The 144179-nt window shown below is 27.3% G+C and overlaps 16 protein-coding genes across 29 annotated transcripts in view; 7 read left to right on the top strand and 9 right to left on the bottom strand.

The window, feature by feature from the left end:
• Positions 1-3786: 3786 nt before the first annotated feature.
• Positions 3787-14346, bottom strand: LOC112686080 (gamma-tubulin complex component 6-like). Of its 5 annotated transcripts, XM_025558215.1 has the most exons (18): positions 13993-14346; positions 13115-13182; positions 12813-12961; positions 12424-12494; positions 12151-12231; positions 12017-12091; positions 11834-11914; positions 11521-11595; positions 11393-11462; positions 10995-11252; positions 9850-10014; positions 9477-9778; positions 9194-9419; positions 8926-9109; positions 5368-5924; positions 5111-5302; positions 4727-4899; positions 3787-4204 (listed from the first exon to the last, which is right to left on the bottom strand). In XM_025558215.1, exons 4-18 carry the CDS (start codon positions 12471-12473, stop codon positions 3910-3912), a joined length of 2784 nt encoding a protein of 927 aa, XP_025414000.1. In that variant the 5' UTR covers positions 12474-12494; positions 12813-12961; positions 13115-13182; positions 13993-14346; the 3' UTR covers positions 3787-3909. The 5 variants fall into 5 exon arrangements, with proteins under 5 accessions (XP_025414000.1, XP_025413992.1, XP_025414008.1 ...); XM_025558207.1 differs by lacking the exon at positions 13115-13182; XM_025558223.1 differs by lacking the exons at positions 13115-13182; positions 13993-14346 and adding an exon at positions 13768-13784.
• A 168-nt stretch (positions 14347-14514) lies between these two features.
• LOC112686061 (protein PFC0760c-like) lies at positions 14515-19300 on the top strand. 4 transcript variants are annotated; one of them, XM_025558197.1, is made up of 3 exons: positions 14515-14856; positions 15969-16065; positions 16137-19300. In XM_025558197.1, the coding sequence occupies exons 1-3, from the start codon at positions 14815-14817 to the stop codon at positions 19223-19225; spliced, it is 3228 nt and encodes a 1075-aa protein (XP_025413982.1). In that variant the 5' UTR covers positions 14515-14814; the 3' UTR covers positions 19226-19300. The 4 variants fall into 4 exon arrangements, with proteins under 4 accessions (XP_025413982.1, XP_025413969.1, XP_025413961.1 ...); XM_025558184.1 differs by having other exon boundaries at positions 14515-14845; positions 15969-19300; XM_025558176.1 differs by having other exon boundaries at positions 15969-19300.
• Positions 19301-19439: 139 nt separating this feature from the next.
• Positions 19440-20774, top strand: LOC112685825 (sperm flagellar protein 1-like). Its single transcript, XM_025557849.1, has 5 exons — positions 19440-19625; positions 19691-19806; positions 19872-20073; positions 20164-20255; positions 20574-20774. Exons 1-5 carry the CDS (start codon positions 19454-19456, stop codon positions 20667-20669), a joined length of 678 nt encoding a protein of 225 aa, XP_025413634.1. The 5' UTR covers positions 19440-19453; the 3' UTR covers positions 20670-20774.
• Positions 20775-23767: 2993 nt separating this feature from the next.
• LOC112685729 (VIP36-like protein) lies at positions 23768-25397 on the bottom strand. The gene is made up of 7 exons (XM_025557697.1): positions 25082-25397; positions 24900-25015; positions 24634-24834; positions 24403-24565; positions 24150-24316; positions 24015-24078; positions 23768-23949 (listed from the first exon to the last, which is right to left on the bottom strand). Exons 1-7 carry the CDS (start codon positions 25233-25235, stop codon positions 23798-23800), a joined length of 1017 nt encoding a protein of 338 aa, XP_025413482.1. The 5' UTR covers positions 25236-25397; the 3' UTR covers positions 23768-23797.
• Positions 25398-33073: 7676 nt separating this feature from the next.
• On the bottom strand, positions 33074-33710 carry LOC112686187 (trimethylguanosine synthase-like). Its single transcript, XM_025558394.1, has 2 exons — positions 33619-33710; positions 33074-33535 (listed from the first exon to the last, which is right to left on the bottom strand). The coding sequence occupies exons 1-2, from the start codon at positions 33683-33685 to the stop codon at positions 33261-33263; spliced, it is 342 nt and encodes a 113-aa protein (XP_025414179.1). The 5' UTR covers positions 33686-33710; the 3' UTR covers positions 33074-33260.
• A 6537-nt stretch (positions 33711-40247) lies between these two features.
• Positions 40248-47391, top strand: LOC112685908 (xylosyltransferase oxt). 2 transcript variants are annotated; one of them, XM_025557960.1, is made up of 16 exons: positions 40248-40552; positions 40634-41006; positions 41089-41245; positions 41362-41504; positions 41562-41731; positions 41807-42006; positions 42124-42418; positions 42480-42656; positions 43144-43249; positions 43417-43622; positions 43686-43811; positions 43884-44084; positions 44157-44311; positions 44369-44524; positions 44656-44820; positions 47361-47391. In XM_025557960.1, the coding sequence occupies exons 1-16, from the start codon at positions 40418-40420 to the stop codon at positions 47374-47376; spliced, it is 2781 nt and encodes a 926-aa protein (XP_025413745.1). In that variant the 5' UTR covers positions 40248-40417; the 3' UTR covers positions 47377-47391. The 2 variants fall into 2 exon arrangements, with proteins under 2 accessions (XP_025413745.1, XP_025413751.1); XM_025557966.1 differs by lacking the exon at positions 47361-47391 and adding an exon at positions 45367-45665 and having other exon boundaries at positions 40418-40552.
• A 1404-nt stretch (positions 47392-48795) lies between these two features.
• LOC112685584 (protein virilizer homolog) lies at positions 48796-53901 on the bottom strand. The gene is made up of 8 exons (XM_025557519.1): positions 53434-53901; positions 53201-53343; positions 53057-53146; positions 52768-52975; positions 49552-52710; positions 49252-49448; positions 49106-49187; positions 48796-49039 (listed from the first exon to the last, which is right to left on the bottom strand). The coding sequence occupies exons 1-8, from the start codon at positions 53675-53677 to the stop codon at positions 48867-48869; spliced, it is 4296 nt and encodes a 1431-aa protein (XP_025413304.1). The 5' UTR covers positions 53678-53901; the 3' UTR covers positions 48796-48866.
• Positions 53902-64318: 10417 nt separating this feature from the next.
• LOC112685772 (glycosylphosphatidylinositol anchor biosynthesis protein 11) lies at positions 64319-65480 on the top strand. The gene has a single exon (XM_025557758.1). It carries the CDS (start codon positions 64595-64597, stop codon positions 65372-65374), a length of 780 nt encoding a protein of 259 aa, XP_025413543.1. The 5' UTR covers positions 64319-64594; the 3' UTR covers positions 65375-65480.
• A 538-nt stretch (positions 65481-66018) lies between these two features.
• Positions 66019-69135, bottom strand: LOC112685977 (alcohol dehydrogenase class-3). Its single transcript, XM_025558056.1, has 8 exons — positions 68979-69135; positions 68670-68913; positions 68385-68605; positions 66814-67030; positions 66608-66738; positions 66411-66546; positions 66211-66349; positions 66019-66143 (listed from the first exon to the last, which is right to left on the bottom strand). The coding sequence occupies exons 1-8, from the start codon at positions 68997-68999 to the stop codon at positions 66119-66121; spliced, it is 1134 nt and encodes a 377-aa protein (XP_025413841.1). The 5' UTR covers positions 69000-69135; the 3' UTR covers positions 66019-66118.
• A 354-nt stretch (positions 69136-69489) lies between these two features.
• Positions 69490-70415, bottom strand: LOC112685984 (bolA-like protein 1). 2 transcript variants are annotated; one of them, XM_025558073.1, is made up of 3 exons: positions 70326-70415; positions 69935-70251; positions 69490-69842 (listed from the first exon to the last, which is right to left on the bottom strand). In XM_025558073.1, the coding sequence occupies exons 2-3, from the start codon at positions 70115-70117 to the stop codon at positions 69699-69701; spliced, it is 327 nt and encodes a 108-aa protein (XP_025413858.1). In that variant the 5' UTR covers positions 70118-70251; positions 70326-70415; the 3' UTR covers positions 69490-69698. The 2 variants fall into 2 exon arrangements, with proteins under 2 accessions (XP_025413858.1, XP_025413849.1); XM_025558064.1 differs by having other exon boundaries at positions 69935-70372.
• Positions 70416-80595: 10180 nt separating this feature from the next.
• LOC112685537 (zinc finger CCHC domain-containing protein 7-like) lies at positions 80596-82652 on the top strand. 2 transcript variants are annotated; one of them, XM_025557465.1, is made up of 5 exons: positions 80596-81324; positions 81385-81579; positions 81651-81862; positions 82047-82184; positions 82276-82652. In XM_025557465.1, exons 1-5 carry the CDS (start codon positions 80868-80870, stop codon positions 82639-82641), a joined length of 1368 nt encoding a protein of 455 aa, XP_025413250.1. In that variant the 5' UTR covers positions 80596-80867; the 3' UTR covers positions 82642-82652. The 2 variants fall into 2 exon arrangements, with proteins under 2 accessions (XP_025413250.1, XP_025413241.1); XM_025557456.1 differs by having other exon boundaries at positions 80597-81579.
• Positions 82653-83357: 705 nt separating this feature from the next.
• LOC112686158 lies at positions 83358-96054 on the bottom strand. The gene is made up of 6 exons (XM_025558347.1): positions 95536-96054; positions 94908-94968; positions 90236-90307; positions 84015-84151; positions 83807-83924; positions 83358-83689 (listed from the first exon to the last, which is right to left on the bottom strand). The coding sequence occupies exons 1-6, from the start codon at positions 95648-95650 to the stop codon at positions 83590-83592; spliced, it is 603 nt and encodes a 200-aa protein (XP_025414132.1). The 5' UTR covers positions 95651-96054; the 3' UTR covers positions 83358-83589.
• Positions 84664-87920, top strand: LOC112686165 (tigger transposable element-derived protein 3-like). Its single transcript, XM_025558359.1, has 2 exons — positions 84664-86301; positions 86366-87920. Exon 2 carries the CDS (start codon positions 87028-87030, stop codon positions 87625-87627), a length of 600 nt encoding a protein of 199 aa, XP_025414144.1. The 5' UTR covers positions 84664-86301; positions 86366-87027; the 3' UTR covers positions 87628-87920.
• A 142-nt stretch (positions 96055-96196) lies between the features above and the next one.
• Positions 96197-108958, bottom strand: LOC112686151. Its single transcript, XM_025558334.1, has 7 exons — positions 108720-108958; positions 108230-108305; positions 107992-108128; positions 100506-100862; positions 99823-99898; positions 97474-97584; positions 96197-96788 (listed from the first exon to the last, which is right to left on the bottom strand). Exons 1-7 carry the CDS (start codon positions 108842-108844, stop codon positions 96708-96710), a joined length of 963 nt encoding a protein of 320 aa, XP_025414119.1. The 5' UTR covers positions 108845-108958; the 3' UTR covers positions 96197-96707.
• A 22733-nt stretch (positions 108959-131691) lies between these two features.
• The window catches only part of LOC112685611, a 15844-nt gene continuing 3356 nt past the window's right edge, over positions 131692-144179 (bottom strand). The window contains exons 4-5 of the mRNA XM_025557550.1: positions 131832-132027; positions 131692-131757 (exon numbers count right to left, since the gene is read on the bottom strand). Coding sequence (XP_025413335.1) covers positions 131692-131757; positions 131832-132027 — 262 coding nt within the window. The remainder of the gene's footprint in view (positions 131758-131831; positions 132028-144179) is intronic.
• The window catches only part of LOC112686134, a 114308-nt gene continuing 113318 nt past the window's right edge, over positions 143190-144179 (top strand). For 3 of the 4 annotated variants that reach the window (XM_025558322.1, XM_025558294.1, XM_025558313.1), the window contains exon 1: positions 143190-143647. The gene's annotated coding sequence lies outside the window, so the exon portion shown is untranslated. Of the gene's footprint in view, positions 143683-144179 lie in introns of all 4 variants that reach the window. The other variant, XM_025558304.1, reaches the window with a different exon arrangement.

Genomic DNA, 144179 nt, shown 5'->3' with positions numbered 1-144179 from the left:
TATTCTATATTATCAGTAAACTGTATATTATAATAACCTTTTTATTTATCTTATTTTATTCTTCTAAAGGTTAAGGTGGGCAGTTTAAAAGTGCCAATCAGAGTTGGGCGTTATTCGAATAAAATTTTATTTAGATGATTATTTAGATAACATTTTATTCGAATAAATTATTATTCAAATGATTTTTTCACTATTATTCGACTAATTTACAAATACAAAAAGTAAGTCGATGGGCCTATGTATAAATGAAAATAAAACCAAGTATATGTTGATGTCAAGAAATAATCAGAATACAAACGATCTTTTAATTAGTAGCATGAAATTCGAAGCTGTAGATAATTTTAAATACCTTGGAGTAAATGTCAATAATAAGAATAATATGCATCAGGAAGTGAATGAAAGAATTATGAGTGGAAACAGGTGTTATTACAGCATAGTCAAAATACTAAAATCAAAATTACTTTCAAGGACATCAAAAATTCTTCTATATCATAGCTACTTGCGCCCAATTGTAACCTATGCTTGTGAGACCTGGTCCATAACAAAAGGCGATGAAAGGAAACTAATAATATTTGAGAGAAAAGTACTCCGTAATATCTATGGACCACGTTTCAACCAAGAGACCAATACCTACGAAAGAAGAACAAACGATGAATTACAGAAATTGTACAAAAGACCAAATATCCTAGCATTTATTAGAAACAAACGACTAGAGTGGTTTGGACACACTTGGAGAGCAGATGATCTATTAATAAAAAAAGTACTTGTTGAAAAAATTAACAAAACAAGGCCCCTAGGAAGACCAAGAACCCGGTGGATAGATGTGATAACCAGAGACTTGAAAGAGATAGGCCAAAATGTAACTTTTGAGCTGACGTACAACAGAGAGAGATGGCGAGACCTCTTGAAGGCAGCAATGGTTCTTAACGGACTGGTAAGCTGAGAAGAAGAAGAAGAATTTACAAATACAATTATTCGAATAAATTATTATTCGACTAATTTTCAAACTCAATTATTCGAATAAATTATTATTCAAATAAAAAATTATTTGAATAATTTTTGGAAAAATTTAAAAATATTGTATAATAAAAAACAAATATTGATTTATATAAGAAAGTAAAGAAATATATATATATATATATATATATAATAATATTTGAATGTGTAGAGCTCTATATATTTGAACTTATAAATATGAAATACAACATTGAACATACATAGTTAGTACATAGTACGAAAATATCTGAGACTATATAATATAGTACAGAAACTGGACTAAACTAGATTTAATAATAACATCTTCAATATTGATAATTAATTACTATAAAGGTAAATACTAAATACATGAACAAACTAGAAGAATTATAATCATTATTTCATAATACATATTTAGTAATTAGTACTAACTACTACTATAAATACTAAGATAGGATAACTATGTTTAAAAATTATTCAAATAATATTATGATCACAAATTATTCCAATAATATTGTTTCTAAATTAGTCGAATAATTGTATTTGAAAATCAGTCGAATACATTTTTATTCGAATAATTGTATTTGAAAATTAGTCGAATAAATTTTTATTCGAAGAATTGTAAAAAAATCAATCGAATAATTTTTTATTCGAATACATATTTATTCGAATAATTATCTAGATAAAATTTTGCCCAACTCTGGTGCCAATATGTTTTTGAACAAGGTACTACAATAAGTATTACATATTTTTTTTATTTTATTTGTTTTCTTTAATCACATAATTTGATTACTTAACCGTTTATAATTCTTAGTGGTTAACTTATAAGTTATCTAAAGACATATTTGAGAGATTTATATGTTTGACTTGAAAAATGCAGGTCATTATCAAAAGGAAATCAAGCTTTCTATAGTAATGTGTTAAAAAATATGGGCTATTATTTAATTAAATGATCGAAAAAAAAAATGAAGTATAGTGAATTTGGTTTGAAAAATCTTATATTAAGTTATAATTGTGTAGTAACTAAATATTTTTAACGGTTTTTTTTGTGTGAAATGAAACTTAATTGAATCGGTCATTTCGAAAAGTCCATATTTCCATGAAATAAAAATTGTCAGGAAACGTGAAAAACGATGATTTTGGAGATCAAAATTAAATTTAGACAAAAATTGAAAAATTGTTAAATTATTTAATTCCCTTATATAAAACCAACTATGATGATATGGCGGTATCGCAGGAAATATGCATTATTATTGGTTAAAACAACTGTCATATAAAACTAGTTTTGAAAATGTGTGGAGAAATGACCGATTCAATTTTGATATAAACCTAAAAACAATGGAAGTGTATTATTATTATTATTATTATTATTATTATTATGTATTATTATCAATAAATATATTTTGTTGACACAATGTGATAAATAACAAAAAAAAGTAAATAAAATTAGTTCCTACTCCCATTTTCATCTATAGAGAAGATGTATAAAATAAGATATTAACTTAAAATACGAGTACAACATTTAAATGTACCTACCATAGATAGACATAATAACTAAAGTTAGATATTATATCTATGGTATACATTCATTGATAAATAAAATCAAAATAATCGCCTCGTGAATATAGTAGTTTCGCGACATATTTATTAAATGTTTCTTGTAAGTCTGATCGAAACTACTTAGGAATTAAGATGAATACACACTTAAGTAATTTATACTTTAATGTTCGATCTAATATTATGAAACTCGTATTAATCTATTTAAATAATTTACTATACACTTCGAAGACTTAGAGATTTAGCTCCCATAGCAAATTGCTTCAGGTACCTATGTCCATACCCGTCTCCAATTTCAAGTTAACCCAATAACATAGGCGGACATCGAGGGGAGCTTTGGAGGCTTAGCCCCCCCAAAATCGAAACTTTGTTAGAAATGTTATTCGTTGTTTTTATAATTGACTGTTTGTTTTTTTTGAAAATCGTAAAATAAGAAACAATAAAAAATTATTTATAATAGCATTAACAATACCAATTAGTTCGGCTACTTGTGAAAGTTTCAGTTAAATGATAAAAATAAAAACTTGGCTAAGGATATCGTTAGTTCAAGATAGGTTCAGCAATCTTTCAATACTATATATTGAAAAATATAAAAAGTGATGATATTTTGAATGTCTTTGCTGATACAAATAGATATTTGTCATTAAAATAAAATATTAATTATTTTTTAATATACGTTATTTATTGTTTTTTTTAATACAATTTAAACATATCTATATTTTTAATAGTAATAAGTTAACTTGTGCACTTAAAGGGGGTGTGGGGGCAAAGCCCCTGCGGGTTATTTTACATTGATTTATTTTAGCCCCCCCCCCAAAAAAAAAAATTCAACCAAATGTTCGCCTAAGCTCAATAATAAACATTATAAAAACATGATTGATGATATCTTAATTTATGCTGTTCTATATGAAATTACTTGTCCTATCAGACAGAGGTCAGCTGGGTCGCTGTAGATGAGTATGACAAGAAATGTCTTTTAATAAAATTAATTTCGATACTAATATACATTATTTATACAATTGAACAATCATCAATTACTATAAAAATGGTAAAAAATATGGTAATAAATAATTTTAATAATGAACAATGTTGTTTTTTATTATTTATTTAATACATAATAATTTTAAAAAAATGTAAGAAATATTAATATGATTTAGTAAAATGCAATGATTAAATTAGTTTAATATAAGGACTAAAAAATAGAAGTTAATTACTGTTATAGGTTTTAGATAAAGCTGTAGGTAGAACAGAAAATAATAAAATAGATCTTTTTTTTATTTTATTAATCATTAAAAAAAAAGGACATAAATGTACCATAAATCAATAAAAGTTTAAGATTGAATCATAATTTATAATACTGCTAAAAAATAATAAACTTCAACTTATACTATTTAGTGGTCCAAGTATTGTAATTAAGCTTTCCAATTGTACTACCGAATGTTTTTCTTGAGTTTGTTGATGCACAGTTTTCAATATATTATTGTAAAACGTCTCTCTTAGTTTTACAAACCGAAAAAAAGACTGTTCCATATTGAAGAACTCGGAGTGTAACCGTTCTGAATTTTCAATGTAAAATTGACCACTTGCTAAGGCTTGGTAATAGACTAATATTTCTATGTATATCTTATTCAGCAAAATAAGTTTATCTTTACAACCAACAACCATTAAACACCTATAAAAAAATAAACATTATTAAAGAAATAAAAAAAATATTATTGGTAATATAAAAAGGGTGAAACTCCTAGGTCTGGCAAGATTATGGTTGTGAGGTATAGAAACCGGCAAATAATAAAACTGTATTGATTTTTGGATTTGAAAATAATGTACCTTTGCTCTTAAAAAAAACGATTCTGAGTAACTGGTAAATTTTGACTATTTTTTACTTTTCATCAGATTTTTGCAATTATAAAGAACATTTTTTAGGGAATTTCTTAAAATTAAACCCTTAGATTTAGATACGTCAACATTTTTTTTTATCAGAAATTTTCTTTAATCATGAAGATCCTAATAACAATCTTTCTAGTAGAAATTGTGTATATAAAAAAAAAACATAAAAAATCATACCATAATAAAAACAATACATATTCCTAGTTACACTGAGAATCCATAATGTTAGATTAATCATAAAAAATATTATACATTTTATATTTAAAAAAAAATATATATAAAAGATAAGTTTTAAAATCATACTAACCGCTTTAACATAAGATGCATGTACTGTTTATGACTCGAATATAAATCATCATAATTTTGGGCTTTTTCAAAGCTCTCATTTAATTCAGTCCAACATGTGCTAATTACTATTTGTTTGTAGTACTGTTGAATTGATGATACAAATTGATTCATCCAATGTTTGAAAAGATTAATCTAAGAACAAAGTTTACAAAATAAAATAAAAATACATATACTACAAATTCAAATCAAAGTTACAAACAAAATTACTTTTTTTTCTTCTAATGGCATCCATTATAACCATAGAAAAAATTGATAGATTATAAATAAACTTATTAATTTTAACTTTATTTATAATATAAGTATTGTGAAGTAAACTATTTTATATTTATATTTAAATATTTACTTTACGAAATTGTAAACCTGTATCATTTTTAAATACATTCAATAATTCTCTGGCTTTAAATAAACTCCATGAAACATATTCTAATTTATTAGCAAACAAAAATATCCGTTTGTACTTCAATAATACTTTGTTAGGTAGAATCATATTCATTGGCCATTCTGGTGAATATTTTAAATCCAGACATTCTATGTCCTAAAAAAATATTATTTTTATATTTACCAACAAAAATAATAAAGTAAATTATTCAATTATTTTACTGAAATTTCAATAACTCCATTCAACCGAGGAATAAATGTATTTTCCAATGTTAAACCATGTTGCCAATTTTCTGAAAAACTATCTTGAATAGCTTCATCCACAATAGACTTTAATTTAATTGAATTGAAAATGTTTACAGGGTTCTGTCTATTAGTAGCTATATCATTAAACAATGTCTCTCTCAGTTTAGAAGTAAATTGGCAATTCATTAAAAAAAAGCACTGAGATAAAAAATATAAATGTCCCATTAGATTTTCTTGTACAAAATACATGTCTAATATTTGTTTATCACAGACACTTTTCTGAATGCGAGCTGGTATCAGAATTGAATGTGGTACATAGTCTATCATGTTAATAACATCAAAAGGTTTGTCATTATAAGTTAATGAATCATTCAAATCTAAAAAAAATCCGTATGGCTTATCAAATTCATATGAATTATTAATTGAAGTCCAATCAGGTATTTGAAACAATTCATAGTTTTCATTATCAGAGTACATTAGTTTCATAGTTTCTTTAACATTAGTTATATTATCATTTTGAATATCATCAATATCTGTAAATATAAAATATTATATTAATAAGTATCAAATATAAATGAAAAAATTTAAACAATAATAATTTAGCTGATAAAGTTGTTAATTTTTATTTTAAATCAGATTACAATTTTAGAACTAAAACTTCAGTCAGCAAAACACCAAAATGTATACAAGAAAAAATTTGAAATTAAAATTGTAATACAATTTGACCCAAGTACTAAGTCCAAAGTTTATGAACATATTGAATTACTTTAATCCGATAACGGTTGTATCGCAGTGTTTAAATGCACCTTTGGTAATTTTTTATTTCAAGTTATCAATAATATTAGGATAACTACTATTTCTATATCATATACTTATAAACATACTGCAATAGTTATACATTTTATTTATACATGTAAATTCACCAGTAATTAATCATTCAATATAAGTTGAGTGCACATTATTGGATGTTAGTGTGGAGTTAACACTGCAGCACATCTAAAATTATTTTACATTTTATTGTAAATAAACTGGAGACATTATAATTTAAGTAACATGTTCTACAGAAAATTGATTTATATTCCATGTTGAACTATATCTATATAAAATAACAAAACTGGTGTAATATGCAATAACTGCATAATCCAAGTCTATAAGCATTACATTAGTGTACAACAAGTAAAATGCAATGAAAGACTACATCAAAATAAAAGACGAAGAAGTATAGTATAGTTCCTTGATTTAAAAATAAATTTTCATTCAGTTCTTTTATTAAAAAAATAAATAAACAATTATAAAAGTATTTTACTTAATAATACAGTAATAATGTTTAACAATACATTTTTTAAGTCAAATTTTAATTTTTTTAATACATATGACATTAGATTTAAATAAAGTTATTTAGTTAATTTAAGTGTTTGATAATATCTTTATAAATTATTCCTAACATATTTTATGCAAAATAAAATATAACATTACACTAAAAATAAAAATAAAATAGTGAGGTAAACACTGCAGCATTATAGCTAATGAGATAAATAATAAATAATAAATAATAATTATAATAATAATAATAATTATTAATTATAATTAATTAATAAATAATAATTATTATTAATTACATAGTAAATAAAAATACATGATAAAACCATGAAACCTGCATAATTAAAGATGCCAACGGTTGCTTGATTACAGAGGAATCAAATATAGTTGAACAAATCCGGAGCCATTTTGAAGAATTACTAAGCAGCACTAACGAAAATGGTAACCGAGAGGAAGATCAAGAACTTCCCATTTACTACTCTGTGCAGCCAGAATCACCAGAACCGGATTATGAAGAAATAACATGGATAATTAAATCGCTAAAAAACAATAAGGCTTCGGAGCCCGGGGATGGACAATATCAATGTTGAATTAATTAAAACAGCTACCTCAAAATTGATATTAAAGATATGACTTTTGATCAAAGAAATATGGAAAAGTCCCTAACGATTGGAAAATAGCAATCATTTACCCAATTTATAAAAATGGTGACCCGATGGAAGCAGCTAACTATAGAGGAATTTCATTTTTAGATACCTGTTATAAAGTTTTGTCTATGGCAATCCTGCAAAGGCTGGAAGTATATGCTAACTGCATAGTTGGAGACTATCAAAGCGGCTTTATGAAAGGGAAATCTACCACATACCCTAGATTTATTATTAGGCAATTGTTGGAAAAGTACTATAAATATAGTAGAGAAGTCCATCTTTGCTTTGTAGACATCAAACAGGCATACAGCAGTATTATAAAGCAAAAATTATGGGTAACACTGAAAGAATTTGGTATACCAACCAAATTAATCTAGCTGATGAGTGCAATACCAAAACATACTGTGAAGTAAAAGTAGCAAATATAAACTGAAAGTTTTGAAGTCAGAGCTGGCCTAAGACAAGGAGATATGCTTTCCCTTGTACTTTTCAATCTGGTGTTAGAAAATGTAATTTGATCCCTACCCATTAGACAAAGTATGGTAATTCTGGGATAGTATACTATCTTTGCATATGCAGATGATATTGTTATAATTGGTAGATCCCAGAATGAAGTAGAAAAGCAGACTTAATAAATGCAGTAGAACCGATTGGATTAAAATTTAATCAAGAAAAGACTAAATATCTAGTACATAGTATAAAAAAAGGCGAGAGTTCAGGATGACTTGCAAGTGAATAGATATGTCTTCCAACAAGTAACAGATTTTAGTTACTTAGGAACTAACATAAACTGTTAAAAAAATATGCACAATGAAATTAAATTGAGAATTACATTAAGGAATTTTGAAAATAAGGGATATTATGCACTTGCAAAGTTGTTTAAATCAAAGCTACTGTCTAGAAGGTCAAAAGAATACCTATACGTCAGCTTTCTATGGCCAGTTTTGACGTATGGATGTGAAACCTGGGCAGTGACTAAGGGAGATGAGGAGAAAATTAACATCTTTGAAAGAAAAATACTACGTCTATTTTATGGCCCTATAATGGAGAATAGAGAATATAGAAGGAGGACTAACCAAGAAATGAACTAAATTTTAAACAAATGTTTAATAAACCCATTACTATTTCGTATCTAAAAAGCAAAAGGTTAGAATGGGTGGGTCATGTTTGGAGGTTGGAAGGTATGACAACAAACATGTTTACCGGAAGACTGAACGGAAAAAGGCCCAAGAGGTAACCAAGACAAAGATGGGCAGACAGGGTAAAGACAGATCTCACAGAAATCTCAAATAAAGCAAGAATTGAAGACATTAATGAAAGAGATAGGCGAAGAGGAGTGGTTGAGGTAGAGAAGGTCCTAAATGGACTTTAAAGCTAGAAAAAAGAAGAATTAATTACATAGTGGGAGCCACTTGCATTATTATTGCATTATTCAAAACTGAGATGTCTAAACAATACTTATTGAAAAATAAACTATTAGATAGTCAATTAATTTTAAATTACATTTTTAATATTTTGTATACTACCAATAAATGTATAATATTATCTATTAACTATTTTGAATTACCAGAATTTCTTTTCGGATTAACAAGTTTATCAGCAGTTTCAAAAAGGTAACTATTGGACATTCTTTTAACAGAGCTAGATGTTTGGAAATCAGAGTCATATTTAAAAAACATAGAAAATTGTTCGTAGATGTTTTGTGTATCAATAGCATCAAAACAACAAGTTAAATCAGGTAAAAATACATTCTGAAAAAAAAACAAGATAACTAAGATTTAAAAAGGTAAAATACTAAATGTATTTCACAAATTGTAATTAATATAAATACTTACCACATCATTGAATTTATTAAAGAAATTTATGGTTTTACCACATTGTAAAATATTTTTTTTGTATTTGTCTAAAAACATTGGAACTTCAATACTTTCATCTATAATAAAACGATCCCAATTTTGCCGACAGTTATTATCTTCATCTACAATATCTGGTTTTAATTTTATGAATATGCAAGATTCATCATTATTTAAAACACCTTTTAATGCCCAATTCGATAAAATTCTAAAATATTTTTAAAAAAATAATTTACATATAATATAACTCATAATAACAACAAACCTTAAATAAGCAAAACAGCACGATTGAAAAATATATAATAACATCCTTAGGAATAGATCACAGGAAAATCGATATTCAAACAAATAATTATGAATTTTGTTTAACAAATGTACACCAGAAGGTTCATGATCTTGGATGTAAATACAATTAGGGTTATTCATGCCACAAATATTTGCTAACAACTGTAATCGAGGAATTATATTAGACACTCGACCCACAAGTGACAACATTGACTCATTTGAAACAGCATATATTGTTTGTTCATAATCATTCATTATATTAGACATAGCAAATATAAAGGCCTAAAAATAAAAAATGTATAAAAAAAAAAAGATATGGTATTATTATTAAACACAGTAAACATGAAATATACTTTAACTATACTATCATCACTTTTTTCTTTCCATTTCGTTACAGTATTGCATATTATTTTATATAAATTAGAACACTCTAAAATAGGATCTGTGGCAGATTCAAACATTTCAGGTGTTAGTCCATTAATACTGATATTCCCATTTCGCTTATACATATGTGTTTCCTAAAAATAAATATCAAAGATACAGTTAGTTAATTCCTTTTTTTTTTTTTTTGTACTCCAAAATTACACTAAAAAGTAAATACATTTAAACAAAACTCTTCTAAAATCAATTTCTTCTAATAAGATTCAATTAGGAGAGCTTCGAAGAAATTGATTAAGTATAATATACAATCTTCTCCATCTATTTCATTATGAGTCATTACCAAAACACCCTACTACATCCAAACCATACCATATATACAGATTTGAACATTCTAACAGTCACCAAAGTAGCCATTTCATCTTCAAAAATATTTTTTGCATACGCATTGCAAACCATCCAAATCCTCTAATACTTGACCTTAATTCTTACATTATCTTAGGTAATCCACCAAGAAAGTTAAAGACAAACTAGTGTTGAGATTTAGCTTAAAGTAAAAAAAAAATAATAATAATTAGCCAAGAGTGCTACGACTGGGTAATTTCTTTTAATCAAATCACTCATGTCATCAATACAAAAAATATCAAACTAGCTTATTGTAAAAAAAAACTTACACATTGTATGCATTTTAATAAATAAATAAAAAAAAATATACTATAGATACAGCAACTATACTAATTACGACTTTTGGTATAATTAAAAAAATATGCCCCTCATCCATATCTGGACACTACATAGAAACTGTACTTTAATAAATTGAAATCAAACTATTTTTAATTTCGGTTATACAGGCTGCAAAAGAAATGTTTATGTACAATAATGTGTACAAAGCAAAATCAATTATTGTTCAATCTCTGTTAATAATTATTATAACAAATTGGTTTTCTTTTCTTCCTTTTTTAAATTACTTAATTTTTATCATTGGGCCTTATTACATGGGCTCGTGTATTTGACACAAAAAACTCACCCAGTTATCGCAGCACTGAATATGTATCACAATAAATCTTATTGAATAAGGTACAAAAAAATTATAAAATATTGATTACTTTTTAGAACTTACTTCATCCACAAAAAAATAAGTTGTACCCATATTAATCAGCATTAGTTTAATATCTTTCATAATACATCCACTGTTTATTTCTCTTTGGGGAAAATATGTTTTAATGTTATGATCACGTACATTTGTCGCTGTGACAATACACCAAAAACAATAAGCTGAACTTATATTTTCTTCAGTGTTTTCTTTTGAAATAGAAGATTTTTCAGATGTATTTGATTTATTTACTTCTGTATTATCAATTCTAATACAATTTTCCTTCTAAAAATATTAACTAATATTAGGTATTTACAAAATATTCAACAAAAAATTCTTTTTATTTTTATGAATCTATAAATATTTTAACTAAAATTAATGGAGAAATATTAATACACTTTAAATATAAACTTTTTATAAATTACCTCTGACGATAATTCCTGTAACAATTTATCATTTGAAATTGAATTATTTTTTTCTTGTTTCACATTGTCACTAAAACATAAAACTTCAATAAGAAAACAATTAATAAAAATTACAATAAAAATATTACCTATTATTAATCTCTAAATTCTGTATACAATCAATATGTTGTATATCTGATAGGCTAAATACACTTGTGTAATTGCTATAAAACAAAATCATAAAAAAAAAGAAAATAACATAAAACAAATAATAAATAAGACAAAATAACTATTAAATAATATGTATATAAAAATATTGTACTACTATATGAATAATTTTTTAATATCAAAGAAAAATAAAATAAAACGTTTAAAACATGCAGTTAAATGAAAAAAATAATTTTAAAAATAAACTTTCTAGAATATTTGTATACTTTTTTCAAAAAATAAAGACTTAATTACCTATATTTTTCCCACAAATCATTTTTAAGAATATATTGTTTTGAATATGATTTGTTCAATGTAAATAAATCTGGATATTCACTGTAAACAAAAAAATAATTACTCATATAAATAATTTAATTTAAGTGTTTGTTTGAAATTATATAATATGAAAGTTATTTAAAATAAATGAATAACACAAACTTGTCTGTATAAATGCATGAATGTGTAGAAACTTTATCATCAAACCTTTGAAAATTGAAAACATTGGGAATGTTTCTATAAAATAATTAAAAAGTTTAAATTTTGAGCTTAAATGCTTAAATGAAAGGTAATACTTTTCTCTTTCTAATATATTTAATGGATACAAAACACCATCCTGTTGATTAAATTGAGATGTAAATATGTTTGGAATATTTCTAAAACAAAAATTTATAATTAAGTAACTATCCAAACAGAATATATTTCACATATACTTTATTTTTTATTATCAACATCTGATCTACTATAAGCAAAATTCAAATTATCTGCATTATTTAATAAACAAACAGTTCCCATAAATTAAAAGTGTATTCATTATTTATGTAAAAAATAAAATAAATTTGTATTACCTGTCTTTATTTAAAATATTAAGATTTCTTGAACTCATTAGAGTAGACATAATTGTGACTGGATACTTATTCTTGGATAAAAATAATAAAATATAATCATTAATTTTTAAAAATTAAAATAACTATTCTTTGATTAATATTCTTTGGCTACAATAGCTACATTAAAGTATGATAATGTAATAAGAAATGAATAAATAATCAAATAAAAGGTACGGTAAAGAATAATTGAAACAAGGAAAAAGAAAATCTGTAGTAAAAATAACTTATCATAATAACAATAAGCAAGGAATAAACTTTTTAAATTTAAGTTTCATCCCCAAATTTTATATTTAATACAAGCACATAATAACAAAAAAAAAAAAAAAAACTATACATTTATTGCTGTTTACTTTTTATTATTGATTTTTAGTTATTCTTAAACAATTCCCATCCAAGCCATGCCCAAAGTTGAAAAAAATAATATACCGGAATAATTAAAATACACAAAATAATGTAATATTCAGTAGTAGAGAATTCCATGTGACATTTTTCTTAAAATCTATAAAAAAATAAATAAATACATTTAATCATCAATATATTGTACAGTAAAAAATAAACTAATAAATTAGTTTTGACTTGATAATATGATATAATAGATGTGTTCTACTATTAAGAAGCTTTCTTTTAGTTTTTATATAAGGACTAAATATACCTAAATATATGTTTTGAGTTTTTGAGATTTGGTTGTCTTGAAAGTAGATTGCAGGTGGAATGTCTTTTCTTAAAGTAAAAAGGATATAATAGGACTTATTAGAATTTATTTTAATTCTCTACTTGAAAAACAATTTAGACATATTATTAAAAATGTATTTGGAGGTTTAGGTATGCTGTTTTAAAGGCAAAATGTAATGAAAGAATTGCCATGTCATCAATGTAAGTAGCTATCATGTATTTTTGGATTTGGAAACATCAGCTGTATACATTTTGTAAACATCTGGTGATACCAAGTACCCCTAAATGGATTTGGAATTTAAATTGGGAGTCTCCTGGACGAACAAAGAAGCGGCTATTTTATTGACAATACGGTGGATTGGTGGATTGTCGAGTGGTTTACTCCGAAACCAAATTGTGTATTTGGTATTATTTGTTAGGACTTATGAATAGGTCTAATTCATTTTAGCATCTCTTTTTTAAATAATTGCCTTAACACTATTACTAGACTAATTGGTCTGTAATGAAGAAGTTAAATCCAAGTATTAAGATACAATATCTCTCAAAATTAAAATTTATTTTGTCAATCATAATTTGAAATTATACATGTTAAATTCAAAACAAATAATTATTAATAATATACTATATGTTTACCTTGTTAAAATAATACAGTTGTTCTTAATGCGCATTTTATTTTTACATTTATAATGATGGAAATTGATAAATATTAATCAAATTAAATATTTTTCTTACAGCAAAAAAGTACATTGTAATCTTAATGTCTATGTTTAGATCTACAACTTTAGTTGTTTAATAATTACAGGTTTATAAACTTTAGATAAGAAATATAAGAAATATTAAAGAACCAGTGAAACTTACATTTCAAAAACTAAGTGAAACGGCAACGGCCATCAAGACGTTGAACTATCAATATTTCAACTTATCACCATTCATTAACCACCGATATTATCTAAAGCCGTTACCAGCTATTATGTATAATTATGTAGTATTGGCTATTCATTATCCAAAATGAAACATATGGTTGATAAGAACTCATTGAATTAGGAGTTAACTCCCTTAATTAAATCATTGGATTAAACCATACAATAGATTTTCTAACCGAGTTAAGTGAATTGAAATCATTAAGCCGAGTTGAAATGACCACCTCTAATTACAGGCGGTAAGGTGACGTTGACCCATAGAGTAATACTCTAATATGTTAATCTATGCGTTGACCGTTACTGAAGAAGGAATCCTCAATGTTCCGCAGTTGTGATCACGATAGACATAGATATATATGACGATAGATAACATAATATTATTATCTACGGTGATCACGGTCTAAGATCTCGTAAGACCGCGGTTATAATACGCTCACGCACAATGTGCTCGCACGGCTGCGCTCTGCTCCAGCGCCGCCCCCAGAAAACGGTCGCACGCACGCACGCACGCACGATGGACCTCCTCTTTGCACATGACGAACAGCAGCTGCTACCCGTCGACTGCTGAAAACGGAAAACATGGACATGCCATTATGCCGATTTATTATATAATACCATGTCTGCGCTGTGCAAATTTGTCAAAAACGCAATTTTCGAATAACCAAATGAAATACGTGCTATTAAGTTTTCTTGCGTTGGCGTACTTTGTTTCTCTACTGTACACACGATTTCGTATTTATTTTTTAATGTAGAGAAGCCGATGACACTGCACTTGTCGCAACAAGAAAAATGTGCGTATATTGTGAGTATCTATAACGTTCCGTAATGTAGGGAATCACACTGAGAGGTCGAGATGTCCGTCGTAAGCTGTACACACTACACGGCACCGTTATCGTGTGCCCAGTGCTACGCCGGATAATTCTCGACAAATTATGATTTATTTTTTTTGTATTTCATAATTTATTTTAAAAGTTGTTACGTACTCAATGGGCGTGTCGATAAAATTATTACATGTAAACATATTTATGTACGTTTTACGTGTGTACAATATATACATATTTTATACCTACCTAATCACAAACAACTATAGATTACGGGAAAATTATTTCTTGTCTAGAAACATTTTTATGCTTTTTCATTTAAATCTTCACGTATGCGACTTGTGTATTGTTTCAATATCCGTATTTTACTATTTTTCACAATAGATTTGAAGTATTTATTAAAGTATATCTATAGTGTATCTAAATGGTATCTATACATTTGACCTCAATGACACAATGTTAATTTATTTATAATTAAAAGTATGTTATTTAATGATATAATAGGTTTTCATTTTTGTAAGAAAGATGAATTAATTGCGCATTTTTATTACTTAAATTAATAATAAAAATATAATTAAACCTTTATTAAAATAAATAATATAAATTAACTATTTCATTTGAATATGATTAGAATGTTTTAACTTAAATGGTCATCATATTTATAAAATTTGCAAAATCTTATGTGTTCTGTTCAACATTTAAATTATCTCTAGTATTATTATTAACCTGTTCATTATTTTTAACATTTAGGGTTCATATAAATGTAATATACTATTATAATTTTATCAACAAAACTATTTTTTCTTTTCAAACCATATTGACTAATTAATTTAAAAACAAATAATGTTTTAGGTGCATGATATTATTGATAAAATATTATGACTGAAAATATTTCTTTCCTGTCTATATAAAATAAATAATAATCTTAATATTGAATGATATATCAATTACTAATCGAATGGTCACTGCTTTTATTTGAATAAAATAATATTTGTTTTGATTTAAAATATGCAATTTTATCTATTTTCATTATTAAAATAATTATAATTTGGTTTACTTAAATGTTAATAATGAATTTGGATATTTTTTTCAGCTAGACCAAGTGTCTAGAATACAATGTTTTCTCGTCGCACTCAACCCATTATGGAAGACATGGTTTCTGTTTTTGAGTCAACTCAAAATCAGCCCTGGTCTGTATTCAGTGGTAAATTAAATGATATTTCTATTGAAACATGTAAAAATAAAAATATTTTTAAATCAGAAAATCCTATTCAGTTATCACTGAAGAACGACTTTCGAGTGTTTGGTTTAATTCCTCGACTTGAAGAATTTAAGTTGCTATCATGTAAAAAATGTAAAATGATAGTAAAAGAAGATTGTTTATTGCATCATTATAATCGTCGCCATAAATCCGGAAATGATACTTTTTCGCTTAAAGATTTTCTTATGCCTACTATTAATTCCAATAAACATAAAAGGCAAAAGCTTAATAATGTTAGAAAACTAAATAAAGCTAAACTTATCAATGGAAAGATTATCGATCCTGTTGTACAACAAATAAAAACTGAATTTGATGAACTTGAGTTTCAAAGAATTTCAAAAATAAAACTAGAAAAATTACAAAACAATAATAAAAATAAACATAATGATGGTGATGATTTAAATTTTGTGATTGAAACTTGCCATCCTGTTTCAAGTAACCTTGAATTTGATTGGAATATTAAATCATGTACTCAAAGTTTAGATTCCTATACTGATAATAAAATAGAAGAATGTGATATTGAATCAAATAAATTATTAGCAGATTTACCCGATAATAAAGAAGAATTGCATTTTCATAAATATGGAAATGTTAATAAATTTGACAATAGTATTAATTATAAGATCAGTTCATATGATTCATTAACAAAACCATTAATCTTGGATGATGAAATTAAAATGAATATGCTCTTAAATCTGGCATCTGAAAAGAAATGTAAGAATAAATCTAATAATTCATATTGTATATTAGGTGGTTTATTAAACAATGAAAATATTAAATTTAGAAGAGATTACTATTCAGATGTTATTAGTGATAATAAACTTTTAAATAATATTATTACTCATAATCAAAACACAATTGATGAAAGAATTGATGATCCTCTAGTTATAAATAATCAATTAAATATTAACACTGAAAAAATTTCTTATGATTCTATTACTAATTTACATTCATTAAATAACGGATATAATACTCAGAATTCAGAAGTTACAAGTAATGACAGTGAAAACAATGAAATTGTTGATGATTCTCAAAATCAATGTTTTCCATTATTAAATAATATAAAAGAAATCAAGAAAAGTAAAAATTACATTTCAAGTGATTTATGTTCTTATGTAACAAGTGATGACAATTCTTTGAATGAAGTTACCGGTTTTCATCAACCATTTACAGAATTGTCAACATTTAGAAATGAAAATACAATTATATGTAAAAAAGAATTTGATGTAGCTGATAAAATTAAAATTGAGCCTTGCCAATTATCTATTGAATATCCTAATATTAAATCACTTACTGAATTTTCATTGGAAGGTATAAGTAACAAATTTATTAACAGTAATAAGTATTCATCAATCTTACCTTATAGTGCTAGAGAAATATCCAAACTTACATTAAATACTGAAAATAATATTGTTATGTTAAATGAATGTTCTGATAATGTTATTAAAAATTATAGTCAGTCATTAGTTTCACCATTAATAGACATTATTAAAAGTTCAAAACCTTCAATACTTACAGATTGTGAAGGGTATAAAGTCGATAACTATTTCTATCGTGAATATTATCATTCATGTAAATCTGGTAAATCTGTTTATGATGAAAAAGAAAACTGTGAAATAAATGACCAGTTTTTTAATAGTTATACATTACCATCTGAATTACAAAATTATAAAGATAAAACACAAATTTCACAAATTAATGATGAGTCTTCAATTGTTAAGTGTAATGCAAATTTAAATGATATTTTTTCTAATTTTGATGAATCGACTACTGAATTTTTAGATAACATAGAAGAATCAAAACCTAATTCAAGATTTGATTATTCAATGAATATTATCAAAGAAGATGATGATGATGATGATGATGATGATGATGACGATGATGACAATTATGATGATGATGATGATGATGTTAATAGTTATACTCAGAGTGACGCTTATGATAAAAATGAATATTACAATTTATCTGATTGCATTAATAGTGATGTATCTTCTTCAGTAATACTAAGTAACTTTGATTATTCAGATATAAATAATGAAGATTTTGATGATTCTGTAACAAGTTGTGATCAATCATCAATAGAATCATTAGATATCGATGATGAAACACATAATTTATTATCAAATGCAACGAGTGATGAAAGTTTTGGGTCTGATACAAGTCAATCAATTTCTGAAACACTAAATGTATCAAAAGAAACAAAATCTATACAAAATGATTTATATTTAGAACCTAAGAATCATGAACCATCTATTGATTTCATGTGTAAGGTTGGTGGATCATTAATACAATTATTAAATGATTTTGATAATAATACTAATTGTACACCAAGTGACACATTTGTTAATAACAGAGATGACAGCAAAATGTGTCGTATTCCAGTTAATTCAAATAGAAATGTTGAAATTGTGGAGGATCTTATTAACTGTTATACTGCTAACAGTTCTAATGATCAAATTGCTAAAGATATTTCTATTTCTGTTAAATCTAGTGCTCTAGCTTCTGAACTTTCTGTTAATGGATTTACCTCTGTTTGTTCTAGTGCTAAAATTATAAACAATACTATCATTCCTATTTCTACTGAAAAGTGTAAAGAAAAGTATGAATTAATAGATAATGATGCTTCCTGTGATTATTCTACTTCAAATAGTTCTCATAATACCTTATATTCCCAACAAATTCCTTTTAATACAGATAACCAAAATGATCATTTAACTAATTGTATAACACATAGTCCAATAATTGACAATAATGACAAAGCACACAATTCAAAACCTTGCACAAACAAACAAAATGATCATTTTATTCATCATGATACAAATGGATCACCATATCATCCAATATTTAAAGACTGTTTTAAAAAGGCCGCTGATAAAACAAATGTTGTTTATGATAAAAATTATAAGATAGATAATATTGTATCTAAGATTAAAAAGAATTTAAAAAGACCTTATGCTGTTGCTGATGGTAAAAAAAATCATAAACTATGGAAGTATGGAACTTTTAAAAAACGTCGTAGATTAGAATTTATAGTGAGAAAGGTCATGTGGTCTGATGAATCTGACTGTAACGATAATGTCAGTGAATGATCACATTAATTTTTAATTAATTTACTAAGACTTCCTTTAGGTCTCATTATGTATTTATTTGTTCCTTATTTTAAAAATCATTTTTATTCTTCCATTAAAATAAAAAAACTATATGTTGTTTAGTAACTAGTTATATTTTTGTCAACAATTATTTTGTAAATATAATTTTTTTTACATTCTTTTTTATAAATTCTTGTTATTTATTTATTTTATGTACATAAAAAAAAAATGACAAGTAGAAGTAATAATTCAAATTGTGAAAATCAATCTTGTAATATTCCTTTATCAAAATATATTTTTTTAAATGACAATCAAACTAACAGCGGTCTAATTCAGTGGATTAATTCTTTTGAATTCATTCGATTAAAGAAAAATATAGCCAGAGATTTTTCTGATGCAAGTAAAATATATGTATATTATGTCTTAATGATATTAAACTAATGATTTAAATTTCAATAAATTTAGCTATGATTGCTGAAATAATGAAATTTTATTGGCCAAAATTAATTGAGCTTCATAATTATGTTCCATCTAGTTCATTATCTAATAAAATTTCTAATTGGGAAACATTAAATAGAAAAGTGAATTTACAATAATTACAGATATTTAATTGGATATATTATAAAATATGTTATGTTGGAATAAGGTATTGAAGAAAGTCAAGTTACCACTTTCTAGAGCAACTATAGAAAAATTATCAACTGCCGACCCAAGAAATATTTTTCAGTTTTTATCATCTTTAAAATTTGTAATTGAAGAACTGGAACGTGAAAAAAAAATTGAATTTGAAAAAACCCAAATTTCCCCACTATATATAATTGCTAATGATGATATGATTCAAGTTTCAGGTAATACTTGTATATTTCATATGACTATTTACCTGTCAATAATTTACTATCATGGAACCTATTATTTTAATTGGATTAATTTTGTATCAGAAACTGATTTTTGTACTAAAGAATATCTTAATGAAGAAGTTGTACAATTAATATGTAAACTTAAGCATAAAGTCAAAGATATGGAGCAGAAGGTATACTAGTATGATTTGGCTTAACATTTTCTTAAGCAAAACTAAGTAGTAGTTATAGGTCATAGTAAGAAAAAGTTAATAATATTTATACAGAAATAATAATTATTTTGAATTTATTATTTACTTTTGTTGAAAATACATTTGATAAGATTTTAAAAAAAAAAAATCAATATTACCTTTATAATCTAAAATATATTTTATTACAAAAACTACAACGTATAAATACATTTTATTCTGTCAATTATTTATTTTTTCAATATTTTCCAACAATTACTTTAATGACTAAGCATCTATAATATAAGAATATTATTGATTTAGATTGATAATATGAGTTCATTGATATGTGCAAAAGATATGAAGATAAACGATTTACAATTACAATTGAACCAGAAGAAAAAGGATAATACTATTTGAAGGTGTCTCAACAAATGTATTGTTTTCAAATATTTATTTGAATCTTTTTTGCAATCATAATCACTAATATACATTAAAAACGTAAACACATTGGATAAAATAAAATAAATTTACTGCTTATAATATTATTATTCCATTCATATTCTAATAGGTACTTTTGTTGTTTTTTATATTTTTATCATATGATCTACGAACAAAGTATATAAAAGTAATTGATACTTATTGATGGTACTCCGACTAACAATCTTAATATGTATTTAAAAGCCATAATTTTACTATTATTATAAACTTTAAAGTTTTATGTAAATTAATTTTCATGCTTCAAAATTATATTAATAACAATTCTCGATTAATTTAGAAAGTATATTTACATTATAATTAGAGTCCAGATTTTTAAACAAATGCATAATCTTCCACAATTCATCTAAAATTATTTTGATTACAAATATCAACATCTCGCACGGTTCTTTGACTTTTCTCCTGTTAATGTTGCTGCAAGGACTTATTGTCATCACTGTGGCTTGATAATATAGAAACAGATTACAACAAATTGGGCGACGACTACTTTTATACTAGAGTTAGTGACAGTGGTGTTATACTGTTAATATTTTATTCGCAATTTTTCTGTTCCATATCAAATATTTTGTCTATTTGAAAAAAGGAGGAATAGGCATAGAGTTTGTTAAACTTGTCATAAGTATAAGTATTGTCCAAAAATTCCTGGGTATTCTCAAGTTAAAACTTTTTATGGAGTATTAAGCAGAGAAATAAGTGATGAAAATGAGGGTATTGTAGAGTTATCTGAAGACATCTTGTTTTAAATATACGATAATAGTGTCTTATGATGTTACAGGAAGTTTTTCTAAGTATAAATCTATGATACATAACAGTTTTAAAAATCTGAAATTGTATTTTATGATGGTATTTGTTCCAAATTAATATTTTTTGTTGTTGATTCTGAATTTAAATAATTGATTAATAATTTCTTATTTTGTAATTTTTAAATAATAGTAAATTTTAATAGTTTATACGATATAATATATCTGTAATGATATTTTTTAATTTTCTTGTATTTAAATATGTGTATATTTAACAATATTTTTTGCATTAAAATCTGGACCTTAATTATAACAAATACATATACTCTAAGATGTTTATAACTTTAGGATCAATAATTATTGATTTTTTCTATTAATGTTTATTTCTTGGGTAAAAATATAAGCAACTTGATCACACACACTTCGTTTTATAAAATGTATTAAATAATGACTGAAAATTTACATGTAGTTTGATGGACTATTTATCTTTGGCGTGCACACAGGTGCAGGAGAAGGTTCATGTGCTTCATCTGCCACATTTTTTAGGCCAAACAATTGACATATGGGTTGTGGCAAAGTAAGTTATAACCACTTAGTTACAGCACAGAATCAATAATCTATTTTTTGGTAATTTATGGTAAATGACCGACTGGGTCAATTCATTATATCATAGAAGTAGGTAGGTAGATTAAATTTATCTGAAATAATATTTTTATTAAATAATTTATACAAATTTATTTAGTAACAAGATTAACAACCTAGTCAAAATTACGAAGCTTGATGAAGATTAATCTTGAATTTATATAGAACAAACAAAAAATTGTGTCAATACTACATACATAGATAGTAAAACTAAAAATCCCGCTAAAAAATTATGTAGTATAAATTATAAATAATTATTTTTATTTCAATTATTATCATTATTTTTATAACAGAGACTTAATTGGTGTCTTCAAAATCAATGAATAAATGTAAGGGGGTAAATTGTACATTTATATTTGTTAATTGTAAATAAATAATAATATTATTTAGCCACTGTAGCAACAACTACACACTTTTATAAAATACAATCAATAACTTTGGAGGTTCAACTATTATATGGTTGATTGTTAAAAAATGAACTGCTTTATTTTGTATGCTACTAGATCTGCGATTAAAGTCTGTGTACACCTATGCTATTGATGATATCAAGATAATATGTGTAAATATAATTTTGACATAATGTAAACTTTTTTCTCAATCTTAAATACGAGCTAATTATATTATATTATAAAATATAATAAATAATATATATTATATTAAATTATATTACGTTTATATTTCAAATATACATTGATTTATACCCTAGATTTTTAAATGGATAAAAATAAACAATTATCAATCTATAAATCATCTATGAATTCAAAGTATTTTTACTATCATGTATTAAATATGAATTATATTAAGACAGTAGCAATAGTTACACAAAGCACTTATATAATGTAAATTAAACCATAGGTAAAAAACAATGGTAATATCCAGTGTTTAGATCGTTTACTTTAAAATGGAACTCGTTCAAGTTTTATGAAAAATTAATGCATTCAATTGTCCATTTATTTAAAAAAAATTTATTTTATATTTACAAATCACCAACCAGCATTTTGTATAAATGGGACCTTTTTAAAATGGTAAATAAATTTTAATCTCCCAAAAATTGTTTAAATTCATTAAAAATATGAACTGTGTTTACATTTACATTCTATTTGAAAAAAAAAAAACTCGCGTATCATTCACAAAATGTGTATGTGTGAACATACGTTCTTGAATTACATTTTTCCCAAACACCGGTCATATTATACTAATATGTTACCTATTGCCTGAAGTATATTTAGTTTAATTGTATATACAATCACATGTTATAGATTACAACATTAATTAATAAAAGTATTATTTAATACATAATAGAAACATAAATTATCATTATGTACATTGTTGTATTAATATCTATTGTACAACAGTCTAAAATCTAATGACTAAATATAATGAATGGAATTGAAATGGAACACAAATACCGTATAAATTGTACAACAAAAATTTCATTTCATAAACACACAAGTCTTTAAATAACTATCGGTGTTAACTGAAATACAAATGAGATACCCAAAAGCAACAAATGTATTATTTTTGTTTTCTTAATTTTATAATAAAAATAAAATAAATAATAATCAAAATCATAATTTTCTTTTAGTGATGGCAATGGAGAAATATAGTTTTTAATTTAATTTTCATAAACATTTAATATTAATTTTATAAACACTTTATGAATTTTATTCAGTAAAATGTTTTATGTGACTGAGTTTGTTGGTATTCCCAATACCATACACCACCAACAATTAAAGCAGCAATTAATATAATAACAAACAATACAATGAAAAATATTTTTAAGCCACTCCAACTTTGACTTTTAGTATCTTCAATATGTTCTATAAAGTAAAAAAAGATATTAAAATTAATAAAAAAAAAAAAAAATCAACAAATACCCAAATACCTCTTGGTGGACTGAATTTTGTAGCAGATGGAATTATATTTGAGCGGTCTTTAAGAGCTTCCTTCTAAAAAAATAATTGATAACATAAAGTAAAAATAATAACATTGAAGTAATTATAAAAATAAAAATAGTTACAGGATCATCAGAATCCACTTCATAAAGTCGAACAGCTATAATTTCATGATTATCCGATAAGTCTCCAGTTGCTGCTGAAAATCCAAAATAATAACCAGTTGGCAGTTCAACTCCATCAACATTAAAACAAGGCTTCCACACTGCTTTATCATCTAGATCTGTCATAACTAAAACGTTAAATTATATAAATAAATAATTTTATAGTATTATTTTTTATATTATAATAAATATAAAAAATATGAGTTAAATATACCAGTAAGAGTATTGCCAGTATATCTTATTAATAAATGAGCTTCAGTTTGTAAATTTCTAACTTTAACTTCACATCCAGCTAATTCTGTGTGAGTACCATCACGATCATGATCGTAATGCAAAGAACCATTATTAATCATTGATGAAATATAAGGATGTTGATGCTACATAAAAATTAAATAGAAATATAAATTTAAAAAATTAATTGAAAACTAATTATTAAATTATATACATTATGTTCTCCGTTATGATTACTATAAGTATCAATAATTACAGCAAGGCCTTCAAATAAATCTTTACTACCAAAGACCGGCCCTTGTTTCATTCTTTCTCGAGTATACCAAATTGCCATGCCATCACCATGAAGACTTTCTTTTCCCTTACCATGTACTTTAAATTGTACTTGTAATTCCCAATTATTAACATAACAGGGCTGTAGAAAAATAATAATTGAAGATCATTAAATTATTATATTACTTGTGTAATACAAATACATACAATAGAGTTCCATATTGAACCTGACTTGCTTTGCAAATCTGGAGTTAATCTTATATATTTATCCGTTACTATAGTAGATCCCATGAAATCCCAATTAGGTACTGTGATACCAGAACCTAATAACAAACATGTATACTCGATGATAATTGATAATCAACTATATAAGTTTCCATTAATTTTACCTTGGTAAGGTTTCAATAGCGAATGTTCACGTTTCATATAATCTCTAGTGTTCCATTTAGAGAAAACTTCTCTGTTAAGAAATGAAAATAAAATTATAAAAACGTTGAATTTCGTATTGAGATTATTTGAACAAATTTTGAATAAATGCGACATTTTATAGTTAATATAGAGAGTACAAAAATTAATGTAAAATGTTATGGAATGGCAACAAGTAGCACGGAGTAAATAATTTGTTATTAAAATAAAAATCAACGCGTATTTAGTTAATTCGAGATAGAGTAAAAGTTTAAATAAAATCTAAAAACAATAAATAAGACTTTAAGTTTGAAAAATTAACACTGAAAGAGAAGTTACTTTATTCTTAAAAAATGAAACTTCAAAATGCTAATCGTGTGATAACCATAGACCTATTATATATTAAGTCTATGGTGATAACCATAGATTAGTTTTATGACTTCTTTGACAATAGTTATTGATAACCGATAAAATTATTATTATCTTAATTTACGTTTAGATAATATCATAAATGAAGAGTTCACACGATCCCGAATCGGCGGTTTTACCGTATCGTTGATTTTGTTGTACAAGCCAGTGTCAATGTAATTTAAATGCATATACTTAGACGACACGGCATTGTACTGTATTCGGTAAAATTACCGATTAAGTCGATTTTGTCATTCGGTTTTATCTCTGCAAATCGTTTTCGGTCGTACGGTAAAACGATTTGGCTTATCGTGGCAATGTATTTATAGACACTGCGTTCAGACGATTCGATATTTTGATCGATAGTGCGTCATTTTTTGTCTGTGCTACTGTCGAATAATTAGGTATCGACGTACGAAAATAATTAAAAAAATTTGTTTCGTCCTGTCGTAATTGACACATTAGCGTATTAAAAGAGCCCAAAATATTTCTTTGTCTCGCATTAGAATGTACCCAGAATCTTCGATTTGAAATCCGTTGCGGTTGACGATACTTACGATACCAGTATATTAATATAAATGTATTCAAATTCATCTTCACACGTCTTAATGCAAATACGATATAAATGCATCTGAAACTCGAGTATGGTGTACGGTTAAATTACGGTACCGTCTGAACACTAACCAAAAGACACCGAATCGAGAAAATAGCCGATACGGTAAAATTATCGAATCGTGTGAACGGACTCTAAGTTACTATATGGATCACATACAATTTTCTAAACATCTATTCTCAAGAGCAAACGCCAAACTCAACATACTAAATCTTTGAATAGCTTGATCCTCACAGAAACTATTAAAAAAACCGTACGTTTTGCTTCAACAACAATAAAAATTACTTAAGAATGATGTAAATATGTTATAAAAATAACAAAAAATGTCTTTAAAAAATGACCTAAAAAAATTACAAATATTTGTTTTAAATTAATAAAAATATATTTTTTTAAATATTTTACTTTATTTTACTGTAACATTCTATATACATTTATCAAAACTTACAAATTACTTAAAAGTTAAAATCATTGCATTGTACAATTAAAGCACAATTTGATTTTGTACAGTTTGATGTTATCAAAAGTAAATGAACGACGATTATATGTTTATAAACATTTTTATTTGGAAAAACTTCTCTCCACGTCCATTGAAGTGATTGAGAGGTTCAGATGAGCACTAACCGACGTTTTAATTTTCGTTATTCCGAAAATATGATGAAAAAAATTATAAATTGTTAATATAATAGGTTTTATTGACTATAATATGACTACGAAGCGACAACTGTAATCGATGTGATAAAATCGGATACTAATCGAATATTAGGAAAAAATAATAAAATGTAGGTATAATAATATTCACTACAACACGACAATGGCGAATTTAATCGACGAGATAAAATCAGACAAGTCTTATGTTTTTGGCATAATGGTCAACAAGAAGCAATAAAAAGTAAACTAGTGTGAAATCAGTAAAAATTACTAAAAATGTCAAAAAATGACTTAAAAAGTAATGAACACCAAAAAATGCAAAATAAAAATTAGTTATTCGGATTCACATGCTAATGAAACACAATTGTGGTTAAGAGAGCAATGTCTAAAAACTTAAAAAAAAAAAAATGCAAAATGCATTAACTTCCAAGCTCTAATGATTAGGCATAGTGTTTAAAGAAAGAAAATCTCTTTACAACAAATTAATTTTTCGTCGTTTGATTTTATTTTAACAAATTCGTTTTAGATCTATAGCGTAGCTTTTATAGGACAGTGCCCCAGAACCCTAGAGCCAGCCCGATGGATTTTAGAGTCTGATGCAAAATTTTGTGGGACCTCACATACATTTATTTGATTTAGTGTTAGAAAAAATATTATTTCTAAAAGTGAGTACAAAAATTAAAATTTTATGCGGTTTTGATATTTAATCTAAGTGCATTTTTCTAAGTGAATTTGATCAATTAATCCTAAATTTAATTGTAAATGCAACACTTTTACGAACTGTGCCATAGCAACCAAACATTGCACCCGGGGCGAAACTTCGAAATGCGCATTTATGTATTTTTAATTTAAAAATATTATGCTTATTAGATATTATTTTTAATTATTGCTTTAATTAATACGAAGAATATTTAAGGTTTTGCTAACAAAATATACGACATTGACTGTTGTAATTTTTAACATTAAATGCAAGATATTTATTTTTGCGCTCTCCCGGGATTGCGCCCGGAACGTAGGTACCTTTCGCCACCTCCTTGCTACGGCCCTTTTCACGACCAACCCTAATGTGAAGATCATGGGCGTAACTTGGAAATATATTAGGGGGAGGGGGAAATATATAATTACATATCTAACAAAAAGTGTGTCCGAGGCATGAGCATAACATGGGCAATTCTTATAAGGGCAAACTTTTTTTTATGTCGATATACCGTGTACTTAAAGATACTTAGAGACTACATATACTTAATCAGTGGAAACTGGAAAGCAAGAGATAATAATATTATCTAAGCTAAATCTTTATTGTAGCATGTACAATACAATTAAATGGCATGATGGAAAAAGCTTGATAAGATGGTTTATTCAATAGAAGAATTCTGCATTTCTATACTTTAACATATTACTTTATTTTTACATAAAATGGAATTTTATATATATTATATAATATACTTAATGTTATAATTTGTAGTTATTATATACATCATAGTATATGCTATACTAGAAAATTAATTATGTTTATGTAATTATTATACTAATAATATTATTAAAACTGAACTCTAATATTATATTCGTAACCTTACAAGATGTCTATGATAATTTAAGTCTTCTACCTCTTTCTGTTGAATCTGCATCAAACTGATCAATAATAGTATTAAAATTAATTTTAAAAGTTTTTTTCAATATGTAAAATAGCCATGTTATTAAGTCTTTCTTGGCCAATGGTGTTTTTTTGTAAATGTTTTGAGGTGACGAAGTGATGAAAACGAAGTTCACTCGATGCAGAACTTATTGGAATAGAAAGAAACATTTTATAAATAAAATAAATATTGTCAAATGAGCCTATCAAGTCTTTTTCCAAATACAAATTTAAATGGGCTCCAAAATGTTCATCAATATTATTTGATGAACACATTTTCCCGAAGAGCATTAATTTTACCTTTAAGGCATCGAAGTTAATATTGTAGGTCTTACAATCTTCTAAAATATCTTCATCCCTGTTTTTTCTAGTGCTTAAATAATTTTGAAGAGCGTTAAGTATTTTTAAATTGTTTTCTGCAAATTTTGTTTTTATATTATTTATAATTATATCTAATAGGAAAATAAATATTAATTTTGAAATACGATGCAACGTTCCTTAAAATTGAAGATTCATCACCGCCTAATCTTGAAGGTATTGTTTTTATTCTTGGAATTATGGGTAGTGAAATACATTCTTTGGAAGCTAGCTGTTCTGTTTCCGTCCAAATTTGATCGAAACTATCATCACTGCGAAGAGATTGTAGTTCCTCGAGATTAGCTGCTGTTAATAATGAAATAGTAGAGAAGTTAACATTTATTTTTTTTTTTTTGAAAATGTAGTGACAAGGAGTTAGTTAATTCAAACACTAATTTCATTAACTTTAAACAAAATATAAATTCAAAGTTTTGAATATTATTTAATATTGAATTTGCATCAGGGCCATGAATAGAGTCTGTTTCATTTATTTTTTCTAACGTTAAAACAATAAAATTAAAATTATTTATAACAGAACGAATAGCTTCTATTCGGCAACTCCATCTAGTCTCACTAAGTGATTTTAGCGTGATTTTTGTCATATAATATAATATATTATTCTATGGTTTTTACTCGATAATTATGATAATAGATTCTGTTATGATGTATTGCTATAGCATATCGCATTTGGTAAAGGACAATAAATAAATACATTTTGAGTAATCAATTAAATTTTTTTCTTTAGTTCATCTTCTTAAAATACTAAATTTTTCACTTTTCTTGAAAATAATTCTTACCATACTACAATACCTTTTTGATAATAGTTTTCAAATACATATTTTTATAAAATATTAAGGGGGCATTGCCCTGTTAAATTGTTTGAGGGGGGCAGTTGCCCCCTCTCCCCTCAGTTTATGCCTATGGTGAAGATTAAATGCAACATTTGATCATTTTATATGTAATTTAATTAAAGATATGTTTAGTGTTAAATATCTTACAACTACAGCTAATTGTTGGAGCATTTTTAAAAGATATAGGTATACATTTTTTATTATTAAAATTACTAAATTCTAAAATGTTCTTTTCTAGTAAGTATTATAAATTATAATATTATTTTATATAGATCATATATTGGTATTACATGTCACTGGATTGATGAAGAAAACTTAAGTAGGAAATCTGTACTTACGATAGCTAAAAGATTGGACGGTCTACAATGTAGACTCTACATACATTTTATGTGATAGTAGATGCAATGGAATCGGTTTATTTAAAACTAGAGATTCTAAACAAAATATATTTTACAAAAACTGACAATGGGTTTAATTTTGTTAAAAGTTTCAAGTAATTTTATTGGTATCGACGGTACCTTTAAAATTAAGTTTTAATATATTGTTTAATCTATTTTCATATAAATTTTAGAATGTATGAATGTACACCTATCGAAGTTGAAAATTATGTATAAGATCCAGGCCTTAAAGAATTTGAGTATGATATTGATAGTGAAGAAAATAAGGATGATGAAGATAACATTGATGAGATTTGTAGCTCAATAATTCCAATCACTGAAATTATTAAAAATAATGTTGATGACTTCAATTATAATTTACCGGTCCATCACCGTTGTGCTGCGTATACTTTGAACTTAGTTGAGACAAGAGTAATCATTTTTTTTTTTTTTAATTTATATGCTTTTTATTATAAATAATTACAAGTAATCATTGCATTTTTATAATTAATAAATTAAAATTCTAAACTAAATATTTAATATTTTAGGATATTGAAAATGCACTAAAATAACCTGGTATTCATGGAGAACGTCTATTATACAAAAAGCAAAGCTGTCTAACTATTGTAAACTCCCGTTAATTGGAAGGTGATTACGTCGTAGGTCTATGCAGTCGGGTAGTTTAGTGGTTGAACAAATGCCCGGCAAGCGAGGGCCCAAATTCGATTCTCGGTCCGGCAGCTTGATTTTTGACGTTATTTCGCCCACGAGAAATTAACACTATAGCTAAAATGTATGGCTGTATGGAAAAAAAGAGTCGTTCCACATGTATAGCTGACTTAATTCACAAATGTTTAGATGTATACTTGAAATGTCCAAATGATACAAGATGGAACTCAATGATTGATTCTATAAATTTCATGTTACTTCAAATAAAAAGAAGACCGAGCAAGTTTCTAAGAATGTCTGATGAATTAAATGTTATGTGACTAACTAAAAGTGAAATTGAATAATAGGAGGAGTATGTAGTTGTGATGAAACCTTAGCTGTGTGTTTAAATATTTAGCAAGGAGAAAAAAAGTTCATGTATTTTGGTTATTTAATCCCGTCCATTTCTCAACTTATTTCACAGTATGAGAGTATGAAAATAAATAAAAATTTCAAGTTTTGTAGACCATTAGTTGATATAATTTGTTTTAATGTTGAAAAAAGACTTAAGACTCAACTACCTGACTCATTTCTTATAATTGCTGCCATATCTCACCCTTTTTTTAAAACCGATTGGATAAAAAATGATAAAAGAGCAATAGCTATTAATCAGTTTAAAAAATCAGTTAATGCATTTTCCAAGTCTTCTTTCAATGTGGAAGATGATTCTAGACCAGAAAAAAAATTTGAATAAAATCAATCTGATGATGTATAAAATAATTTTTTTTCTAATTGGTCTAACAAAACAAATATCAATAATTCTGCAGAAAATGATATAATGAATTATTTTTCTGAGAGCCCAACAAAGAATTTAACTTCATTGGATGATACTTCTATTAAAAAAAAAAGTTTTTTTAAAATACAATACGCCTTAACCAAGTAGTGCTCCAATAGGACGTATATTTAGTGTGGGGAGGGTAGTTCTGACCAAGAAATGAGGAAAAACGACTGATTTTGAAAAAGTATCGATAGTTAAATGTAACAAAATGTAAATGTTTTTCTTGTTACTTTATTAGTGTATAATTATTATGTAAAATATAATAAAAAAAAAGTAATAGATAATGAATTTGTCTACTGTCTATGACTTAAAAAAGTAAAAAAAAGTGTATTAAAAAAATTGTATTTTGAGCAAAAAAAAAAATAATAAGTATTAATAAATAGTATTTTCAAAGTATTTGAGTAATTTTTTGAGTATTCCAGAATGTATTCTAAATAAATTTTTTGAAAATTATTTGAACACTTATTCTGAACACCTTTTTAACAGTTTATTCGAATACAAAATAAAAATATTCTTTACAAGACTGCTGGCGACTACCACTTCCAACCATTGGAGTTGCCATTTCCGCCACAATAACTATGTCGTAGGTCAATTTTTCTATCGTAGTTTCAATGTTGGATATTGTTTTTAGTCGGGTGAAAAGAGTTATTGTTTTTTTGAGAGTACTTCTGAATAGATCCCAATTTGATCTTTTATTTGTTGTGGAAGTTTCTTTTTGTTTGTTTTACTATTACATTAATGCTTAATGAAAGAAGCACAGGAATATGATCTGACGTTTCTTCTATTAAAACTTCTACTTCTGTATAACTGGATAAAACTCCTTTCATTATATTGAAGTCAATTAGATCAGGTAATTTTTTTCGGTCAGTAGACCAGTAAGTAGGTTTTCTAGTTGAGATAAATTGTGCTTTAATTTTGTAAACTTCATTTACTTTATATGGTGGTAGACAATATACAGCAGATATAAGATCATTATTGCTGTCATTGATACAGACACTTTTTGCTTGTAAATGTTCTTGAGGACATTTATCAAGTTTGTGGTGCTTAACCCTTTATTATTATGTATATATTATTTTGATTATAATGTACATACAATTATTTATGATTACATGTTGTACAATTACATAATCATTGGTTACATAATAAAATATTCAAAAATTAATTTTTTTTTCTATTAAATTTTTATTACATTTTTTTTCTGTAATTTATATTTTAATACATTAGTACATATACTTTTGCATGTTAGAGATATTTTAGCGCATATTTGGTCGGTTATTAATGCATATAAATCCTATAGTGATGAGGGTTGATATTTTAAGTTTTTTAAAGTTTTTCTTTGTTTTACTCGCAAAATGCATACACCGTTAAATGATCTGAGATACAGCAGTATAATAAATGGAAATTACAAATACAAACACATTAGTTTATCAAAAATAGTTTATTACTTAGAAAAAAAAAATAAAAAAATAAACACTTCCGTATTGTATTCGACTAAACCCTCTTCCATTGTCATCTGCAGACACTGCGATGGAAGAAAGTGAAACAAAAATAAAATATATTATAAAATTAAATTTATTTATTTATATATTTTTATGTAGGTCAACAGGTTTCTATAATATCACTTATCATTTGCAGTAGTTATTTGAAAATCCCGTATAAATAGTATCTATTTTTAACCAAAATATGACATTTTCACTGTCTCGAGGTTAGAAGTAATATTAAGTATTGTACACGTCACACGTTGTTATATTATTATTATGTTACGAAATCGCATAACGCATACTTGGACTTTATCTATATTTTTCGGTGCGTGCTGAACCACCCTGGGCGCAACTGCACGTGCCATCAGTTTCACGCCTACAAAGGTCTCTGGCGTCAAAATTTACTCGCCTTTCGTACCCGGGATCGCCCCACGACGGTGAGGTGACAACGGCGTCCATCCTGAGGTTAGCGGCCACCAAGAAAGGATTTCCAACCCTAAAATCTATCCAATAGGCCACTCCGTAAATCTCTGCATTTTTCTTGGCCAAAGCTATTTTCTTTAGATCCAAGTCGATGGCGATAACTAAAAAAAAAAAAAAAACACTAGAGTATCGTATTATTGCGTTGAATTATAATACTGTTCGATCGAAATTTAAATAAGCTTACTGTGGTCACAAGTGAATGCCAGCTGTATAACATTCCTCCCGGCACCACGAAACAGGTCCAAGACCATGCCGAATTAATATACACCTCTTGGCAATATTTTGTGCTAGTACCTCTGAGCAAACGGAGTTCATACTTACTGCGTAATCGCGTGGAGAAAGATTCAAATTAGAAAATATATTCCCGTATGTTATATTATAATTTACCTTCATCTAGCATAATTCCTTCGTCAAACTTTGAAAATAGTGAGAACTGCAATTTCCAATATTTATGGGTTTGATTTAACGTCGACTCCTGAGGGAATAACAATTCAATCGGTTTAATATCTATAGACGTGAGTGAACGATCGTGCATATGCTTTCGATCGGTTTTTTACACGTGCGTTGGTAGTACGATTTTAAATGTTTTTACATTTTTTTTTTTTTAATGTTCGCTACTTTGCATTATATTTCAACAAGTATTCTAATAAATTCTCATTAAGGTTAGGTTAGGTTTTTTCATTAGTTCGTTTGGTAATAATTTAGTTGCGATATATATGTCTGGTAACTTTTAAAGCCAATTGCATAATCAATATTGTTAATGGTCAATGTGGTAAAAAAAAACACAACTTGAAGTAAAATGTATAAAATAAATAAAAACTAAAAAAAATGTAACTCTTTGAACAGGCGGTATCTGAACGACTTTATTTAGCTGTTCCTCAATATGTTTTATCTCTTTTAGACGCCCAAACAGGGCCGTATTTAGGAGGGAGCTACAAGGTGCTGTTGTGAATATAATATGTAATTTTAGTATCGAAAAATAACGACGGCAATAGTATGTTAAATTATCCTTTGGTTTATTCGATCATGATTTTATGTTCTTACATTTATTTTATAATTTCTCAAATTGCTACATTCGACTCTAGTCGTATCATTTATCATTTATCACTACTATAAACCATAGAAATAAGCGAAGAGTTGTCATCATTGGTTTGAAAATGGATCCGTAAACTGTTCAGTATATGTAGTGATCGCAACAGTAGAAGCATTGTGAAAAAACTCTTCTAGAGTTATGATGGCTGCTTCGGTGTTAATATATTTTACTATGGGTTATAAATTGCAAAATCAATAATCCTTAAATACCAGTGGCTAGATGAATTTAAAATTACAGAGGCAATTGACATTTTACAAACAAGTGATAACCACCCATTCAAATACTCATCAAAAATCTCGCCGTGTCTGTGATTTTTTGAAGAATTTTATAGTACAAAATAGACGATAATAATTATGGTCTGTTTTCATGTAATGTGGTACAGTAAATTATTTACTATACCACATTGCATTATAAATTTTTTTTTTTTTTTTACAAAGATTGGTTTTATGTATTGGTTATATTTATTTATTAATGGACGGAGCCCTATACAACAGTTTCACAGTATACAATTTACAATTTAAATAATTAATACAAATAACACATTGGTTTAAACAACATAGTAATACAATAATTATTTAAGTATAATGGTAAGTATTTAGTAGTACACCTAATTTTACTAGTCTTGATAAATGACGCTCTCATTGACCAACTTCATCAAGCGGTGTAAAGGATTATTTCTTCCATAATTTGTAGTTGTACAGGAACTACAAAAGGAACATGGTGTCTAGTAATGTGATAAGGAACTTTGAAATTAACCGACGATAGGAGTGACGGAGCGATACGACCGTCTATCAGTTTATTCATAAACTCTATGTTAGCATTAACTCTCCTGTCTGCAAGTGAGATAAGACAGAGTTCCCGCATTACTAATGAATAGTCATAGGTAGGATGCTTTATTTTTAATATAGTTAACATAGGCATGCGCAGACTTTTGGTTCCAGGGGTGCACACTAAAAATTAGAGCCCACAATAATTTTGAAAGCCATTATAGGTATATTTATATAAGATGCGCAAAAAATAATTTTTTTGTATAGATATTATTTTAATAAATATTGTCATAACAAAACAAATATATTCTACGCTTATATATAAAATTATACTAAAAAAATTAATCAAATTAAATATCTGATATAATTTAAATCAAACTCTTCACATATTCCTAAACATGTATAAATGTACTGAAATCTAGCAATAATAAAGCATTTGCGGGTCACCTAGTTCTAATATAAGATCAAATAATTAAGTATATATTAATAAATAAATGAATCAAGATAAATATTTTGTTTATACTTTAGGTAATATTAAATTTACATTTTATATCTTATTTACCCATGTTATTATACATAGGTAATCCAGCGCGACGGTAGAGGCGCGAAGCTAAGTAAAAAAAAAAAAAGCGAAGCGGTCACTACCGTAGTATATTACACGAGCCAGAGTTTGCCCATTGAATGTGTGTAAATTTGCCCGTTTTCTTTAGCCAGGGCTACAGACCTAATGAATGAACGGATTGGTCTGTTTGTGGTATCAATAGATCGGGTATGATTTGTAGATTATACCTTTGTTATTTTCGAAAATATTAGTTGAATAATAACGAATATATTAGCAAAAAAGTCAAGTATTTTTGAAGCAAAAAGATATTGTGATCGACCGTTTTTAGTTATTACGTTTCACGCAGCAGCGCACAAGACCGTATTACCCCCTCTATTCCGTATACGTTTTCGTCGCGGTCGTACACTGGGCAGCGGTTGCGACTTGCGGTTCCCGCCGTTGTTGGCATCTTCGCTTATCGTATTTGTTATTTCTGTTATCGACATTCATGTTTCTGGTGACGTTTGGTGTAGATGTTTTTATTCGTCACCGCCAGTGGCGTATTTGAGGGGAGCGATGGGGGCAATCGCCTTCCCCGAGAATTTTTAGACCAAGACAAATTTAATATAAGTAATGGGTATTTTACTAAGAAACAAAAATTATGATTTATTTTATAGTAATACTACATTTGAAAACTTTTCAAATTTTACACCAATTTAAATAACGCAAAACGTTAAATTTTTCATAACGTTTTAATTGTCAATAATGGTAAACGGAAAATTTTTTAAACGTTTAAATTTTTATAACGTTTAAACGCTTAAATTGAATAACGTTTAAATTATTTATAGCGTTAAACGCTCAATTGCTTATAACGTTTATATGTCCCATAACGATAAATAATATACCTAAATTATTTTGATTGAAGACCCAGTCCATACTTAGTGAAAAATTAGATAAAACACAAGCGAAACTTTCAAAACACGGAGAGGTGTTAAAAAAGAATTACAAAAAAGACCATTCAAAGTGGATCTGGCATTAGATAAAAAAAAAAAAAAAACCACAAATATTAAGGATTTACCTGGTATAAATATTACCAAAAATTTTACTTGTAAATTTTGAGCCTGAATTAAAGGAAAAATTTGAGTTGCCCCCCTCTAAAAGTAAGTCTAAATACGCCCCTGGCCGCCGCGCCAGTATATAATAGAAAAACTACGTTGTATTTGTTGTAATTGTAGTAGGCCGTACTATTTATAACATAATTATAATTATATTATAATTTGTTATTTGCTATTTCTAAAACATATAAACAGAAATTAAGTAAAAGAAAAAATAATTTAGAAAAAAACCACTAATACAATGTGTATGCTGAATTTATTAGTGCTCTTATAAACATTTAAGATCCACTAAAAAATGCGTTATCTCATAAATTACAGATAGAATTAGTTTGTTCTGCGTGCCATAATAAGAGAATACAAATAACTCAAAACTATATTATTCAGCTTAACGTACCTAATGAAAATGAAACGGTAACTTTTAATACAACGTTAGATTATTTATTCAGAGAAGTGTTAATAGAAGGCGTTAATTGCAGTGCCTGTAATACTATTACAGATTATACGCAGATAACAAATATAGTAAATCCTAATGAATATTTGTACATTCAAATACAACTTTGGAATAATTTCAGTACCAAAATATCAAACCTAACCATTAATGCATTACCCATTATAATAATTAAAGTTGATGGTAAATCGTATGGTTTAAAATCTGTCATCTGTCATCATAATCTATCTATGAATGAAGCCCATTATACAAGCATAAGTTCACATCAAAATAAATGGCTACGATGTAATGACAATGCAATACATTTTGAACGATGGCCTCGAGGAGGTAAAAATGTATATATTATAATAATGAAAAAAAAAATTGAATATGATTTTTAAAAAAAACATATATAGTATATATAAAATATATATTAAATAAACAAACATTATAATAAGATAAATTAATAAAAACATAAAAAATTTCATATTACATGTCAGTACATAAAAATATGTTATAAAAAACTACTGATATCCCAACAAAAACACTTCGTCGAACTCCGTATAAAAAATTGCTAAGTAAAAAAAACTAGTCATCTATAAGACTTCAGTATTATAAAGTTGTGATATCATGAATAAATGCTAAGTAAATTAAATTTTCAATAAATTTATTCTATCTCAATCATTTATTTACTTGGCGAGAATTTATTTATTTCGACAAATAAACATGTCTGTTTATAACTGGACTATTTAACAAATTTCCATGACAAATGTTACTAAATTTGTTTTATAAAAAGTCTTAATTATTAATTTATAAAGAAAATAAATTCTCGCAAAGTAAATAAATGATTGAGATAGAATAAATTTATTGAAAATTTAATTTACTTAGCATTTATTCATGATATCACATCTTTATAATGCTGAAGTCTTATAGATGACTAGTTTTTTTTACTTAGCAATTTTTTACACGGAGTTCGACGAAGTGTTTTTGTTAGGATTTAATTACCAGCAAATAGGTAAAAATAATTTTTTTTCAATTTTCTTGTAATCAAGTAGAAAACAAAGTGTAATGAAAACATGTTTTCCAGCACAAATATGTACCTATTTTGCCTATATGTGATGCCGTGTTTCAGTTTCATTTGACAAACGTCATATTACTTTTTATATATTATAAATTTTTATCCATTGAGGTACTTGAAAATAGAAATTTTTTTATGTTCCCTTATATTGATGTATAAATTAAGATTTTTGATAAAAATAAAGTAATTTTAAGAATTCGTAAGCACACCACTTATAAGTACTCACTGCATATTCTCATAAGAATTTAACAAATTATAACGCTTCCGGATATTTTGTTCTGGACTTAGTTAGAAAAAAACCAAATATTTGTTTATTACAAAAACATTATTTTAGAATGAAAATTAATCATAAAAATCTGTCTGATTGATAAAAATTACCTATTATGGCAAGCACGTAATTCAGAGGAGGTAGGAGTGATTGCATCCTCCCCCAAGTCTCACAGTGATAACCACGAATTAAAATATAAGTTATATACCAATTTACTGTACATTATTTAAGCTCTACCTATAGGTGGGTATAATAATCCATCACGATAGATTAGGGATCTCATACGTCCCGTATTTTACGGGATTGTCCCGTGTTTGAATAAAGTGTTCCGGTGTCCCGACACAAGTATAAAAATAATAATTTTGTCCTGTATTTTGTATTAAGCTTTTTAAATTTTGGATTATTGATAAACTATAATATCTAAATCAAATGATAATTAATAATATTTGATTATAAAAAAAAAAAAAATCTAAAAAAATTGGTAAGTCACCTTATTATTTGCTTTTAATTTTAATTATAATCTATATTTGTTTGAAGTATCAAATATTTTGTTTAACTTTATTTTATAGTATATTTAGTAATTATGAGGAAAATTTTTATAGATAATTATAAAGAATTTTTATAACAAACATGATTTAAAATGTCCCGTATTTTTAAAACATAAATGTGGGATCTCTAAAATAGGTATAAATACATAACCATAAAATCTACATATTAAAGAGTGCAATTTATTAATAATTCGTAATTATTAATTATAGCTTAGGGAGGGCAAGGGTGGAGTGGTCCCCGGAGTCGGTCCAAAATCGGTTTTTTTTGGTTGGGTTTCAGTACTTGTTTTCATGTTTATTTTTTACGCCGTCCATGGCATTCCAAGCATTCATCTATCGTTATAAAAAATAATATATTAAAGTGACTTCACTTGATTATGAAGTTTTCCTTATTTGTTATTATACCCATATAAATAGATTCAATTTTTTTTTTATTATTTTTTTTTGAAGCAACTAGTATTCTAATAATCAAGATTTTACAAATGTTTAATAGATAGGTATATACAATATTAAAGTATAGAATAACATGTTGCATAGGTATCTATAATTTAATATAATAGCTCAATTGTATACCACAGGATAGACAAAATTAAATGTAAATTTTAAATAAAAATTTAATCTATTTTATACCATAGCATATTGCTGTATGAATATATTACTTTGTACACATTTTGAATTGATGGTAAATAGCTTACTGAAGTTATATTGGTATATTGATATATAAAATTAATGTATACTTGAATAATTGTTTACTGCAGGATATAGTAAACATTTAATTCCGGTTTAATAATAATTACTTATATTTTTTTAATAAACGAGAAACGTTAAATTATTATACTTATTGCACGAGAAGTAGCGAAACGTAACTGAAGCGCACCCTGTGATCGTTTAATCGCGTTTGTCTGTTTGATTTTGATAAAGGAATGGAATATTCCTCCATATTCTAATCTTGTTGGCTATAGAGGTTTCTTATCGGTTAACACATATCAATGTTAGAATATGTTATTATGGTGGTACATTTCTTTGGTCAGCTAACTTTTTAACTCGTACTATAAATTATCTATTTAAAAATAATTAGGAACATTATGTTTATTAATTTAACCGGTTATAATGAAGTCTTGACGTTAAAAACCAATAATTGCAATCATGGATATTAAATGGCTAAAACGATACCGTTTGTTCTGCATCGGAGGCTTTATCATTCTATGTGTTCAGATTGTGTTAGCATTTGTATTCTTTTCCATTCAAGAGTATTCAGTCGTAGAGGAATTTTCACCTAACGTAAGTGAACTACATTATTTCAATGTCATATATAATATGTTTTTTAGATAATTTTACTAATAGTAATTATTTAAATTCTAGTCGTTAAAAAGATTGAAGAATGTAGCTGATTATGGTACTGGGGATGACGACGAGTCTAGCTATAACAATGTTCCTAGTGGTAGCAATCATCGTAACAAACTACCACCAGATAAAGATAATAGTGCATCATCAAATGAATATTATAATAAAGCGCTTCAACAACGCCACAACTATAAGACTGATAACTTTAGAGTACTAAGATTAGATGAATTAGGATTCATACCGCCATGTGATATAAGTGGGCGTGAGTCTGTATCAGCATTACATCGTGCAAAATCTCAATTTTGTAAACAAATCATAGCAAACATATCGTGTCTAATGAAGACAAATCCACCATATCCTAAACGACTGCCTCATCAGTGCCCAACTAATGGTATTATGATTCCCTATATACTATGTACAATAAATATTTATATAATTTTATAGTTTGACTAAGCATTTTTATTTTTTGTTAGATATAAAAAATAATAAAACACTAGGATGTTTTCGAGATGGTAAGGAATTTAAATTATTGCCTGGGTATAAGACTACACTTATACATACTAATTCACAAGATTATTGTTCGGATTTATGTCTTCAATCTGGTTTTGTTTATGCTGGAGTTGAATATGGGTATTGATAAATAAATATATTATTTTAATTTTTTATTTAATTTTAATATTATAAATAAAATAGATTATTTGTTACAAGTTGTTACAAGTTATAAATACTTAAATTATTTATTTAAGGACTGAATGCTTTTGTGGTAATGAAACCCCAGAATGGGATTTAAAACTTTCAGATACATTTTGTGATATGCAATGTCCAGGCAACCAAAGTCAAATGTGTGGTGGACATTATACTATTAATGTTATCAAAACTGGTGTTTCTAGTATGTATTTGTATCTTATTAGTTTTTAAATTTTATTTAATTTTTTCTTTCTTTTAGAATTTGTTGCCAGAGTAGCTTCTGAACCTTTACCAAATTTACAATATGATAAATCTCCTGTGCGAATAGTATTTCTTTTAACACTGAATGGAAGAGCTGTTAGACAAGTTTATCGATTGATTAAAGCACTTTTTCATCGTGATCATTATTTTTTTATACACGTAGATGCAGTAAGTAAATACTTGTTGATTTTCGATATTTTTTTTTTTTTTTTTTGTAAATGTATTATTCTATTTGAATTTTAGAGACACGATTACATGTTTAGAGAATTATTAAAAGTTGAACTAGCATTGAGTAATATTCGATTGTCACGACGAAGACATTCAACTATCTGGGGAGGCGCTTCTTTATTATCTACTTTAATGGATGCTATGTCAGATCTGGTTCAGTCTTCTTGGGATTGGGATTTTGTTATCAATCTTAGCGAGTCTGATTTTCCTATTAAGTTAGTATTTATAATTGTTTAGTAATTAATTTGAGTTTTGATTTTAAGAGAGCTGTTTAAAATTATACCCTTAAATCTATATCTTTACTTTTGTTTGATGGATGAAAATATCACTAGGTCAAATGATAAATTAGTAAAGTTTTTAACTATGAATCGTGAACATAACTTTGTCAAATCTCATGGTCGTGAAGTTCAACAATTCATTCAAAAACAAGGACTAGATAAAACATTTGTTGAGTGTGAAGCAAGAATGTGGCGTGTTGGAGAGAAAGAATTACCAAAAGGCATTATTTGGGATGGTGGGAGTGACTGGCTAGCATTATCAAGATCTTTTGTCGATTATCTAGTTACTGGTGATCCTCTTATTTCTGGCTTGTTACAATTTTTCAAGTATACTCTATTACCAGCTGAAGTATGTAAAAGAATTGTAAATTAATATATATTTTTAATGATTGATTTTTTTTTTTTTTTAGTCATTTTTTCATACTGTCTTAAGAAATTCACCTTTTTGTGAAACTTATATTGATAATAATTTACATGTTACTAACTGGAAGAGATGGCTTGGCTGTAAATGTCAATATCGCCATGTTGTCGATTGGTGTGGTTGTAGCCCAAATGTTTTTCGATATGAAGACTGGAACCGTATTAAGGTAAAATAATATTTAGATTAATAAAAATTAGCAGATATTTATTTGAAGTGTATCCTATACTTCTTAGTTTTTAGATATACCATTCATTACTATGTATTAAAATAATGGTTATTTAAATTTATTAAATTACCATAGTTTACAAAAAATTCATTAACAACTAAAAAAATATTTGTGATTATTGTTATACTGTATATAAAAATAGAGTTTGTATTATAATAAGTTATACTATTAAATTTATAATTTAGCATTATTAATAAAAATAGTGCAATTTAAAAATTAGTTTAAGTGTAAAAAATTGGTTTTATCAAAGCAAAAATATAAATATTTAAATTTAATAAATATTACGAATAATGATAACTATGTTAATATTTTAAGGACTGAAAATTAGTGTACATGGTTTTTATTAGTTGAATAGAATCTTGTAACCCAAAAATCGTTATATAAATAAGTATTTATTATATTTTGATTTGCAATGTTATTTTTTTAGAATACTGAAAAAAAGCAAGTTTACTTTGCTCGTAAATTTGAACCAATTATCAATTTATCTATATTAGATACACTTGAAGTTTGGTTATATGGAGAATATCCCACAGGTAACATGATCACCTCTTCAAATATATATATACGTGCATACACATACATATATAATAGACTGTTATTAACTGTGCAAATATAAATTATTTTTTAAAATAAAACAATTAAAATTATAATTTTATAATTTTTATTCAATTTTAATATTATTTATAATTGTGTATTTTAGATCTTAAAAACCGAATGAGTTATTGGCAAAATGTATACCATTATGAAGATATACATCCAGCACCTGATGAATCATTGCTTAAAATTGGAACTAGTCTTGCAAGAATTGCAACAAAACTTCTAACTACTTCACAAACAACTTGCCAAATCCGTAGTCTTGATAAGTTACTACAGGTTTTCACTTACCATCATAAAGATCAATTTAGAGTAATTTTATGATTTTATCTAACAATTTAAAATAAATACTCTCATAAAATATTGTTTAATTAGGGATTTTTGATTCAATATGAAGTCATTGTTTCAAATAGTTCTACTAAACTTCTTCTAGAAAGTTGGTGTTGGCCAAAACTCCAAGGAATTATTATACATAATAGAGATCCCATTAATAGATTATTGGTAATTTAAAATATTTAGTTGTAGAACAAAAATGTGTAATTTTATTAAAGTTTATGTATTATGTTTCTGCAGAATTTTATTGTCAGTTCAGATTTTGATCAAAAAGAACAAATGTCAAGAGATTTTATACGTATTATAAGCCCTCACACAGACCCTGTATTAATACACCAATGGGGACTTGGTGACCAAAGTTTTATAGTTACATTTTTGTGGTTAAATCCTTATGGCGAATTGGCTAATGTTACATCTGTAAAAATTGATGGATCAGCTTTAGTTAGTAGTTTTTATTAATTTGAAATCAAATAATTTTACAAGCATTATATATTTTAAACTTTAATAATTTAGATAAAATTTGTGAAACCAACTTTATTAACACCTTTGTCACAAGGAATATGGACAGTATTATTAGTTTATGAAAATGTGACTATGGCATATACTCAATTTCTAGTTACTCCATCACAAACCAATAGAGAAACATCCATATCTGCTAGTCAAATAAGGTAAGGCATTAACACATTTTTTTGGTTATAATTTATTAAAAAAAATTTTGATTATAGCTTTATAAGTAAAAGTCACAATTATGAACAGTCCCTTTACGAGTGGGAAAATGTGATAAAAGTTTTTAAAAATACAATAAAATTTGAAATGAAAAATAACATTAATGATCATTTGAAAACTAAAATGACCAGTTGGATTGATAGTCTTATTTTAAGGTAAAGGTATATTTATTGGTATTAATTAAACTTCTGTTACTTATTCACAGGGCATTTTGAAATGTTTACCTTCATTTAAATAAATTATATAATATTATATTTTGATTATAAACCGGGTCTTGAATTTTTAGTGCTTACAGCATTTTAGAGACCTGTATTGTGATTCCATGTAAATCTATTGGTGATTGTGGTCTTAAAAACTTGGTTACATGTGCTGAAACATCATGGAGTTCTTATTCACCTGATCCAAAATCAGAAATAATATCAATTAATAAAGAATTTGGAACTCTAAACCGGTAAATTTATTTTATTTAAATTAGTATTGTCAAATATAGTCAGAATTGAAAGAAAGTTTATAAAGGAATAGCTTTTGGCTGTATATTTTAATTTTAGCATCATATAAAATTTAACTTTGATAATATTTATTATTTACTAATTATTTTACTTTCTGGTAACTAAGAAAATCAAGAAACTTATTGGTTTTCAATAGTGATTTTTATTTGATGTTTAATATTAAAAATATTCCATTTTATTTGATTGTAGCTTGTTAACCAGTATTTTTATTTAAATATCAATCTTAAAACTATGATATTCTAAGTTAAAGTTTCTGTTAAAAAAAAATAAGAGAATCATGAAAGCCTAATTTCTAATCAAAAAATGTCTGTATATAACTTGTTGCTGATTTATTTTCTGATAAGTAATATCAAAGGAAAATCAAGAAATACACTGTAAAACAAATATATTTCTTGATTTTGCTGTAAATAGCTTTTGTAGTATAGGTATATGTTATAATTTTAATGAATATCATTAATTATAACCAATTTTTGTCATATTATTTTCAGATATTATTAGACTGACATAGTGCCATATCATTACAAGTTATACCATTTCTATCTTAACCTTATTTTTATTTGCTTAATTTTATTTTATTTAATAAATTACTTTAGATATTTTTTAAAGTTTAACAATTGTTGACCCACCTCTAAGTTATCATACATTTGCTAAAAATTAATTCACAATTATTCAATTTTTGTAAATGGCAAGAAATCCACATTATTTTTTTAACACATAGAATTAATGTAATGGTTTGTGATCAAATGTTTTATGCTTACATTAATTACGTTAACATTGATTTAATGAAGAACACAAATTTAACAAAAATATTTATTTATATAAAATATTAACTAAAATGTAGTTAGATTTAATTATTTTACTATTATTTTAACATAAGGAAATCTCTTGTAGAAATAATGAGTTATTAACTGTCTATGTTTAATATTTGTATAATGTTATATTTTGAATTATAAATCTTAAATATTTAAGATTATATGCTACATAAAATGTTAGGTTTTAATAATATCAATTGAAAATTAAAAATTTTCAAGTTAATGCAAAGTGTTTATTTATATTATTGCCATGATTTTTAATGTTTTTTATGAAAGACAAAAATAATTAATTTTAGTTCAGTCTCTCATAATAATTTATATTATTTATTTTTATTGATAAATAACTGGTAGTTAATATTTTTAATCAAAATTAAAGTTAGGTACTCAATTATTAAAAAAAAAATATTTATTATTATTAGTTTCTTTGAAAAATTAACTTTTGTTCAATTCACTCCGTAGACATTTCTATGGATAATAATTGTTTATTATCTGATTTATATGTTCTCCTAGTTAGAAAAGTGTTTTAATATTAGTAGTTTTGACTATTCCCCTCTACATAAAAAATATTAAATTGAATGATTTTTTTTATTACATAATAATTATAGCATTCAAGTATGTATATAAATGATGAAATAATTTTTTCTTTGGGTATTAGCAATTTATAAAATATATGGCAGTGGCATGAATATAGTAAAACAGCTACAAAATTATGACTGTCAATCAGATATAGATTAGGTTATGTATTAGGACTGATAGATCAAACCTAATTGTATTGTCACATAATGCACTAAATGAGTCATAAATTATTGTATTGTAATTTTTCTTTACTTAATTTATAAAACTCTAAACAAACAATTCTATTATATAAGTTTTTCAAACTAATTATAATTCCAATTGTATTTAAATGTATTATAAATTATTAACATCATAATTATAGTATCTACTTTAGTTTACTTACATGATATTATGTCCTACTTTATCTTCATATTTATTGTTCAAACTAAATTGGTTTAAAGTATTATCATAACTATTGAATCAAATTTTTTCCAAAACAATATAAGTTAGTTAATACATTTTACACAAGTGCATAATTTATTTACCATGACCAATTTCTAAATAATATGGTATTAAAATAACTTGAGTATAGTAACTGTTGATGTAAATTATACATTATTTAATATTAATTTAAAATAGTTGAATTATAAAAATATATATACTGAAGTGTTAATTATTATGTGATTAAATGTTTATTAATAATTCTTTTTGAAATACATTATTGAGATTTTAGAATTTCTAGGATTTTAAAAATTATTATGAATTTACTTCATGTTAAAAACTTTCTTATATCTTGATACTAAATGGTAAATATTTCAGTGTTTTATAAATGGAATTTACTGATTTTTTTTTTTTTTTATATAAAATATTGTTAATGCCCTTGTCAGCATTTTTGTAATATAAAAGCAATATTTATTATTACACATTTTCTGTCAACTATTAAGCTAATAAAATGGTTTTTTGATCTCAATTTATATCATATTTGAAATCTATTAATATGTATGTATTAATGTATTAATGTTTTATGTTCATGTTATTTAATAATATTTAATGTTATTAATGTCTTATAATGATCAATGTTATGAATGTGAAACTGAGTGTATTATTTTTAATAGGTTAGCAGTGATCTAAGCATTTCAAGTAACCAAAATAAATTAAAAAATATAAGTTTGAAAGGGTTTAAATAATAATTTGAGTTTGAAATTGTAATAAAACAAAATGAATAACTCAACTAACAACTATTAAAGATTGATTTTTTAAATGCATTGTCAATTTTTAATTTTAATAGTTATTAATAATTGTTTTAAATGAAATAATTATTGTTTAATCTTGTATATTTTCTTCATTTTAATAATAAAAACAAATATCATTTATATGTAAACATTGTGATGTATCAATAACAATTAATACGTTTAAAATAACTTAAATGTTATTATATAGGTTCTTAATTTGAATTTTACATTTATTATTATTTAAAATCACTTTTATGTCAATCTTCTTTTATTTTATATTTTAATAACTATAAAAAAATAATAAATTGTATAAACTAATGTATAGGTTCTAAACATTTTGTATACTGTAAATGTGCTTTATAAGTTCTGGTTTATAATAAAATACAGTCATTTATGCCGTAAAAATTAAAAATATAATTTAAAATCTCACCAACAATTAATAACCTATCTTAGTTTAAAATATTATATAAAAATATAAATTACATAAATAAAGCAACAATAATTCATAAAACAAAACCAATTAATAACTAGGTATTACATTTTATAATTTTAAGTTAATTTTATTTTTGGTTGTTACCTTAATATTTTTAGAATATAATTTTAAGATTTTATTTTTCATTGCACAATAAATGTATATGTTTCCAAAACTAACCCAATGAATATTTTTTATTGCTCACTGAGTGTTGTGTTTAAGCTAAGTATCCTAAATGTAATTAATATTATTTGATAAATTTTTATTAAGTTTGTTAAAATATTGTTACAAACTAAACATATCATACTATATTTTTAATTTTTTTTTAACAGTTTTAAAACAATTGTGTGCTAGTATATTATTATTTAATATAAAATTGGGGTAATTTCATAATGTATCGCATACTTATATTAATTAATTTTATTTGTTGTACATTTATTATACAATTTAAACTAGAGGCTAGATCAAATTATGTACACTGTATCTGTATGTCAAGATTAGTAGCATTATGCTAATTTAAATAAATTCAAATACCCTTGTACTATAAGCTATTACTTTTTGAACACATTATTATGTATTTGTTTATATTGTATACACTTTTATACTTTTTGCATTATGCTCATTTTTATAATTAATTAAAACAGGAATCTTACATCATAATTATCAATAGAAAATTGTTTTATTTTTCAATTAATTATACAGGATCCCGAGGTTCAGTTTTTATTTATTTTTAGTTGTATAATTATGTGAATAAAAACTAAATTAATTATTGATAAAAACTAACGAAAATAATAAAATACATTGTTTGTTATGTAGCAAATATTATACAAAGTATTTGTACAATTGTTGATTATATTTTTATAGAATAATTTTATGTGTTATTACTTATTAATTCTAGATCCTTAGTATATTATTATTTATCGCCTAGAGTAAACTCGTTTTTTCCTCAGTGCAGCTTCTACTCTAAGTTGTCTCCATTCTTGCACCAATGAGTGTCTTTGAAGCTCCAGATGTCTACTACTGATTGTTTGATGATAGTCTGCACGTAAGTGAGCCAAAGCATTAACTTGAGCATGCCAGCTGTGCAAACCTATAAAATAAGTATGTATGTACATTTTTTTGAGCAAATAAATTAAATGGACAAATCAAATCTTACCTAAATGCGATTTATATGGGCTTAATAAACTATATGTACGCTCGTAAGCCATTTGTCTTTCACGAAGTCTAATATTTAGGTCCTAAAATGGTTCATAAATATAAAATTAAAACCAATTATTATCAAGTTATGTACGATATAATTACTTGAATAGGTTGGATGGGTAATTTGTATCTTGGAGGCTGTTGTTGCCGAGTAGTTCTTGTTTCCATTGCAACAAAATCGTCAACATGCAATGATGGTGGTCTAGATGTGTTAGGCAAACGATTACGGAATGTATCAGGTCGTTGAATTGTTCCGAGCCTGCTAAATACTTTGTGGCGGGTAGGTGTAGTTGTAATAGCTTTAAAAGATAAATTAAACAAAGTATTGATGTTAGGTTAGTTAGATGTTAAATAACTCAGTATCATTGGTTTTATAATATACTTCATAAAATAAATTCTTACTTGATATGTTTGTAGTGTGTTCTTTTTCTTTTTTCTCAGTTATAATAGGCACTTGTGGTTTATGGACAGTTGGTTCTGGTTGGATAACACAGTCGTCAATTTTAAATAAATAATTAATGCTATCTTTGATATTAAAATCAAGCAATTCTGATGCAACTTCTTCTATATTACACTCTATTAAATTTTCAACAGTATAAGTACAAAAATCTACACTATAGTTGTTATAGATTTTGTCATTAGTGTCAACTACATAAAAAAGTCTATCTTTAAATATAGGTGTTAAATAATCAACTGTAGTTAGTTGTGGTTCAATCAGCTCTATTACAGGTTCTTGGTCGTTATTCAAAAAATCAATTAGAATAGTTAAATGTTTATAACACAAATCTGTTGAGTTATCTAGTTGCATAATTTCTTTAAGCAAATTTATAGGATGATCTTTTGACCAATTCAAACATTCTCTCAAGTGAGAAGAGCTTAAAAATAATACTCTTCTTGGGTTTATATCATTTTTAATACATAGATTTAAAAGCTGTAGTGTATATGTTAAAATATTTACACATTGACTATGTTCTTTTTTCCAATTTTGCAATAAACCATTGAAGATATTATAAAAAGCCTTAGGGAACAAATCTAAAACAGTTTTGAATTGATAAAATCCATAATCATTTTTTATGATCACTATGCATGTCTTAATAATAAGTGACATAGTAGATAATTTTGTGTGAGATTCAAATAAGCTTAAAAGTGATTTTAAAATATTGCTGAAAAACCATTTGCTTGGAACACTATCTTTAGGTAAATTTTCATTATGATTATTACCACAAATAATATCACTGTCACATAAACACTGTACAAACAAAATAGAATTTTCTTGCTGGCTTATTGTAATATTATTACATATTTTTTGAACAAGTTTTTCATAATTTTCTTGAGATTTTTCTTCATTCAATATTTGTAAAACAGCAGTCTTTATTATAGCACAATCTTTATTGTCACATAATTTTGTCAATAAATCTAAACAACCATTGAAACAGTAAGTGTTATCAGTATCCACTAGCACTTTTAAGAGCGACTGAGTGACAAACAAACACAATGACATACTCAAATCAGAAATTTTAGTACATAAATATTCTAATGGCTCTAATAATAATTTACTTGGACTTAAAACTGTTATAAGTTCAATAAATTCATTACTTAATTGAGCTAAATGGTCAATCCACTTGTTACGGAAAGATATCATGGTTGCAATAATAGATTCTTCTAAAGGTTTCTTTGTTTTAATTGGTAATGGCGAAGGTAATAATTTACATAAAAGTAGTAATCCAGAATAATAAGCGGATGGATTATATAATGTCCATACTATTAATTCATTTACCATTGAAGATCCAATTTTAATTTCTACATACGCCTCAAGCGTTTTATATATATCTTTGGTAACTTTAGAGGCATCTTCATGAATTGTACAATCATCAGGAACATTTTGCATCAAGTTATAGAGCATTAGTAATATTTTGATAGGTGATATATCTTTAAATGAATTTCCTCGGCTTTGTATTAATAGTGTTATCATACATCTAATCAACACCATTGATGGCTTAATGATAGATATTATATTATTAGCCTTGTTACCTGTTAATTTCCAAACGTTGATCGATGGCTGCTTATAGCTATCGCAAATTTTATTGACAATAGTTAGTAAATTTCCTAGCATATCATACGAGTACATTTGTAAAATAATATATTTATATTTAAGTTCAATAAAATCTTCTACTCCTTCAAATGCGGTTTCATTATTAGGAACGCCTAAATATTTTAAAATTCGAAGACTTGTAATCAAAGTCTTGTTAAAACTTAAACAGTTATCTAAATTATTTTCAACAATTTTGCATAATTCACTGACATCATCATGAAAAAAAGCAGAGTGCTTCATTGCTGGGAACGTCCAAGCTATCAAATCGTTATAACAATTGTGTTTGCATGCTAATTCGTATATTAATGCACCATATTTTTTTAAGTATCTGACATCTTCTGAATTTTCCATAACTATGTTTATTAAATCCAATGCATACATCATGTGTAAATCATCATTTTTTGATCTTGTTTGTTCCATGTATTTAAAAAAATTTAAAACAACCTCCAAATTGTCTCCCATGGTTAAAACAGTCACAACAGCGTATCTACCAATTGCAGATAGTGTTAACAAAAACATATCATGAAGTATGTCAATAGAATCCATTTGATCTAATTTAAAATTGTCCATTAAATTGCATTCCCAAAAATAACTTAAATAATCGATGAGAGATAATACTTTAATCTTGTAAACGAGTGTAGATTTAAACTGAGTATTAACTTTGCAAAGAACTTTTAATAATTCATTAAGCTCTTTATTTCTGCAACCCAAATATCTAAGCCCATGATCACAGTCCATTAAAATTTGCAAAAGTTTCAGTATATTTTGTTCAAGAGATTCTCTGCAATTAGGTCGATTCAATAATTTTGTCATACAGTTAATAAGTGATGAAGCATCAAATAATCTATAAATAGTGGGATAAACGTCAAAGTGAGTTAAGGCTGAAGTGAGCTCAAATTGGGCCCGAGCTTGCAAAAACCTTTTCGGACAACCCATTAAAATTGGAGCTTTAATAAATGTAGTAGTTATTTCCGCCAAACATTCTTGCAACAATAGTTCAGAATGAGGATCCAAGATATTTAAGTCAACATTTAATTTTTGTAATAACTCATAAAAATGTATTTTTCTTAAAATACTAGTTACTGAAAAACATACACGAGGTCTTTGGTGTATTGATAAAATTTTTAGTAAAGTCTGATATCCATTGAGATCATCAAAAACCACAGTATATAAAAAGAGTCTAATAGGTTCAAAACCATTTAAAGTAGAATCTAAAGCACGTAAAATGTCCAACTTCAGAGACAAACCCATGTGCTCAACAAAAAATAGATTAATTAATTTATTGTGAATTTCATGATGTTTGATTAAATGTTCAGATAAATCTTCATTATAATGGCAAAGTACTTCAATTAACTGAAGACCGATTTTTAAATGACGAATAATTAATGTTGTCATGGAAACATGTTCTTTTAAAGCACAATTGAAATCAAGTGTTAAATTCACCAAAGAGAACAATTTGTGGCAATATTCTAAAACAAAAAAAAAAATGTAAAATTATGTTTGGATAACTTAATAAACTTTCATACCTGGGGTATTTAGAATGTGGCTTAACGTTTTAGGTAAAATTAGAACAGTTCGTTCAGCTGTAATAATCCATTTTTCATTGATTTCTACATTTTTCGATTGTAAGTACTCTAAGCAATCAATGAGTTCAGATACTTCTTCACATTTAGAATCATCACCTAGTTTTCTATGAATATATTCAAACATAGACAAAGATGGATCTTGAATAATCTATGAAAATTATACATTTAAATCATATTTTTAAGTACACTGATGATTCATTTACATAATAAAAAATTATATGTCACTCACTCGAAGAGGAGATGCTTGATATAAAGATGGGACAAAGTCTTTAATTATTTCATCTGTATAATCAGTATAATTTTCACCTACATCACTATCCTAAAATACAATCATAATAACTAACAGAAGAATGAATATAAATATGCAAAATACCAAGGCTCCATCTTCTTCACTATCCATTGCAATATCATCATCACTACTAATAGCTTCCAGTAACATTTCTCCTATTTTTTCATTCGATTTTTCGACATTGTTTGATTCTGGTTTTGGTAATTTACTTATATCTTTTGTGTTATCTAAATTTAAAATAATAATTTACTGAACTGCATCAAATGTTTTAGAACCTTATAATCTATTAAAAAATAAAAATATAAATTTTAATTTACCATCTTCATAATGGGACTTAGGTATTTCTTTACGATTGTTGGACAATGTAGTAATAAAGTTGCCCAATTGGATGATTCCTTTATTTTGAAAACCTCGTTGTTCATCTTCGTCGACCGTGTTGTAAACTACATCGATTTTGGGTTTTTTCGACAATTCGTTTTCGAAATTATCATCCGACCGAGTATGTAAATCTAACGAATCATCTAACTCTCGGTCATTTTCGCTAATGTTTGTTCGTATCATTTTGCCATTAAATAACAACAATCATTTTATCACAAAGCGATGAAAGTGACTTCCAACAAATACCATTCGTTGCCGATGAGTTTTTTTTTTATAATTATAGTTATGAGTAAGAATTAAAAAAAATTTAAATTTACACATTAATTAAAACAGTGGCAACGGGATAGACGGAACTGAAAACGACAACAAAAATATTATTACCATGATTTGTTATCACATTACATTCCTATACCGCTACGGACTCATAGAATAATTACCATAGAATATCTTATCTATATCTGTGCCATAGACTTAAAAAGATATCTTTATATGATAATTACTCCATGTTGGGAAAGGAGCAGGTTAACTATTACCAAATCCATAGTTATAACTAGGGACCGGATTTATATGCAAATGCATATATGTATGGGAATAAGCTTTTTGAAATTTGATGAGCATTGTCCCCGATTTAAATCTTTCTTATTAAAATAACACTAATTTTATTTTGCATATTTCAACGTTTTTACCTATTAAATGCATATTCAATACATATTTGTAGTTTTATAGTGCATATTATTATTAATAGCACATATATTCGTTTTCGTCGTATTTTCATGATCGCAGCCACATAATATCGATAAAATTGCGACCGATCTTTATTTCCAAAGATAAGATTACATACTCATATCATCCAATGCAATAAGGTAAAAATAAAATATGAATTCAATTTTTGTTTTCACTTTATTAATGTGGGTATTTATACTTCATAGATTGAAAATAAAGAATGTTAAATGGCGGCAAAATATTTTAAAAGCTTTTTTATACTTTTTTTAATACCGTATTAATTAATTATTATTTTTACATTTATAATACATTTCACATATTTGTACATAATTTAAAACAACATTTCAAGTGAATATTTAAATACATATTTAAAAATAAATACATATTTTACAGCATATTACAGCATTTTTAGAAGCATATTTTGAGGATTTTTTGTGCATATAAATCCGGCCTCTAGTTATAACCATGATTTAAGATATATTTTTACTTTACCATGTACTCCATTTTTTAATTTTTTTTCGGTTCTATGTATTTTCAACGCTGAAAACGATGGTGCAAACGAAAATTGGCACAGATCATTAGTTTTATAGCTACATCCAGGGCTGTTCAGAGGGGGGGGGGGCAACGGAACCATTTTGCCCCAGGCCCCATTGTTGTAATATTTTTAGGGGGTCCCCAAAAAATCTTGATTTGAAAGAATCTTCTTTGCGTCATTCACATAATATTATAATGTAATACTTATACAGTCATACAATGCGCGCGTAAGAGCATGACCAATCACGCAGTCAAAACAATTTCCTCCATCGGTGTGGTTAGTTACATATTTGCATTATGTAAGTAGTAAGTATGTGATGCAATACATCAATGTAAAAGAGCTTGATTGGTTAAGATTTGGAAAAATACGTTTACAAAAATGTTGTTATTTTCAGTGAGCATTTTGTTTATCATATCTTATTGTTATGGTCAAAGGGCCCTAAAATTAATTTGCCCCTGGCCCCGAAAATACTTGGAACGGCCCTGGTTACATCCATTTAAAGTTTATAGTTTTGTTTAAATAATGATGTTACTACGATTTAATTTATGCCGTAGAGCAACACATAATGCGGCATTACCTTATAAAGCGCGCTTCCTTTCAAAACACTGGGTCATTTTTGTGAACCAATATTTTAATCATCAATAACGAACACGGGTTTATTATATTTCGATAATTCTATATACATACATCTCGCTGCGGCATGTTTCCAAGAATGCGATAATGTGGTTGTTATTGTGGCTATTGTATTAGTTCTACTTATATTTAGATATTTATACAAAAAAATTATTAGAAAAATAAATACCTGTTGGGTAATTGTTTATTTATTGTAAAGCCGGGTTCCCACGACTCGTGTATTCGACGAATATTTATAATTGCCGAATATTCGTCTATTTGTACAAATACCCAAATATTCTGTTCCCACTACTTGCATATTTGACAAATATTTGTTAACACAAATACTCGTACAAGTAGTCAAAATTATCCCTCCAATAAACTTATAAATTCGTATGTATGGAGTTTGAATTTACTTATACATTTTTTATCATTATGTTGTGGGCAGTTGTACATGATTGTTCTGTTTTTACATGCATTTCGGTGTTTTTTTTTTTTTTAATTTTAATCTAGTTTCTAGGAAACGTGCGGACTACAACGCGTTTTGATCGCCTGGCCACAACAATATTATATTTAGAACCACGGAAATTAATACACAAATATTCGTCACGTCGTGGGAATGCCCATCCAAATATCAATTGTGATACAATTATTTTCTTTGGCTTGTGTCACTTTTACCGACAATCGGCGGGAACTAGACGAATGACGAATACCGAATGCCGAATATTCGTACAAATATACCATTCCCACTACATGACGAGTATCCACGAATATCGAATATTCGTCAAATACACGAGTCGTGGGAACCCGGCTTTAAAAACGTTTTATTTATATTTAACTAGCTGACCCGACAAACGTTGTTTTGTCATATAAATTATTTCTAGAGAATATTTCGCTAGAAAAAAATAACTAATTAAATATAGGCATGTAAGAATGTGGGTAAGGATAAGGATGTAAGGAAGAGATATGGAGTGCTATGAATGGTGACGAAATATAAAAATGAAAAAACATCAAACATTTATTTTTTTAATTGATCTTTAATTGATTTTTAAAATTGATCCATTAAAATTATATATATCGCTAATTATGACAATATTAGTAAAAAACAATATCTATCCTTTAATGCAACAGAGTGTACAATATTTTTTGTTATCCCATCTTTCGCCAACACAAACTGGATGGTTCGAGAGCACACCACGTATAATTATCCGTGTGAAAAATATGATGTGCTCAAATCTAAGCTACAGACATTGTTTGGCTTTGAAACTTATTGATAGTCATTGCAGATGCCAATCTAACTGGAAAATTTAAGGCGTTTAAATTGTATTGGCACATCTGTGGGTATAATAGAGATTCGCGGTAATAATATATTTTCACCTCGGAATTTGCATTTTAAAATTATGGCTTCGATAACATTTTTCATTCATTTTTTAACGACTTATCGCGTGCTGTTGTACAACCGTGTTAGGTCAAATTATGAAGCAAAATAACCGGAGAACAAACCTTCAATTGTAAATTATGCGGTGGCATGCCTGGTAAGTCCAATGAGTTTAAAAACTCTGTTAGATAATTTACAGTTTCAGTAGCATAGCAAACTATATCTATAGATTTGTATGACACCATGTCTCCTGGTAACAAATGTTTATCTTGAGATTCAATTCGTTGACATCCACATTTTTTACTACTAAAATTGCTCTTTCTGCCAGCCACTCATGATTTGTGTATTGTCTACTGGAACTATTGTGTATTTGTCTACATTGGAAAATATCTAGTCAATGAGACCATCTTGCGAATAAATGATTGTGCAGAAATCGGTCGGTAATTTTATACATTCCGTTTCATCTATAGTAACTTTCCCATCTCCAGTATCTAACAATTGTTTTGAGAATCTTCTGCACGCAGCTTTTTTTTGATTGAATCGCAAGTATCAAAATCGTTCGCTCTCTATCTTTACATACATTTCGACCATGAATTGTTGACGAAGCTCATTATATCGTAGAATAATTTTGTCCTGATCGCGTCTAATCATCAACCAATATGCATAATAATTTTTCGAACTAACATTCTTATTTGTTTTGACACCTGTTGCGGGATTTTTTTTGTTTAATATTTATGCAATACCTGTCATTTACTACCAAAAATAAAATTAATAGTTTTTAAATAGTTTTATTTAATAATTCATTTTTAACTGTGCAGTTATCGACCGGGTCAAAAATTATTAAATTAAACTATGATTTATTAAACAATAGCACTTTTCCAAAAAATTTTTTCGTAAAAATCCGTTCTCAATTGATGAAATGTTATACATTTTTTTGGCTCCATTTATATATATACTAGCTGACCCGGCAATGCTTTGCTATTGCTAGATTTCAGTACATTTATATATGTTTAGGAATATGTGAAAAGTTTGATATGAATTATATCAGATACTTAATTTGATTAATTTGTTTAGTATAATTTTATATATACGTGTGGAATATATTTGTTTCGTTATGATGTATGATGTATGATTTTTATTTTTTTTGTTAATTATATCAATTTGTCTTAAGTATTAAATATTTCTGGATACACCACGTTAAGTGTCTCACCTTCTGGGGCCATCACAAATAGATTTTGTTTGCATGTGACACGTGACAGAACTACGTACAATTGACCATGGGAAAAACACTGGACGGTTAAATCTAAACCTGCAACGTTTAATGTTTGACCTTGTGCCTTATTAATAGTCATTGCAAAGCTTAATTTCACGGGAAATTGGAGCCGTTTGAACTGAAATGGCAAATTGGTTGGTATCATTGGTATTCTAGGAACCAAGACCATTTCCCCAGTTCTGCAGCCAGTAAGGATTATACACTCAAGCAGACAGTTTTTTAAAGACTTTATTTGTAATCTTGTACCGTTGCATAATTTAGGTGGACTTAAGTTACGAAGTAAAATTATAGGAGACCCTATTTTTAGAATTAATTTGTGTGGTGGGGTCCCTGAAGGTGATAAAGAATTTAAAAATTCAGTTGGATAATGTATCGCCTCCTCTGCATCTAAAACAGTGTCAATGGAATAGTAAACTTTTGTTGGTGCGTTGAATTTTAATAGTATCATGTCATTTATTTTATTGACTTGATCGTTAGTTGGTGACAATATTGCTCTTTCTTGAAACCAACTTGGCGTTTTAGTCGAAATATTAGGTAAATCTGGGTAAACATTTTCAATTAGGTCCATCAAATTAGACATCAAAAAACAAAGCTCAGACAGATCAATTTTACCATTTCTAGTCAGTGACTGACCATTACCAACACGGAGTAAAGCATCAGCAAAAGTTTTATTTCCTTGGTCAGATGATAATATTCTCATATTAGTTTTCAGTTTCAATTTAGTTATGTCTGGCCAAATGTCTGGCCAAATGTAAGATCTCTTTAATGATGCATTGACTTCATCAGCTCTCGTTCCTCTTACTACAACTGGCAAGATTTGAAGAAAATCTCCAGAAAATAAGACTGTACAGCCACCCATTAATGTATTTTTATTACGTAAGTCCCGCAAGGTTCTATCCAATGCCTCAACCGAGCTTTTGTGGGACATGGATGCTTCGTCCCAAACAATGAATACACAATCCCGCATCAATTGAGCAGTGTTGCTTTGTTTGGATATATTACAGACACTTGATGTGTCATCGTAGGACATTTTTAGCGGGATCTTGAAAGTGCTATGCGCAGTTCGACCACCTTCTAAAAGCGTAGCTGCAATTCCAGATGAAGCCATAGCAAGAGCGATTTTTCTGTCTGTTCTTATTTTGGCTAGCAATAAATTAATTAAAAATGTTTTTCCTGTACCTCCAGGGGCGTCAAGGAAAAATGTTTTGCCTTCGTAATTATTAATAGATGTCATTACTGCGTCATAAACCGTTTTCTGATCAGAGTTTAAACGTCTCTCATGGGTTAATGAAAACGGATTGAAATTTTTCTAGCGTTATAAATGATAAAAATAAATACAGATAAAAAAGAAATAATTTATGGTTGATAAAGAATTTGATTGAAGTTGATGAAGAAAAAAAATAAAAAAAAATAATTAAAATAAGAATTTTATAAGACTTCTGAGTATATGATGTTTTTTGTTATATTTCCTGTTGAAATTAAAATCATAAGATGATTCGGGTTCCCAGTTCGAGAAAATGCCACGTATTATTGGCCATGTGAAAAGCACTTTGAACGAAGATCTACGCCAACGTACTTGAATGTTTGACCTTGCACTTTGTTTATGGTAATGGCAAAAGAAACTTTAACCGGGAATTGAAGCCGTTTGAAAGAAAACGGCAAGTCAGAGGGAATCAAGGGAATTCTTGGAATAAATGCAATTTCTCCTTTCGCTGGCCCTGTAAGAATTACGGCTTCTATAATATTATTTCGCAACAATTTTATTTGTAATCTTGTACTGCTACATAAGTTCGGCGGTTGAAGATTACGTAATAATGTAATTGGAGCACCAATTTTTAATTTTAGCTTATGAGGAGGAAATCCCGAAGGAGAAAAAGAATTGAGAAATTCTTGTGGATAATGAATAGCATCATCTGTTGATGTAACTGTATCAATAGATAGATATTCACGTGAGTGTCCATTGAATTTTAGAAGGATGATATCATTAATTTTTCCTGCTGTTACATTTCTCGGAGAGATAATAGCTCTTTCACATAACCTCTGATAAAATTTATTGGACAGATTAAAAATGTCAAAGTGTAAAAAAATCTAAGGCCTTCAAGCTTTCAAATGAAGTAGGACCTTGTACATAATTTAGTAACAATCTTAAATGAAAGCACTCTCTTTGATTTGGGTGAATCGTGTAAATTCTATCAATGGCTGTGTCCATTTTTATTCCTGGCCAACCTGGAACATCTTTTCCCCGTCTTCTCTTTAACCAGCCTCTGCTATCATCCCAGGTATAATAAGAAGGAACTTCATGAAAGAACCGTGTTTTCGCAAAATCATCATGTGAACACAGTTCAAAAAATGCAGTTAGTGTTGTTTTTCTTGGATTTTCAATAACTTGATGAAGATTATTAGCATTAAAGAAAACACGCTGTCCATTTTCTAGATGAACAGCCAAGTGCTGAACTGTCGGATCTCTATCATAGATTTCAAAATTGAAAATTCTCCAAAACGCTTCAGAAGTACATATGTATCGACCATTCAAATAATTTGTAATCTCATCGTTTTCACGATTAACAGAAAAAGTTTTTTGCTCAGAGGCGCAAAATGTATAAATACGGCATTGCTGATAAAGATAAAAATAAAATAATACCCAGGAAAAAAAGTGTTAAAACACATTATTTAAAAAAAAATATTTGAAAAATGCAATTGAAATTGGGAAAAAATTTAACTAGAAATGATGAAATCATTGTTTTCCAAAAAATCAACGGTAGACAGTAGATTATCAAACATGCTATGTATTTGTTTAGATCATGTGGTTCTCAAACTTTTTTTTGTTCACGGCACACTATTATACATCATAAGTTTTCGCGGCACACTCATGCACTGGACAACAAAAACTTTGGCTACGCCAAATCTAGTAGGGTTAAAACCGTGCAGTGTACACTATACAGTTTATCTACAAATATATCTGCACAATTAATTGATATTTAACAGTCACTGTTTTACATAATTATGTGTGACAGGGTCTGGCACCAGATATTATTATTTTAAACTCCGGAAATGTCTTCCTTAAGCACTTTTTCTTTTAATAAAATCGTATCTTGACAATCGTTATTTTCAAATTCGTTACGGCTCAGCCTTCTCTACTATTTCAATAATTAATGCCGGAGTTCCACAGGATGGTATACTATCCTCTATTTTATTTAATATTTACGTCTCCGACAAACCCACGATTGCTGATACTTTAGTAGCAGATTATGCAGACGACAAGGTCATTTTATCAATGCACGAAAACCAGAAATTGCCTCAGCTACTTTCCAACTCCATCTTAACTTAATGGCTGATTAGTACAAAAAACGGAGAGTCAAAATAAATAGCACTAAATCAGTACACATAACCTTCAGGCCGAAACTAGGGCATTGCCCTAATGTTTTCATAAATAATACTCCAATCCCTACATCTAACTTGGTCAAATATTTAGGTCTCCATCTCGACAAACGCTTAACATGGAATAATCATTTAAAACTAAAAGATTTCTACTAAATTCACGCTCACGTATGCTCCAAGTACTTTATTCAAACGGATCCACAAATTTAAAGACAAAAATTATAATATATAAATCTCTTTTAAAACCTATATGGACTTACGGATTACAACTATGGGGAGCAGCCAATAATTCAAATACTAACAAAATTCAAACATTCCAAAATATTTCACTCCGTAAAATCACAAAGGCCCCTTTTTTTTCTCGAATCATACTCTTCATACCGACCTTTATATAAAAACAATTAATGAAGAAGCCAAAACTTTCTACAATAGATTTCATCTCAAACTTTCGAACCAATATAATCCACTCGTCAAAAAATCTTTTTATACCAACCCTTCCTGGAAATCCTCAACGTAAGTTAAAAAGAACATGGTGCGTGACCTTTAATTAACAATTTTACTATTATTTTTTTTTATTCCTATTCTTATTTTATTTATATTTCTTAATAATTCTTCCTCTTTTCCATAAAAAAAAAGCACTCCAATATTTAATATATATTTTTAATATTTAGTTATTTAATTAATATACAATAGCTAAAGTGTCACTAATGGGTGGCTTCTTTAATCACTTCTTCCATGTCTGTTTTTTGTTATTTTTTTTTGTTTTTATCTTACATTGCACGCATATGCTTATTGTACCAATAAATTTTACAGATTGCATATTATCAAATAAAATTAAGAAAAAAAAATATATTATATTAGAGTTATTAGCAGGGCTCATAACATCTAGCATTTGCATAGTTTTATTGAGAGGTCCTAGAGGTAACTATGTGAGCTATAAATTTGGTTCAGATAACCAAGAAGCTACATACGAAATTTTATGTTCCATATTTTTGCATATTTCGGAGTATAAGTGCTATTTTGATTTTTTTTGCTTTTTTGCTTATATTTGCGATTTTTTTAAATATTTCAAAGGTAATATGAACATTTATTCTATATAATTATAAAATTAAATATTGCTAATTACTTATGTAATTTTTTATTTTATTTTTTATGTGATATTAATATAGTAATCTATTATTTAAATTATTATTTTGGATAACATATACAACATATTTTTATTATTATTTATTAATTTATAATTTAATTTAATAGGAACCCAAATATCATAATTGAAAATAGGTCAAATATAATGTAATTATCTTTTCAGTATACTTTTATAATAAAATTAAAATAAAAATATTTATTCTCAAAAGAAACTTTTTTTGAAAAATATAACAATTTTTAAAAATACATAACTTTGTAATTAAAATAATAAAAAACTTTTTTTAAAAAACTTAATTCTGTAAAAATTGAAATTTTTTTTTTTAATTAATTTTCAAATGATCTAAAACTAAAGTAGTCACCTGGGGTAAAATATTTCCAGACTCCACTTTGAATTACTGTTTATCATTTGATATTGCAATGATAATGATAAAAATCATGCTATCATATTAATAAACTAATCAAAAATGATATCACGGCGGTGGAGGTGCATATGTTCTTACCTCTATAAGAATAAACGTTTTTAACATGTATGAGGTATTAAAATACCTCGTGGTGACTAACGAAGGGTTAAACAAATGTTTAATCATAACTTGTCGTTTTTGAAAAATAGCTGCTTATATTTTTATTCGTTAGTTTTGACTTACGCACAACGCACGAATTTATATGTAAAAGTCAATTATAATTGCTCATATGATTTTCGTGTTTATCACACTCGCAAATCATCATAAAATAATAAAAAATAAAAATATTATACTTAAATTATTTATTATAACTAGTTAAAAAATATTAGTAGTTTGAACTTAAAAGTCAATGAAAGGCCGAAAACAATTCAAGTGTCATATTGACGCGATGAGATATGAATAGAATAAATATAATGATGTCTATTGACATCACTATAATTGGTTGTGTAACACATTTAAAAGTTGTGTATATGTGAGTACTGCCACCTCTAATACTATTTCATATACTAATTTCAAATGCAATTGCTACTATACTATAAACTGTAATAGTCTTACATGCAGAATAGGAAAGGGAATTAGAATCGCTTACACATACGTTATCTTTCTCATATTTATAGAAAATGTATTGTTAATCGGCCGTACAAATACGATGGTGGTCCGGGAGAAATTGAATCGAGTATTCTCGGATTGTTATCTTCCGACGACCCAAACTAATGATTTTATTTTTAGATTACAAACAATAAAAATAATTTATATATATAACCTACAAATATCAACGACCTGAAGTATTATTTTACATTATTAGAACTTGATCGTGTTTTAAATTGTATTTTAATTCAGTCATTTAAAATGATACCTGTTATGTTTTACAATTGAAAGTGCTTACGCTGCTTTTATGCACGCCACGCCACTGCTGTTTTATCAATAGGTATTTTCAAATATCAGACATTTTTCGCGGCACAGTAGTGTGCCGCAGCACACTAGTTGAGAACCACTGGTTTAGATATAATATACGTGATACAAGCGAATTCATCATTACATAACAGTTCAATCGGAAAGCGTAAAGCATAATTAAGGTATTAATATACTTAAGGTTAATATAAACTGAAAATTTCAATTAGCTATAACTTTGAAACGAAGTTCGTACCTATTTCACCAACATTTTTTTGATCCAAAAATGTATGTCCTTTAAAAAAAAAGAGATGCCTAATAATGTAGTAATGTTCCGAATTATAATATATACCATGGATATACCATAGAGTTCGTGGTTATAACAGTTTGATAACAAATGATAATTAAAAAAGCCGATATTTGATAAAAGTATCTAATTTTAATAAAATAATTCTCTAAGGTTTTGTTTGTAATCAATGTGATTGAACTATATTATTTATAAATCGTGAAAAAACTAGTATATAAGTAACAATTTCTTGCTTTAAATTTAAAATATTGATATTACGTTGGTGACGTTATTGAAGCCAGATCAAGTGTTATTAAACACGGGTTTAAAATTTAACGATAATAAACTAGTTTTCTACTATGTAACGATTAGCCAAATCATTCAAATTGGTTAAGATCGCGCACTACTCAACAAAAAATGGCCAAGAAAAATGTTCGTAACGTAATTAAGAAAAATGAATCGTCAAGCGTACTGATCAACGCTCCAAATGCTTCAGAGTACAAGACGCCAACTGCGTTCATTCAAACCGAAGCCAACAAGGATCCCGAACTCATACCGCATTGCCTTAGTTCGTTTTGCTACTTAGGCTTGTTTGTATGGCTCATGTTGGACAAAAATTATAATCTATTAATTGATCGCAACTCGTTGATTATTATTGTTATTTGTTACATGATCGAATTTGCCAAGTACGCCTGTCATTCTTATTTAGTCAGTAGAATATCAAACCAAATCAAACCTAAGATCAACCCAATATTTTGGATATTTCAATTTGTTGCCTCCACAGTATTAGCTGTGGGTGTAGCATATTTCTTTTCGATTCTGTTTGGAGCGCCAGTTACTACTAAACAAGAACAAACGCTTATGTTCTCGTTACTTTTAACAGCGGTCATAATTACACCAACTGCTGTACAACTTGGGTCAAATATACTGCCATTATTATTGACCGATTGTTTAGAAACCGAATTTGCTAGTACTATTGAATCATATGAAAGGAATAATTTCCGAGTAACAATTTTAGGAGCATTTATTGGTGCAGTTGTTATACCTTTTGACTGGGAAACCGAATGGCAACGTTGGCCAATTCCATGTTCTGTTGGTTTAATAGGAGGACATTTGTTAATTAATGTTTATGAAATAGTATGTTGGCAATTTAAATCGTTGAAGAAAACATTTTCTTTTAAGAAAATTAAATTTTGATTAAATATTTATATTCAGTACGTGTTAGATGAATGACCAAACTTATTTTTATGTTAAAAAAGAAGAGTGAAATGCTAAAATTGCACAAAATTGTAAATATAAGTGTATTAAATACAAAAAATAAAAGTTGGTAAATTCGGAATTTTAATTTCTTCAGTGAAAATATTTCCACTATTTTCATTTAATAAAAAGATTTTTGAAAACAAAAAATAATTTAAGTATTGATTATTTATTTTTAACTCTTTTATATCTGTCATATTTGTAAACTTTTTTAATGTTATTGAAGTATTTTAATTTTAGAATTGTTGTTCATTTAACATTTAATCAATTTTTCATAGCATTTGTACTACTACTTTATATTGGACGTAGATATGTATTGTTTCAATTTGTAATATAAATGGAAATAAATAATTTATATTATATAAAATTACCAAAGATGCTAATAATATGTTTATATATACATTGAATATCCTTGTAATGTGCAATGTGCAAAACTATTACTAATATTTGAAAATTGGTACAAATACAAAACAAGTATTGTATTATAAATTGAATTTATACTTTATACAATAAAAAATTTATGTATAGTTTTTTCTTTATTTAGACTTTTAAATAAATTATAATAAAGAAATTATAACTATTTACTGCAGTGTGTCATCAATTATTTAGAATACACAATTTTTACTTAAAATATTATTTCTGTGAAACTGTGACTACTATCTTTCTTTGTAGTTAAATTCCAATTTAAAATTCAAGAACTGTACGAATGCTGAAAATAAAAATGATATTTAAATTATTTATTGAAAATTATAGATAAACCATTTCAAATAATTTACCTTTTTCCTACATGCAATAATTCAAATCCTTCATTAATAGATGTAAATGGGAGTTTATGGCTAATAAATTCATCTAACATAAGATTTTTATCCAAGTATTTCAAAACTAATTCAGGGATACTTTCTTTACTTTTCCATCCTTTAAATTTTAATAGATTTAGAATATATTTAGAAAAAAAAAAATGTATATCTTAAATAACCTCCAAATGCAGTTCCTTTCCATGTACGTCCAGTAATGAGCTGGAAAGGCCGCGTAGAAATTTCTTGCCCTGCACTAGCCACTCCAATAATTACAGATGTCCCCCATCCTTTATGACAAGCTTCTAAAGCAGCTCTCTATAAGAAAATATTTGTTAACATAAAAATATTAGTAAATAAAATTTTAGGATTTATTTGCCATTGTTTTAACATTCCCAATACATTCAAATGTATAATCCAGTCCACCATTGGTCATCTCAATGAGAATATCTTGGATCGGTTTATCAAAATTTGATGGATTTACAAAATCTGTAGCACCGAATAATTTAGCTAAAACAATAAATACAAGAACAATGATTAATATGATTTTTTTATTATTTACATAATATATATTATGATACACACCTAGTTCAAATTTACTTTCATTTATATCTACACCAATGATTTTCTTAGCACCAGCTGCTTTACAACCCATAATCACAGCTAACCCTACAGCTCCTAAGCCAAACACAGCACATGTTGAATCAGTTTCTACTTTAGCAGTATTTAGAGCAGCACCAAATCCAGTTGATACACCACATCCTAAAAGACAAATTTTGTCAAAAGCAGCAGCAGGATCAACCTGCATAAAAAATTAAATTTACATTAACTTAAAATAATTCTAATTAAAACAAAATTAATACATACAGATGAGATGATAAGATAACATAATATTATACAGTAGATCACTTAAAAAATGCAAATAATTCTGATATATATTTTACTTTATAACTAAAATAATACAGGATAAATGAATATGGGAATCTTAATGTTTACCCACCTAAATTACAATTATACTAATATCCTTCTATAATCTTTATTATTTAATAACTATTATTAAATAAACAAATATAACTCTACAATGTACACAAAATGTAACAAAATAATTGTTTTCTTAGTCTTAAAAATAAATTTATATTACAAATTATCAAGTTATGTCTTTAGTCAATTTGAAAATAAATAAGTCACTACATTTTAATTAAAAATAAATGTATAATACTGCTATACAGATTATATTCGTACATCCATAACAAAGAAATTTAATTGAATTATTTTATAATTTTATCAAGAAGTAAATTTGTTTTCATTTTTAATAAAAATTACTTTATAGCGTTTAAATTTATAATAAGATAACAACAGGGCCGTATTCAGTGCAGGGCAAGAGGCATGAGCCAGGAATGCAAATTTCAATACTACTTATGTAATATTTTTCACGATATATGAAAAAGATGTAGTTAAAACAATTTCATTTGATAATGTCATTGATAAATTTGCCTCTTTAAAAACAAGAAAAGTACCATTTGTAATATTGTATTAAAATAAATTTTACACCGCACTAGGACCAGAATCTGAGGAAAATATCAAGATGATAGACTTCTTAAAATCAACTAATTTATATAACTCAATTTAAAAATTAAGTATACCTTTCTATTGTTTTTAGTTATTATAATACAATATCATAATGTAACATACACCTAATGTAATTAACTCTTGTGCCACCATAGCTGTAACTAATGGCCATAGATGCTGGGTTGTATGTTATTACTAGATCATTAAAAAAAAAAAAATTTAAAATCATCTAATACAATTTTAAAACAAAAACATTTAAATTATAAGAAAATTATATGTTTTTATAGTGTATTGATTGTTTATACTTTAAAGTAATATAAATAGTTATTAAAGTTTATTAGTAATTATTACCTTGTATACTGTTTTTATATATCTCAAATGATTTTTGTAAAAAAAATGCAAATTTCCTATTGTGGGGGGAGGGGGCAAATACAGTGATTCTCCAGAAGCACCACCAGGCCTCAATATGGTCCTGAATATCAGATTACTTTTTTTTTTTTTAAATAATTTTATTATTATATCATACAATATATCAACACATGATTGCGATATCGTTACCTATAGTATATAATAATTAATGCACCAACCTTACACAATGAAATATCTGCTACTACTGTATATTCACTGAAAGTAGAACATCCCATGAAATGGTATAATGATTGACCTTTGCAAGTGAAACGAGATGTACCATCGGGCATTTTTCCTTGACCTTGGGTAACTCTAATTTTACTGCATACATTTGTTTTAGGAGACAAACAAAATTTACAGTCTCCACATTGTGGAATGTACAATGGAATAACATGGTCCCCTAAAAAAATTTATTACGATAAATTTCATATAATAATGTCCAATAAAAATGGTTTCATACAGACCTGGTTGAAATTCTTCAACATTTGGTCCAACACTTTCCACAATGCCGGCTCCTTCATGTCCTAAAATACATGGAAAATTTCCCTCAGGATCATTACCACCTAAGGTGTATGCATCTGTATGACAAATAGCTGTAGCAAGAATTTTCACCCTAACTTCATTTTCTTTGGGAGGTTCTACTTCAATATCTTCAAGAACCAAAGGTTTTTTTGCCTCCCAAGCAATAGCCGCCTTGCATTTAATTACCTAAATAATTTCATTGAAACTTAAAAAAATAATATTAGAGTTAATATTTTCTTTAGCTTTCAAACCTTTCCTATAGTATCTGCCATAGTACTCTTGTGTAGTAATAGTTTATTCAAAATCTTATTGGTTCAATGTTGAGTTGCACAATAAATACAACAAAAATAGGTCTACAATAATTATACTTTTAACTGACGAGGACAATAGTTAAATAATGTGATTCAGAATAATATTATAAGTATACACACACACACACACATATATATATATATAATTATACGTATGATCACGGAATATAATAATGGTATAATCATGTATCATTCATCAATTATTTCAAAAAACTCTTATCAAAAATAATATCAACAGGCCATCCACGGTTAGTGCAACAACAGTGTATGGTACCGTAATAATAATTTATCAAATCTCCATTATTATATTTCAAATGAATTTTGTAGTACAAGAACTATTGTTGTGGGACAATATTTCTTCTATTAAAAAGGCTTAATTATGAACATCGCACTACAATAACAGTGAAATGTGATACAAATAGAGTAAAATAGAATCACGATTACGCCTTGAAATATTACCAAAACACACTATATTTAAAACACGTAATACCAATAAATATTATTATGTATTATTATATATTATATACATTAACTAGTCAAAATATTTTTATCAGTACAAAACGACGTCAAGTGTCGTTAGTCTATAGCGATCGATCGCGGATGGAGAGAAAGATATTATTCAATAAGACATTATGATTTCTCAGTCCCTCCTCGTAATTTTTATTTGCCGAATCCTCCACGACAACCAGGACTGCTCTCAATCGGTTCGTCTTTCCATTGACTCGGGGTTTTGGCTACAATTGATAGTGCGTGAACTCCGTTTTTAAGCTCGTCCGATAACGTCTCATTGACCAGCCTATGTCTCTGCAAAATGACATTTGGTTAAAGGAAGATGACCATTTCGTATGCTAATGGGCTTTTAACGCGCGCGCGTTACGTATCTAGACGCTATCTACCTTAATTAACGGCAAACCATCAAATTCGTTGGAGACGATAACGACTTTAAAATGCGTCTCTGAATTTTTGGGTACGTTGTGCATATATGATTCGTTAACAAGTTGTAACACTTTTGGGTCGAAGCGATTTTGTAACTTTGTACGGATACAGTTTTCCACACACTTTGACGCCGCCGACATCATGATCCGTATACGAATATATATATATATAAATATATATAATACTTATTCCAAATAATCAACCGCAACAGCGAGTACGGTCTCTGGCTCAACGGTGGATATGTCGTGCGTTGGACAGCTGAGGAACGAACTATCACCTGAGTAACAAATAATTGGTGTGACTGAAAGAGTGACAAGGATTGAGACTTCAAGTATTGATTTTAAGCAGTACCTATTGCGATAAAATATTTCGCAGACACGGACTGAGTCCGTGCTCGTTGTAATGTTATCAAAGAAAAAAACAATTAGCAGCTGATACCGGATTCACTCGGTTACTGATTCTTTGGTTAGGGTTTAAATACCATACCGAGTTGAGTACGCGGACTATATTTGGACGTATTCTGACGAACGGTTCTTCGTACGAAATTTTTTTTATGATCTACATCGAGTTGGATACTAAACTACTAATATTATTAAAACTATTACAACTTTAACAGACCTCAGTATTCCATCGGTTAAAGTTATAAAATAAATTATTTTAAATAAAAAACATTCAAATTTAAATAATATTTTTTGGCGGCATACTGTGACAGGAGCACCGATGAGACATAATCTATGTCCAATATTACCTGATATTATACATAATCTATGTCTAATATTACTTGTCTTATTCTATTCACGTTTGTTAAATATTGTCATTCTTAAAAATTATATTTTTTATAATTCCTGTCCAGTTTTTGTTTTATGATTTGTGATAGTTATTTGTTCGTTGTATTGTTGGCCTTTTGGATTTGTATATATTTTATGTTTATTTTTATGTTTGGTATTTCATAGATCCTTTTTTTAGGCTTTTTTTGTTGGTAGTGTTGAATAGTATTTTAGTTTTGGTTTATATTTAGGGATTATCTTTTTACTGTTTGATGTTTTGTTGATTAATTGTTCTTCTGGTTCCAATTGAACCATTGGTTTTCCAATATGAAAAACTTTTAAAATTCTCGAAATTGATTGTACCGCTGTGATATTAGATGTATTTTTTTTTAATTTTTTTTTTAAGGCGAATCAAACGTTTATTCAATTAGAAAAATGGGAAACCACAGCATACTTTGCACCTAACTTCCGGCGTTAGGTCAAAGTCGAGAAGCTATGACTCGCTTGTTAGGTTAACTACATGTTTTCATGATAGACTTTGATTTAATAACCGAAACGATTTACAGGAATTTTTCAAAAAGTCAAACACGTATTCGTGTGTGGTGCCGGAGATGGCGTGCCACATTACATGAACTACGACAAACACGTTAAACTAGGAGACGTGGTCATTTCTCATTGCGGGAACAACCAAAAGTATGTGTACTAATTGTAATGCACACAGCGTTTGGTGCTTTTATTACAAATATACACGTTACCGATTCGTGTGTGACGACCAATAATTTCATCGAAGTATTATTATTAAATTTAGGGCCGTCTACATGTATTGTGAGAACGTCGTCGTCGAAAATGGAAATATCAAATTCTATTGCCGCTAGTACAGTCCGAAAGTATTCGATATTCGGACAGCTGCGATGAAATTGCAAACGGAAGTAAATCTAGTATTCGGACAGGGTCTGTTTGGGGTCAGATTGTTGTCGGATGTATGTGATTCATATGAGCTTGACTTGTATGACGTGTATTTCTCAACCGTACGAAGTGGTAAAGATTAAATTGATTTTCAATATTGATGAAAATAGTAAACAATTATATTTCAATGATCTCGTATGAAACAAAAGCATTTACAGTATATGTGATGTTGGTTAGTCACGCAAGCTCCTGTATAGGTGACCATAAGTATATGCGTTTTTAACAACGATATGGCTAAAAACCACGTAGGTATTCCGAGAGCTAGCATAAAGTTACTCGAGTGTTACTTTACCATCATGACCCACTATCAGCCGATGGTCCTTACAGTTGCCGAGGTGTATATATTAACAAAAAAAAAAAAAAAAAAAATAAACTAAAATAAAAATAAAAACTGTTGTAACTTTTAGTTTGAGTTTGCATTTAGGATTTTTCGGAACGAAAAAATTATACTGCGCATTCTCTCTCCAGTTCTATGATGGTTTGATCGCGTGTTGGAACAAACCTAATGTTAGTCAAGTAAAAAAATCGATTAAATTTCATGATGTGCAAGAATCTCTTAACGTGTTTATCGGTTATACTTATTCAATAATAAAATTAATAGAAAATTTAGAAGAAATGAGTGAAGTATGTGTATGGTCTGATGTTGAACTTTTTATACATAGCAAACGACTATTGTCAGGAACGGCTGCTCTATACCTACGTTCGGAAAATGGAATCAAGTCATGGAATCAACTAAGGTAATATTTGATGAATAAGTTTTTCATAATCATTTAACTTCTACTGACGTAGGTACATAGACAGCTTACAGTCAGAGTAAAAAAATTATGACGAAATTCATCAACAGTATTTATTCTAAATGTTGGAAATAGCAAAACAAGGAGATGTGTCTGAAGATTTACTATTGGATTATGTCATTGCTGGTATTCAGGATAGTGAAGTAAATAAGTCTTTGCTTTATGGTACTATAACAATAAATTAATTTAAAATAAAACTACAGTTGTATGTTGTAAGTCAAGGATGCAAATCTCTGAATCTGGAATATTTAGAGTTTCTAATAGTGCTGTAAGTAATCATAACACAAGTAATATGCAACGGAACTTGATGTCAGACATTTCAAACACAGTAATTAGGTGTTAAAAACACATCAACATAGGGAATGCCCAGTCTTGAATAAAGGTCCTAATTGCTTTGCATGCAGATCTTTTGGCCACAAATCAACAGAATGTCCAAATAAGGAAACTCAAATAAGGCACACGAACAATTATGAAAAACCAAGTTAATCAGGTGAGTGCTGTGAATACTAATGAGCGAATATTTAAAGAAATTAATGTCTTAGGAATCAAGACGTTGGCTCTTATAGATACTGGCTGTGATTTAAATTTATGTTGGTAATCATTAGTTAAAGGTATTGATACTATCAATACAGGAGTTAGTCTAAATGGACTAGCTGGGACTATGTTTTATACCAAGCAAAAATGTATGACTGAATTAGAAGTTGATAATGTTACTTAAACAGTTGAAGTGTACTCTGCCCTCAACGAGGACATAATGTGTGATTTTATAATAGGTAGAACACTATTTCAAACCAACGTTGAACTAAAAATCAGTTCTGGAGTGATCTAAGTTAATAAAATAGCTATTGAAACAAATGAGGTTGACATAGGATCTAGAAAACATTATACAGTTATAATGTACCATGTATCATAGAAACTACACCAATAAAAACTTAAATTATAGTCAATGATGAAGAACCCATCTATCAGCAGCCAAGGCGTTTATCACCAAAAGAAAAAGCTGTCGTAGAAAGTCAAGTAGCAGAATGGATTGAAGAAGATATTATATGACCTAATTGTTCGGATTATGCTAGCCCAATTATAATTGTACCAAAAAAAGATGGTACATTTCGGGTATGTATCGTAATTTATCGTCGATTGAACAGTAAAATTATTAAGGATCGTTACTCTTTACCTCTCATAGAAGACAAGTTACATAAACTACAAGTATCTAAAATATTTACCACGTTTGATCTAAAGAACGGTTTTTTTTCATATAGCTATGGAAGAAGAAAGTATTAAATACACGTCTCTTATTAAACCGGATGCACAATATGCATTTTTGAAAACACCTTTTGGATTGTGTAACGCTCCACCTGTATTTCAACGTTTTATAACTATGTATTCAGAGACATAATACGGAAAGGATATTTGTTGGTTTACATGGATGATTTAATTATAATTTCAAGCACAGTTGAAGAGAATATTGAACGACTAGAGATGGTTTTAAGAACTTCAGCTAACCATGATTTAAAAATTAACTGGAAGAAATGTAAATTACTTAAAATTCAAATTGACTACTTGGGATACCAAACTGAACAAAATAAGTTGAGTCCATCACCGTTAAAGTTAGCTGCTATGGTAAAATATTCGAGATTGCAAAATGCAAAGCATAAACAAAGCTTTTTAAGACTTACTGGATATTTTCGTAAATTTATTAAGGACTATGTCTTAATTGCTCGTTCATTGAGTGAAATGCTCAAGAAGGAGACACCATATGTAATTGAACCTCAACAGGAAAGTGCATTTAATATGCTAAAGAAAAAATTAACAGAGGCACCTGTATTAGGAATTTTTAATCAGCATTCAGTTTCTAAAGTAGGTACACACTGATACCAGTATGTAACGGTTTGGTGCTATACTTCTACGGAAAGATTGTGATAATCTATTGCACCTTATATACTTTATGAGCAAGAACACTATACAAGCACAGCTATTATATCATAGATATGAGTGAGAAGTTTTAGCAATTGTTATAGCTAAGAAAAAGTTTAGATCCTATTTATTAGGACTACACTTCAAAATAGTGATTGATTGTTAATCATTTACTAAAACATTAGAAAAAAGGGAACTCGCAACCCATTGGACATTGTTAAGCGAATTTAACTATTGAGCATCGAGCTGGGTTATGTAATGGCACATGTAGATACGTTGAACCGGTATTCAATATGTATGACTATCATTAGTGAATTTATAGCCCAATTATAAAGAGTACAGCAGGATGATATTGAAGTAAAAACCTTAACATCAGAAGCAAGGATGAAAGGATCTGGTTCATATATCGTAGAAAATTTACAGTATAGTCTTGACTACGGTGGAAACAACACGTTTGTTTGTTTCCCTCCGTTATCGCTTTCATTTTTGTTCTCTACTTAGTATTGTACTAGGTACTTACTACTAACTTACTTACTACTAACTACTTATACTAAATAAGTTGAGTGTTAATTAGTATTGTGGAAGTCCTATCGTTACTTAACCAGCTATACACGTTGCCGTCGTTATCGCTGTCTGTACATCCAAGGTACATCGTTCTATTTCACTTGATTATCGCTACGTCGTTGGCCCCCTGTCGGGCCATTTCAGGTACTACTATTCTTATCTTTCATTCTGAATTAAACACTTACGATACCGACTCAGCTATATATCATCAGTTGTATCACCGCCAGCATAACATCGTTCTTCAGTCCACAACCGATTATAATATATTACGATTATTCATATTAGTCGTTTTATATTTTACTCTTATCATTATTTTAATTAGATTCGATATGATGATACGACGAAGTAATAGGATCAATATTTTTCTTTCGATATTTACTCGGATATAGGTGAGTAGCGACCCGACATGTCATTTACGTGTTGAAGACCGGTGAATTGCGGCCCGGGAAATTTATTTATTTTCAATTTTGTGCCAGCAGTATCGGCAGTATCTTATCTAAAGTAGATACCATAACGTCAATAGTTCAAACGAAAAATATTACAGTGTTAGTCTGTTCACCACTTAGTATCTATATCTACGAAAACTAAAAATTCTGTTTGAGTATGTTATACAGTTTATTATAAGTGCGTTATGGAGTTTGTAAATAGTGAAAAATCAAAACCAATTATTCTCTACGAAGGCTACAAATTTCGTTTCCACAAAATACTAAAAACGATAGAAGAAATAGAATAAAAACGAAGAAAATATGAGAAAAAGAAGCATTTATAAGACAACAGATGACAAAGCTAGCACAAAAAGAAATAGAGCAGTTTAGAGCAGTTTGATTTCGTCAAATCATTAAGTTTTAAGTTTTTGCCCAACCAATAAATATATATATTTTTACATATTTTACATAAATATTAAAATTCATTTTACCATAAATTACCATACATTTTGCCATTTTTACATAAATAAAAAAAAAACAAATTTGTGGGAGACGACTCAGCCAACCTTCTCGTGGTGTCTTCTGGGTAACGCTGGTAGGCTAATACGAAGTGATAAATAAAATGTAAAATGTGGCCGCAACTCGTACGTCTGTTTTATAAACACGGGCCGCAACTCGCACGCCTGTTTCATAAACACGGGCCGCAATTCGTACGTTATTTAGGGATCAGGCCACAACTCACCAACACCGATTTACTCATATTCATGGGCACCCAGAGGGGAGGGCAAGACGGGGCATTTGTCCTCCCTAAAAAAAAAAAATTAATCGAACGATTAATAACAAGGTTTGCAATGGAACAACTGCGAAGACTTCAGTTTTTATTTGTTAACGATTAAAGTGTGTACAATTCTGACATATTTTATTGTTTGCTAAAAATACATTTTTTTTTAATATACTTTTTGGTGTTCGATTTAATTATGCCCCCCTGATATATTTCCTGCAGTCATCCATGCCCATATCGGTCCTTTCGTTTCGATATTTTCATTCGATTCGATACCAAGTAAAAGTATCGATACTTTTCTTTCGATATCACGTCCTTAACTATAATACCATAGTCAGACTTGGGTAAAATATTTTTTAAAATTATTTAGAATAAATACTCGAATATTTACAAAAAATAGTATTCCGAATATGTATTCAAATACATACAAATTGTATTCCAAATACATTATTTAGAATACTTCAAAAGTTTTCCGAATACTTTTAAAATACTTCTAGTTTTCATATTATAAAAATAATAGATGTTCACTTAACAGAAATATTTGAAATTGTAGACTAAATATATGTTATTGTATTATATTTTTATATTACATAACTGTTATAATTTATGGTTAACAACAATAATAAATACCTGATATTAGCTTATACAAGATACGACGGAGAAGTAATGAAATCATTTAAAAAAGAGATGATTTAACAGTATTCAAAATACTTTATTGAATACTTTCAAAAAAAGTATTTAAAAAGAATTCTGAATACAGTATTCGAAATACTACCCAAGTCTGACCATAGTATCATGGTTTACGATATATAAATAATATATCTTATATTGTGTATAGTATGTATAACACCACGGTCTTGAAAGACCGTGTATAAAGTAAGTGTAAGTCTTCTAAGACTGTATAATACTATTGTTTATCTATCTCGATGATGATCCATTACTTTATCACATCCAAATCTGTAATCATGAGAATGACCACGTTCGTGGTTATAACTTTAAATTTTAAACCTTATCTCTTATCACGGAAAGATTTATAAAAAACTATAGGTATTTATAATTTTGTAATATTAGTATTTTAAATTATATAATTAATTATTATATAAAAAAAAAACACATCATTGTAAAATCAATATAGTCATCGTTCTATTTCTAATATAAAGTGTGATAATCAATACATATTTTAAATAATTAAAAGCGTCAAAACCAGTGGCGTATGTAGACTTACTTCTAGAGGGGGGGGGGGCGATTCGATTTTTTTTTTAACTCAAGTTCAAAATTTACAAGTAAAATGTTGGTAATATTTAAATCGGGCGAATCCTTAAAATTTGTGGTTTTTTTTTTAATCTAATGTCGAATCCACTTAGAATCGACTTTTGTGTAGTTCTTTTTTAACACCTTTATGTGTTTTGAAAGTTACGCTTGTGTTTAATTTGATTTTTCAATGGACCCAACAAAAAGCCACACGTAATTTGATTTCGTTATAAAATGTCTGGATACATTAAAAAAATTTGTAATGTGTATCCCACATACTAGTATAATCTATTCCTTAAATACGGATTCAGGGGGGTGATCACTCCCCCCTAAAATACGCCCTTGATTAAAACATCTATTACAATATATTAAATTATAGGAGTTATATAAATAATATGATATGTATACCTATAATTCACTTAATAAAAGATCTAAAAATCTAAGGCTGGCAACACACTAGCATTATTTTACCACGCCACATTTTACTGCATGTAATGCGCGGTAAAAACATCGACCAATACGCGAGCTTTATGTTACCGCGCAATATTTCCCATATTTTTTTTTTTGCGTTTTGAATAAAAATTCTTCAATGTGTGATAACATGGCAGATGTAGTAGACGAAAACATTATTTTGTTTTTGGTTATTATTTATTAATAAAAAAAAAAAAAAAGATCAACAGAAAAATGTGGGTTCATCTTTTAGTTAGTTCTCATCCATCCGAAGGTGCGTTTACTTTAATTTTTGAAGGACTTAGAAGTGATCCTGATAAGTTTTTTTAATTATTTTCGTATGATTTTCGTCAATTTTTTTAATTTACCAATAATTTTTTGATCCTTTATATCTAGCTCTTCAAATCCCGGTTTCATTATATAAAATATGTTTCTTCAGCATTTTATTTTCTCGTTTCGGTCCGAGTATGAATTTAACGTCTTATCCAGTGCCGTATTTAGACATTTTGCACCTTGGCGTAAGAAAAAAAAATGGCGCCCATCTAAGGGGCCTGCCCACGGAAAATATAGGAGATTGATCCTTATGAACATTTTAGATATTCTAAAATCAATGCTGTTTTTGTGTAGCACCATGGTAGGCATGTTACCGCACGCCGCACACGATAACATAATACGCCGTATTATTATAAATAACTTATGTTTATTGACATTATCACAACAAATTTGGGAACTAATATTAGGTACATTAATAATATTCTGGATCGCTGATAGCTATATTGCTATAAATACATTAACCAGTGGTGTATTCGTAATTTTTTTTTGCAGGGTATACGCTCAGCACATAAGCGTTTATTGGTGGGAGGGGAGGACTAAACTCCTTAAAAAAAAAATGTTCTTCCTACCTAAATGCAAAATTACATAATACGATGAGGACGTGGGATATACCACCGCCAGACATTTTTCCCATGAGGGGGGGAAAGTACAAAATGGCAAAAAATATTTTTGGGGGATTTGAAGTGGGCGCGCGCCCCCATAGTCCCCTTGGATCTACGCCTGCTATGGAAGTCTACATTTTAAACTTATCTTTAATTAACTCATAGGTATATATCATATATGAAACATTATATTGATGTTAATATTTATTTTCATGAAGCTTAATGTTTTATTATCTATTATAATATTTTAGTATTAATTTAAAATAATTTGCATAAATATGTGACGAATAAATACTGATTAAGTGACAAACTGACAATAATATAATAATTAATAATCACAATCTATCCAAAACATCGTATACAGATCGGTTTATATTGTGATAAATTGATAAACAGAACTTTTTGACTGTTGATCTATTTTTAACAATTATAATATCCGTTCGATAATACAATATCGCACACGTCCACCGGTATTCTGATGTACAGTATGTAGACACTTGGCAGTTTCCCACCGTCTTCGCAAATACCCGAAGTCGGGAAAAATTTAATCGAAGTTTATGCGGACACGAGGCTATTTTTGGATAGTGGCTATAGTGTGTAATAATAATAATAAATTCTATACTGTTGTTGTTGTATAATGTATACCTTACGGTGATGAAAAAATTAGAAGCTTGGGATACCCATTATGTACTAATGATTAGTTAGCGTATATCCATGATGGACGAATTTTTTTAAAGTTATATGCATAAATCTAAAAATAGGGATCCGGGTATACGGCGTATACCCACGTATACCCTCCAATACACCACTGTATGTCATTAACATTAATTTATGATACTGTTATTAAAAACAAAAAAAAAATAATAATTTCAAAATAATTTAAAAAGTTCAATAATTCACAAGTGAGCAAATTTCCGACCACACAATTTTGGCGCCCCCAAAAACTGGCGCCCAGGGCAGTTGTAGCCAGAGACCCCCCTAAATGCGACCCTGGTCTTATCCCATGATATCGGCCTCTCCTCTACTAATGTTATCAAAAGATTAACGTCCAAAATATCTTCTTCAAGAATATGAATTTCTTCATCGGTTGAGGACATGTTGAAATCGATTGACATTGCAATTTGGCTAGTAACACAAACACGACTACTATAATCAATGATAAATAAAAAAATTTCTGACTGTCGCGCGATTATTATGGCCAATATGAGGCCGCTCATTAAATCCAGTGCATATTAACTTACTAAACAACTTAAAAAACTACCAAAAATATAATAAATCAAAAACATAATTCTAAACAATGAAATTGGAAGTTAATAATTGATTATTTAATTTAAATATAAGATTGACCAAACATAGTTATTGTATTTATATTTAGCGTTCCTTTATTTATATTTAAGAACGATTATTTTATGCGTTTGCTTTCTAAAGAAGATAAAGTATACTGCTGACTTAAACAGTTTTTTTTTTTTTAAAAGCTTTCTTGCAATTTAAATATTTTTTTATTGATTCTATTTGTAGTGATTTCTTTAAAACTTCTATTATTTGTCAATTTCAAATTATATTATGGATATAATAATACAATCGATAGTTATAACCACGAACGTGGTCATTATCAGGATCGCTGATTTGAATATGATAAGGAAATGAATCACAAAAAAATTTTCCTGTGAAGAATCGCTTGTCATATTCTGTAATGTGGCTAACCTGAATAACATAACCTCGTATTACTTTGGATTAGGAAAGTTGTAGATGATGGTTGAGCGGAGGTAATTCTTTATCAAGACAAAAACATTGAAATCACAACATCGTCATTTGCGATGTTGCAGTCTAGTTTACGGTTCCGATGTGATTGTGTTTATTTTTTTAATTTTCATTCATAATGTGTGAAAATAATTAACTTTTACGATTCGTTTTGAACCGTAAAATAGACGCAGATTTTGTACAGTCAGATATGGTTTCACGTTCAGTTTTCGATATCGTTTAGTATCTTTTGATGTTTTTATTAAGATCAATTACTTTCATTTAGTGTAGAAAAAACAATGGAAAATGGAAACAGATTTTTTTGATATGTCTAGTGATTGCTCAAGCGAATTATCAGAAACGCAGTCGGAACTTGAGTCTCGTATTTACAGTTTAACCCATCACAATGATTTTTCAGGTACATCTGAATTGCCATGTATAGATCCAAGATATGGTGTAGAATTTAATTCTAACGGTGAAGCAATTGTATTTTTGAAAGATCCAGCTGATAAAGCAATCAATTGTCCAATTGAACTGCCTGAGGTATGTAATAATAGAATTATACCAACTATAACTTTGGACGATAGTGATGACGCATTAGAGATTTCAAATGATACCCCTAGAGTTATTGATAATGAGTATGCTGAAACAAGTTTGAAAAAAAAAAGGAAGAAAAAAAAGAAAAATCTAAGTAATGAAAGCATTGAAGAATATATTAACATTGTTAAGACAACTAATGCTTTAAAAGAGTACAAAGAAAAAAGTGGGTTCAATAAGATGAACTCAAGAAGTAAAAAAGCTGATAATGTTTCTTTGAATGTAGCATTTCCTCACGAAACAGCAATGCCATTACCTCCTGATGAAGTTTTGAAACAGTATCGTATAGGAAAACCAACTAAAAGTAGTTTATGGTACAGATGTCCTAAAACATGGACACCTGATATGATTAAATTTTATACTAGAATTCAAAAGTCAAAACGTAATTTTGATTGTAGCGAAGAATTAAAAAAAATTAGGGGTGAATATCAATTTATTATTCTTAAGTAATTTAGTCTGTTTCAATTTTAATGTTTATTTTTATTAATTTAGATACATACGGTTCAAGTCCTGTTGACTGGATTTTAAATCCCATGGATTTGTATAAATCTAATTCATATACTAATAAAGTTAGATGTTATTCATGTAGACAATACGGTCATACTGCGTATAATTGCGAAGAACAATATAAACCTGACATTTGTATAATGTGTGGAGCTGAAGGACATAATATTCATAGTTGCAATAAAAAAATATGTTTTTCGGTATGTTTTATGAAAACCTTATTAATATAAATCACATTCAAAATAAAAATAATACATTTAACATTTTTACTCTTAATATTTATATCGTTAAAATATATTATATAATTTAAGAATAGTGTGACATACTAGCTAATACCTACATAAATAAAATTTAAATATTAATAAAATTGTATTATATTTTTAGTGTGGAACTTGGCAAAAAAAATTCATTGAAAGTTGTAGTACTTGTTTATCAATGAGCCAAGTAAAATGTAATGTGTGCAATACACTTGGTCATGAATCAAACTATTGTACAGAATCCTGGCGTCAATTTCATAATACTGTAAGTTTTACTTTACAGCGTAACAAATAAAAACTGAATAACTTTTAAATTATACTAGCTAATAATAAATTGTTTTTTGATAATGTTTAAGATTTCTACTGAACCGGAATTTGAAAGTGATGAATTCACTCAATCTACTTCTAAATCAATTGTTGATGCAAGGCAATCTACTTCAAGGCAATCCGAAAATTCTTCATTATTATCTACTCCCAATGTTATAAAGATAAGTAATTTAAGTCCAAAAACTGATGAATCTGGTAGATCATCTAAAAGAACAAAAAGATTAAAACGGTTACGATCAAAAAAAAAACGTTTAAAAACTAAAAATCAAAATAATTCCACAATTTCTCCCAATGAATCCATAAATATTGATGTTAATATTCAAGATGTTACCTTGAAACGTACCTTGACAAAGAAAAATTTTTTTAAGAAAAAGAAATTAAAGGTTAATAGTTAATTATATAAATTTATTTATTTGGTATTAATATTTTAATAACTATTTACTTAAATACTAAAATAAATTAGCTTCTTTTTGTGGTCACAAAAAAAATCTGTTATTTTATATTTAAAGGTATCATTGAATATCCAATGTTTAGTATTTATTTCAATGTAAATTAAATTAGTGTAGACCAATCTGAATATTTTCTGTTTTACAATTAGTATTACACGTGATTACATAATTGTTAGATGACAATTTTATGTGATTAAGAGTTTAATGGACCCGAGAAAAATATTAATGTTATTATTTAAGTATTACTATTGTCAATGTATAAAACCTACATTATGTTTTTTTTTATCTTTGCTTGTTTTAAACATTTTTAGCTAATACTCTGATTAGCATTCAGTTTACTAGTAAATATAAATATAATTTCTTTTAGTTGTATATATTTTACATTAATATCAATGTTCTATCTTATGTAATTATTTTAATATTTTAGAATGATATTCATAATTTCAATTAAATTACTTTTTAATCTTTATTCTATTTATCTTAGAACTACACATCAACTTATGATTATATGTTAAAAATGATTTTTGTTGACAATCTATGAATACAATTTATTGAATAATGATCTGTGGTTCGTCTCATAAGTTAATTTAAAAATATTACACAATGCCTCTGTCTTATTTTGTAATTCTTAAGAATTTTTTTTTTGCTCATTCAATTATTAATGTACATTTGAATATTCATATTTTGTAACCTATTGAATTTATTTTTGTTTTATTTATGCTGTTACATCATTCAAGTTATTTGGAGTTAAACACTTTAGAGTAGTTAAGAATGACTAAATATTAAATTAATTTAATTTAGTTGACAAACAAATTTTAATTTATTTGTTTAATAATATGTATTTACAAAATTTATTACTAAAAATAACACATACATATTTGTACATAACAATTATTATAATTCTAAAATTCCATCTTGATCCAATTCTGATAGGTTGTCAGCTGATAACGATATTTGAACAGAATCTCCAAGAAGATCGGATATGTCATCATATCTAGAAATTTTATATATATAAAGAATTATAAGACCTAAGTAGTCATATTTTTTTTTTTTAAATTTGCTAGTGAAAAAAAAAAATAGAATGTACTTTACTATTATAAATATTTCTTACTGATCATATGAAGTAGTTGCTTGTCCTTTGGGTACAATAACAAAGTCTGAACGCTTTTGTACCAAGTCTTTGAATGTGACGACTATATATAAAAATGATAACCACAAGAGCAGAATACCTGTGCATAAACGAATAGAGGTTTATTAGATTTTATTCTAATTGTAATACAATTTAATATTAAAATATATATCACATCTACACAACAAACCTGCTATGTTAGAAAGCCACAATCCATGTGGCCATAAAAAGAATACTAACGAGAAAATTGTATACAGCATCGATTTCTTCCAAAGACGTAACCACAACACAATTTCCCAACAACTGAATATTGGATTGAATTCGTTTCTGTTTAATAAATTCACAGCATTATTGCAAAATTTATCAAAAAAATTATATTATGTAATAATGTTTTAGGCTTTGGAAATTTTTTTTCTGCAAATTGTACATTTTTGATTGCATTCTATTGTTCTTAGAAATCTGGCATTGATGCATCTATAAGGTATATTGAGTCCTTTTTAATACCTTTTTTTAAATTCCCCTTTCCCCAAATTCTTAACTCTAAATAATCTTGTAAGTTACATCATAGTACAAGCTCATCCATCTAGTTTTAACTATTTATTTATTTATTTTATGTCTAAATACATTAAGCTATTTTAAGTACCATTTGATATTATTGTCAAATACAATGGATAATGATTATATTCTAAAAACTTTTGGATTCAAAGAAATTAAGTAAATTATATAATCGGATATAAATATTCTAAATAGTGTTTTAAATATATATTAATCTACCTATATTTATTGTATTATTATGTTTTATTTATTTTTCTTAAGAGTTTTGAGGTAACATTTTTTTTATTTATGTGTGTGCTCCAAATTACAAGGATTTAATTACATTTTGATTTTTAGTAGAATTCTAGATTTACCTTCACTATGAAAATATATAGTTCGTTTGAGGTAATTGTAAGATTTGATTATATATTGTAAATTATATAATATATTTGGTTACTGCAAATAATAATAATAATAATAATAATAATAATAAAGAAGCATGAGTTTGATCGAAATATGTTTAAATTACCTGACCTGCTAACCCTAACCTAACCTCAATGCTCAACTCTGTCTCAACTTTTTTTATTATTACTATCAACGATATTACTTATAATTTAGATTTGCCGATAAAATCTACCTTATACGCGGATGACTAATACTTTTTTGCAGCAGTAATAAAATAAAAACGGATCAATCTCTCCTCCAAGACTCAATTAATAACCTAATCGAATGGACAAAGACCTCCGGATTTAAATTCTCAGCTGAAAAATCTCAATGTATCATCTTCACGCGCAAACACCAGCGTGCATCCCTATTTTTAAAAATGGAAGAACATCTTATCAAAGACAGTTCCACAGTAAAAATTCTTATACTCGTCTTTGACAAAAAACTTTCTTGGACTCATCACGTAAACCAACTAACAAGATCAATCTCGCCAAGACTTAACATTATTAAAATTCTCTCTCTCTTTCGAAGCTGGACTATGGAGCTTGTATATGGGGGAACTTAATAATATCTTCAAAAAACTTGACTCTTTGCACAATTCTGGATTACATCTTCCAATTGGAGCATATAGATCAAACCCGATAACCCGATTAACAAACGTGCCTCCCCTTAAAATAAGAAGATTACAACTAACTCTTAACCAAGAGCTGAAGCTAGCCACCTCAATAGCTGAGCTTGATTTTACTCCAAATTTCTCAAATCTCTTGCCTCTGCTCCATGATAACAACCTCGTCCTCTCTGATCTAACTCCTAATATACCCTCTATTTTTCCTCCTTGGGTTCCTTTCTTAAATTTAAATAGGTACTGAATTTCAACATCTTCAAAAATGTATACTCTCCCCTCTAAATTTAAACAAAATTTCCTCGCCTCAAATCATGATAATATTGATGAAAAAATGTACACAGACGCTTTTAAGAGCCTTCACGGGGTTGGAGCTGCAGTAATCTGGAAAAACATAGTGCATATGTACAAACTCCCCAGTTCATGTTCAATATACACCGCTGAATCCTACGCAATCTTAAAAGAAATACACTTAATTCATGAACATAATATACCAAATACCACCATTTACTTAGACTCACTCAGTGCCATTAAATAACATAAGAAATTTACATGATCCTACAGACATAATCAGACAAGTGCTAAACGTTTTCTACGAAAACCACTCCAAGGGATCCAAAATACAAATCTTCTGGATTCCTGGGTACTGTGGCATCGAAGGAAACGAATTACCTAACCGCGAAGCAAAGAAAACGTTGACTCTCCTACTCACTGCACACGCTCCAGTAATGGCCAAAAACGATGTTCGACTTCTGATCAAATCCAAATGTCTTCACTCTTGGCTTTCATTGTGGAGTCTCCAAACCACTAAACTTCATGAAGTCAAACAAAATGTTTCACCTTGGCCTCATCCATTGGATATTCCAAAAAAATCGAGGTAGCAATAAACAGGCTTCGCATTGGTCACTCACAATTTTCTCACAGTTACCTAATGAATAAAGAAGATCCGCCCATTTGTTCATTATGTGAAGTCCAACTGAGCATCAAGCACATTTTAACGTAATGCCGCATCTACGAAGAATTCAGAGAAAGGGTCGACCTTCCAGAACATATCTCCATCTTACTTAACAACACCAAAGACTCATCAGACTCATCATTAAAACATCAAAATTAATAAATAAGTTGTAATTCTCCATTGTACATTAAGATATTATTTATATTTGTATTTTTCCCAATGGCTTTTGTTGCCGAGGGTTTATTTAATAAAAAAAATATATATATACAGTAGCCGCCGCTTATTGGACTCACGGTTAATTGACTCATTCGTCTATTAGACTCAAAACGACTGGTCCCAATTTGCACATATACTAACACACAGCAAAAAATTCGTCTATTCGACTCACACACCGGTTATTAGGGTCATTTTAAAATCAGATAAACAAGGAAAATATGTACATACATTGAAAAAACGTGTTATAAATAAGTCGGTACCGGTACATATTTTGCTTTTATCGCGGAGATAAAATTTAATTACTTTTCACGATAAACCAAGCAGTCGTCAATGTCAATTAGTACGGCAGGTAGTGTATGAATACACGTCGTCGTGTTCAGTGTGTTGTCTGCGTTTACATTCTGTGTAAACATTTTTATTTATCGTGTTACAATGAACAAACGACGTGATTTGAGTGTGGAAGAAAAATTAGATGTTCTTAAAAAATATGACGAGCTTCCGAAAACGAGCCAGCGACAAGCAGCATGTAAGTTGAACGTGTCTCAAAGTTTACTAGGTAGGATGCTGAAAAGTCGACAGGAAATCGAAAACGCATCATTAGAAAATGTGAATTCAAACCGTGAAAGAAAAAGGGTCAGTAAAGAAGAAGTTGAAGTAGCTTTAAAGCAATGGTTCACAAAAGTCAGACAAAAAGATGTCCGAGTAACAGGACCACTTTTGCGCCAAAAAGCTGAAGATCTTGCGAAAAAAATAGGCAAAGATAATTTTGTGGCAACAGAAGGTTGGTTTCACCGATGGAAGAAACGCGAAAACATTTCATTCGTTAAGCCACATGGAGAACAGGGAGAAGCCAACCATGTAGCTGCACGGTTGTGGATTCATTCAGAATGGCCATCACTTATCGCCAAATATCCCCGTCTTGTGTGTTCAATGCGGATGAAACTGGACTTTATTTCAGGGCATTACCTGAGCACACTTACGTGTTCAAAAATGAAAAAACTAGAGGAACTAAAACTAGTAAAGAACGTCTAACCATATTATGTTGTGCGAGTATGGATGGTGAAAAAAGAAAACTGCTTGTGATTGGTAAAAGTAAAAATCCTTGGTGTTTCAAGGGTGTTAAGAATCCATCGGTAGACTGCAAACAGTAATGCATGGATGATAAAAGAAATTTTCACCGAATGGCTGATCAAGTGGGACAATGAACTTCATCATGACGTTTTATTGCTAGTCGATAACTGCACGGCTCATGTGGTTACAGTGAAATTTAAACATATTAACCTCGTATTCTTACCCTCTAACACTACATCAATACACTTTATCAAAAAAATTAATTAATTTTATTAATTAGGTACATATTTTATTTTTAATTGCGTATAGATTTTTATTTTTTATACATACATATTGAATCTCAATACATATTTTTAAGTAAATACGGTTTTAAATTTAAGGATTTTTAAAATTTTTTGAGTCATTCGCCTTATTGACTCATTCGGTTAATCGACTCAAATTGTCGGGTCCCAAAGTGAGTCCAACAAGCGGCAGCTACTGTATATAATATATTTGGTTACTGCAAATAATAATAATAATAATAAATTAGTATGAGTTCGATCGAAATATGTTTAAATTACCTGATCTGCTAAAATCAATTAAATAATTATTTATCTAAGCTTATTTATCGAAGGTTTATAAATTTCGTTTGATATGTTTGTGTTCATACGTACATTACTGTATTATCGGTAAAAAAAACACGTTGGAATGACTAAAGACACCAATTTTTCATTTTTGTTAGATAATGTGTAGACATTATGAAATCATATCGTTCAGTGTATCATCTGACATGAATTATTATGTAAAAAACATTTGACATATAATAATAATAGTATTTTATTTACTTTGACATTTTGACTTTTGAAAAAGGATGGAATAATCATTAAAAGAAGGAAAATTTGTTCTGAAAATTATACATTCATCAGTACTTTATACTAAGGATGGGAAAAATATTTGAACATCGATTTTTGGTGTATCGATATATCTATTTTTAAAATATCGATATGTTAGGATGTGTTACATGTGTTAGTGAATACTTATTTATGCGTTTTTTAGTGCATGGATTTGAGAGCCCTGATTATATCTATATATAAGTGTATATATAGTGTTATATAACTGTATAACGATTGTTATATACTGCATTTTGAACATAAACATCGATGTTTAATCGGTTAATCGAAAACAAAACATCGATATATCGAGTTAAAACATCGATATTTTTTGCTCATCCTTACTTTATACTACTTACTATCTTAAAATAATTTGTTGTACTATGTACTGCTTTTTTTTTACCTCGATATAATATTAAAATTATTTAGGTATTTTTTTTAAATTTATGGACATCGTGTTTGGTTTAAGAATGACTCAGCATTGTTAATTCTTGTTTTGTCGTTTAGGAAATTTGATTTGAAAAGAAAAAGTGGTATATTTTGAACATTGACAGAGGGAAAAATGGTTTTTTTAGTTATTCGTGGAGTGGTTTTGATACTTATTTTCTTTATTCCCATTGATAACAGATACAGTTTTCTACAGCAAAAGGACTACTTAGTTTTCCTTGGAATTATAATGTACACTATAATAATAATTATAATTGTTGTTAAATATATTTTCTCATTTATTTTCACTATTTAAGATTTTTTTTACATTTATTACTCGGCGAGGTCCTAACGTTATTTACTATTTATTTATTAATACTCTCTTTTTATATTGTTTGTGTCTTAAACGTAAACGCAAATTCTTTTTAGGTGGAATTTTTGGCAACACAAATATTATTTTTTTTAATCACCGAATTATTATAAGGTTTTATTATGGCAACACAAATATTATTTTTTTTAGTCATCGAATTATTATAAGAAGGTTTTATTATGTAAGATAAATGACCTGACAGGAAAACATCAAGTGTAGTTAGAGTTTTATGTCTACTACGATTTTGCTCAGGATAATATCTCGGGCAAGCAAGACTTTTAGACCCCCTTGACTATCCTCATATTAAACCGCCTGTTCACTATATACGTCGTTTACGTTTATTATTTACTTGCGTTGCAGATGCTGAATCTTCATCCGATATAAGTGTAAAATAGGATTACCATGTGACATTTGGACGTAGTTTAAATTTGAGTGATATATTTTCAGATATTAGATACTCAAGTATCACTTTACTTTCATGTTATAATTATTTTATTTATCATAAAATATTCGCAAGGCCCATGTTTTATCACGTGCAGGTTTTCATAGTAGTTTTAGACACATATTAAAAGCATATTTTTACTGAAAATTTTGCATAAATGTACATATGTGTTGAAAGAAATTGGAAAAGAAAAATTTAATTTTTCTAATTTAAATAGAATGTGTCAGTGTTATAGGTTTTCGAAAGACGGTGTCCACTAGTATAGCTTATAACTATCTAAACTTCAAATTATCTTTTGTTATACGATAATAATAAAAAATAGTTTAGATTATTTTTTGGTTTACTAATTTAATTCGATTTGTGATGTATTCTGTCGTTATTCTTATAGTATAAGTATTTACTAAGGTAATAAAGATATAGTATTTCTTACGTTTTATAATATTACAGGTTTTCTGTACTTACTTTATGCAAACGTTTAGGAACAATGTGATGGCCCAAGTAATTTCCAAAAAGAACACAAATAATGACATCAGCCTGCAAAGAGAAAAAATGATTTATTGAATTATAATTATAATTATTACTTCGATTGTTTCAACGTTAATTTGCAATTGTCTTAAGGTGGTTCTAGTTGGCTTAAAAAAATTGTTTTTAGACTCTCCATAGTGATAAAATTGCGAGGCTTTGGATTATTCAATTTTAATGCTGAAGAAATTATAAGATACTCTTGTATCTCGTTTACATGTAGTCCACTTCCGTGGCAGTGAACAGGGAAATGAGTATGAAATTCGGCAGCGCAAGTATGTAAACATGTCACTCTTGCAATCGTGCTTTTCGCATTGTCGCTGTCCGACATTCCTGTCAACAGTGGTAAATTGAGCAGCGTATGCAGCAATATAACCGACAACGCGCTCGTGAGTACGTGTCTACATTCTGTTCTAAAGCGATTACTACACAAGTGTGCGAAGAAGTACGTTGTGCGCGCGTAATTTTTGCCTTTTTCTTTTTTAACTTTTGTGCGTAGGTACTTTGTTTGACTAGTTCAAGTTCGTATTTGACCTGGCTCATTGGAGAATACTGAAATGATTGCAGCTTCTGAACTTTGTCTGCTGATTTCATATATATATATATATATATATATGTATTCTCTGGACCTCCAAACGAGTTTTATCAGTGAGAATTAGTAAACTTCATGATTTTAATTTTAATAAAAAAATTTGTTTATATTCAGTGGCGTATTGATTTGGGGGAGGTCTTGAGTCTCACCTCCCCCCAGAAGAAAAGTTTTAAAATTCATAAATAACTATACAAAAATGATACAGAGAAAGGGAAAATTAATTTATATTAGTTATAAATTACTCTTAATTTGTTTTTATAATAATAATATAATTATTAGTTTCTATCATATTTGAACTTTTTATTATATTATAAAATTGCTCATGTTTTAGAAAAACTTAAACCTCCACACAAAAAATTTGAAAATACGTTACTTTATATATATAAAACACTTTCGATTTCATAAAGTTCTAAAAATTGTATTGTTGATTTGTGGCTTCAATCAGCTTGAACGTTGAAAGTAAATTAGGATAAACACATGCAAGAGTAAGAAAAAAAAAATTCTTAAATACGTAGTACACAAAACACAATTTTGGCGGTAATTTATTGAGCAGAATATATACATGTAATCGCGTTCGCACTGCCGGTTAGGTTGCTAAAAAATTAGCTGTGCAGTGTAAACGCTCGCTGGATTTGGTGCTACTACTGAATTGTTTTGGGAAGTAAATACGACATTACGGGGAGCAGTGGCAAAGGCTGAATGTGTAAAATCCAGTGTTAAATTGTATACAATAATATTTTTGTTTGTCCTAGCCGATTTAACTTATAATTATACCTTAAATAGTTTAAAGGAATAGTTTCCACGAATTTCATTACTTGAACAAATTCTTATCTAGGATATTGTATGTACTTATATATATATATTATTTATGGTCACGTATTAAAGATAATATTATATTTTATGTTAAGTTTAATAAAAACCACAAGTTTTCTTTTGATACTTCAACGTAAGTTTTAATGTACCCATCTATGACCTGAATATAAATATTATCACTTGAGAAACGTAAAAAAACCTCATTTTGCAGTAAAAATTCAAAAATATAGATTTTTTTCTAAATATAAACATACCTTGCATATATGAAATTCATTAAAAGCAATTTGAAATGTAACAAAAATAAATAAAATAAATATAAATTAACATTTATATATTTATAACAGGAAAAATTATTCTCTGAAAATATTTTGATATAAAAATTATGAATAACAAAATCCATAGATAACGAAAACCATGAGCAAACGATGTTGGAATTAGTTAGCTATCGATAAGTATCTGTATAGAAGAAACCCACACAACAATAAATTTCATATTGGTACGTGAAACTAAAATGTTAACATACTTTGGCAAGTTTTTTTTTTAGCAAAAGGGATGAATGATTCATCTACAATCAAAATTTTATACACGCTACAACTCGATTTTGGTCATTTAAAACAAACGCGTTTCAACTAAATTTAAATGAAAAATACTACCATTCCAGGGTATGTTGAATCGTTTAAAGATTAAAAATGAATAAAACTAATATTGCTTAGTTGTAATTCGATAAATACAAATTCAATACGTATTTATACCAATTTTGTTTTTTAGAAAAAATATGAAAACTTATAGAAAACAAATAAAATAAAATAGATTCCCTACAAATTAAAATGTAATGTTGGCTTAAATATTGTAGAATATTTTATTCGGCTATTGACTTCTATCACGATTATTTTCTATTTTTTTTTATTTTTTTTTTTTTGCAATTCATAACTATTTATAGATTGGTACCAACTTGATTATTATATTTAAACATTCGGCAGATTTGAATTATCTAACTATACATATTTTTAAACATTTTTTGCAATTTATAAATATTTATAGATTGGTACCAGCTTGATTAATATATTTTAGCGTTTGGCAGATTTGAATTATCTAACTGTATATATTTGTAAACATTTTTTTGGAAAATATTTTCCTCCAGCACTCTTTTTTTAGTTTTAAAACGCAATAACTGTATATCATCTTCACAATTTTGACCCAATTTTTTCCGTAATACCCCAGTAAATCCCGTTCTATTACTGTCGTTAAATAGAATTAATGACCTTGCACCGATACACGTATATATATATTACAGAACGCGATGAAACCCTGTAATATAAGGATTGTCAGCTGGAAACCCGAGCTACCTCTAAAAACTTAATAAACATATCTAAATAGGTGTAGGTATGTGAGATATTTGTCTATAACTCAGATAAATGTTAAATAATAATAAATAATAATTTTTGTTAGTCCCTCGGGGAATAATATCAAGCGAACAAATCGGTTAAAACGGCATAAATTTCTTAAACCACATATACTTATAATCAATGAAATTCGATATTTTTCACCAGTTCAGCCTGGTACTTAACCCTTAAAGTATCCTGGGACCCTGGACCTGGGACCCAGATGCATTTCTTCAGAAGGTCCCTCAAAAATGTAGTTTTGTAAAATCATAGAAGGTGTCTTAAAATAGTGTAAAATATTTTAATTTTTGAATGGTACCTTATTTAAAAATACATAAATAATTAAGTTAACTACATAGTTAGCATTATTATATATAATATTACAATACTATAAAATTTATTTAATATTTATGTTTATTATACATAGTACAAATAATACCTTATAATATATAATTTAATATATTTTTAATGATATAAAAATTGTACAATTCATTTTTTTTTATAACAGTAATATTTTTAGTCCATAAAGGGGCTGCCAGTAATTAAAACTATAACAATTTAATCATATAAAATATTAATTGCAATGATTATTATGGTAATTTATAAATCTTTAGAAATAGGGGCCCTTCAACACGAATTCGGCCGGAGGCCCCGGATGCATTCGAAGCTTGGTGATCATGGTCAGACCAACACTGTTTCGTAACTAATACTTTTTATAAATACCTAACCTATAACTTATAAAAAAAATGAATATTTAATTTAAGTACCATATGTTTTTACTAAATCATGCGAATGATTCTTACAATATAAACTCTCTACAGTTCGATGATGGACGTATAATTCAATGGTATAATTTTAAACTGAGATTGGACTACAATAATCCGATTACTAAATATTTCAATAATAAAATTAATTCCACCGTAATACGCTTTGAATAGTAAATGTTATTTGTTTGTGTGCTTGTTCTAGCAATCGACAGTAGGGCAACTTAACAGATTGGTATGCGTTTAATTGATTTGACTAAAAAAGTTGTAATTAAATTGAAATAATTCGGAATACGTGTAAAAAATATTAAATTAATATAATATGTGTTGCAAAGAGACTATAATAATAGTTAATACGTGATCTGTACGGTTATAGAACGTCGTGAATATATGAATCTAATTATAGTTTAGGAAAAAAACTATAGTAAGTACATTTTATTATGATTTATGAGATATTTGGTATACATCGTATATCACAACAATATAAAGGTAAACTAAATACATATTTTTCTTCGTAGTAAAATTTGAGAAATAAATAATTTTAGTTATTATATGTAATACTATAATGCTATAGCTATAAAATAATGCTTAAGTCTAAATACATATAACAGTTTTAGCTGATATTTAAAAAAAATAGATGTTTCACATTAAAAACTTATAAATTAAGTCTACGTTATCAGTAGGTATATATGAGAAAATAGAGACTGCAGTAGTAGGTAGCTATTTTCATTGCGAAAAAACAACAAAACTGTTAATACTCAGAAGTTTATTACAAAATGACCTTCTGCGTGTATTGATAATTTTTTTCGTTATTATGACAGTCCCATTAGTCAACCACACAAATGTTTTAATATTTGCCTGTTTGACAATCGTATATATATATATATAAATATAAACTATGATCATAGGTATTATTTATTATTTATAATTATTGATCAACACACGACAGACGAATGCCACGATGATATGTACTTAATTAAGTAGTAATATGTATTAAAATGCCAATGTGTATGTACGATACGTGTGATATGTATGTGTGTATATTGTGTATGTATACTTACATAATGTAAAATCCAAAAGTGTAGTGGTGTATCGCTATGTCGACACCTACTCCGAACATGACTGAAAAATAATACAATGTATAGTGAATAAGTATACTCGTACGTACAATGTGTAGTACCGGAGTATATATCCCTACTTAGTTACCTTAGTTACTTAGTTTTTACCCAACTAGTTCGGTCTAAAGGAAATAATGGTATAGTTTTCAGGATTCGTGGGTGTTCGATTAAAAGTCACTTTTTTTCCATCTTAATTGTGCGATAGGAGGACAAAAACTTAATTGAATTTTACGCTTTTATTCCCGTGGACTATATATAAATATTATTTCTATTGGTATTTTGAGAATACATTTTCAGTTCAGTCGAAATAAGTATGAGTTGTTCGATTTTACTGAAAGAAAATCAACTCGAATTCGCCGTATAAACGTGTCTTTTAATTGAACGTCCTGGACGTATAACATACATAGGTGTATGGAGAAGAACATATATATATTTAATGGGCCAGTACACGTGTAAGAAACTATATATATTTATTTATACGTATATGTGTATAACACCTACGATGATAACGTGAGTACTGAATGTGCTCATGAAATGGATGGCAAAAAAAAATCAAAATCAAACGCCTTACCGATGGCCGTAAACACACCGAAAATCCTTATCACGTGGACGAGCTTGCCAAGGACCGACGCTGTTTTCGAGTACCTGTATCCGTTCATATTATCGGACGGCCTTGAAAAATACATCCCTTGGCCGTCGCATGTATGTACACGTCGCAATAGCAGTAGTAGCAGCAGCAGCAACAACGGAGGACCGGACTTTGAGTCAAATGGTCTGGTTCTCTTACTGGACCTACGTTATCCCTGGCGATGGGAGACTTCCCCCCTCCGGAATTCCAGGACGGAGGATACGCCACAACGAATATCGCGTGCGATTATTATACTTGTGGGGGTACCGATTTGGTCACATCTGTCGCCGGGTTTTGCGGGCGACGAAGAGGTCGCGGAAACGCGAAAACGACGCACGAAAACACTGCGATCGCTACGTCACCGTTGAACTTGTTCAATCGAAAGATATACGTGAAGCCGCGAAGCGTGTGCGTAAGGGATTTGCGCGTCGTCACGTCTTTCGAACAACTGATGCCTAAAAAACGACATGGACTAGCGTACGGACGAAAAATATAATATAATTATCTTACGCGCATGTACGGTAAGTATATGTATATGTATACAATGCGATGAAATTCGTCTGCCAAAACCGACTCACCTTCGGTTGTGCTGACCTTATACCGGGAGCGCGCGTGCGAGCGCGCGCGCATGTGTGCGTACACAGCGTATGTGTGTAAAAATGTATAAATAAAAATAAAAAATGTATCGTTCATAATCGCGCGTTGGCCGTTCGACGGAGATGGTGTTAGTGGTGGTGGCGACAGCGGGGGAGGGACAGAAGTAAAAATATAAACCGCAGAATATAGCAATGGTAGCGGCGGCTGCTGCCTTCATTTCTTAGTAGAAAAATTAAATAGGTACTTAAAACCACGGTCGACCTCATCAGTAAAAATTACGTATATTATGTATTATAGTGGTACAGACGAGCCGAAAGATTGTTATTGGGTATCGGTGGTATAATACGCGTGAATGCACCGAGTGCGGTATAGTATATAATTAAGAATTTTATTTTTGATAAATAACTTTTTATTTCCTCCTTCCCCATACCCAAGAAGAAACACACATCGGAAATACTACTGTATTACTGCCGCTGCTACTACACTCGCGACCGCTTGCTCGAGTATACGACGTAGTACTACGACGGTGAACAGTACTCTTTTTTCTTTATGCTTTTGATGCTTTTGCCGTCGATCGATATGTCGAAACACACGTTTACCTAGCAAAAAGAAAAAGAAAATCGTTCACTGCGCGTTAAGCGATCCATTATATCATATTGTGCGCATCACATATAGACGTCGTGGTATCTAAAATGTAAGCATGATTTTGTTAATTTTGCCGTTCATTCAGCGGGTATGTATTTAAAATATTTTTATTAATGGCAGTATTGGAAAAAAATGTACTATCAATCTGCGTACGAAATCCGCAGTCGTCTATAAATTATACTACCCACAAGCTTACAGCAAATATATACGGCTTGTAGTTGTAGATTTTTTTTACACTAGCGAACAAATAAATTTGTGTATTGTATTTTTGTAAATTTTTTTGTAAAGATTATGCGATTTAATGCCATTAGATAAATGGTTATTAAAATGTTATCCTTGAACAACTTCTACAGAACTTGACAGCACTACGGAATATCTACAGAAAGGCGATGTATAGATCATAGATCCCTAGAAATAGACCAAAGGGACGGGAAGATATGATATTCAAACGTTTTGATGCGTTTATGAATATCCCACCAAACGCCAGTGATCACTCGTATGCCACGGACGTATATCCACATAATATATGTGCACATACAGATGTAAATACGATGTCACGCTTTAGTTTATAAAGTATAAAACAATAATAAAAATAATAATAATAACACGGATGTTTCCGCGGATTGTATGCGACTTTACCGCTGTGTTATTCACGTGAGTGGTTATCGAAGTCACTGGTCTTGGCAACGCGTGGTTCTTACCGGGCGTGCTGACGGCTGAAAACCAACGTTTTGTTCTGTTTTCCGCTTTCTGCGAACAATAATGTACTCATTTTATTTTTTTAAGTCAATCTATAATGATAACATTGAAATACCATCAATTTTATTTTCAGTAATTTCGGTACCCCCAATATTTGCGCCCACGAGTGCACTACATACGTGGACATAACCCGGTAACCGCGGTACTTAACTTATTTCGCACGCATAGCCCTATTCTTGAAATTGTTTGCAATAATTAACGTCCCTATAACGATTGCATTCTATGCGTATAACATATTTTGAATGTTTTAATTCTGTTGCACTGCGGTTTGATGTGTGATCGGTAGGATCACATCCTAAACATGATATATTTTTCTTCAAGTTATCCGAACTAATAGAATATCAATAAACATTTATAATATATTAATCACTATAAATGTGAAATGTATTAATTGATGAGTACAAAATATATAGTGTTATATCGAAATGAATGACGTACAATTATTCTATTACATTATTTTAGTATTTATTGTATTGGAAAGTACACGTAGAACAGTAACAGTGCAAGGTTGAAAGCTGGTCTTGATAATTATCGTAGTCACAACTCACAAGACATAAATATATACATATATATAAATAGATATATACATAAAGATACTTTTTTTAAACAGTATCCGATACAATGTTTTCATAAATATGTGAAAGCATTAATTATTAGCTGACATACAAAACAAATTGATAAAATGTAGTATTTTTTATTTTATAATAATTATAATTATTCGTTTATTTTTTATGTGTGTTATTTTTTCATACAGTAAAATGTTTAAAAGTTAATTATTTATCATATTTGATTTTTATTTAATTGTATTATAATGTATTCGAGTATCACTCTATTACGGTCTACGAAATTGAACTGAAAATAATTTCGTTATTTAATTATAATTAATGATATTATTTTTAAGATATGTAAAAGATTGTATGTTTTAAATTAAATTATTTTAGAGTTTAAAATTCCTCAAAATAGTGAGTGTAACTTTTATATGGCTAGGTAGGGTTTGTGTTACTGTTATAAATGAAAGTAGGCAGGTATTTATATTTTATATGCATAAAATGTCGTTACATATGATATACTTAGATTTATAATTAAAACACGATTGACCAATACTGCATCCAGCGATTTCCAATATATGAATAGCGAGAAAAAAATTGTAATCTTACATACAATATGCCTTTCAGGTTCAATACATTTTGTGATTGAGGAATGATGAGAATCGTTTTTATTCATGTGCTATAATAGGTGCTACAATGATAATACAGTTTGAAATACTTCATAAGTAATAATTTTTAAGCAATTCGATCAAATATATGACGATTCGGTATGCTTTCGATGAAATAATAATAATCTTGTTACGGTAATAATTATTAATACAAACGTGTGAAATATCGGTATACGATAATAGTGACAGAACAATAAGAATTTAAGTGAGCGTGCGTTCTTAAGCAACAGTACCAATCTATTGTCTCAACAACAGTTTTATTGATATTTTATGATTTTCTGTTTAGATGCATGATGGTACATATTCATGATGCAATTTCGAAAAAGTATTACCTATACCCATCGAATGCTACTTTACGATTTACATAAAAAATTTATATCTTTGGGTAATTTTTCTTGCTTTCATGGCTATATTCGTAATTCGATTTTATCTCGTCTCGGGATGTAATATTATACCTATCTACTGATTTTGAACAACTACATTATCTCATAGAAATATATATATATTATTTATAACAGTATAGTAAACACTCGATTCACGTGAAACGTTTTTGGGTGATTAATTTAATAATGTTAACAATATTATTCAGTTGTATCAGATGGTACCAATGGTTTATTTCAAGGCTGGACCTAGTAATTCAGTTACAATAGATCTGTTTGACCGTATTAACTAAAACCGCTTTGTGTATATTCGTAGATTTGGTTATGTCAAAAACTGCTTGCAGCACATCACGCATGTTAAAGAGGTTCTTAACCTTCGGGATAACAGTAGTTTTATTTTTAGACTTGAACAAATAAATGATTTTGTTTATGATAATACCTGAATTTCATTATTTATATTTTCGAAAGCTATTTGAGTATTGCTTTACTCATTTATTTATATCTATTTAATTATTATTATAAAAACAGAATGAAATGATGGAAGCACTAGGAGAAAAAAATTAATATATTTTTCATGTTTGATGAATATGCAAATTGTTATTTCTAGATTATACTACGATATATATTCCTTACCTTTTGATGGGTGCCTATAGGTGGTAAGATATTTACGTTGCTGTTCGACCATGGTTTTAAATTATACTTTGAATTACTGAAAATCGTAAAAATTAAGATTTTCAAAACAATTTTGCTTTCAAGTTATTATTAACTACATATATAAAGTCTTAAACGTATAACTTATGTTATAACAATTAGTAGGGTGCAAGCTCAGTTCATAAATAAAATCCTTAAAAAAATATATACCTAACGTTTTTACAAACGATTTATAACTTTACATTTTTCATTCGGAAATAAGTTTTTTTAGACTTCAAGTAACGTGAAAAATGTATTGATTTTACAATGATTTGTTTTTTTTTTATTAAAGTGCATTTTATCGGAGCCATACAAGTGCAGATATTATAAGTACTATAGATTATATGCATATGATTGTAAAATATCCGTAATACATTTATAAACATAAGCATTAGAAGATTAACACACTTTTTATATTTAAAAGGTTGATTTCGATAAGAATAATAAATAGTGAAACTTATAACTAATAAGTTTAGGATAAAATGCACCAAAACGGAATTATTATTTTTGTAATACAAATACCATTTTTTAAGAATTTGTGAAAAAAAATATTAATGATATAAATGAATCATTTGATTACTTTAGAATATTTATTAAAATGATTAATAATGAATTTCAATCATTACCTTTGTTCGCGGCACAAAGATCCACTTTGATTAACGGTTTCTAAATGTGGTCGGACTTTAAACATTATTGGTGGTTTGTTAGCCGGCAATATTGATGAAACAATTAATGCAGACTCTATTCGACCAGAAGAATGTTGTTGAGATTCTAATATAGATTGCTTTTGACTTACACTTTTGATGTTGATTTTGTCTAATAACCGTTGCCATAAAGTTTCAGTCATGATATTTATTACTTGGTCTCGCAATAAATCTAAATCTCTATTGTGAACAGTGGTCTGTCTACTGTCAACCTGGCAACTTTGTTGATGATTTTTCTGCATGCTCTCATTCGATTGGTAAATTCGTTTTCCAATTATTCTGAAAAGTGTAATATTTTGTTACGATTTATGATTCTCAATAATGTTCATAAATAAAAGGCTAGGCACTAACGAGTTAAAAATTAAAATTAAGTTAAAACGTTAAGTTAATATTAACTAAATTCATGATTCGTTACTTTTTTATGTATATACGTGTTAACTTCAAGTTAATTTTATACAGAAGTAAAAAAATTAAGTTTAACTTTTATATGAACTGATTCTCCATGTAATTTTGTTTATTTGAGAAATATTATTATAATAGTAACATTACAATAGTTTGTTTAATAATAGCTGATAAAGTAAATGAAACGAGAAGAATTAATTTGGGTATTTACTTGAGGTTTTGTATTTAATGATTATTGTTTTTATACTTTTCAAAAAAAAAAAAAAAAAAATCAGTGGGAGTAAATAAATAAATTTACTATGGTTGTATATATAAATACTTTAGTTCAACACTTGTACTTAAATTTTTAATAGTTTAAAACGTACTGATTATTTGAACGTTAGCTACTTCTTTGACGAATGGTGGAAGAGTTGATTAAATACTCAATGCTCAGTTTCCTGAATTTGGAAACAACTCCGAGCTTACAAAATATCCAAATTGATATAATTTATAGAATTGCTATTACTGATGAGAATGTATAAAAATGTTTTAATTTTTTAATAAAGTTTATCTTTTTATTTAACGAAGTTCAAAAAATACATTGGTTAATTTTCAACTTGACTTACTTTTTATAACATTATCTAATATATATTTATGTGCACAATGATCATTTCTTAAGATTAACTACCTGCACATAAAAAGAGGAAATTACTTGGGTCAATGTAATATACATACATATATGTAACTAAATAATGTATCCCACGAAAATTTACTATATAGTAGTAGTAGTAGTAGTAGTAGCAGTATAAATAGTTACGTATTGTAAAATTGTGTTCGTAATAATCGATTGTACAGCACATAATTATACATTTATAATAATAAACATTGATTGGATTAAATAATGAAAATAATAAATAATAAATTATTCATTAGTTAGTCTATTTATTCCAATTCATAAAATTATAAAGATAAAAATGGTAACATACTATTTAATTATTAATGAAACATATGAGTCAAAAATGTAAATTTTAAAGTTTGTTAGATAATCATTTATTTTCATTGCAATTTGATTCATTAAATATAAATATATTTCTAGAACAATAAATAACTATATAATGATATAGAAAAAAAAATTAAACCACTTTACCAACGTTGATGTAGAAGAAGACTTGGATTTTGATAGTAGAATTTAAGTTTTTTATAATACAGATGTAAAGAAATATTGTTTTTTAATGCAAGGAAAGCAGTTTAAATATGATTGGCTTGTTAGTTAGATAAAAGGGCAGTTACAAAGAATAAAGTTGTTATCATAAACTGAGATATAATTAAGTTTGTTGCAAAAAGGGAAAGGTTAAGACTAAATTTATTTATTTGCATATGTTAAAAAAAGGATAAATCCCATGTTCAAACGTTCGCAGGAGAAAATGATTTCTAGAGGAATTGTTGATTGAACATTAATATCATGAATAAATAATACGAGTACATTTTGTATTGCGAGTATTAGAAATAAAAATGAATATGTGACATAAATTAGTCGAGACTTAAAATATATAATTCAACTATAAATTTTGTCGAAGTGAATAATAATAAATTTATCATACTGAAAAATCATAATAAACATAATATAACAATAGTATTGAATTATATATTGTTTATGGAAATCATCTATTTTTTAAATATTTTTATAAAAATATCACAAATTAAAATAATTGAAAGTCATAAAATTGCTAATGTAATATTTTATTATATAAGTATTATATGTATATTAATTATTGAGAGTAATGTTAACTTTGTATTAATTCTAAACATAATAAATAAACGTAAAATAAAATTAATTTATAACAATCAACCTTAATAAGTTGATGATGAAAATAAATAAATTTTTCATGTATTTATAATACATTTAAGAAATAATTCATTTTTATATATGGACGAATATATAGAGAGTTTTAAATTTTAAAAATTTTACAAAATGTTTAACGTAATTATAAAAATTATTATAGCAATATTGTCAATCTGTAACTGAAATAATTTGGATATATATAATTATTTCAAGAACAAAGTAGATGATTGTTTTATATAACTAAATAAACAAAACTTTTAGAAATAAAATAAAACACAACACTGACGTGATCAGCTGTTATTTAATAAACACGTTTATAGTTTTTCGTTATTTACTAATAAGTTTTTCATGAATATTTTCAATTTATATCGATAAAGAAAAATACTTCAACCAAAAAAAAAAAACCGAAAAGCTAATGTGAAGTATTGAAAAGCTTTAAAATTATCAAGCAACGAAGATTTTATTAATATTATTTAAACAAAGTGTTATAAAAAAATAACGGGATTTTTTTTCCTTTTCATGATTTAAATTAACAAATATTTCTCAAAATACTAATCCCCTTAAAATTATTTTTCACTGATTATTATGCACTAATTCCATCACTCCAGCAATTTTTTGAAATAATATTGATAAATAAGTCTTCAGCTATAAGTTGAGTTGATCCACTAACCTTTTTTTTTATTATTTTAATATCATCAATTTGATGATTTATTGTTCTTTGAGGTGAATTTTAATTTTGGGAACAAAAAAAAAAAAAATGACAAGAGGAAAGGTCCGGTGAGCAAGGGTTAGGTTATTAAAAAAATTTTTTAATGTGGATAATTTTATAACGAAATAAAATTACGCGTGGCTATGAATACTGAATTTAGCTTTTTGTCGGGTTCATACTTAGTGAAAAATCAGATAAAACACAAGTGTAACTCTCAAAACACAATTGTTAAAAAAGAACTACTCAAAATCGATTCTAAGTGGATCCAGCATTAGATTAAAAAAAAAAAACCACAAATATTAAAAATTTATCTGATTTAAACATTACCAAAAATTTTACTTGTAAATTTTGAGCCTGAATTAAAGAAAACATATGAGTCCCCCCACTAGACGTAAGTCTAAATACGCCCCTGTAATAAATAAAATTGTTTCACATGTGGCTGATCATTGGAATGACTTCGCTCATATGTCTTACTATTCAAATAGCAATAACTTCCTATTTTCTACAAATTATGCATGTGAAATGTAAATTTAATCAATCTATGCTGGTTTTTGCGAGTTGGTTGTAGAAAGAAGGATTTATCAAATTTTACAACCAAAATTTTTATATAAGAATCTGTACAGAAATATTTCCCTTAAAAAGAAAACTGGTTGTATTAATAGCGGTAATTTTTATGTATATTTATCTCTTCCAAATATTAGTTTTTTATGAAATTCTACTATAGTACCATCAGTTAAAAAAAAATGCCGTGCTAGGTGTATAGATAGAGTAAAAAGAGATCAAATAAAACAAGCTGCAAAAAAGTACAAACTAATTTTTAAGGTAATGTAATAGCGGTGTAAAAAAAAAAGGAGAACCACATCGAAATGAACAGAGCTGCCTATTAAAAAAATAACCTAAAGTTCACAGAATCGCAGCAACATTGTATCAAATTAATCCTACTGAAAACTATATAGTACCGCAAATTATATGGGCGTAATAATTCAGGAATTCGGACAGATAATCGACTACGTTTTAAACTATATGTTAAACATTTAATATTTCTTATAATTATGAGTAGGTAATACTCTTATATATTATTCATTGTTTATAAACTTTTATTTTTATTTGTAGTTAATTACTATCATTTTTAATTTAATATTTATTTACGTTTTAATAAATACAACAAACCTATAAGGGCTCGAAGAAAAATATTTGAATGTAGATAAATATATTTTTTTATTTTTCAAAAGTGTTTTATGTTAAATTACACTTTATTTTAAACGTTATTTTGAGTGACTCAAACTTTAAAAGACATTGCTTCCACAATGAATTACACCCGTAGAGTTAAACAATCACAATACAATCATTTTTCTGAGTAACGCCGGGTAATTTAGCTAATACTTTTATAACAATTTTATTAGAAATCATCAATAACCACTGAAAGAGATGAAAAGTTTCTTTTTCACCCAAACACATTTTATTAGTCGGATAACGTGGGATTTAGTTTAAAAATAAATAATGTTTAAAGTTTAATTAAACCTGAATACAAACAACAATTTAAAATACGTGATAATACGTGAAATTATTATTTTGTCAAAGTCAGTTCTATAACTCATATAAATGAATATGTGAGTGTACAAAGGGTTCGTATTTACATAATATTATACCAACATGAAAAATTATTAAATTTTTTTAAATATTCATCAAATATTTTCTAGTTGAGAAATATAGTAAAAAAGAAATTATATGATATGTAGAATTTATATCTTATTTTTATAGCCAATAATGTTTAATATCATAAAAAAAGTATAAGTTTTGCTATCTTAAACAAATTATATACTGTATTTAGACTGTAATATATAAGTTGAAATTTGATAATAGTTCAGAAATTTTAACCATTTTGAATTATGTGATAATTGTATCTTTGTATAGCTATTATAATAATATTAATTTACTTCTTTCATAAGTTTATAAATTCATAGACTTTGTTTTTCTAGAATTGTGAAAATGTAAAAATTCTAAGTACATAAATGATTTTTCCTAATTTTAATTTACAATTCCAAGTATTGAATTAATGAAATAACTTTTGAAAATGACGAACAATTTAATTTATATATGTTACCGGCAATATGGATAATTCGGTATTTTGCAAAATGCCTAGGCATTATATAAAATGCCAAAAATCACTCGGCAATATACATAATACGAGCTTTGCCTAGGTATAATGTATAATGCCAATCGTAAAGTAGGCAATATGAAGAAAACAAACAAAATTGGACATCGCCTATTACCAATGACTTAACTTATCGTTTTTTCATAAATGTGCGTGCACGATTTAACGCAATAAGTATTAATATACGTTTACTACTATAATAATAATTCTGATGTACAATATTGAACGTAATGATAATTTTATTACAATACCATCATTTTTCTCATCATTTTCGTGTCTCGTTACGGTGTTGCAACTATGGATACGATTTATATGAAATCAAATTTTTATAACAAACTATAACATTTTTTTAAAACTTATAATACTACTAATACTAATTTTTTTTCTAATGAACAGTAAAACGAGTTAACAAAAATTCAATCCATTAGAATTGACCAAGGATTTTTAAAATGTGTTTATAAGTCAAAATAAAAAGTGTATTTGCCTTAAAAATAACATTTAGTGCACGTCAAAATGTCACTTTTCTACAACATGTTATAATAAGTAAATAGTAGTTTAAGTAAAATATTTATATAATAGTAATAATATAATAAAAGATAAAAATTAAATTTTGTCTGTAATATGAGTAGTTATGTATAATAATCATAAGAATCTTAATGTAATATAATATATAGTAAATTGTTATGTAATTTGCCTAAAAAAAAATTGGCATTTTGCATAATGCCTAACATTTTGCAAAATACCCGAATTATCCATATTGCCGGTAACATATATAACTAATTTGTAATTTATACCCATGTAAAATGTAAATTATTATTAACATGTTAGATACATGGTCTTATTTCACTCGATTTAATAAACATAATTTACCAACAAAATAATTATAAAATCGATTCAAAATAAAAATGTTATAACTTCTGCATAACAATGAAAATATTTTATATATCTCACTCATTATAACAACTAAATGTATTAAACTTAAGACGAATCATCAGATAAAAGAAAAGAAGTATTATTTTTTTTTTAAATTTTTATTTCTTATTGTTTTTATCTAAAAGATGTTATAGCTTGATAATTATTGGTATATTTTGGTATTTTGTGAAAAAAACATAATTAATAATTATTTATATTGCATGAAATCGGAGGAGATATTTTACATTCAATTTAAATAAATTTATATAATTCCAATGTAATAATTATTAGGTAATACGTAATATTAGGTTTGTGTTTTGCTTTTAAATTAAGTAATGGGTTTATTAACAGTTCATAAGTAAGGAATAAGACAAGTAAATAATTGTATGTATAATTTCAGCATTTTAACTGTAGTCAAACTGCTCTAATAAATAAATTAATTCACCTAGTCAGTAAATCATTTTAACGATGATTTTTTCTCAAATGTATCAATTGATTCTCATAATTTGTATATAAATACTTTAATTGATTTAAGAACTTAAGTGTATTTGTGAATGTTAATGTTATTATTTATTTAATTTAAATGTTAATTGTTATCTTTTCTGTTTAGTATATTATTTAAAATTATTTGTATATTAATTAATATTTTATTATCGGCTCTTTTGTTAAACACATTCTGCATGTTAAATAAAAATTATGATTGTAGAAATCTACTAATATATAATTAAAATCCTAAAAGTACTTTATGTAACTATAGTTGGACACTATAGTTCGTTTAAAATACAATTAATAAGATACTTTCAAATAAGTGATTTTTGATTATACATTCTAAATATTACTTATTTTACCATAAATTACTTATTTGTGTCCATCTTTCATGTTATACTATATATACTATATAGTTATACTATAAGCAAATTTTTTTTTTGGTTGTGAACACTTTTATTACATATTAGCTACACTTATTGTTCTTCGTAATTGTATAATGTATGTAATAGTAATATTATAATATATATTATACCTATGCTTACCAGATCTTCATGATTGGAAAACTCTATTCCAGAAAATCTCAATAATCTCGTTATTACAAATTATTTACGAAACAATAAGTTGGTAAATTTAGTAGGTATATATATGTATATATTAATTTGTATTCTTTTATTGGAACAATGACAATACTATCTCTACCTCATTATTATTATTTTTAATTATATAGAAAATAATAGTACTTTATTTTTATATATTTTTTCCAAAGTCCTTTTTAATTTTAACGACAAATAATAATGAAAATTATTTGTTATGAATTTTAAATTTGTCAATTATATGTACATGTTTAAAGTGTATCTTTGTAACAAAATAATTTATAAATAATTTTTCTGAAGCAGATTTTTTTTTTTTAAATAATTACCTTAAGTGAGGAATTCTTTTCCATTGTTCATACTCAAAACGTAACTGGTTGTGATATGCATCAGAAAAGTCCTCTTCGTTGTGGAGTATACGTGTCGCTTTATCTAGAAAATCAACGACCTGGTAGCTATCGTCAGCCTACGAGAATAAATCATCATATATATCATAAAACATGAAAATATTTTACTGTGATACATATATATATATATATATATATATATATAATTTTTCAATCTTACATCTAGCCATGAAGCAGTAGAATTATCTGATGTTGGTAATGTCATGAGACTATAATTTTCATCAAAATTATTAGTGCTATAAATTAAAAAAAAAAAATCGTCATATTTTGTACAATTATTACAGAATAATTATGAATTTAAAATTGTACCATAATCAATAGTGAATCAAATAAATGATACAATTCTAAATCCATTATACTAAAATAATTATCTGTGAATAATGAATAGTACTTATTAATTTTCGTCTTTGTTAAGCTGATTAAATTTACTTTTGGTAATTATTTCCATATATTGTAATTTTATAAATAAATCATTTTTATAACAAAATTCGCGTTTTTAAATAGTCACACCTCGCATTATCTATTAAGTACATCGGTAGCAGAGTAGTAGAGATATGCATTTATATTAGTATTTTTGAAAAAAATACTCGATTGAAAATTTTTTTTCTGACAGATATTTGTAATTAAAATTAATTATTTGTATAACCTACCAGTAAGAATCCGACAATGTGGAAAAACTGTGTACTGAAACGTTTGGCTTGTTAATCACATTGCTTGCGATGGACGAACTTGTTTTATAAATATCGCCTTGTTTTTTACGGTTTGTTACCGTCATTTTTTTTCGTGGTAGTTATCTAGTTGAATGGTTTGTGAAATTATAAATGGAAATTTTTTTCTTGTATATGAAAGAATTGCACTATTTTGTGGGTCATGAAAATTAAAGTTGAATCGATATCTTCACTGCCTAGGCGACTGATGTAAAAACTGACGACAGACGTGTAGGGCGCACCATGCGGCTAAAGAATATAGTAATATACATTAAATATTATATATTTTGTTGAATAACCAAAATTAGGTCATATAAATTTTAATCCGTGAACGGGGGTTAAAAAAGTATTCGTCCACAGACTATTGTCTCCATTTAGTTTTTACCCTTGTAATTTTCTACACTCTTCCCTATCATTCCATTATGAATCTCATTATACCTTAATTCTATTACAAAATGAAATAAATACAACTTAAGAACTCAGATCATTATTACAATAATAACGATGGTTCATTATTCTACTGTTAATAAATGTAACACAAAGAAAAATAATAATGAAAATTCCCACTTTCGTTTTTTAATAGAATCTCTTGGAATGTTATTGAATCTTTTATATTGACCGAGAACACATTTAAATATTTTCTGAGTTGTTCCATTGTTTTATTTAATAATGTATTTTAACAGTATTAATATATCTCTGATGCAGGGTTTCTAAAGTACCTATTCACTATATTTCTTTTTAAGATAATTGTTCTTTTTTTCATAGAAGAAAAAACCAAAAGACTTGTTGATATTTGGAGAACTTTAAAAATTATTTACTGTTTATTTTGAATACATTTAGATCTTTTTTTATTTAAATTGAGTGGTAAGAGGGAAGGTTATACAGATTTTATTTATCGTAAGTATGCCATTATGAATAGTTAAATAATTTGAACATAGACAGGTTCAAAATGATTTTAGTATGATAAAAGTATAAAAGAACTATAATAATATAAAATAACTTTAGCTAACTAATAATTGGTTATTATACCTAGTAAAACAAATAATGGTTCTGACTTAAATTCTAAATCTAAAGCCTTTAAGAATGCATCTTAAAAAGATTTAAAAGAGGGGATATATCGTTCATACATAAACATAATATGTTATATCTAAAAACTTAAATATTTTATTAAAAAACTATTCTGATATTAAGTTTAATAAAATGTTTTGTAATTCGAAGAATTATTAATTATTAAAATAATTTTGGAAATTCAATAAGAAAAAAAATCACATTCAGTAATTCATTTATCATTAAGAAATTAGTTAGAGAGTTCAGAGAGCTAAAATAAAACATATATTTATTGCATACCTAATGTGATTTCATGTGATAAAAGTTATACAATCATTTTATATTTAATTTAATTTATATTAAAATTTGTAAATAATATGAACCAAAAATATACAGTTTTATTATTTTTCTTAAACAAAGAAGTTCGTAAAACAATGTTCTAAAATATTTCTAGAAGACCACACAATATTGTACTGTTTTCGGTGAGAAAATAAAATTCTGAAGATATCGAAGATATGGACTGTCCTATTGTAAACTGTTACAAAATTGGGTTCTCCGCAGGTGAAAAAATTTTACGAAACAATCTGGACTTTTAAAACTAACCGATAAGTTACAATTAATTTTATTGTAAAACACTGTGCTAATTTGGCAAAAAAAAAAAAAGTAATAAGATAATGTTAGAAAACGATGAATTTAACTGTCAACATAGAATAAACGTATTTACATTCAAGAACCATTCAATTACTTAATCTTAAAATAAGTATTAATGGTTAACGTTTTTTTTTTTTTTTTTTAATTTGCCTTTGTTCGCACATTACAGCAAAGTGATTACATAAATGGTTAACGTTATTTCTAGAAAATATGATATTTATACTGTTTTCAATGGATCCCACATGAAATCCATTGACAGACGTTGAATTACACTGTATGTATATTTTCGTTTCATCGATTTAACGAGAAAGATTTATTTTTGTCTTATAAAAACGAGAATTTTAAAATTATTATTTAGAATTTAAATACAGAACATTTATGAAACAGCTATAAATATTTAGTAATCAATTAATAAAGTTGACATTCTTTTTCTTTTTTTTTTAATCATTGATCAGTCACAACAATATATTGTTATTCTATTGAAGCTATTGTATGGAATGAATCACTTCTAAAAATATTGATATCCATTAAAATTGATTTTTGAAATATATTATCTTTATTCTAACGAAATTGAAATTAAAAAAAAAAAACTAATAATTATGTATATCTTATAATAAAAATAAATTATCAACTATAGTTAATGTTTTTATGAGTAATTACTATTCTGCCCTTCTAGTAAAGTAGCTAGTAATATACGCTAAATTTTAAAAATTAAGGTTTTTTCATATTCGGGGTTGCTGGATACCACTAATTTTACCGTTCCTTTGATAAAATGCAGAATATCAAATGAAAATACTATAGAAAGGCTATTATTATTATACTATGACGACCAAAATATTGTTCAGTACTAGAGAAAAACACAGTATCTAGCATGTCCAAAGGAATATAACAATATAGATATACTGATATAGAGATATTGCATGTTATTTTAGTAAACTGATTTCCCAGTTTGCGTAGTTAACATAGTTTCATATAAAAACGGCTTTGCAGTATATCCACGTCATGTATCAAAACCTTAATCTTCATTTATCAAATACATAAGTATTAATTAAAACTATTAAAATAGGAAATTTTAGATATATAGATAAATATAATTTATTTTTAAAATTTTACTATCTGAAATTTACTAAATTTAACATTCAAAAGACTGAAATTGTTATTTACCCAAAATATTTATTGTAATAAGGATCTTAATTATTTTTTATTGTTTAACTATTTGATATATTTAAAAAACTGAAATGGTTAAGTATCAAAACAATTGATATATTACATTTGTTTTTATAGTTTTAGTATTTGCATTTACTAAACGTATCTATCATTATTTTATTTATTTTATATTATGATCCTTCAATACGTGCATTGTACTTAAAAATCAAATTATAGATTAAAATGTAATAAGTTATCATAATAAATACAAAAAATAAAATTTTGAGAAATATATTTTACACTATATATAAATTTAAATTTACTTTAAAGTGTCAGTAAACTAACGGACAATTTGAATGAAGATATTATGCACTAATATTATGTATGAGGATTGGTTGTTCGACGGGAAGGTCCTAGTGGCCGGTAATAACCGGCTGGTAATATCCAAGAAGAAGAAAAAAGAAAGAAATTATATATTGCATTTTATAAAATGTATTTTCTTTAATACACTCATTTACGAGAAAAAAAAACTTTTTCCTTATTAAAAAATATTGGACATTAATTGAATAATAGTTATCTTTTTAAATTAAATTAATAAATATACGTGTGTGAAATAATATAGAAGTTATTTTATTAGTATTTTTAAATTAAATATTAGTTCTATAATACATTTTTTACATTTTTTAATTTTCATTCATAAATATTTTGTTTAGCTTTTAAAAATAGATTTTATCTAGTTTAAATGATGTATAACTATATATGGTTCTATATATATATATATATATAAATATAAAATAAAACATTTTAGATTTAAGAGCTTTTTTATTTTATACAATATATTAGTAAAATATGTGGTAAAATATGAGTTATTTTTTTATACAATTAAACACCTGTAGAAGTTTGTAAGTGGTAACTTAACCTAAGTGCTTAAAGTGAACTTATATAAATATATTATTCAAATAATATGACCACTTATATTCTGACATAACACAATGTAACATATATAGATTGATGATACTGAATTGATGATATTGAAGTTTGCAAGGCCTTTAATAAGAATAATGGTACATAATTAAGATAAATAGTTTTCGAAAAATAAAAAACGATATGCAATTAATATTAAAACATATTTTAATAATGTTGGTAGTTTAACGGTATTTCAAAGTTTTCAAAAGATATCACATACGTGAATACATTGAAATCAATAAAATTAAATTTTATGCGTAGGTACTTATATATTTTTAAATTGTAAGTATTGAATAGGTAATAAAATAATGATTGAGATCATGTATCATGTATTGAATATGTAAATTTTGAATAACGTTCTAAAAAGTAGAAAACATTTATTTTTAACAACTACGAAACTGAATACAAAAGTTGACTTATATAAAAAACGTATTATTGAATAAATATACCATTTTTTTTACACAAAGTATAAGTATGTATAAATATATATATATAAATATATAGTTTTTGTTTTTATGAATTTTTATATTCCTTTGTGTGCATATTATATATTATCTTTACTTATTTGTAGTACCTTTTATTATTTATTTGAATGCGTTTTTATAAGGCGACCAATTTATATTTTTTTCATATTGTTAATATATTCACTGATATCAATATCATTTTTTACTTTTATAATTTTATTATCTGATAACCTGATAATATTTTTTTATACTAGAACTAAGAATTATTTGTAGTATACGTTTTTATATATTAAATTACATGCACGAATAGCTTTTATAATCAATTGTGATTATAGATACTTCATATGAAAATGTATTAATCTAATAATTCACTTACTAAGATTTAAAGTTCCAAATTACTGTAATATAAAAAAAAAAAATTAATAAAACATCCTGAAAATATTTGATAAACAATTTTTGTTCCCAATGTCGTTCATAATACTGGTGATTTATAAATTAAAATTATCTTAATTAAGAAACATTGACCAAATAAATCTTCGATTGTTCTTAGTTCTTATTTTATCGTGTGGATATAACATTCGAGGATTAGTTATAGCACAAATATGCACTCTAAACGGGTAGTTCAATCAACGTCCCATGAATTATAAATAACATTTGCTTTTTGAAATGTAACTAATAAATCTTTAGTTACATTTATTAATCATTGTCTCGTTATCATTATATGAGGCCTTTTAAATCTCCTAGGAACGTTGAGAGTCCACACTAATTAAAAAAAAAATGGTTTAACTAAAATTGATCATTTACTAAATCATCGCTTCTTCTCATTTGATAATAATTAATCATTTTATTAATATATTTAAAAAAAAAATTGTTTTTTCTTGTCCACATGAATTGCAATAAAAATAATTAGTAAAGTAAAAATAATCTTTACAAATATGATATAAAATTAGATTTCAGTTTTTAATTATAATAAAAATAAATAAATAAATAAATAAATAAATAAATAAATAAATAAAAAAACGTAACAAAACTTCGCTCGAAATATTTTTTCCTAAAATGTCACCACATTTATCTTATTCAGCTATGGGATTCTGCAAAGCCGTCCAATTCTAAAACACTTCAGGCGTTTTGATCCATCTACTTACAACTAGTAACGTCTTCTCCTTGGTATTTCATAAACAATAATCTTCAAAAAGACCTAAAAATTCCTACTCTTCATCAATTAATAAAATTATATTATTTTAAATTTCATACCAACTTAAACATTAACAGTAACTCATTAATCAAATAACTATCCTCCGCCTCATTTACCGATAATACTGAAAAAGTAAAACGTGGCCTAAAGACTTACTAAGAAAAAAAAAATAATACCTAAAAAATACCTGGTTTGGTGGCACTATTGAGTGCTTGCTTCTCAATACAAAATCTTATCAATAACTATTTATCAAATTTATTCATTGTATTATAAAGATTGTAAATCATTTTTAATAAAAAAAATAAAATATTTATCATTGCAATTTATATATTATAAATTGAGTGAGTATAATTCGTTTTTTTGTTTTTTTTTTTATTATAGAATATTCAGATAAACGAAGAATATATTTTTAAAATTATTTGATTATAAATAAAATTCATATACAATAAATATTTTGCTGTATAATTAAAAAAATATTTTCAGTTTTACTCGTTATTCTCACACACATGTTTTTAACAATTTATGTAACAATTGCTTTTCATATATACTTATTAAATATGTAAAAAAAGAAAAAATAAGAGAAAATTACTTTTTATAAATGTTAGAAAATGTAATTTTCTCTCATATTCATATAATACCTTCAATAAATGTTTATTTATTTGATTATGTTAGCACAATACTTTAACTGTGTATTTTAATATAGAACTCATGGAGTTTAGTTATTAAATTAAGCTTATTCTCACTAGATTTATTTTTAACAATACTTCAAAAATATAAGGTATATAAATTATCAATATATGGAAAAATAATATATTAAAAAAAATAAGCATACCGAAATCTTATTTATTGAATATTCCAGAATATAAATATTAGGACACCTAATAGAAAAACACATGTAATATGGTCGGTTATATTACAACTTAATAAAGTTCTAACTGTGGATAGGGATTTCATTAAATTATCCTATTTTTATTTCCTATTGATGTACTTTAATAATACAAGATGAGTTACACAAATATAATATATTTAATATTTTATATTTAATCAATGAAAACTTAAATAAGACACATAAATGGTATATTTTTATACAAAATTTACAGTGTTCAAAATATGTGTTTAGATACAATTGTTTGAATATTAATAACTTATACATTTTAAAAAACGTCTTCAGTAATACATTGTAAACCTACTGTAAAGTATAGAATAAATTCAGTAATACCAGAGAAAAAAATATGATTTCAAAAATTATGAGTTACTTTAGAAATGAAGTACATTGACGTTACAATGCTTTTCGATACCTAGTAAATCGACACCAAAGTTTTGTTTGGCAGGTTTTTTTTTTAAGAAATCTATAATAATAATGTTTATGGAGCTTATAGATAATACTATAAATATAGAAAAATAAAAAAAAAAGTTTTATGTAAGCTATAGAAATTAGTAATATTAAAGAAAAAATTGTTTTTGTGCTCTATAGACTGTAATCTAATAATTTTTATTAAAAATTGCAATGTGTAATTCATAACAATTTATTTTATTTTTAAACAATAATTAATTATGTTATTAACAATTATCGTTACGATGCAGTTCTGTTTTAACCATTACATGTTCGTTTATTATGCCAGTTTTTCATCGAAAAACATTTTAAAACCATAATATCTTGTGATCAAAAAGTTCTATTAAAGCAAAGTAAAATAAAATAAAGTATGATTAGAAAATGCTATATTGTTATTTGTGTTACACGTGAATATAAATATTTTATTTTTCACGCATTTATTTCTATCTAGTTTAAACTAAATATCGTTTGTAAATATAAACGATTTGTTTCAGAAAATATTACTATAATATCTATAATTTAATGTAGGTACAACAATTTTATTTGGTTTCCTTTAAATTGTGTTGTAATTTGTTGTTTATGAACGGGAGTGACCTCGGAGTGTTTCGACATGCGTGAAGACTAGAGAAGGATTCTAGTGACCCAATAATAATCTACGATAACATATTACGTATATCAGTATATATACAGTAATCAAGAGAATTCGTTTTCCCGTGTATTATTGGTTTTTACGTTCTATATATTGTTATAGTAAAACCATAATAAGAATGTTAGAAAAAGAAGTTTCCTTTTAAATTATTGTTCTTGCGATTTCTTTTTTTTTTATTTACTTTTTTTACACATTAAAATCTATTTATTATTTTATTATATTTACGGTGTTTTATACATTTATTTAAATACATATAATATTCATTATTACAATTTAATATTATTATATTTCCAGCATTTTAGACATTTATTTAAATTAAATTATACTTTATAATTTTTTAAGAAGGGTCTTGCTGATTTCACGCAATCGGCAATATTATGTACTTTGAGTTGCCGATTTCACGTATTTAACGACAACGTTGCTGATTTCATGAAATTGGCAATTTAATAAATCTGGCGTAATATATATAGTGATAAATTATCACTAATAATATTATTATCGGAAACGAAAATATAGCTTTAAGAAGATAAAAAAAAATAGAGTAGGTACCTACTAACTATATGGTAGCTATATATATAGTAAGTTATTTACATTAATTATTTATTAAACCTTAGTTTTTAAAACTGAACATACTGGAATTTCATAGTGTTAAATCTTAATGTAATTAAATCTTAACATGTAACTTTCTTGACAAACAAAATTTAACTAATAATAAACTTTGAAAATTAAAAATAAAACAAAATCAAATTAATTTAATGACTAATGGGTCTTATTAATTTGTTCTACCTAAAAAATGTGAAATATACATAAAAATTTAACATATATAAAAAAAAAATTATTTTTTTAAAATACTGAAATATTTCGCAATCTTATATTTCATGAAATATTCAAACGCTAATTATATTATGTTTCAAATAAAAATCAATTAAAATCCTTTGTATTAAATGTTGACAACCATTGGAATGTAAATGTTTGCATATAAAAAAGCACTAATAATAAACTCAAAAGTCTTACTTTTAATAAAAATTATAATACTCAAAATAACTTAGGTATATCAATAACGATGACACAAGATCAATTCATTTGTTTTCGTGAAGGTGTGTTATTATGGTGACGGTACATAATTGTTATTTTAAGAGAGAACGGAAATGTTTGACGAGATTGGAAGAATCTTTCAAGACTATTATTTCAATATATATAATTTCCTTACTGTTTTTGTGTATTATTATAGGCGTTAAAAACTTTTGCAGAGCATTCAATCCTCCACAAAGTTCTTGAAAAATTTCAAAACCTGCACTCTTACTTATAGGATCGTCCACTGTTGTATTAATTTTATCCCAAATGATAATTTCATCAGCTATTCAAAGTTCTCGTTACACTCGTAAGTGCTATACAATAAAGAAATCGAAATGATAAACACAAAGGGAAACGGTAATTGAAATTAAAACATGATCTCTAGATATAACATTTTTATCACATCTGTACCAAAACTTTGGTTTTTGACCACGGTCGAATCGTTGGAATGTCAATTACCGTCCAGTGGGCGGTAAAATGAGAATCCCATAGTGGCGGTCGGTAAAGTAGAAATCCCAAAAAGTGCGTGGGTGGAGGGAAAGTGGAAATTCCTATAACACCGTGTAGTAAAGTGGAAATTTCCAAGATCGCTGGCCCAGCACAACCAGAAACTTAAATGTATACCACGGTCCGTATAAAACATAAGCTTTCGGTTAAATTTTATACACATATCACAACCTCCTTGCACGACACATTAACATTTAAACATATTTCATTTTCATTGTTCCCACACAAGTGCTTTGGACGTTACGGATAAATTTGTTTTGCGCGATTTATATAATAATTTGAATTAGAAAATGAGATCGTTCGCGCAAGTGTCACGTCACTGTTCAAATTATCCCATTTCGTGTTAACCGGAGCACCCGATAACGGTGTCTGCGTGTGATCGAAAATTTTCGATCGGCGCGTTATCGCGATATGATTATCACCGGTCCATGGACGTCATTATTGCCGAGACTTTTTTCCGCTGAAACTTTCTCTGCGAACATCTGATTCGTCGTTTTTCCCGTGCTACTGGCCATGTGTTTTTGTGGTTGTAGCATAGCACGGCAGAGTCGCATCTCCGGGGACAACTTCGTGTGTGTGATGACTGTTCGAACCGTAGCTGACCCGTGTCCACGAAATTTTTTTTCGGTTATCGTCGTGCGTGGAGAAGTCAGTTATTGTAAATCGAGACCGACGCCGCTGATCAATCGATTCTTCTGCCGGCTGTGGCGTTCGTCGTGTGAACACGGTCGCGTGGGCATAACCACTCGAACGCTAGACCGTCCAAGGTATCTTTCGTTATATTTGTTAAAAATATTATATTTATTTTTATACGATTTGCCTTGTTATATTATTACAACGCATTTGGAGCATATGTGTTTTATTGTTATTTTAAGATTTATCATATTTATTATTACTTTTTTTGTTAATATTACTGTGGTGCTTTTGGTCCGTTTATCCTGGTATTTGTTATAATTTCATTAATTATCCTGGTAAAGTGTTCTTTTTTATTGCAAACGACTTGAGTACGTCACACAATCGAACCAGTGAAGGTTTGACTGCGAAGCGCGCAAACAAGCATAAATACGAAAGATGACAATCAATATAGTAGTTGTAGTGAATCATTAATTTCACCATACGTGGTTAAAACGGCAAATGCTGTTTCACTAAATCTATTGCCTGAAAAATCAAAAGAAAGATATATAATGGTTTATGGAAAAACATTTAAAATTGAGAAAAATAAATAAAACCAAATCGTTGTCGGAAAATGTGTTTATTACAAATTTTAATAAATTATCTATAGAAATTAAACCGTTAACTCTATGGTCTATTTATTTAATGCTTAAAAGCATGGAAAAAATGAAACATAATATTAACGTTGGTACTTATTTAAAATTACAAGTTTTTTAAAGAGAAAATCAAGTGGATTAAAAGTAAAAATTCCAAAGTTTTGACTTCAACAGATATAAAAAATTCATTAACGAAGCTTCTGATATTCAATATTTAGTAAAAAGGTAGGTAAGATAAAATTGTTTTGTATATATTGGCTATTCATTCTCCGTTTATTTATTACGATATATGTAATATTCATTGGTAAAATATATATTACACATAAATTTCTCTATTCAAAAACAAATTGTTCGCGATCATTTAATATTAAAGGGAAGTTATATGATATTTTTAAGAAATACATGGATTTATGACTCACAAATTTAACATCAGATAGATTTTTTTTTAGTTATAAAAACGGTTAATGCATCAAGCAGGTTATTGGAAAAAATAAAATTGGAAATATGCCTTTAGAAATTTTAATATATTTAAATTTACTATGTTCCTAAGTTGATATAGGTCGTTTTTTCGGCCGAACTTCAGCAACATTACTTACCGATTCTGCTGGTGATGTTACAAATAGTGATGGTAATAATGAAATGGAATAATCGAATTATTTTAATAATCGAAATAATGGTAACAGACATATTTACCAAAAGCAAATCAATTAAATTATTCGAAAAATTGCGTGTTTTACTCATTTCCCATTGGGTACTAAATTAAGAAGTCGACTGTCTATCAGTACTATATTGTAATTACTAAAAATAATAAAATTACTGAATTTAACTGAAACTACAGGTACCTACGTGGTAAGGGGCCCTGGTCTTAACATTTTTGAGAGGGCCTACCGGGATTTTGCCAGTATCCCGATTGGCCAGTACGCGCCTGTTTGAACTTAATTTTAATGGTTTCGATATAACGAAAACTGTTTTATAAATAACACATATATAGAAATATATAATATACCAAAAATAAAGTTTATAAAGTTTGCGTAATAATGATTGTCATAAACTGGGAAGGAGCCAGTGTTTCCCAACTTTTAATAAACCATGAACGTGTATTTTAAAGAGAATATTATCTGATTTATGAGTACAAAATAGAAGATAAAAATTTATGATTTACCGATTTTAGCATTTGATCATCGGACAAAGAATTGCCGACTTTTTAAATTGTCTTAGAGTTGGGCATTTGTCATAGTCTGCCCACCATAGGCGTAGGGTGATAAAATATATTGGGGGGGGGGGGCGGGAAAAAAAACAATAATAATAATAATAAAAAAAACACTAAACTAAATGAAAATAAGACTACTCGACGAAATGAGCAAAACTAATACAAATAATTCTGGGGGGGGGGATAATATTCGCACTGTTTGCATTAATATTTAGTATGACATTTTTATGAATTTGTATGTTACAAATCAGAATTTGTACGGTTTATTTCAAAAGACATTTGAAAAATTGTGTAGGGAGGTGGGCTGTAGAAATGTTTCTTCAGCCCTCCAAAAAAAAATTAACTTTTACAAAATTTTTTTGCTCAAATATTTAGTAGATACGTAATTTGCAAAATTTCTTATAAATTTCTTTCGACCAGAAACCTTTTTTTATGAATTTGACATTTCCCCAGCCATTCCAAAAACGGAAATTGACTTTTTGCAAAACTATTTTATTTAAATATTTATAATTTATAAGTCATTTTTGAAAGTCGTTAATCTGGTGCTTTTGGTATTTACTATTTTTAGAATCACAAAGTCTTAACCTAAGTTTTAATGTCTAGTTATCGCTTTGAATTAAAATTGAGATTGCATCGAAATTAAAACCTCAGTTGCAAATTCACCTACGACGGATTGAATACAGTAATAATTCATGACGGCCAAGTGAAATTTTATGGTAGGCAAGTAACCAAATGGGTAGGCGAATTATGGTGATATTCTCAAATTAATTTGAGATTTTAGATTTTTTTAAGTTTTTTTTTAAATGCCGATAAAAAGAATTTGGTAGTCCAAAAAATCTTTAAAATTGAATACAAAGTTTCTTATAAGTTTTACCTACTATATATCAGAGGAAGTTCCCGAGTTTTCAAGATGTTCACATATTTAACCCCTTTGATAAAACTGTTTATTATTGTAATGTGATTTTGCATTATTTCATAAGTAAAATCGGTCCAAATAATTCGGTGCTTGATAACCAAATATAACATATAGAGCACACGCTCTGCCATACCTTAAATCTTAATAAATTAATAAATTATCAATATTTTCTGTAAGTAACCATTCTTAGGAAAAATGTATGGTTAAAGATTTAAAATACATATACGAGTATAAAAGTAATGATTTGAAAATAAGAAGCTAAACTGGTAAATAGAACTATATAAAAATAATATACTTATTACATTCTAAATCTTAACTATTAAAATTAAAGTTCTTATACATTTTAATTACAAAATAATTGTTGAATTTTTGTGATGAAGAAGTATTTTGTCAAAAAGTCAATTTCAGTTGTTGGTAGGGCTGAAGAAATGCTAAATGCATAAAAAACGTTTTTCGGCCGTAAAGGATTATTAAAAATTTCGCGAGTGGTCGTTAAAATTTGAACAAAAAAACATACAAAATATTAATGCAATCATTTTTAACAAAATCATTATAATGAGGGAGTTGGAGAAACGTACGTTCCCAAAAAGAAATTATATTTGTAATTATATTGCATTAAAGTAGTACCTATATGAAATGCTTAAGTTTATTATTCAAGAAATTTTTTAGATTTTTGAGTACATTAAAAATAATCTTAAGTTAATTGTTAATTTTTTATTATGTACATTTCATTTTAGACAATCATCAATATGCAGACCTTATAATTTAATTTAATTTGTCTTAAAAACGGGTAATCATATTCACAACTTATGTTATCACGTTTAGAAGATTCATTATGTAAAATAGATTTTTTAATTTCCGAATTTTTAGTATTATTTTTAATTTTAAATTAAGATTCATGGTTATTAAATTGCAGTGAATTATTATCAAATTAAGTTGTAAGTATATCAAGACTAAAAGACTAGTGTTTACGATGCTTTAAATATTATTTTGACACTCACTGCTAAATAAATAGCAGTCATCAAAAAAAAATAAAATATATTTCCATTATCTATATTTTGGTTTAAAAGTCCATTTAAGTAAATAATAAACAATAAGGGATCTAGGATTTTTCCTTGAGTAACCAAATAATTCGTAGATAATTCATGACTAAGTATACGAGTATTATTGACCTTTACTTTTTGATACCTATTACTAAGTTATGATTTAAATACATTTAAATCCGTACCTCTTACGCCACAATATTCTAATTTTTTTATTCAAATATTATGATGTACCAAGTCAAATGCTTTCTTTATAATTTTATATTTATATTTTAAGTATACATTTACACATTATGTATATATATATATGTTATAAATACATATAAGTCTATAAGTCTTTTAAATTAAAATGGAATCAAACATTTGAAGGAACTTTTTATTCTTTATAATAAATGTAAAATATAAGCCTTAAAAGCTTCAAACTTTAACAATTATTTTAAAACTATTTAAGGTTTTACGAATAGTGAATTAATTTTACTTTTATATAAATTTAGAAATTTGTTAGTAGTAAATTGTAATCTTAGATAATAAGCTGTATAGAAAACTGATCTGAATTCGACCAATGATCACAGCTTAAATAGCTCAAGCACGATACACTAGTATTTTGCGTATAACATTTTTCACGTATTATGCATTGATTGTGCACATCGAAAGTAGTCAATAACTATGGTTCGTCAAATTTATTTCTTGATATAGTATTAATTTTTAAATATTTATGATCAAAAATAATTTTATATTTGATGTTAAATTATCATTAATATGAACATTTTTAAGTAGTATAATAAGTGTAAATATAACAGTGAATATAATACAAAAAAATAGTATTAATAAATTAATTTATTTTAATAAATAGCACCATATGATGAATATATACTATTATCACTTTACTTGCACTCAAATTGTTTTTTTAAATATTTTATTTTACATACATCCTTTATTAAACATGAATTATTTATTTATAAAAGAAATTACACTTCGTCTGATGATTTTTATATTTATTTTTTTTTTCATAAATAATTTCATAATTTCAAGTACCGAAGAAAAAAAACCATTTTTTACTGTCTTTTATCTTAAAAAATTTTAAGTTTTCTAATTTAAAGCATGTATAGATAAAATATATTTAGTTAGTGCAATAAAAAATAGTATAACTTTGAACTTTTTGAAAAGATTGATATAGAATTTTTATAATAGCTAACGTCGGTAGTCAGGTAGCTATGAGTTACATAGCTATTGCAATAACAGAAAAGTGATACTTCGAAACATATATATTTTATTTTATTTTTAAGCTTTTGGGACATAAGGAAAAATATATAAGTAACTTTTGACTGTTTATTACATTTTAGTTGAAAAACGTAAAAAATAATGATCAGCAAAAATAAAATAATGCTTCATTTTATAAATACATGTCGACTTTAATTACACATCATTACTCTTAATGATTGTAATACATCATACTATATCTTTATTTATAGTTTCAACAAACTATGAATTGTTTATTGAAAATTGAATTGTATAATATGCTATTTGAAAATGTTTTAATCATGTTTTTCTTACATGAAAACATTCGAAAATCATCTATGTGAAAACAAACTTATAATGTTATTATAGTTAAATGAAAAACTTTTTGACCAATTTAGAAAATAAAATAATATTATTACGTCAGTGGATAATTTAAATAAATTCACAATATAATAATAATATAGTATAGTAAAACCGTTATATTCGGTCTTTTATTTCTTTAGAATATTATTATACTTTAAAAAGTTAAAAGACTTAAATCTTATATAACTTAAAACACATTTCTTTATAATTTGATTTAATATTTTGAACTGTCTCTACTAATAAAATTTACAAAATTGTATACTAATCATTTGAACGAAATTATATTAAATAATCAGTTAAAACAACTCTACAGTTAATTGTAATAAAGTAAAAAAAAAATCTTATGTTTAATCAGCTCTACATAAAATTATATTGATAATAAAATGCTATTAATATAAAAAATATAATTTTTATAATACCAAATAATATAAATAATATTTTTTTTTAAAAATTGTATTTGTATTTAAGGATAAGCCAGTTAAAATTAAAATCTAGTGTATAAAAAATGGAGAGTAAAATTATTACGTATTGTCGAACAAAAATGTATATTTAGCTATTTAAATTTAATTTACTTTAACCAAGGCAGTATAAAGTAACATTAAAAACGGTAAATAATACTTATCTTAGCAAATTTATTTTTCTCGATCATCAATAATGAATTCATATTCTAGAAATTTCCCTTTTGTACCAAAGCCAATATGAAGGCTTATAATATACTACAATGAGCCAAAAAGCAAGGATTGTTTTATCTTGAAGGGGCCTTGCAAACATAAAATAAGCTTTTCCATTTCGGCAGACGAATCATATTGTTATCGTTTATTAAACTTTCTGTTCCTATATTTATGCAAAGTTCCTATATAAAGTCAATATATTTTCTATTCACATAAATCATAATCATACTTCGTTAGATTATAGATTAGTAATTTGGAAACTGAAATTTCAAAGTCATGGAAATAACAATTATCTAAATATATTATGAGTTTTTTATTTAGATATAAAAAATAATAATCACTAATGTAAAAGCCACAGTTTTATTAGAAATATAAAAACCAATTTTGTTTTACAGTAATATTTTCATACTAATTATGATTAATCTGTATTAAAATACGAATTATTCTATCTTGATCGTGTGTTTATTAATGAAATCGTCAACTGCCATTTTTAATAAAGACATGGTCTTTGAACATAATTCTGTATTTCAGAAAGTTATGAAATAAGTTTCAAAGTTTGAACTAAGCTGATGAGACTATAAAATAATATCTAAGATGCATACAGATTTTCTTATTTGTCTTATTTTAAAATGGTGGAAAAAATGAATAATATATCTATCACGAAACAATTTTGCATTGTAGCTATAATATCATCAATACACTTTCTTAAGATATGCTATTATATATAGCAGTGGTTCTCAATCTTTTTTTTGTATGACGACACCCTAATTTAGATCTATAAAAATGGTGACACAATTGAAACAATTAATGCATTTTATTATTATTATTGGAAATTTTATTTAAAAATTTAAAACTTAAAAAAAAGTTTTGATTTACTTAATTCAATATTAAAAAGTTCAAAGAAAGTTTTATGAAAAACAGTATTAGTTCATAAATATGCAGGCCTGCATAGGTCTTCGATTCATGGGCAAATGGTTAACAAACTTTCGCGTAATTTACTCTCATTATATTTTTTGCTATTTGTTATTTCCAATATCGAATATGCTGATTCAGACATGTTTGATGTTGAAAAGAAAATGACATTTTCAACTCTTATTATTTCTGTGTATTGTATTTACAGAGAAATTTGAAATGAATAATTTTGAGATATACATAATTGAGATTTTAACGTTATATCTGATGATATTTCTAAAAAATAAGAATTAATAAGAATGTCATTATATTTTTTTTTTTATGCGGCTTTTATTATTTCATCGTAATTCCGTATTAATATACGTTCATACTTTGAAAGCTTATAAATTTAATTAATAATATTTTAATGACACACTCCAAAGTAATATGTGACATACTAGTATGTCGCGACACACCGGTTGAGAACCACTGATATATAGGATTGCAGTATAAATAGTATAATTATGTTATCACTTCTAAGTATACCTAAGAAATATTCTATGCTAAGTAAATATTATGAATATTCTAAAAATTTACTGAAAATATTCTCGTTTCAAAAAAAGTCATTCAGTTCAAGTCATATGATTTTGAAAAAATTTAAAAAAGGTATAACATATGTTTTAAAAATATATGACCACAATTATATCAGTCAACTAATTTCATATCGCTATATTTTTTACTACAAATCATGTACCATGATATATCATGTTGACATAATCCAAAAATATAGTTCATTAATCATTTTTACTGGTAGAAATTGCAAGTATTTTTACTTATACATATTGAATAAAAACAGTGAGAACTTAATCCATGGGCTATCACAAAATATTTTTTTGTTTGAAAAATTATAAACAATGTAAAAACAATTAACTTTGGAACATTTTAATTTTAAATGCCATATACAATTCATTTTATATACTGGTTGCTAATAAAAAAAAAAAAAACTTTTAAATAAATAAACAAATAGTTTATATATAGAAATAAATGAATAAATAAATGTTTAGCCGGAGTATCATTGCATTTGTAAAATACGACCAGTTTTGAATTTAAAATTCATTGTCAGGTAAATACAAAGTCAATACAAATGCAACTGAGTATAAAAAATAAAGAACGGTATACATTGAGAAAAATTGTTCATTTTATATAAAAATAATTTATTTTAAGACAAGAAATTATTCAAAATTAGTTCTTATTATACATAGGTTAGAACTAAAAATACTTTGGTTACTATAATTTATTATTGTCTAAAATGTATTGATATAAGATATTGTTTTTAAAATCGATTTGCACATTTAAAATACTATGAAAACTATTTTAAATATTATATTTGTTTTTAGGTCAATATTTCTATTCTTCCTTTATTTTTTCATATTCAGTAGTGTTTTTATTAACTATTTATATAAAAATGTATATACTCGTACTATTTATACTATTTTTTGATGATGAAATTTTAATTCGAAACTGATCGTAATTTAAAAATATAATTCTTCAGTAGTTAAGCGTTTATTTATTTCTATATATAAACTATTTGATTATTTATTTATATATTAATTTACAAGAATTAACCATTTACTAATTTTTAATTTTAATTACATTTTTTATAGTTTTACAAAAAAAAAATAACAAAAATAATCAACAAATATATAAGTTTTTTTTATGATTAAATGACAATAAAAATATATAAAATCTTAATTTTTTTTTATATTTTTAGGGTAAATAAAAGTTATGTTAAAATTACAAGCACATAACCAAAGGAACTTTAGGATTCAGAACCACTTACAAATTTTTCTTTGACGTATTCTTCTTTTTTTATATAATACGTGTACAATAAACTAGGAATCGAAAAACCTTCCTAAAATAAAATATTTGACTACATCTTTGATAAATTATGTATTATACTGTTATTGAATCAAAAGTTGTGAGGTACAACCTAAAAAATGCTTATAGATAGTTGAAAAGTTTATACAAACTAAATGATAAATACCCATAAAATATCAGTTTATTTTTAAACAAAATGGTAAATAAAAATCATTGGAATAACGAAGTATATGTTTACTTATTTTACTTACGAATTTTGCGTTTTATCACGGATGTCGAATAATATATAGTTATTGAAAAACCTAAATATTTAATAAGCGATGTGTATTGGTATTATTTACTCTGAACATTTATATAGAACAACCTAATGTTGAAATTGAACTCATAAAATGTCAGGTATATTATTTTATATTTAGAATTTATTACACTGGAAAAAAAAAGCAAAACTGTGTAAATATCATGACTGTTAATTAATTAATTTATTTTTTATTGTTAATTTAATTGATTTATTATTTAGCTAACTAGTTGCTGCTAAATAGTATATCATAATTTTCAGTAAGTAAAGTCACTTTAATTAAATCAAACGTTAATTGTTTACGTACTAACTACTTTTAACCAACATTTACTATGTATAACTTTTGAATAATTTCTGGTAAGAATACTATTACAACAGATTATGATTAAATTAGGTTATAATTTTAAAAAAATATACAAATTACAAATAATATATTTACATGATAAAATGGAACCATGTAGAAATTGAAATTAGAGAGTCTAATAAAGATTTAATTATGAAAAACATGAAGACAATATGAGCCATTCGTAGAAACCAAATAATTAATAATAAGTTTTTTGAAGTTAACAATAGGTAAATATTGATAGTTAGGTCTTAAATTTAAGTCGTTAAGTTCAGTTTATTAAATAACTATCCAAATATATAACCGGGAATCTTGATATTGTGTTTTGAAATTATAAATTTATTTTAAGTGGTAATAAAATGAGAAAAAAGAACAAAATAAATATTATTTTTGTTTTAAAATCGGTTTTAGTATTATTGAAATCCTAGTCACAGTTGAATGATTCTCTAACACAGAAACGTAGAAAGTTATATTTTATGTTAAAAAATAGATATATTAATAATTATACTGGACTTTCATATTAAACACTTCACATTAAAAATAATTATATTTTATTTTATAGTACACTATTATTGTAATTATAATTCATATATTTTAAACCAACTAATTATTAGCACCCATCCGTTTCCATGAAAATACTATATCATAATCAGTGTAATACAAAATAAACAAATTTATATGAGGTTTTGGTGATCATACATATAACTTTCGTTAAGAATGAAATAGGTTTTAGTGTTTAGTCTTGACCGCATACGATATTTATTCGCCTTAAAATCACACATAGTTACTATAAATTATTATAAACTTACTTTCTTTAGTAGTTTGATATATATTAGTATATATTACTATTACATAGTAAGTTATGACAAAAATTAAATATTTATTGTGCTGTTAACTTTTTTGTTAGGTTTGTTTTTATTTTAAAAATTTTGAAATTATGACAATCGAAAACACTGTGAATTATTTCTAATTAATATTACTTTATTATTGACTTTGTCCGAGTGAAATTTCGTTGTATTTTATTAAGCTACTGGAAATTTTAAATAAAATATTATCAAAAGATACACACACACATACACACATACTTATATATATATTGTATATTAGAAATATAAGAAAAATCATTATTTTAATAAATATAATACAGAAAATTAGTTTATTGCACGAAATCCTGTACAAAAAATATTATAAACATATATCTCGAAATAAATAGGTAATTGGTATATACCTAATTAATAAGTTCCACAATTCTAATTTTTATTTTTTTCCGTCTCCTATGAAGTTATAATTATTCTAGTTTTCTTGTTAGTAATTATATGCATGGTACACAAATGTATAAATAATAAGTGAATTACGTGATTGATTTTTAATTTATCTATTTATTTGGATATTTTGCCTTTTGTCGATAGTCTGCATTAATATATGTTTAAAAATATATATATTTATATATATATATATTTAATGGAATTAAATCACTCGGTTTTTTAATAACTCTATTATGATTTATCTAGTTAGAGAAATACCTCATCAAAAATATCCATCGTTACGTAATAGTTTTAAAAAGTACAAAATAACAAAGAGAGAGGGATAAGTACTTAAAACTTTTTGCTTCAAAACATTTTATTTGTCGACTCATGGCGTTTCACACAGAAGGTTTGCTTAAGACTGTATTGACCTTAAAATTGAAATTGGTATTCAACACAGAGTACGTGTAATCCTCTTTAGTTGGGAATATGACTGAAATGTATGTCATTAATAGTACTTCAACAATAGCACATGATTTTCTGCAGATTATTTACAAAACTATACGTTTACAATATTTAGATCTTAAGATTCGCAGTAGCATTATATATTATTTGTATTACTTATGCCATGAATATATATTGGTGTAAAAGATCATATAATATCAATACAATTCGATAGAGCTGTGAGTTCATGACTGTTTAATATTATTGCTGATTGTATTACTAAAAAAGAGCATTCATACTATGATATACTTGTAATTGGATTATTAAAATATTAAAAGATATAGGTATTTGTCGTATAATGATTGTGTGAAAATAAATAAAGTATATAGTTAAAAGTAAATAAAATAATATTAATAATAATTATTAAATAACGTAATTTTGATTTGATTCTGTATATAAAATATATATTTATCATTATTATATTACTGTGTATATCTTACTATTGCATATAATAATGACTGAGATGGATTCTCGAAAAAACTAACTACCTTTCCTTCCAACAAAATGGTTTTCTCAAACATAGAAACACATATAATAGTTTACATGACATACAGGAGGATATAAGAAAAACATTCGAAGCCAGACAAGTTTTAGGACTAGTTGCTCTCGACATTGCCAAAGCATATGACACCACATTACGCCCACGAATAATAGAAAAACTACACAAGATACTTTGTCACGGAAATATGCTCAATTTTATCAAACACTTCTTGTCAGACAGAACTTTTCAGGTCAAAACCGATGACCACCTCTCCTTAACCCTCAAACAAGAAAACGGCGTCCCTCAAGGATCCACCATCTCCGTCACCCTTTTCCTCATAGCCATTAATAGCGTAAGTAAATCAATCAAACTCCCCGTAAACCATACTATTTTTACCGACGACCTAAACATATGGTGCCGAGGGAGAAATACAAAAAGCATACAACCAATATTACAAGACACATTATCTTCACTAGAAAAATGGTCGGCTACTTCTGGCTATCGTTTTTCCGCCACAAAGTCACAGTGCATCATTTTCTCTCAACTAAGAAAATACCAGACACTGAAAATCAAAATAAATGATCTTCAAATCGCAACCTCTAAGACTATCAAGATTTCAGGCATCATATTCGATAGCAAAAATACTTGGTGCACACACCTAAGAGAATTACGAAAAGTGTCCGCTATAAGAATTAACACCCTCAAGGCACTCGCACATACTTCATGGGGAGCTAACTCACTTTCCCTCAAACAGATCTACAAATCCATCATATTATCCAAGCTCGAATACGGTTCCTTCCTCTTCATAAACGCCAAACTATCACATCTCAAAACCATTGAAACGATACACAATTCCAGATTAAGACTAGTTTCTGGAGCATTCAGATCCAGTCCCACCTCCAGCTTATATAACATCACCAATACCCCTCCAATACACCTAATAAGAAAAAAAAATACTATGCTCTTTTATATAAGGTTAATCCAAAATAATCTCAAGACACACCGAATCATCAAAGACGAACTTCTACATATATCCATCAACCCATCCGGGGTCATTAAACACGAAAACCTCATAGTCCCCCCATGGATCTTAAACATAGATATAAATCTTTCAATATCAGACCTACCCAAAAGCAAAACTCTACCAAGAATGTATAACAGTGAACTACAATCATTGCTCGAAGACTACAAAGTATACACAATTTTTTTCACAGATGGGTCAAAAACGGACGAAGGAGTAGGAGCCTCTGTGATATAAAAAGAGAATAAAATAATGATCAAGATTCCTAACTCATGTACAATTTCTTCCGCTGAAGCCATCGCAATTTCTCACTCACTCGATATCATTAAACAAAATAAAATAACTAAATTCATCATACTCAGTGACTCTCTAAGCACCTTAACCAACATCCAAAACTATCTTCAACCTAACGACATTAGCAGAAAGATTCAAAACCAAATATCGTCTTTAGAACTCCAATCTCAATCAATAACTATGATTTGGATCCCAAGCCACGTTGGAATCCAAGGAAATGAATTAGCAGACACATACGCCAAACAAGCCATCACCTCTCCTGATGCACATCAAATTAATATCCATACCCTACAAGACAGCAAAAACATAATTAACAAATGTATAAAAAATCAATGGCAACAGATATGGCAAATAATGCACACCAAACTTAATGAGATAACACCCTCAATATATCCATGGCCAGTTACATCTTTACCTCGTAGGCAGGAAGTAATCCTCAACAGATTAAGAATTGGCCACACATGGTTGATCCACGGACACCTCATGAACAGAACGGATCCTGCCCTATGCCCCACCTGTGGAGTAACTCTCATAGTCAAACATGTAATTTGCAACTGCCTAAAATATAGATACATCAAGGACAGTCTAGAAATATCCGACAACCTCCAGCAAGCACTAAGTCCAGATCCAGAAAATGTTTACAAAATTTTTAAATTTTTAAAATTAACAAAAATGTACAATTTAATTTAATATAACTATTTATGTATTAAGCCAATAACCATTGTAGTTGTGGCTTCATCAATAAAAAAAAAAAAAAAAAAAAAAAAAAAAAAAATGCCATCATTTTTAAATTATTTATAAGTACAAGTAACTTGTGAAATGTTGATAACTTTGATTTTATTTATCTAAACAATTCGAATATAAGAAATGCATGATTTTGAACGTATTCAACAAGAGGAAATAAAATAATTACATTTGAAGAAACTTTAACTGGATTTAATCATATTTTAAGTACTTATATAAATTAATTATATAGGATGTTATATATATATATATATTCGTTGGATCTAACCAATTTTCGTGGTGGAGAATGGTTTTCTTTCACTTCAGTAAAAACGTGGAATATATTTAGTTAAATATTCTGTGTGCATACAAATATTTTTAAGACAGTTTAAAAGTTTTGTTTGGACTTCAAACCCAAAGATGAATATATAAATTAGTTGTCATTATTCAGTATAAAAATATTTTAATAAATTATTTCAGTAATTTCCATCTTCTATATAGAAATTGGTCTAAGATTAAGTAATTGATAAATTCCAAAAATATATTTATTATTGTGAAACATAAACAAAATTAAAGCCGAAAATAGTTCACTGTTATTTTAGACGCTTATAAAACGATTTATTAATAATTCAGTTGTAATTAATTTAGTTTACAGTTGTCCTTGAATGACATATAACTTGACAAAAGATCCATTGAGCAATTAAATATAAGAAAAATGGTTTTTATCATCGAAAAAACATTTATTATACAAAATGCAATTGATCTGTAAAAATATAATATACAATAATAATATTTTTGATTATAATTTTTAATCAACTTAAGTCATCGGTGTGTTAACTCATGTACATTATTAGCAATTAATCTCAATCTCCAAATTAGTTAATTTTAATTAATTTAATAAATCAGGTAAATCTGAACTTGCAAAAATATCATTTTCGTATGAATTAGAATTTTTCGCTTTTTTGATTATTATTTTTTTGCTTATAATAAGCGTCTTCAGTCATTAATACAGATATTATTTTTATTCTGTTTGAAATAGCTAAAAACATGTAATTTTAAAACACCTCGAAATCAATATTTTATAACACTGAAAAGGTAAATTCTTACGTATTCTTTTTTCATAATTTAAGTGTTCTTATAATATATTATAATAAATTATATACCCTAGCTCGTTGAATAAATTAGGTAACCGTATATGCAGCAAATATCCGTTTTTCAACTAACTTATTGCAACTCTTTTAAATCCATTTTAAAGTTCCTGTATGTTCAACTAGTCACATAGTTTCTATATAATTTTTTACTTTCTACCATTTCTTCCTAACTTTGGTTTATACTACAGTTACCATGCAATTGTAAGTCTTTGGAAAATTTGACTTTGTGAAAAGTAAAAATTCACTTTTACTTTAGTAATTTTAATTACTTTATTGGTTATTTGTAAATATTGTTCTTATTTAAATCATAATAATATATAAATATTGTAAAATTTACAAATAATATATTTTAAGTTGGATACTAGCCCACATCATATAATTAAATAAAAAATACAATAAAATAATTCAAATAAAATATCAAGTGTTGTAATACGACACTTTTGTACATTTAGTAAAAACATGGGCTCACAATGCATTTTCTCATACCACGTCAATTACGATACTGCGAAAAACCTCCCTTTGCATGGAGTTCCCTCCATCAGTGTTATTTGATGTGAAACGTATTTTCTACTAAGGCGCAACACACAATTATACCAACTACCCACAGCATGTTAGTAATTTTCGTTTGCTTTGAAAAATATGTTCTTAGCAATGGCAACTGAGCGTACCCAACTTGCGTAAATACTATAACTATCTGATGAGACCGACTATAATGTAACTTATTCGTTTCTTTTATTAATGTTTATGTATTCCGTTTGTCGGTTTACTCGAATAGGTGTGCACAGAACTATATTGCAGGGGTACTTACAACACTTTTGGGTCCCATTTTAACAAAACGCGTTGGTATATTTAATATATTATAATGTATGAAAAATTAAATAATCATAACTTTAATTTTATATATAATATTGTGGTATAATAGTCCCAATAAATATGTTATCCTTGAATCTCGTATATTATTCTCAGATAGCTTCAATTATTTATGATTTCTATTTTGTTGTCAACTGTAGCTACTATATTATCATTATACATTTTTGAACAAACATTTAGAAGTTTGGTTTATATTTTCTATTACAAATCATCATTTATTTTTCACCAAATAATTTTAGAATTAATTACATTTATTTTGAGTAAGATCAGTTAAAATACGGGTTCCTTAATTTTATACAATTTTTTTTATAGTTTGATTTTATATTAAAATGTTCTTTTAACTGTTTGGTTTATTGAGTTCAATAAATCCACAAAATTAAGTAAGTTAAGTAATTTACCATTATATTCTTTGAAACCATTTTACGAATAGTAGGCATGGTCTAATTATGTATTAATATACTAAATGAAAAATAAAAGCTATAAACTGTATTGTCTCTAAGACAAAATTCATTTTAAACTAAACAAATATACTAATTAGCGAAATACGAAAATTATATTTATTTTATTTGGAAACTGAAAAATATTTTGGATTTACAAGTGATGATTAGTGATAAGTAAACAACAATAATAAGAAAAAGTAATTTTTTTATTATATTTTATTTATTATCACTATGGTAACCATCGCTTCTAAAGGTCATTATAGGTTAGAGAGAAAAACATCTGATTTTTTGGATTTTTTTAGTTACTATTTTAATTTTTTTATACAAATCTTAAAATATATATCACACTGGACCATAAGTAGGTACAATTTTTGTAAAATTGGACGAAAATCGATATTGGTTCAAATGATGAAATTTTCATTGTTCATTTTGTTATAATATTTAAGCTTAAATTGCAGATTATACAATGTTTATATATTTTTAATAATTGTTTTTTTTATTTTTATACATCATTTTTCAGTATACTAAAATTAGAACGAATAGTACTATCGTTATAAATATATTGTATAAAAAGGTACAATTTTAGGTGGTCAAATATTTTTCTTTTTAGTGAGCAGTCTAAACCGCCTTTATTTCAATATTATTATTTTTAATGTAGAATAATAAATATGAAAACCATCAAAAATTTTATAAATATTAAAAACTACAAAATGCATTTACTTAATACAATATTGTATTTTCAAATTGAAGATAATAATTTCAAATTAGAGAGAGAAAGAGAGCTCAAGTTTACACTCCCCCTCATGAGAGTATCTTCGATATTATAAAATATATATTATTCAAAATGACTAATTCTTTACAAATAACTCAAGTGCTATTATATATAATTACTTATAAGTATATTATATTATAGTATATTATAAGTAGATTAAAAATCAATTCAATTAATTCAATTAATCAATTGCAAAATTGACAACAGTATATGTTGACATTTCAGCAGATTTTGTGCATACCTATATTATATAACATATATTTTAAAATGTAATTTCAAAATTTTTTAGTTTTCAATCCATAGCATACTTTTTAAATTCATACTTTTCAATGCTATTTGCTTTTATCCCTCATCACTTTTATCTTTTACTCGTATGGTAAACAAAATAATTTTTTTTCAAACTATTATATTATAACTGTAAAATCTTTGTTATCGATTATTTTTTTTTAAGATTTGAATTTTCAAAAGAAATTGGAAATCGAATAAGCTATTCGCATTATACATAATATACAGTTAATTAAATACTATTTATGTTTAAAAAATAATTTTAAATAATTTTGTTATTAAAACTCGTAACAGAATGGCCTTTTATTATTAAATTCGTCAAATTGTTTTTGTTTTTAAATTAAAATTTCCTAATTTTAATAACTGTTTATAAATAATTTTAAGATTGTTAATCGTTTAACATTTAATATTCATTATTTTATTTTTTTTGGTAGTTAATAAAATCTGAAAAACTTTTTCAATTTTTATAAGTTCTTAATGTTTGTAACAAGTCGTTTGATATACTTATCATTTTGGATTTAATTTGCCACCTACATTTTTAATTTTCTTATAGATATAAAAACAATCAATATAACGTACATGAATAAACAATGCATTCGCGTAAAAAATAACGTCAAGTATAACATAATAAAAAAAGTTAATATTATTCCCTTCAGTTTTCCTATTAACACAATCAAGCATAGAACAAGTCACTAAGAACTATGTAAATCATAATTGAAACTTTTAACAATAAGGTCTGAACTTCTAGCTGTATATCTGCCAGACAACGGATCAACCCATTCTATTTAGCTGCTTTTTATTATAAAATACTTACCCTAGACAATATTTATCAAGTAAATGTATATTAACAAGCATAATAATTAAATTAATGTATCATAAATGTAGCTGTAGTTTGTAAAGTGATTGTATTTAACAAATAATTTAGGTGACAACGATTTCCATCTCTTATGCGCAAAGTATTTTATTTGTCATGGTTATGACTGTATTGGTCGACGAATTTTGTAAAATTATAAACATATAAAATCAATTATTTATTATAATAGTGGTATTTATATTTTTTCCTAACATATATAGGCATCATATTTATTTATTATCCAATGCCTAGTGCAAAATTCTCAAAACTTTTTTCTTAATATCCATTAGTGGAGTCCAATCTTACACGAAAAAGCTCTAGAAGCAAAGACCGACCCCTGTGTTCATCAGATTATATATTTATATGTATATTATTGTTATTATAATGTATGATTATACATAAACAGATCACTGTTATTATTATAACATGTATGAACGTACCTATACTGATATAAAATGTTCAATAATTTGTTTTTCTTATTTTTTACATATGATAGATGTGCGTATCGCATTCTTCCCTTTAAATTATCCTTCATATTTACCTTTTTCCTAGTATAGTCAGAGTCATGGCGTTACTCGAGTCCTCAGTCCGAAAAATCCTAATAATGCTCCATAATATGTTATTGACTACATTATGTTTAATTTTTTCCTTCTCTTTCGTACAATTTATACAATCAGGTTAATTTTTTATTCTGTCAATGCCAGTCATCGTATCCCCCCCCAAATTGTGATTAAATAAATATTTACACCAAATCCGTGGTAGTATAGTCCTTATCAACCACAGTTCATGGTTGGTCACCTTATCGCTAACGATTTTTGGTTGCGAGTCATAGGAAATCGGAAAGTCTCGATTGGTGAATTCACTAAAAAATTATAAAACCAAATAAAACCTATGTTTTTTTTCTAACACTTATAATATGACGCTCTCATTAACATCAAATTTAAACACCTACAAATAAACCGTAAAAAGTGTATAGCTTACAGAATGGTTATACTGAATACAATATACCACAATATATACAAGTACATGCAATGTTTTAATACAATTAATTGTTAAATTAAGTCAAAATCAGTTTTGTAAAATGTAAAGAAAAAAAGGTCATGAGGAGGACCACAGCCCAATTCACTCACCTCTATAAAATGACCCTGGGGTGAACATGGTTATGATTATTTTATAATTAGCTAAGACGTTGTGGGATTTAAGTAATAAAAATCACTCACAATTTAATTTAATTAAAATAAACACTATATTATATAAATATGTATGTACAAATATGGATACGCGTTACAATTGCGGAGGAATTGCCGAATATATCGCGGAGTGTAATTCACTGTGTGTCGCGGATTGTACTCACGGATTGATTGAATGAACGTCTGACCAGCCGGTATATATATCGGCGTCGATTATCTAGAACATTCTTGAAATTACCTTAACGAGATAATGATCGCATATTCTAGAACATGGGATTTCCTCTTATTCACTGACAATATTGTAAACAACTTGGACGATTCACGGTGCGTTGTTTACGTCACCACAACGTAAAATGTATATGTGCCATTAAAGTACCTTCACTATTTTTTTCCAAGTCTAGCACTGTACAAATTAGCTGATGAAAATCAAATGTTATCGTTAGGGATCGTAGAATATACTAACGGAGAAACACCAATTAGTCCACAGCAAAAACTATCGATTCCCCTAGACATTTATCATTTTAGAGACGTTTTGGGTTCATTGCTATATTTAATCAAAATTTAATAATCTGAACACGTTTAGACAGTTTTCGTGTAACCGAACGCGTATAAAGGCTCACAGTTCATATCAAGTTAGTGGGCTTTATACTTAGGTGATAATTAATTTATTTTATTATTAATAATTTTTAAATTTTTTTATAAACGATTTATTTTAACAATGTATTTAGGTTCAATTACACAGACAACAAAGAGTTGTAAAGCTTTCCATTCAAAATTTAACGGTATGTTTTATTCTGCTCATCCATATATATATATATCTATCTACAAATTTATTGATATACTTAAAAACATACAAAATGATACATACATAAAAAACCGCAGCAGTAATGAAAGAAAATAAATAAGACGTGAAATATGTGAAAACAAGAATTTTTAAGAAAACAAATGATTAAATACGACGTGAACGAAATAACACGTTTTTATTACGTCAAAACTGTACGTTCAAATTTTTACCGAGCCATAAATAATACTATAATAACATATATATGAGTATAGTTTACATACTTATATGTAACTTATATTTTTGGAATTTTTTTTACTTATTCTTTTATTTTTATATTTAACGACGAAAACAATATTTTTGATGAACATGATTACAAAACGATAAAAAAAAAAATTAACCTACCTTTAAGAATATAATATATAATGTTTCTATTGACAGTCCTAAGTCTGCATTAAATGGGAAGGAAAATAATGTATTTACATCGGACGCAATTAGTATAGTTGTTGAATATTATCGGGATGCAATTAGTACAGTTGTTAAATTTTATCGGGATGCAATTCGTATGAAAAAAGGATCTTGGGACGTAATTCGTTTGCTGAAATCTGCTCATTAACTATTAGATATGGAGAATAAAAATGAGCTTAAGCGATTATAAAGTATAAAAAAAAATTAATAAATTATAAATATTTATTAATTACAAACAAAATTGAAAACTGACCAATTAATTTGATAAATTAATTATATTGAAATAAATTAACTACCCATTCTTATTAATGACATATTGAGTAAACAGAAATATGCGTTTTATGTTAAACATAATGACATTTGTGTTACTGCGTTGATCATATACGTTATGACAATAAGCTATAGTTAACGGTTTGATAAAGTATATTTCTATAAATATAGCTTATATATAAATGTTCAAGTTTGAAATAAACCAACAAGATATTTTTTTATTTAATTTTTTAATTTTTTATAACAAACATACATAAAAATAGTGAAATACTACTATTAATTCTTTACGAGTATCTACATCGCTTAATAAAATAAACTTTTGTGGTAATGGTAAGTACCTTGAGAATATTTTATTTTTAATTCTCTTATGCACTTCATAAAATCCATCTCCTAATCGTAATTTTTAATGGCCATTTTTTTCTAGACATTAAATTTTAAGTTTGACTTGTATTTACTTGTATTATAATAAAAAGACGATTTTAATATACGGTAAAAATAGTAGTGGCTCTATAGATGATCTCTGTTTTTTCAATTGTCCTTAAAATATGATGTGATCTTTATGAAGATAAAATTTTTGGTATAACTGAAATGTTTAGTTTCACTTAGGTTTAGGATAGTAAATTATTTTTATCTTACGAGGTTCTTTTAAAAGGAAAATAAATGTTAAGTTAGTAAAAAATAAAATAAAAATACTACTCCGTTCTGAAAATTGTGCTTGTATGACATTGTAGATATTATAGTAACTTAATAATAAGATACCATTTAAATATAATAAATAAAAAGACATTAAAAGTATTTCTCAAAAAAATTTGTGATGTTAAAAATAGGCCTTATAAAAAATTTTGATCATACCTTTTCCTTGCTCAAAGTATTCTTAAACTGTAAATGAGTTACGACAGAAATTTGTTTCTTTAGCAGTTTTTTAAGTTACTTTATGTACTTTATGTGCTTGATACATTGTAAAGAACTATTCTTTACTACAATTTATATAATATTATATACCAACCTATATTCATTTGTACTGTTGCTAATATAATAATGGTACCGTAATAATAATAATAATAAGCATATTTAATAATTTTAAATTAAATTGAAAACTATAATTAGTCTATATTACCTGAATTATTTTAAGCAACGTACACATGTATGTAATTATTTATCACTATAATAATTAAGAGTGGCATGACATAATGCAAGCTATATAGTTGAAATTTAATGAAGAAATCCTTTAATAAACATCATTCTAATGAAAATTATTTGAAGAAATCATGTTTTTAATTATAAATTTCTTAATAAACAATTATATTATTACTTTCGTTTTCATTTTTAGTAGTAAAATATGTAAACTTTCCTGAGATTTATGTCAATAATTTTTTTAAATGTATACAATGGATATGATCGTAATTTTTTATTACATTTAAATTTGAATTGATTATTGGTCATTTTACGAATAAAAATAAAAAGTACATCTTAAGATCTATAAAAAATTACGTTGAATTCAGTAAAAAAAAAAAAAACATTAAAAAAAGTCCAATGAGATGATAAAATACAATAATAAAGGATATAAAAATGAACAAATTTGTAAAAAAAAAAGAAAATGGTACAAAAAACTTAGATCGAATTCAAGTAAAATAAATTCCAAAAATAATTTAATTATTATTTTAGACATTAAGATGTGTTATACAATAACAGTTTGTAATACGCTTAATACATTATTAAAGAGAAAAAACTTTTATTTAAAAATGAGGTCGCCCACAGTGTGGATGCTAAAAGAGTTTGCATATTATTCAATATACAAATTTATCAGATAATTTGAATTTACAATACAAATAAACTTATGAAATTTTTAATAATAATGGGTAAATTTAACAAACAATAAAATTAAATATTTAAATAAGATTTGCGTGTAGTAAATAGAGAATAACAATCTTATTATTACGAATATAAATGATATAGCTAATATAATAATATAATATAAATAATATAATGAATACAATAGCTTATCGTGTACATATATTTTAAAATAGCTATGCATATTTTGACAAGGCCTTCAGTAGCGAGGTTGTAAGATTTGAAGAATAATTTTAGGAACCCTGAGGCTTTACCTCGAACTCCGAAATTCCTATATTAATAAGCAGTTTATATTTCTTATTATGTTTTTATGATTTTGAAAAATTTGTTTGAGATATTTCATAAGTACATTTTCCAAGAATACAAGTGCACGTAAACACAATCATGAAAAACATTGTTGCATGGCACAATATTGGGTTAAATACAAGAGAACAGTTTTTATATTGAATACAAAGGTTTTTTCGTACAAAAACTGTATAATTTCGTGTACACCATCGATACTGCACCATAGTCACGATGTTTTATTGGTTTACCCTGGGAAAAGTTGCTGTTTTTGAAACTTCAATAAAAGCTGTCGGTCGGTATTTATTTTCTTGTGTCAGCGTATGTATTTTTTTGAATTTCTATAACGCACGTAAGAAATGTATTGAATGGATCGGATAACTCGATCTCTGCCATGGGTGAATATAACATGGGATACATCGTCGCTAACGCTCAAAAATCCTAGGCTTACGACGGTCAACCTTGCACATCAGAATACATAAATGAAACGTGTGAAGAGTATATGTATAACATATGAATAGAATACTTTTTAAACAGCTGCTCGTAGACGTGTTTTGAGAAGATATATTGTGTTAGAGGTGGTGGTTAGGAACAAGTAGTTGGACGTTGGTGTGTTGATGGGTGGGAGGTGGGTAGGGACGGTATGCGAGGCCGGTAAATGTGTGTGAAAAGGTAAAGCGCTGGACTTATGGTGACTACGAGAACGGTGTGCAAATCGTTCGCGATGGGTGTTATGGTGAGGCGTGGCGGCGGTTAATGTACTGTTCGCCGGCGCATTGTTTAAATATATTAAAATATATTTTATCCGTGTCGACGAGAAGACGTACGGCGTGTCTCAGTCGACTATGACAGCGCACTGAAAGGAAAATCTTGGCCATAATTACCAGAACGTGATTCACATTACAGGAATTGTTGGTTGCATCCCGACAACGGTATGATTAGTTGAAATCACAAACTTTAGATAAAGTGGCTTAGCTGTTGGATATTCTTTCACTTTGATACGTCATACCAGTATTTATGTTCTATAAGTTTGATCGACTGTATCGATTGATATAAAACTTTCAATCGTTTATTGATAAATATTACGAAGTTATTTTTTCAGTGAGGCGAAACGAACGGTCATCCGCGGCGACCGGCGATATCCGGGGTGGTCCGCTCGATACTTCTAATCAGGCGTTCGGTCTGGACGGAAGATAACGGCAGCAGTGAAAAGGACGAAATAAATAAAATCCCGTTGAATGCCTTCCCCGTCCCGGGTGCTTTGCTCACGCACCGAACGACACTATTAAGCTGGAGCGCACGCCTTTGTCAAAGGTCCCACGCCGCTGCTGCCGTCGAACCGTTAATCCCGTCGTACCGCTGCCGCTGTATCGGTTAACCGGTGACGTAATTTGGAGGCGCGGAGGGACGTTATTATATATTAAATCGAATAGTTCATAAACGTGGCGACGGGGGAAGCCGGTAGAAGCACATTTCGGAATTACCAGCGTCCAAAAATAAAATGTTCACCCGTACGGTCTTATTGTTCTCTATCTATCATTGTGGTTATTATTATTCTCAGAACGTTGAATATCAAACGATCTCGACCTGCCTTTCGCACAGTTACCGTCATACCGAACAATACGTCGTCGTACTCGTAAACCTAACCGTTGTCGGCCGACCACACAACAACCATTCGGACGGGTGGCGGTGTCGATCGGTGCTTGCCTAGCGCGGGACCGCACGACCGATACAACTGCGACCGTCGTCGCCGGCACGACAACATCAATCGTTAGTTATTAATCGTACGCCGGACCGTCGCGGTGCCTGCGCCTGCAGCCATTACCGGCGCACGTCTAGTCGGCACGGTCGCGGTGCGCCGCACACGTAGCGTGCGGCACTCGGCGACGGTGGCGGTGGCGGCGGCCGATTTTCCCTGGGAGCGCGGCGGCGGCGTCGGCGACGGCCAGTAGTGGTACCGTAGACGTCAGTATCGCGATCGGCCGGAGGGACGTCCCCCGCCGTCAACACACATCGCTGCGTCATTCTGCGCCGTCAGGTGTGCATCGCGCCGCGCTCTCCGTGTTTTCGAGACATCAACAAGTGTCGTCGTCGTCGTCGTCGTCGTCGTCGCAACGGTCGGGTGTGTGACGGAAGAATTAAAATTTAATATAACAAAAAAGTGCCGTGTAAACCGATCGTGACCATCGCACCAGCAAAACATAACCAACGCGGCCGGTCGTTCGTTTGCTGTGCACTCGTTGTGAGTACATTTCTTCGTTCTGCACGATTTATAATGTATGTTATCTTTCCTCCTCCACAATCCACCATCTGCCCGTTGAAAACACGATGTGATAGCGATTTCCTATTATTTTTTAAAACGCGCGACACTTTTCGAGATTACACCACTCGTAACCGGACCCGCACGGGAGCACCGGTGAGATGAAATACAATTTTCAACCTCGAGAACCGTCTAAGCTACGCGATAAAAATGTAAACAAGTTTTTTCTCTTCTTCTCACCGCGGTTATCGTCAACAGCTACTAGGCATACGCGTGTATAATATAATGTGGGTTATACTTGTTCTGTCGTGTGCAAACGCGTCGTGTCGTAATTGACTGGGAAAAACGATCGTGGCCCGCCAGAAAGTCGACTTGTACGGATGTGCGCTCACATATCCGCGAGTGTGAACGTAAAATTGATTTTATTCCCATGGGCCAAATGTTTATTATGTGTATCTGATGTTTGTCGAAGCCGCGCGAATAAGGGGTGAGGGATGACTTGCCTCCTTCGCAG

Source organism: Sipha flava, unplaced genomic scaffold (assembly GCF_003268045.1).
Source record: "Sipha flava isolate LNK unplaced genomic scaffold, YSA_version1 107_pilon_pilon, whole genome shotgun sequence".
Lineage (NCBI taxonomy): Eukaryota > Metazoa > Arthropoda > Insecta > Hemiptera > Aphididae > Sipha > Sipha flava.
The sequence above is the reverse complement of the archived record's forward strand: the minus strand, read 5'-3'. Positions and strand labels throughout refer to the sequence as shown.

What these genes read in the sequence shown, in the direction of transcription:
- LOC112685825 (XM_025557849.1), top strand. Translation starts at nt 19,454, where the DNA reads ATGACAAGTAGAAGTAATAATTCAAATTGTGAAAATCAATCTTGTAAT. An exon ending in GGGAAACATTAAATAGAAAA is followed by an intron (nt 19,807 to 19,871) that starts GTGAATTTACAA and finishes TGTTGGAATAAG; the next exon opens with GTATTGAAGAAAGTCAAGTT. An exon ending in TCAAAGATATGGAGCAGAAG is followed by an intron (nt 20,256 to 20,573) that starts GTATACTAGTAT and finishes TTATTGATTTAG; the next exon opens with ATTGATAATATGAGTTCATT.
- LOC112685584 (XM_025557519.1), bottom strand. Translation starts at nt 53,677, where the DNA reads ATGATACGAACAAACATTAGCGAAAATGACCGAGAGTTAGATGATTCG. An exon ending in ATCAAGCATCTCCTCTTCGA is followed by an intron (nt 52,976 to 53,056) that starts GTGAGTGACATA and finishes TAATTTTCATAG; the next exon opens with ATTATTCAAGATCCATCTTT. An exon ending in TACCCATCCAACCTATTCAA is followed by an intron (nt 49,188 to 49,251) that starts GTAATTATATCG and finishes GAACCATTTTAG; the next exon opens with GACCTAAATATTAGACTTCG.
- LOC112686187 (XM_025558394.1), bottom strand. Translation starts at nt 33,685, where the DNA reads ATGGTCTTGGACCTGTTTCGTGGTGCCGGGAGGAATGTTATACAGCTG. An exon ending in GGCATTCACTTGTGACCACA is followed by an intron (nt 33,536 to 33,618) that starts GTAAGCTTATTT and finishes TTTTTTTTTTAG; the next exon opens with TTATCGCCATCGACTTGGAT.
- LOC112686158 (XM_025558347.1), bottom strand. Translation starts at nt 95,650, where the DNA reads ATGTATTTTTCAAGGCCGTCCGATAATATGAACGGATACAGGTACTCG. An exon ending in CGGTGTGTTTACGGCCATCG is followed by an intron (nt 94,969 to 95,535) that starts GTAAGGCGTTTG and finishes ATTATTTTTCAG; the next exon opens with TCATGTTCGGAGTAGGTGTC. An exon ending in GCAACTACTTCATATGATCA is followed by an intron (nt 83,690 to 83,806) that starts GTAAGAAATATT and finishes TAAAATTTCTAG; the next exon opens with ATATGATGACATATCCGATC.
- LOC112686165 (XM_025558359.1), top strand. Translation starts at nt 87,028, where the DNA reads ATGAACAAACGACGTGATTTGAGTGTGGAAGAAAAATTAGATGTTCTT.
- LOC112685772 (XM_025557758.1), top strand. Translation starts at nt 64,595, where the DNA reads ATGGCCAAGAAAAATGTTCGTAACGTAATTAAGAAAAATGAATCGTCA.
- LOC112685977 (XM_025558056.1), bottom strand. Translation starts at nt 68,999, where the DNA reads ATGGCAGATACTATAGGAAAG. An exon ending in CAGATATTTCATTGTGTAAG is followed by an intron (nt 67,031 to 68,384) that starts GTTGGTGCATTA and finishes TTTTTTATGCAG; the next exon opens with GTTGATCCTGCTGCTGCTTT. An exon ending in TTATTGCATGTAGGAAAAAG is followed by an intron (nt 66,144 to 66,210) that starts GTAAATTATTTG and finishes TTTTATTTTCAG; the next exon opens with CATTCGTACAGTTCTTGAAT.
- LOC112685908 (XM_025557960.1), top strand. Translation starts at nt 40,418, where the DNA reads ATGGATATTAAATGGCTAAAACGATACCGTTTGTTCTGCATCGGAGGC. An exon ending in AAGACTGGAACCGTATTAAG is followed by an intron (nt 42,657 to 43,143) that starts GTAAAATAATAT and finishes TTATTTTTTTAG; the next exon opens with AATACTGAAAAAAAGCAAGT. An exon ending in AAATTGATGGATCAGCTTTA is followed by an intron (nt 44,085 to 44,156) that starts GTTAGTAGTTTT and finishes TTAATAATTTAG; the next exon opens with ATAAAATTTGTGAAACCAAC.
- LOC112685537 (XM_025557456.1), top strand. Translation starts at nt 80,868, where the DNA reads ATGGAAACAGATTTTTTTGATATGTCTAGTGATTGCTCAAGCGAATTA. An exon ending in AGAATTAAAAAAAATTAGGG is followed by an intron (nt 81,580 to 81,650) that starts GTGAATATCAAT and finishes TTATTAATTTAG; the next exon opens with ATACATACGGTTCAAGTCCT. An exon ending in GGCGTCAATTTCATAATACT is followed by an intron (nt 82,185 to 82,275) that starts GTAAGTTTTACT and finishes ATAATGTTTAAG; the next exon opens with ATTTCTACTGAACCGGAATT.
- LOC112686151 (XM_025558334.1), bottom strand. Translation starts at nt 108,844, where the DNA reads ATGACGGTAACAAACCGTAAAAAACAAGGCGATATTTATAAAACAAGT. An exon ending in AAAAGAATTCCTCACTTAAG is followed by an intron (nt 100,863 to 107,991) that starts GTAATTATTTAA and finishes TACACTTTTCAG; the next exon opens with AATAATTGGAAAACGAATTT. An exon ending in CTCACGTGAATAACACAGCG is followed by an intron (nt 96,789 to 97,473) that starts GTAAAGTCGCAT and finishes TCTTTTTGCTAG; the next exon opens with GTAAACGTGTGTTTCGACAT.
- LOC112686080 (XM_025558215.1), bottom strand. Translation starts at nt 12,473, where the DNA reads ATGTCTACTCTAATGAGTTCAAGAAATCTTAATATTTTAAATAAAGAC. An exon ending in AATTTAGAGATTAATAATAG is followed by an intron (nt 11,463 to 11,520) that starts GTAATATTTTTA and finishes TTTATGTTTTAG; the next exon opens with TGACAATGTGAAACAAGAAA. An exon ending in TAATCCGAAAAGAAATTCTG is followed by an intron (nt 5,925 to 8,925) that starts GTAATTCAAAAT and finishes TTATATTTACAG; the next exon opens with ATATTGATGATATTCAAAAT.
- LOC112686061 (XM_025558184.1), top strand. Translation starts at nt 15,992, where the DNA reads ATGTTTTCTCGTCGCACTCAACCCATTATGGAAGACATGGTTTCTGTT.
- LOC112685729 (XM_025557697.1), bottom strand. Translation starts at nt 25,235, where the DNA reads ATGTCGCATTTATTCAAAATTTGTTCAAATAATCTCAATACGAAATTC. An exon ending in GCTATTGAAACCTTACCAAG is followed by an intron (nt 25,016 to 25,081) that starts GTAAAATTAATG and finishes GTTTGTTATTAG; the next exon opens with GTTCTGGTATCACAGTACCT. An exon ending in ATCATAACGGAGAACATAAT is followed by an intron (nt 24,566 to 24,633) that starts GTATATAATTTA and finishes ATTTTTATGTAG; the next exon opens with CATCAACATCCTTATATTTC.
- LOC112685984 (XM_025558073.1), bottom strand. Translation starts at nt 70,117, where the DNA reads ATGATGTCGGCGGCGTCAAAGTGTGTGGAAAACTGTATCCGTACAAAG. An exon ending in ATGGTTTGCCGTTAATTAAG is followed by an intron (nt 69,843 to 69,934) that starts GTAGATAGCGTC and finishes GTCATTTTGCAG; the next exon opens with AGACATAGGCTGGTCAATGA.